Here is a 129,061-nt window from a genome sequence, read left to right on the forward strand (position 1 = left end):
ATGCAGCCTGTGACAGGAGGACTCAGTCCAGTCTTAATGCAGCCTGTGACAGTTAGTCCAGTCTTAATGCAGCCTGTGACAGGAGGACTCAGTCCAGTCTTAATGCAGCCTGTGACAGTAGGACTCAGTCCAGTCTTAATGCAGCCTGTGACAGGAGGACTCAGTCCAGTCTTAATGCAGCCTGTGACAGGAGGACTCAGTCCAGTCTTAATGCAGCCTGTGACAGTAGGACTCAGTCCAGTCTTAATGCAGCCTGTGACAGGAGGACCTTAATGCAGCCTGTGACAGGAGGACCCAGTCCAGTCTTAATGAATGCAGCCTGTGACAGGAGGACCCAGTCCAGTCTTAATGAATGCAGCCTGTGACAGGAGGACTCAGTCCAGTCTTAATGAATGCAGCCTGTGACAGGAGGACCCAGTCCAGTCTTAATGAATGCAGCCTGTGACAGGAGGACCCAGTCCAGTCTTAATGAATGCAGCCTGTGACAGGAGGACCCAGTCCAGTCTTAATGCAGCCTGTGACAGGAGGACTCAGTCCAGTCTTAATGCAGCCTGTGACAGGAGGACCCAGTCCAGTCTTAATGTAGCCTGTGACAGGAGGACTCAGTCCAGTCTTAATGCAGCCTGTGACAGGAGGACTCAGTCCAGTCTTAATGCAGCCTGTGACAGGAGGACCCAGTCCAGGCTTAATGTAGCCTGTGACAGGAGGACTCAGTCCAGTCTTAATGCAGCCTGTGACAGGAGGACTCAGTCCAGTCTTAATGCAGCCTGTGACAGGAGGACTCAGTCCAGTCTTAATGCAGCCTGTGACAGGAGGACCCAGTCCAGTCTTAATGCAGCCTGTGACAGGAGGACTCAGTCCAGTCTTAATGCAGCCTGTGACAGTAGGACTCAGTCCAGTCTTAATGCAGCCTGTGACAGGAGGACTCAGTCCAGTCTTAATGCAGCCTGTGACAGGAGGACTCAGTCCAGTCTTAATGCAGCCTGTGACAGGAGGACTCAGTCCAGTCTTAATGCAGCCTGTGACAGGAGGACCCAGTCCAGTCTTAATGCAGCCTGTGACAGGAGGACCCAGTCCAGTCTTAATGAATGCAGCCTGTGACAGGAGGACCCAGTCCAGTCTTAATGAATGCAGCCTGTGACAGGAGGACTCAGTCCAGTCTTAATGAATGCAGCCTGTGACAGGAGGACCCAGTCCAGTCTTAATGAATGCAGCCTGTGACAGGAGGACCCAGTCCAGTCTTAATGAATGCAGCCTGTGACAGGAGGACCCAGTCCAGTCTTAATGCAGCCTGTGACAGGAGGACTCAGTCCAGTCTTAATGCAGCCTGTGACAGGAGGACCCAGTCCAGTCTTAATGTAGCCTGTGACAGGAGGACTCAGTCCAGTCTTAATGCAGCCTGTGACAGGAGGACTCAGTCCAGTCTTAATGCAGCCTGTGACAGGAGGACTCAGTCCAGTCTTAATGCAGCCTGTGACAGGAGGACCCAGTCCAGTCTTAATGCAGCCTGTGACAGGAGGACTCAGTCCAGTCTTAATGCAGCCTGTGACAGTAGGACCCAGTCCAGTCTTAATGCAGCCTGTGACAGTAGGACTCAGTCCAGTCTTAATGCAGCCTGTGACAGGAGGACTCAGTCCAGTCTTAATGCAGCCTGTGACAGGAGGACTCAGTCCAGTCTTAATGCAGCCTGTGACAGTAGGACTCAGTCCAGTCTTAATGCAGCCTGTGACAGGAGGACCCAGTCCAGTCTTAATGCAGCCTGTGACAGGAGGACCCAGTCCAGTCTTAATGCAGCCTGTGACAGGAGGACCCAGTCCAGTCTTAATGAATGCAGCCTGTGACAGGAGGACTCAGTCCAGTCTTAATGCAGCCTGTGACAGGAGGACCCAGTCCAGTCTTAATGAATGCAGCCTGTGACAGGAGGACCCAGTCCAGTCTTAATGAATGCAGCCTGTGACAGGAGGACCCAGTCCAGTCTTAATGCAGCCTGTGACAGGAGGACTCAGTCCAGTCTTAATGCAGCCTGTGACAGGGACCCAGTCCAGTCTTAATGCAGCCTGTGACAGTCCAGTCCAGTCTTAATGCAGCCTGTGACAGGAGGACCCAGTCCAGTCTTAATGCAGCCTGTGACAGGAGGACCCAGTCCAGTCTTAATGCAGCCTGTGACAGGAGGACCCAGTCCAGTCTTAATGCAGCCTGTGACAGGAGGACTCAGTCCAGTCTTAATGCAGCCTGTGACAGGAGGACCCAGTCCAGTCTTAATGAATGCAGCCTGTGACAGGAGGACCCAGTCCAGTCTTAATGCAGCCTGTGACAGGAGGACTCAGTCCAGTCTTAATGCAGCCTGTGACAGGAGGACTCAGTCCAGTCTTAATGCAGCCTGTGACAGGAGGACTCAGTCCAGTCTTAATGCAGCCTGTGACAGTAGGACTCAGTCCAGTCTTAATGCAGCCTGTGACAGGAGGACTCAGTCCAGTCTTAATGCAGCCTGTGACAGGAGGACTCAGTCCAGTCTTAATGCAGCCTGTGACAGTCCAGTCTTTAATGCAGCCTGTGACAGGAGGACCCAGTCCAGTCTTAATGCAGCCTGTGACAGGAGGACCCAGTCCAGTCTTAATGACAGCCTGTGACAGGAGGACCCAGTCCAGTCTTAATGCAGCCTGTGACAGGAGGACCCAGTCCAGTCTTAATGCAGCCTGTGACAGGAGGACCCAGTCCAGTCTTAATGCAGCCTGTGACAGGAGGACCCAGTCCAGTCTTAATGCAGCCTGTGACAGGGACTCAGTCCAGTCTTAATGAATGCAGCCTGTGACAGGAGGACCCAGTCCAGTCTTAATGCAGCCTGTGACAGGAGGACTCAGTCCAGTCTTAATGCAGCCTGTGACAGTCTTAGGACTCAGTCCAGTCTTAATGCAGCCTGTGACAGGAGGACTCAGTCCAGTCTTAATGCAGCCTGTGACAGGAGGACTCAGTCCAGTCTTAATGCAGCCTGTGACAGGAGGACTCAGTCCAGTCTTAATGCAGCCTGTGACAGGAGGACTCAGTCCAGTCTTAATGCAGCCTGTGACAGGAGGACTCAGTCCAGTCTTAATGCAGCCTGTGACAGGAGGACCCAGTCCAGTCTTAATGCAGCCTGTGACAGGAGGACCCAGTCCAGTCTTAATGAATGCAGCCTGTGACAGGAGGACCCAGTCCAGTCTTAATGAATGCAGCCTGTGACAGGAGGACTCAGTCCAGTCTTAATGAATGCAGCCTGTGACAGGAGGACCCAGTCCAGTCTTAATGAATGCAGCCTGTGACAGGAGGACCCAGTCCAGTCTTAATGAATGCAGCCTGTGACAGGAGGACCCAGTCCAGTCTTAATGCAGCCTGTGACAGGAGGACTCAGTCCAGTCTTAATGCAGCCTGTGACAGGAGGACCCAGTCCAGTCTTAATGTAGCCTGTGACAGGAGGACTCAGTCCAGTCTTAATGCAGCCTGTGACAGGAGGACTCAGTCCAGTCTTAATGCAGCCTGTGACAGGAGGACCCAGTCCAGTCTTAATGCAGCCTGTGACAGGAGGACCCAGTCCAGTCTTAATGCAGCCTGTGACAGGAGGACCAGTCCAGTCTTAATGCAGCCTGTGACAGGAGGACTCAGTCCAGTCTTAATGCAGCCTGTGACAGGAGGACCCAGTCCAGTCTTAATGCAGCCTGTGACAGGAGGACTCCAGTCTTAATGCAGCCTGTGACAGTAGGACTCAGTCCAGTCTTAATGCAGCCTGTGACAGGAGGACTCAGTCCAGTCTTAATGCAGCCTGTGACAGGAGGACTCAGTCCAGTCTTAATGCAGCCTGTGACAGTAGGACTCAGTCAGTCTTAATGCAGCCTGTGACAGGAGGACCCAGTCCAGTCTTAATGCAGCCTGTGACAGGAGGACCCAGTCCAGTCTTAATGCAGCCTGTGACAGGAGGACCCAGTCCAGTCTTAATGAATGCAGCCTGTGACAGGAGGACTCAGTCCAGTCTTAATGAATGCAGCCTGTGACAGGAGGACCCAGTCCAGTCTTAATGAATGCAGCCTGTGACAGGAGGACCCAGTCCAGTCTTAATGAATGCAGCCATTGACAGGAGGACCCAGTCCAGTCTTAATGCAGCCTGTGACAGGAGGACTCAGTCCAGTCTTAATGCAGCCTGTGACAGGAGGACCCAGTCCAGTCTTAATGTAGCCTGTGACAGGAGGACTCAGTCCAGTCTTAATGCAGCCTGTGACAGGAGGACTCAGTCCAGTCTTAATGCAGCCTGTGACAGGAGGACTCAGTCCAGTCTTAATGCAGCCTGTGACAGGAGGACCCAGTCCAGTCTTAATGCAGCCTGTGACAGGAGGACTCCAGTCTTAATGCAGCCTGTGACAGTAGGACCCAGTCCAGTCTTAATGCAGCCTGTGACAGTAGGACTCAGTCCAGTCTTAATGCAGCCTGTGACAGGAGGACTCAGTCCAGTCTTAATGCAGCCTGTGACAGGAGGACTCAGTCCAGTCTTAATGCAGCCTGTGACAGTGGACAGTCCAGTCTTAATGCAGCCTGTGACAGGAGGACCAGTCCAGTCTTAATGCAGCCTGTGACAGGAGGACCCAGTCCAGTCTTAATGAATGCAGCCTGTGACAGGAGGACCCAGTCCAGTCTTAATGAATGCAGCCTGTGACAGGAGGACTCAGTCCAGTCTTAATGCAGCCTGTGACAGGAGGACCCAGTCCAGTCTTAATGAATGCAGCCTGTGACAGGAGGACCCAGTCCAGTCTTAATGAATGCAGCCTGTGACAGGAGGACCCAGTCCAGTCTTAATGCAGCCTGTGACAGGAGGACTCAGTCCAGTCTTAATGCAGTCTGTGACAGGAGGACCCAGTCCAGTCTTAATGCAGCCTGTGACAGGAGGACCCAGTCCAGTCTTAATGCAGCCTGTGACAGGAGGACCCAGTCCAGTCTTAATGCAGCCTGTGACAGGAGGACCCAGTCCAGTCTTAATGCAGCCTGTGACAGGAGGACCCAGTCCAGTCTTAATGCAGCCTGTGACAGGAGGACTCAGTCCAGTCTTAATGCAGGACAGTAGGACTCAGTCCAGTCTTAATGAATGCAGCCTGTGACAGGAGGACCCAGTCCAGTCTTAATGCAGCCTGTGACAGGAGGACTCAGTCAGTCTTAATGCAGCCTGTGACAGGAGGACTCAGTCCAGTCTTAATGCAGCCTGTGACAGGAGGACTCAGTCCAGTCTTAATGCAGCCTGTGACAGGAGGACTCAGTCCAGTCTTAATGCAGCCTGTGACAGGAGGACTCAGTCCAGTCTTAATGCAGCCTGTGACAGGAGGACTCAGTCCAGTCTTAATGCAGCCTGTGACAGTAGGACTCAGTCCAGTCTTAATGCAGCCTGTGACAGGAGGACCCAGTCCAGTCTTAATGCAGCCTGTGACAGGAGGACCCAGTCCAGTCTTAATGAATGCAGCCTGTGACAGGAGGACCCAGTCCAGTCTTAATGAATGCAGCCTGTGACAGGAGGACTCAGTCCAGTCTTAATGAATGCAGCCTGTGACAGGAGGACCCAGTCCAGTCTTAATGAATGCAGCCTGTGACAGGAGGACCCAGTCCAGTCTTAATGAATGCAGCCTGTGACAGGAGGACCCAGTCCAGTCTTAATGCAGCCTGTGACAGGAGGACTGTCCAGTCTTAATGCAGCCTGTGAGGAGGACCTGTCCAGTCTTAGGAGCCTGTGACAGGAGGACTCAGTCCAGTCTTAATGCAGCCTGTGACAGGAGGACCCAGTCCAGGCTTAATGTAGCCTGTGACAGGAGGACTCAGTCCAGTCTTAATGCAGCCTGTGACAGGAGGACTCAGTCCAGTCTTAATGCAGCCTGTGACAGGAGGACTCAGTCCAGTCTTAATGCAGCCTGTGACAGGAGGACCCAGTCCAGTCTTAATGCAGCCTGTGACAGGAGGACTCAGTCCAGTCTTAATGCAGCCTGTGACAGGAGGACCCAGTCCAGTCTTAATGAATGCAGCCTGTGACAGGAGGACCCAGTCCAGTCTTAATGCAGCCTGTGACAGGAGGACTCAGTCCAGTCTTAATGCAGCCTGTGACAGGAGGACCCAGTCCAGTCTTAATGTGACAGGAGGACTCAGCCAGTCTTAATGCAGCCTGTGACAGGAGGACTCAGTCCAGTCTTAATGCAGCCTGTGACAGGAGGACCCAGTCCAGTCTTAATGCAGCCTGTGACAGGAGGACCCAGTCCAGTCTTAATGCAGCCTGTGACAGGAGGACTCAGTCCAGTCTTAATGCAGCCTGTGAGGAGGACCCAGTCCAGTCTTAATGCAGCCTGTGACAGGAGGACCCAGTCCAGTCTTAATGTAGCCTGTGACAGGAGGACTCAGTCCAGTCTTAATGCAGCCTGTGACAGGAGGACTCAGTCCAGTCTTAATGCAGCCTGTGACAGGAGGACCCAGTCCAGTCTTAATGCAGCCTGTGACAGGAGGACTCAGTCCAGTCTTAATGCAGCCTGTGACAGGAGGACTCAGTCCAGTCTTAATGCAGCCTGTGACAGGAGGACTCAGTCCAGTCTTAATGCAGCCTGTGACAGGAGGACTCAGTCCAGTCTTAATGCAGCCTGTGACAGGAGGACTCAGTCCAGTCTTAATGCAGCCTGTGACAGGAGGACCCAGTCCAGTCTTAATGCAGCCTGTGACAGGAGGACCCAGTCCAGTCTTAATGCAGCCTGTGACAGGAGGACCCAGTCCAGTCTTAATGCAGCCTGTGACAGGAGGACTCAGTCCAGTCTTAATGCAGCCTGTGACAGGAGGACTCAGTCCAGTCTTAATGCAGCCTGTGACAGGAGGACCCAGTCCAGTCTTAATGCAGCCTGTGACAGGAGGACCCAGTCCAGTCTTAATGCAGCCTGTGACAGGAGGACCCAGTCCAGTCTTAATGCAGCCTGTGACAGGAGGACCCAGTCCAGTCTTAATGCAGCCTGTGACAGGAGGACCCAGTCCAGTCTTAATGCAGCCTGTGACAGGAGGACCCAGTCCAGTCTTAATGCAGCCTGTGACAGGAGGACCCAGTCCAGTCTTAATGAATGCAGCCTGTGACAGGAGGACTCAGTCCAGTCTTAATGAATGCAGCCTGTGACAGGAGGACCCAGTCCAGTCTTAATGAATGCAGCCTGTGACAGGAGGACCCAGTCCAGTCTTAATGAATGCAGCCTGTGACAGGAGGACCCAGTCCAGTCTTAATGCAGCCTGTGACAGGAGGACTCAGTCCAGTCTTAATGCAGCCTGTGACAGGAGGACCCAGTCCAGTCTTAATGTAGCCTGTGACAGGAGGACTCAGTCCAGTCTTAATGCAGCCTGTGACAGGAGGACTCAGTCCAGTCTTAATGCAGCCTGTGACAGGAGGACTCAGTCCAGTCTTAATGCAGCCTGTGACAGGAGGACCCAGTCCAGTCTTAATGCAGCCTGTGACAGGAGGACTCAGTCCAGTCTTAATGCAGCCTGTGACAGTAGGACCCAGTCCAGTCTTAATGCAGCCTGTGACAGTAGGACTCAGTCCAGTCTTAATGCAGCCTGTGACAGGAGGACTCAGTCCAGTCTTAATGCAGCCTGTGACAGGAGGACTCAGTCCAGTCTTAATGCAGCCTGTGACAGTAGGACTCAGTCCAGTCTTAATGCAGCCTGTGACAGGAGGACCCAGTCCAGTCTTAATGCAGCCTGTGACAGGAGGACCCAGTCCAGTCTTAATGAATGCAGCCTGTGACAGGAGGACCCAGTCCAGTCTTAATGAATGCAGCCTGTGACAGGAGGACTCAGTCCAGTCTTAATGCAGCCTGTGACAGGAGGACCCAGTCCAGTCTTAATGAATGCAGCCTGTGACAGGAGGACCCAGTCCAGTCTTAATGAATGCAGCCTGTGACAGGAGGACCCAGTCCAGTCTTAATGCAGCCTGTGACAGGAGGACTCAGTCCAGTCTTAATGCAGCCTGTGACAGTAGGACCCAGTCCAGTCTTAATGCAGCCTGTGACAGGAGGACCCAGTCCAGTCTTAATGCAGCCTGTGACAGGAGGACCCAGTCCAGTCTTAATGCAGCCTGTGACAGGAGGACCCAGTCCAGTCTTAATGCAGCCTGTGACAGGAGGACCCAGTCCAGTCTTAATGCAGCCTGTGACAGGAGGACTCAGTCCAGTCTTAATGCAGTCTGTGACAGTAGGACTCAGTCCAGTCTTAATGAATGCAGCCTGTGACAGGAGGACCCAGTCCAGTCTTAATGCAGCCTGTGACAGGAGGACTCAGTCCAGTCTTAATGCAGCCTGTGACAGTAGGACTCAGTCCAGTCTTAATGCAGCCTGTGACAGGAGGACTCAGTCCAGTCTTAATGTAGCCTGTGACAGTAGGACTCAGTCCAGTCTTAATGCAGCCTGTGACAGGAGGACTCAGTCCAGTCTTAATGCAGCCTGTGACAGGAGGACTCAGTCCAGTCTTAATGCAGCCTGTGACAGTAGGACTCAGTCCAGTCTTAATGCAGCCTGTGACAGGAGGACCCAGTCCAGTCTTAATGCAGCCTGTGACAGGAGGACCCAGTCCAGTCTTAATGAATGCAGCCTGTGACAGGAGGACCCAGTCCAGTCTTAATGAATGCAGCCTGTGACAGGAGGACTCAGTCCAGTCTTAATGAATGCAGCCTGTGACAGGAGGACCCAGTCCAGTCTTAATGAATGCAGCCTGTGACAGGAGGACCCAGTCCAGTCTTAATGAATGCAGCCTGTGACAGGAGGACCCAGTCCAGTCTTAATGCAGCCTGTGACAGGAGGACTCAGTCCAGTCTTAATGCAGCCTGTGACAGGAGGACCCAGTCCAGTCTTAATGCAGCCTGTGACAGGAGGACTCAGTCCAGTCTTAATGCAGCCTGTGACAGGAGGACTCAGTCCAGTCTTAATGCAGCCTGTGACAGGAGGACCCAGTCCAGTCTTAATGAGCCTGTGACAGGAGGACTCAGTCCAGTCTTAATGCAGCCTGTGACAGGAGGACTCAGTCCAGTCTTAATGCAGCCTGTGACAGGAGGACTCAGTCCAGTCTTAATGCAGCCTGTGACAGGAGGACCCAGTCCAGTCTTAATGCAGCCTGTGACAGGAGGACTCAGTCCAGTCTTAATGCAGCCTGTGACAGGAGGACTCAGTCCAGTCTTAATGCAGCCTGTGACAGGAGGACCCAGTCCAGTCTTAATGAATGCAGCCTGTGACAGGAGGACCCAGGTCTTACAGCCTGTGACAGGAGGACAGTCCAGTCTTAATGCAGCCTGTGACAGGAGGACTCAGTCCAGTCTTAATGCAGCCTGTGACAGGAGGACCCAGTCCAGTCTTAATGCAGCCTGTGACAGGAGGACTCAGTCCAGTCTTAATGCAGCCTGTGACAGGAGGACTCAGTCCAGTCTTAATGCAGCCTGTGACAGGAGGACTCAGTCCAGTCTTAATGCAGCCTGTGACAGGAGGACCCAGTCCAGTCTTAATGCAGCCTGTGACAGCCTGTGACAGGAGGACCCAGTCCAGTCTTAATGCAGCCTGTGACAGGAGGACTCAGTCAGTCTTAATGCAGCCTGTGACAGGAGGACCCAGTCCAGTCTTAATGCAGCCTGTGACAGGAGGACAGTCCAGTCTTAATGCAGCCTGTGACAGGAGGACCCAGTCCAGTCTTAATGCAGCCTGTGACAGGAGGACTCAGTCCAGTCTTAATGCAGCCTGTGACAGGAGGACTCAGTCCAGTCTTAATGCAGCCTGTGACCTGCAGCCTGTGACAGGAGGACTCAGTCCAGTCTTAATGCAGCCTGTGACAGGAGGACTCAGTCAGTCAGCCTGTGACAGGAGGACCCAGTCCAGTCTTAATGCAGCCTGTGACAGGGAGGACCCAGGAGGACCCAGTCCAGTCTTAATGCAGCCTGTGACAGGAGGACCCAGTCCAGTCTTAATGCAGCCTGTGACAGGAGGACCCAGTCCAGTCTTAATGCAGCCTGTGACAGGAGGACTCAGTCCAGTCTTAATGCAGCCTGTGACAGGAGGACTCAGTCCAGTCTTAATGCAGCCTGTGACAGGAGGACTAGTCCAGTCTTAATGCAGCCTGTGACAGGAGGACTCAGTCCAGTCTTAATGCAGCCTGTGACAGGAGGACCCAGTCCAGTCTTAATGCAGCCTGTGACAGGAGGACCCAGTCCAGTCTTAATGAATGCAGCCTGTGAGGAGGACAGGTCTTAATGAATGCAGCCTGTGACAGGAGGACTCAGTCAGTCTTAATGAATGCAGCCTGTGACAGGAGGACCCAGTCCAGTCTTAATGAATGCAGCCTGTGACAGGAGGACCCAGTCCAGTCTTAATGAATGCAGCCTGTGACAGGAGGACCCAGTCCAGTCTTAATGCAGCCTGTGACAGGAGGACTCAGTCCAGTCTTAATGCAGCCTGTGACAGGAGGACCCAGTCCAGTCTTAATGCAGCCTGTGACAGGAGGACTCAGTCCAGTCTTAATGCAGCCTGTGACAGGAGGACTCAGTCCAGTCTTAATGCAGCCTGTGACAGGAGGACTCAGTCCAGTCTTAATGCAGCCTGTGACAGGAGGACCCAGTCCAGTCTTAATGCAGCCTGTGACAGGAGGACTCAGTCCAGTCTTAATGCAGCCTGTGACAGTAGGACCCAGTCCAGTCTTAATGCAGCCTGTGACAGGAGGACTCAGTCCAGTCTTAATGCAGCCTGTGACAGGAGGACTCAGTCCAGTCTTAATGCAGCCTGTGACAGGAGGACTCAGTCCAGTCTTAATGCAGCCTGTGACAGTAGGACTCAGTCCAGTCTTAATGCAGCCTGTGACAGGAGGACCCAGTCCAGTCTTAATGCAGCCTGTGACAGGAGGACCCAGTCCAGTCTTAATGAATGCAGCCTGTGACAGGAGGACCCAGTCCAGTCTTAATGAATGCAGCCTGTGACAGGAGGACTCAGTCCAGTCTTAATGCAGCCTGTGACAGGAGGACCCAGTCCAGTCTTAATGAATGCAGCCTGTGACAGGAGGACCCAGTCCAGTCTTAATGAATGCAGCCTGTGACAGGAGGACCCAGTCCAGTCTTAATGCAGCCTGTGACAGGAGGACTCAGTCCAGTCTTAATGCAGCCTGTGACAGGAGGACCCAGTCCAGTCTTAATGCGCCTGTGACAGTAGGACTCAGTCCAGTCTTAATGCAGCCTGTGACAGGAGGACCCAGTCCAGTCTTAATGCAGCCTGTGACAGGAGGACCCAGTCCAGTCTTAATGAATGCAGCCTGTGACAGGAGGACCCAGTCCAGTCTTAATGAATGCAGCCTGTGACAGGAGGACTCAGTCCAGTCTTAATGAATGCAGCCTGTGACAGGAGGACCCAGTCCAGTCTTAATGAATGCAGCCTGTGACAGGAGGACCCAGTCCAGTCTTAATGAATGCAGCCTGTGACAGGAGGACCCAGTCCAGTCTTAATGCAGCCTGTGACAGGAGGACTCAGTCAGTCTTAATGCAGCCTGTGACAGGAGGACCCAGTCCAGTCTTAATGCAGCCTGTGACAGGAGGACTCAGTCCAGTCTTAATGCAGCCTGTGACAGGAGGACTCAGTCCAGTCTTAATGCAGCCTGTGACAGGAGGACTCAGTCCAGTCTTAATGCAGCCTGTGACAGGAGGACCCAGTCCAGTCTTAATGCAGCCTGTGACAGGAGGACTCAGTCCAGTCTTAATGCAGCCTGTGACAGGAGGACCCAGTCCAGTCTTAATGCAGCCTGTGACAGGAGGACCCAGTCCAGTCTTAATGAATGCAGCCTGTGACAGGAGGACCCAGTCCAGTCTTAATGAATGCAGCCTGTGACAGGAGGACTCAGTCCAGTCTTAATGAATGCAGCCTGTGACAGGAGGACCCAGTCCAGTCTTAATGAATGCAGCCTGTGACAGGAGGACCCAGTCCAGTCTTAATGAATGCAGCCTGTGACAGGAGGACCCAGTCCAGTCTTAATGCAGCCTGTGACAGGAGGACTCAGTCCAGTCTTAATGCAGCCTGTGACAGGAGGACCCAGTCCAGTCTTAATGTAGCCTGTGACAGGAGGACTCAGTCCAGTCTTAATGCAGCCTGTGACAGGAGGACTCAGTCCAGTCTTAATGCAGCCTGTGACAGGAGGACTCAGTCCAGTCTTAATGCAGCCTGTGACAGGAGGACCCAGTCCAGTCTTAATGCAGCCTGTGACAGGAGGACTCAGTCAGTCTTAATGCAGCCTGTGACAGTAGGACCCAGTCCAGTCTTAATGCAGCCTGTGACAGTAGGACTCAGTCCAGTCTTAATGCAGCCTGTGACAGGAGGACTGCAGCCTGTGACAGGAGGACTCAGTCCAGTCTTAATGCAGCCTGTGACAGGAGGACTCAGTCCAGTCTTAATGCAGCCTGTGACAGGAGGACCCAGTCCAGTCTTAATGCAGCCTGTGACAGGAGGACCCAGTCCAGTCTTAATGAATGCAGCCTGTGACAGGAGGACCCAGTCCAGTCTTAATGAATGCAGCCTGTGACAGGAGGACTCAGTCCAGTCTTAATGCAGCCTGTGACAGGAGGACCCAGTCCAGTCTTAATGAATGCAGCCTGTGACAGGAGGACCCAGTCCAGTCTTAATGAATGCAGCCTGTGACAGGAGGACCCAGTCCAGTCTTAATGCAGCCTGTGACAGGAGGACTCAGTCCAGTCTTAATGCAGCCTGTGACAGGAGGACCCAGTCCAGTCTTAATGCAGCCTGTGACAGTAGGACCCAGTCCAGTCTTAATGCAGCCTGTGACAGGAGGACCCAGTCCAGTCTTAATGCAGCCTGTGACAGGAGGACCCAGTCCAGTCTTAATGCAGCCTGTGACAGGAGGACCCAGTCCAGTCTTAATGCAGCCTGTGACAGTAGGACTCAGTCCAGTCTTAATGCAGCCTGTGACAGGAGGACTCAGTCCAGTCTTAATGAATGCAGCCTGTGACAGGAGGACCCAGTCCAGTCTTAATGCAGCCTGTGACAGGAGGACTCCAGTCCAGTCTTAATGCAGCCTGTGACAGGAGGACTCAGTCCAGTCTTAATGCAGCCTGTGACAGGAGGACTCAGTCCAGTCTTAATGCAGCCTGTGACAGGAGGACTCAGTCCAGTCTTAATGCAGCCTGTGACAGGAGGACTCAGTCCAGTCTTAATGCAGCCTGTGACAGGAGGACTCAGTCCAGTCTTAATGCAGCCTGTGACAGGAGGACTCAGTCCAGTCTTAATGCAGCCTGTGACAGGAGGACTCAGTCCAGTCTTAATGCAGCCTGTGACAGGAGGACTCAGTCCAGTCTTAATGTCTTAATGCAGCCTGTGACAGGAGGACCCAGTCCAGTCTTAATGAATGCAGCCTGTGACAGGAGGACCCAGTCCAGTCTTAATGAATGCAGCCTGTGACAGGAGGACCCAGTCCAGTCTTAATGAATGCAGCCTGTGACAGGAGGACCCAGTCCAGTCTTAATGAATGCAGCCTGTGACAGGAGGACCCAGTCCAGTCTTAATGCAGCCTGTGACAGGAGGACTCAGTCCAGTCTTAATGCAGCCTGTGACAGGAGGACCCAGTCCAGTCTTAATGCAGCCTGTGACAGGAGGACTCAGTCCAGTCTTAATGCAGCCTGTGACAGGAGGACTCAGTCCAGTCTTAATGCAGCCTGTGACAGGAGGACTCAGTCCAGTCTTAATGCAGCCTGTGACAGGAGGACCCAGTCCAGTCTTAATGCAGCCTGTGACAGGAGGACTCAGTCCAGTCTTAATGCAGCCTGTGACAGGAGGACCCAGTCCAGTCTTAATGCAGCCTGTGACAGTAGGACTCAGTCCAGTCTTAATGCAGCCTGTGACAGGAGGACTCAGTCCAGTCTTAATGCAGCCTGTGACAGGAGGACTCAGTCCAGTCTTAATGCAGCCTGTGACAGGAGGACTCAGTCCAGTCTTAATGCAGCCTGTGACAGGAGGACCCAGTCCAGTCTTAATGCAGCCTGTGACAGGAGGACCCAGTCCAGTCTTAATGAATGCAGCCTGTGACAGGAGGACCCAGTCCAGTCTTAATGAATGCAGCCTGTGACAGGAGGACTCAGTCCAGTCTTAATGCAGCCTGTGACAGGAGGACCCAGTCCAGTCTTAATGAATGCAGCCTGTGACAGGAGGACCCAGTCCAGTCTTAATGAATGCAGCCTGTGACAGGAGGACCCAGTCCAGTCTTAATGCAGCCTGTGACAGGAGGACTCAGTCCAGTCTTAATGCAGCCTGTGACAGGAGGACCCAGTCCAGTCTTAATGCAGCCTGTGACAGTAGGACTCAGTCCAGTCTTAATGCAGCCTGTGACAGGAGGACCCAGTCCAGTCTTAATGCAGCCTGTGACAGGAGGACCCAGTCCAGTCTTAATGAATGCAGCCTGTGACAGGAGGACCCAGTCCAGTCTTAATGAATGCAGCCTGTGACAGGAGGACTCAGTCCAGTCTTAATGAATGCAGCCTGTGACAGGAGGACCCAGTCCAGTCTTAATGAATGCAGCCTGTGACAGGAGGACCCAGTCCAGTCTTAATGAATGCAGCCTGTGACAGGAGGACCCAGTCCAGTCTTAATGCAGCCTGTGACAGGAGGACTCAGTCCAGTCTTAATGCAGCCTGTGACAGGAGGACCCAGTCCAGTCTTAATGTCCTGTGACAGGAGGACTCAGTCCAGTCTTAATGCAGCCTGTGACAGGAGGACTCAGTCCAGTCTTAATGCAGCCTGTGACAGGAGGACTCAGTCCAGTCTTAATGCAGCCTGTGACAGGAGGACCCAGTCCAGTCTTAATGCAGCCTGTGACAGGAGGACTCAGTCCAGTCTTAATGCAGCCTGTGACAGGAGGACTCAGTCCAGTCTTAATGCAGCCTGTGACAGGAGGACTCAGTCCAGTCTTAATGCAGCCTGTGACAGGAGGACTCAGTCCAGTCTTAATGCAGCCTGTGACAGGAGGACAGGTCTTAATGCAGCCTGTGAGGAGGACCCAGTCCAGTCTTAATGCAGCCTGTGACAGGAGGACCCAGTCCAGTCTTAATGAATGCAGCCTGTGACAGGAGGACCCAGTCCAGTCTGTAATGAATGCAGCCTGTGACAGGAGGACTCAGTCCAGTCTTAATGAATGCAGCCTGTGACAGGAGGACCCAGTCCAGTCTTAATGAATGCAGCCTGTGACAGGAGGACCCAGTCCAGTCTTAATGAATGCAGCCTGTGACAGGAGGACCCAGTCCAGTCTTAATGCAGCCTGTGACAGGAGGACTCAGTCCAGTCTTAATGCAGCCTGTGACAGGAGGACCCAGTCCAGTCTTAATGCAGCCTGTGACAGGAGGACTCAGTCCAGTCTTAATGCAGCCTGTGACAGGAGGACTCAGTCCAGTCTTAATGCAGCCTGTGACAGGAGGACTCCAGTCCAGTCTTAATGCAGCCTGTGACAGGAGGACTCAGTCCAGTCTTAATGCAGCCTGTGACAGGAGGACTCAGTCCAGTCTTAATGCAGCCTGTGACAGGAGGACTCAGTCCAGTCTTAATGCAGCCTGTGACAGTAGGACTCAGTCCAGTCTTAATGCAGCCTGTGACAGGAGGACCCAGTCCAGTCTTAATGCAGCCTGTGACAGGAGGACCCAGTCCAGTCTTAATGAATGCAGCCTGTGACAGGAGGACCCAGTCCAGTCTTAATGAATGCAGCCTGTGACAGGAGGACTCAGTCCAGTCTTAATGCAGCCTGTGACAGGAGGACCCAGTCCAGTCTTAATGAATGCAGCCTGTGACAGGAGGACCCAGTCCAGTCTTAATGAATGCAGCCTGTGACAGGAGGACCCAGTCCAGTCTTAATGCAGCCTGTGACAGGAGGACTCAGTCCAGTCTTAATGCAGCCTGTGACAGTAGGACCCAGTCCAGTCTTAATGCAGCCTGTGACAGTAGGACCCAGTCCAGTCTTAATGCAGCCTGTGACAGGAGGACCCAGTCCAGTCTTAATGCAGCCTGTGACAGGGACCCAGTCCAGTCTTAATGCAGCCTGTGACAGGAGGACCCAGTCCAGTCTTAATGCAGCCTGTGACAGGAGGACTCAGTCCAGTCTTAATGCAGTCTGTGACAGTAGGACTCAGTCCAGTCTTAATGAATGCAGCCTGTGACAGGAGGACCCAGTCCAGTCTTAATGCAGCCTGTGACAGGAGGACTCAGTCCAGTCTTAATGCAGCCTGTGACAGGAGGACTCAGTCCAGTCTTAATGCAGCCTGTGACAGGAGGACTCAGTCCAGTCTTAATGCAGCCTGTGACAGCCTGTGAGGACTCAGTCCAGTCTTAATGCAGCCTGTGACAGGAGGACTCAGTCCAGTCTTAATGCAGCCTGTGACAGGAGGACTCAGTCCAGTCTTAATGCAGCCTGTGACAGGAGGACTCAGTCCAGTCTTAATGCAGCCTGTGACAGGAGGACTCAGTCCAGTCTTAATGCAGCCTGTGACAGGAGGACCCAGTCCAGTCTTAATGCAGCCTGTGACAGGAGGACCCAGTCCAGTCTTAATGAATGCAGCCTGTGACAGGAGGACCCAGTCCAGTCTTAATGAATGCAGCCTGTGACAGGAGGACCCAGTCCAGTCTTAATGAATGCAGCCTGTGACAGGAGGACCCAGTCCAGTCTTAATGAATGCAGCCTGTGACAGGAGGACCCAGTCCAGTCTTAATGACCTGTGACAGGAGGACTCAGTCCAGTCTTAATGCAGCCTGTGACAGGAGGACCCAGTCCAGTCTTAATGTAGCCTGTGACAGGAGGACTCAGTCCAGTCTTAATGCAGCCTGTGACAGGAGGACTCAGTCCAGTCTTAATGCAGCCTGTGACAGGAGGACCAGTCCAGTCTTAATGAGCCTGTGACAGGAGGACCCAGTCCAGTCTTAATGCAGCCTGTGACAGGAGGACTCAGTCCAGTCTTAATGCAGCCTGTGACAGGAGGACCCAGTCCAGTCTTAATGCAGCCTGTGACAGTAGGACTAGTCCAGTCTTAATGCAGCCTGTGACAGGAGGACTCAGTCCAGTCTTAATGCAGCCTGTGACAGCAGCCTGTGACAGGAGGACTCAGTCCAGTCTTAATGCAGCCTGTGACAGGAGGACTCAGTCCAGTCTTAATGCAGCCTGTGACAGGAGGACCCAGTCCAGTCTTAATGCAGCCTGTGACAGGAGGACCCAGTCCAGTCTTAATGAATGCAGCCTGTGACAGGAGGACCCAGTCCAGTCTTAATGAATGCAGCCTGTGACAGGAGGACTCAGTCCAGTCTTAATGCAGCCTGTGACAGGAGGACCCAGTCCAGTCTTAATGAATGCAGCCTGTGACAGGAGGACCCAGTCCAGTCTTAATGAATGCAGCCTGTGACAGGAGGACCCAGTCCAGTCTTAATGCAGCCTGTGACAGGAGGACTCAGTCCAGTCTTAATGCAGCCTGTGACAGGAGGACCCAGTCCAGTCTTAATGCAGCCTGTGACAGTAGGACTCAGTCCAGTCTTAATGCAGCCTGTGACAGGAGGACCCAGTCCAGTCTTAATGCAGCCTGTGACAGGAGGACCCAGTCCAGTCTTAATGAATGCAGCCTGTGACAGGAGGACCCAGTCCAGTCTTAATGAATGCAGCCTGTGACAGGAGGACTCAGTCCAGTCTTAATGAATGCAGCCTGTGACAGGAGGACCCAGTCCAGTCTTAATGAATGCAGCCTGTGACAGGAGGACCCAGTCCAGTCTTAATGAATGCAGCCTGTGACAGGAGGACCCAGTCCAGTCTTAATGCAGCCTGTGACAGGAGGACTCAGTCCAGTCTTAATGCAGCCTGTGACAGGAGGACCAGTCCAGTCTTAATGCAGCCTGTGACAGGAGGACTCAGTCCAGTCTTAATGCAGCCTGTGACAGGAGGACCTCCAGTCTTAATGCAGCCTGTGACAGGAGGACTCAGTCCAGTCTTAATGCAGCCTGTGACAGGAGGACCCAGTCCAGTCTTAATGCAGCCTGTGACAGGAGGACTCAGTCCAGTCTTAATGCAGCCTGTGACAGTAGGACTCAGTCAGTCTTAATGCAGCCTGTGACAGGAGGACTCAGTCCAGTCTTAATGCAGCCTGTGACAGGAGGACTCAGTCCAGTCTTAATGCAGCCTGTGACAGGAGGACTCAGTCCAGTCTTAATGCAGCCTGTGACAGGAGGACCCAGTCCAGTCTTAATGCAGCCTGTGACAGGAGGACCCAGTCCAGTCTTAATGAATGCAGCCTGTGACAGGAGGACCCAGTCCAGTCTTAATGAATGCAGCCTGTGACAGGAGGACTCAGTCCAGTCTTAATGAATGCAGCCTGTGACAGGAGGACCCAGTCCAGTCTTAATGAATGCAGCCTGTGACAGGAGGACCCAGTCCAGTCTTAATGAATGCAGCCTGTGACAGGAGGACCCAGTCCAGTCTTAATGCAGCCTGTGACAGGAGGACTCAGTCCAGTCTTAATGCAGCCTGTGACAGGAGGACCCAGTCCAGTCTTAATGCAGCCTGTGACAGGAGGACTCAGTCCAGTCTTAATGCAGCCTGTGACAGGAGGACTCAGTCCAGTCTTAATGCAGCCTGTGACAGGAGGACCCAGTCCAGTCTTAATGCAGCCTGTGACAGGAGGACCCAGTCCAGTCTTAATGCAGCCTGTGACAGGAGGACTCCAGTCCAGTCTTAATGCAGCCTGTGACAGGAGGACTCAGTCCAGTCTTAATGCAGCCTGTGACAGGAGGACCCAGTCCAGTCTTAATGCAGCCTGTGACAGGAGGACTCAGTCCAGTCTTAATGCAGCCTGTGACAGGAGGACCCAGTCCAGTCTTAATGCAGCCTGTGACAGGAGGACCCAGTCCAGTCTTAATGAATGCAGCCTGTGACAGGAGGACCCAGTCCAGTCTTAATGAATGCAGCCTGTGACAGGAGGACTCAGTCCAGTCTTAATGAATGCAGCCTGTGACAGGAGGACCCAGTCCAGTCTTAATGAATGCAGCCTGTGACAGGAGGACCCAGTCCAGTCTTAATGAATGCAGCCTGTGACAGGAGGACCCAGTCCAGTCTTAATGCAGCCTGTGACAGGAGGACTGAGTCTTAATGCAGCCTGTGACAGGAGGACCCAGTCCAGTCTTAATGCAGCCTGTGACAGGAGGACTCAGTCCAGTCTTAATGCAGCCTGTGACAGGAGGACTCAGTCCAGTCTTAATGCAGCCTGTGACAGGAGGACTCAGTCCAGTCTTAATGCAGCCTGTGACAGGAGGACCCAGTCCAGTCTTAATGCAGCCTGTGACAGGAGGACTCAGTCCAGTCTTAATGCAGCCTGTGACAGGAGGACCCAGTCCAGTCTTAATGCAGCCTGTGACAGGAGGACCCAGTCCAGTCTTAATGAATGCAGCCTGTGACAGGAGGACCCAGTCCAGTCTTAATGAATGCAGCCTGTGACAGGAGGACTCAGTCCAGTCTTAATGAATGCAGCCTGTGACAGGAGGACCCAGTCCAGTCTTAATGAATGCAGCCTGTGACAGGAGGACCCAGTCCAGTCTTAATGAATGCAGCCTGTGACAGGAGGACCCAGTCCAGTCTTAATGCAGCCTGTGACAGGAGGACTCAGTCCAGTCTTAATGCAGCCTGTGACAGGAGGACCCAGTCCAGTCTTAATGCAGCCTGTGACAGGAGGACTCAGTCCAGTCTTAATGCAGCCTGTGACAGGAGGACTCAGTCCAGTCTTAATGCAGCCTGTGACAGGAGGACCCAGTCCAGTCTTAATGCAGCCTGTGACAGGAGGACTCAGTCCAGTCTTAATGCAGCCTGTGACAGGGACCCAGTCCAGTCTTAATGCAGCCTGTGACAGTAGGACTCAGTCCAGTCTTAATGCAGCCTGTGACAGGAGGACTCAGTCCAGTCTTAATGCAGCCTGTGACAGGAGGACTCAGTCCAGTCTTAATGCAGCCTGTGACAGGAGGACTCAGTCCAGTCTTAATGCAGCCTGTGACAGGAGGACCCAGTCCAGTCTTAATGCAGCCTGTGACAGGAGGACCCAGTCCAGTCTTAATGAATGCAGCCTGTGACAGGAGGACCCAGTCCAGTCTTAATGAATGCAGCCTGTGACAGGAGGACTCAGTCCAGTCTTAATGCAGCCTGTGACAGGAGGACCCAGTCAGTCTTAATGAATGCAGCCTGTGACAGGAGGACCCAGTCCAGTCTTAATGAATGCAGCCTGTGACAGGAGGACCCAGTCCAGTCTTAATGCAGCCTGTGACAGGAGGACTCAGTCCAGTCTTAATGCAGCCTGTGACAGGAGGACCCAGTCCAGTCTTAATGCAGCCTGTGACAGGAGGACCCAGTCCAGTCTTAATGCAGCCTGTGACAGGAGGACTCAGTCCAGTCTTAATGCAGCCTGTGACAGGAGGACTCAGTCAGTCTTAATGCAGCCTGTGACAGGAGGACTCAGTCCAGTCTTAATGCAGCCTGTGACAGGAGGACTCAGTCCAGTCTTAATGCAGCCTGTGACAGGAGGACCCAGTCCAGTCTTAATGCAGCCTGTGACAGGAGGACCCAGTCCAGTCTTAATGAATGCAGCCTGTGACAGGAGGACCCAGTCCAGTCTTAATGCAGCCTGTGACAGGAGGACTCAGTCCAGTCTTAATGCAGCCTGTGACAGGAGGACTCAGTCCAGTCTTAATGCAGCCTGTGACAGGAGGACTCAGTCCAGTCTTAATGCAGCCTAATGCAGCCTGTGACAGGAGGACCCAGTCCAGTCTTAATGCAGCCTGTGACAGGAGGACCCAGTCCAGTCTTAATGCAGCCTGTGACAGGAGGACCCAGTCCAGTCTTAATGAATGCAGCCTGTGACAGGAGGACTCAGTCCAGTCTTAATGAATGCAGCCTGTGACAGGAGGACCCAGTCCAGTCTTAATGAATGCAGCCTGTGACAGGAGGACCCAGTCCAGTCTTAATGAATGCAGCCTGTGACAGGAGGACCCAGTCCAGTCTTAATGCAGCCTGTGACTGTGACAGGAGGACTCAGTCCAGTCTTAATGCAGCCTGTGACAGGAGGACCCAGTCCAGTCTTAATGCAGCCTGTGACAGGAGGACTCAGTCCAGTCTTAATGCAGCCTGTGACAGGAGGACTCAGTCCAGTCTTAATGCAGCCTGTGACAGGAGGACCCAGTCCAGTCTTAATGCAGCCTGTGACAGGAGGACCCAGTCCAGTCTTAATGCAGCAGCCTGTGACAGGAGGACCCAGTCCAGTCTTAATGCAGCCTGTGACAGGAGGACTCAGTCCAGTCTTAATGCAGCCTGTGACAGGAGGACCCAGTCCAGTCTTAATGCAGCCTGTGACAGGAGGACCCAGTCCAGTCTTAATGCAGCCTGTGACAGGAGGACCCAGTCCAGTCTTAATGCAGCCTGTGACAGGAGGACTCAGTCCAGTCTTAATGCAGCCTGTGACAGGAGGACTCCCAGTCTTAATGCAGCCTGTGACAGGAGGACCCAGTCCAGTCTTAATGCAGCCTGTGACAGGAGGACCCAGTCCAGTCTTAATGCAGCCTGTGACAGGAGGACCCAGTCCAGTCTTAATGAATGCAGCCTGTGACAGGAGGACCCAGTCCAGTCTTAATGAATGCAGCCTGTGACAGGAGGACCCAGTCCAGTCTTAATGAATGCAGCCTGTGACAGGAGGACTCAGTCCAGTCTTAATGAATGCAGCCTGTGACAGGAGGACCCAGTCCAGTCTTAATGCAGCCTGTGACAGGAGGACCCAGTCCAGTCTTAATGCAGCCTGTGACAGGAGGACTCAGTCCAGTCTTAATGCAGCCTGTGACAGGAGGACCCAGTCCAGTCTTAATGCAGCCTGTGACAGGAGGACCAGTCCAGTCTTAATGCAGCCTGTGACAGGAGGACTCAGTCCAGTCTTAATGCAGCCTGTGACAGGAGGACTCAGTCCAGTCTTAATGCAGCCTGTGACAGGAGGACCCAGTCCAGTCTTAATGCAGCCTGTGACAGGAGGACTCAGTCCAGTCTTAATGCAGCCTGTGACAGGAGGACTCAGTCCAGTCTTAATGCAGCCTGTGACAGGAGGACCCAGTCCAGTCTTAATGAATGCAGCCTGTGACAGGAGGACCCAGTCCAGTCTTAATGAATGCAGCCTGTGACAGGAGGACTCAGTCCAGTCTTAATGAATGAGCCTGTGACAGGAGGACCCAGTCCAGTCTTAATGAATGCAGCCTGTGACAGGAGGACCCAGTCCAGTCTTAATGAATGCAGCCTGTGACAGGAGGACCCAGTCCAGTCTTAATGCAGCCTGTGACAGGAGGACTCAGTCCAGTCTTAATGCAGCCTGTGACAGGAGGACCCAGTCCAGTCTTAATGCAGCCTGTGACAGGAGGACTCAGTCCAGTCTTAATGCAGCCTGTGACAGGAGGACTCAGTCCAGTCTTAATGCAGCCTGTGACAGGAGGACCCAGTCCAGTCTTAATGCAGCCTGTGACAGGAGGACTCAGTCCAGTCTTAATGCAGCCTGTGACAGGAGGACCCAGTCCAGTCTTAATGCAGCCTGTGACAGGAGGACTCAGTCCAGTCTTAATGCAGCCTGTGACAGGAGGACTCAGTCCAGTCTTAATGCAGCCTGTGACAGGAGGACTCAGTCCAGTCTTAATGCAGCCTGTGACAGTAGGACTCAGTCCAGTCTTAATGCAGCCTGTGACAGGAGGACCCAGTCCAGTCTTAATGCAGCCTGTGACAGGAGGACCCAGTCCAGTCTTAATGAATGCAGCCTGTGACAGGAGGACCCAGTCCAGTCTTAATGAATGCAGCCTGTGACAGGAGGACTCAGTCCAGTCTTAATGCAGCCTGTGACAGGAGGACCCAGTCCAGTCTTAATGAATGCAGCCTGTGACAGGAGGACCCAGTCCAGTCTTAATGAATGCAGCCTGTGACAGGAGGACCCAGTCCAGTCTTAATGCAGCCTGTGACAGGAGGACTCAGTCCAGTCTTAATGCAGCCTGTGACAGTAGGACCCAGTCCAGTCTTAATGCAGCCTGTGACAGGAGGACCCAGTCCAGTCTTAATGCAGCCTGTGACAGGAGGACCCAGTCCAGTCTTAATGCAGCCTGTGACAGTAGGACAGTCTCTTAATGCAGCCTGTGACAGGAGGACCCAGTCCAGTCTTAATGCAGCCTGTGACAGGAGGACTCAGTCCAGTCTTAATGCAGTCTGTGACAGTAGGACTCAGTCCAGTCTTAATGAATGCAGCCTGTGACAGGAGGACCCAGTCCAGTCTTAATGCAGCCTGTGACAGGAGGACCCAGTCCAGTCTTAATGCAGCCTGTGACAGGAGGACCCAGTCCAGTCTTAATGAATGCAGCCTGTGACAGGAGGACCCAGTCCAGTCTTAATGCAGCCTGTGACAGGAGGACTCAGTCCAGTCTTAATGCAGCCTGTGACAGGAGGACCCAGTCCAGTCTTAATGCAGCCTGTGACAGTAGGACTCAGTCCAGTCTTAATGCAGCCTGTGACAGGAGGACAGGAGGACCAGTCCAGTCTTAATGCAGCCTGTGACAGACAGTCCAGGAGCCTGTGACAGGAGGACTCAGTCCAGTCTTAATGCAGCCTGTGACAGGAGGACCCAGTCCAGTCTTAATGCAGCCTGTGACAGTAGGACTCAGTCCTTAGCAGCCTGTGACAGGAGGACTCAGCCAGTCTTAATGCAGCCTGTGACAGGAGGACTCAGTCCAGTCTTAATGCAGCCTGTGACAGGAGGACCAGTCCAGTCTTAATGCAGCCTGTGACAGGAGGACCCAGTCCAGTCTTAATGAATGCAGCCTGTGACAGGAGGACCCAGTCCAGTCTTAATGAAGCCTGTGACAGGAGGACTCCAGTCCAGTCTTAATGCAGCCTGTGACAGGAGGACCCAGTCCAGTCTTAATGAATGCAGCCTGTGACAGGAGGACCCAGTCCAGTCTTAATGAATGCAGCCTGTGACAGGAGGACTCAGTCCAGTCTTAATGCAGCCTGTGACAGGAGGACCCAGTCCAGTCTTAATGCAGCCTGTGACAGGAGGACTCAGTCCAGTCTTAATGCAGCCTGTGACAGGAGGACCCAGTCCAGTCTTAATGCAGCCTGTGACAGGAGGACCCAGTCCAGTCTTAATGAATGCAGCCTGTGACAGGAGGACCCAGTCCAGTCTTAATGAATGCAGCCTGTGACAGGAGGACTCAGTCCAGTCTTAATGAATGCAGCCTGTGACAGGAGGACCCAGTCCAGTCTTAATGAATGCAGCCTGTGACAGGAGGACCCAGTCCAGTCTTAATGCAGCCTGTGACAGGAGGACCCAGTCCAGTCTTAATGCAGCCTGTGACAGGAGGACTCAGTCCAGTCTTAATGCAGCCTGTGACAGGAGGACCCAGTCCAGTCTTAATGCAGCCTGTGACAGGAGGACTCAGTCCAGTCTTAATGCAGCCTGTGACAGGAGGACTCAGTCCAGTCTTAATGCAGCCTGTGACAGGAGGACTCAGTCCAGTCTTAATGCAGCCTGTGACAGGAGGACCCAGTCCAGTCTTAATGCAGCCTGTGACAGGAGGACCCAGTCCAGTCTTAATGCAGCCTGTGACAGGAGGACTCAGTCCAGTCTTAATGCAGCCTGTGACAGGAGGACTCAGTCCAGTCTTAATGCAGCCTGTGACAGGAGGACTCAGTCCAGTCTTAATGCAGCCTGTGACAGGAGGACCCAGTCCAGTCTTAATGCAGCCTGTGACAGGAGGACCCAGTCCAGTCTTAATGAATGCAGCCTGTGACAGGAGGACCCAGTCCAGTCTTAATGAATGCAGCCTGTGACAGGAGGACTCAGTCCAGTCTTAATGAATGCAGCCTGTGACAGGAGGACCCAGTCCAGTCTTAATGAATGCAGCCTGTGACAGGAGGACCCAGTCCAGTCTTAATGAATGCAGCCTGTGACAGGAGGACCCAGTCCAGTCTTAATGCAGCCTGTGACAGGAGGACTCAGTCCAGTCTTAATGCAGCCTGTGACAGGAGGACCCAGTCCAGTCTTAATGCAGCCTGTGACAGGAGGACTCAGTCCAGTCTTAATGCAGCCTGTGACAGGAGGACTGTGAGTCTTAATGCAGCCTGTGACAGGAGGACTCAGTCCAGTCTTAATGCAGCCTGTGACAGGAGGACCCAGTCCAGTCTTAATGCAGCCTGTGACAGGAGGACTCAGTCCAGTCTTAATGCAGCCTGTGACAGGAGGACTCAGTCCAGTCTTAATGCAGCCTGTGACAGGAGGACTCAGTCCAGTCTTAATGCAGCCTGTGACAGGAGGACTCAGTCCAGTCTTAATGCAGCCTGTGACAGGAGGACTCAGTCCAGTCTTAATGCAGCCTGTGACAGGAGGACCCAGTCCAGTCTTAATGCAGCCTGTGACAGGAGGACCCAGTCCAGTCTTAATGCAGCCTGTGACAGGAGGACCCAGTCCAGTCTTAATGAATGCAGCCTGTGACAGGAGGACTCAGTCCAGTCTTAATGAATGCAGCCTGTGACAGGAGGACCCAGTCCAGTCTTAATGAATGCAGCCTGTGACAGGAGGACCCAGTCCAGTCTTAATGAATGCAGCCTGTGACAGGAGGACCCAGTCCAGTCTTAATGCAGCCTGTGACAGGAGGACTCAGTCCAGTCTTAATGCAGCCTGTGACAGGAGGACCCAGTCCAGTCTTAATGCAGCCTGTGACAGGAGGACTCAGTCCAGTCTTAATGCAGCCTGTGACAGGAGGACTCAGTCCAGTCTTAATGCAGCCTGTGACAGGAGGACCCAGTCCAGTCTTAATGAATGCAGCCTGTGACAGGAGGACCCAGTCCAGTCTTAATGAATGCAGCCTGTGACAGGAGGACCCAGTCCAGTCTTAATGCAGCCTGTGACAGGAGGACTCAGTCCAGTCTTAATGCAGCCTGTGACAGGAGGACCCAGTCCAGTCTTAATGCAGCCTGTGACAGTAGGACTCAGTCCAGTCTTAATGCAGCCTGTGACAGGAGGACCCAGTCCAGTCTTAATGCAGCCTGTGACAGGAGGACCCAGTCCAGTCTTAATGAAGCCTGTGACAGGAGGACCCAGTCCAGTCTTAATGAATGCAGCCTGTGACAGGAGGACTCAGTCCAGTCTTAATGAATGCAGCCTGTGACAGGAGGACCCAGTCCAGTCTTAATGAATGCAGCCTGTGACAGGAGGACCCAGTCCAGTCTTAATGAATGCAGCCTGTGACAGGAGGACCCAGTCCAGTCTTAATGCAGCCTGTGACAGGAGGACTCAGTCCAGTCTTAATGCAGCCTGTGACAGGAGGACCCAGTCCAGTCTTAATGTAGCCTGTGACAGGAGGACTCAGTCCAGTCTTAATGCAGCCTGTGACAGGAGGACTCAGTCCAGTCTTAATGCAGCCTGTGACAGGAGGACTCAGTCCAGTCTTAATGCAGCCTGTGACAGGAGGACCCAGTCCAGTCTTAATGCAGCCTGTGACAGGAGGACTCAGTCCAGTCTTAATGCAGCCTGTGACAGGAGGACCCAGTCCAGTCTTAATGCAGCCTGTGACAGGAGGACCCAGTCCAGTCTTAATGAATGCAGCCTGTGACAGGAGGACCCAGTCCAGTCTTAATGAATGCAGCCTGTGACAGGAGGACTCAGTCCAGTCTTAATGAATGCAGCCTGTGACAGGAGGACCCAGTCCAGTCTTAATGAATGCAGCCTGTGACAGGAGGACCCAGTCCAGTCTTAATGAATGCAGCCTGTGACAGGAGGACCCAGTCCAGTCTTAATGCAGCCTGTGACAGGAGGACTCAGTCCAGTCTTAATGCAGCCTGTGACAGGAGGACCCAGTCCAGTCTTAATGTAGCCTGTGACAGGAGGACTCAGTCCAGTCTTAATGCAGCCTGTGACAGGAGGACTCAGTCCAGTCTTAATGCAGCCTGTGACAGGAGGACTCAGTCCAGTCTTAATGCAGCCTGTGACAGGAGGACCCAGTCCAGTCTTAATGCAGCCTGTGACAGGAGGACTCAGTCCAGTCTTAATGCAGCCTGTGACAGTAGGACCCAGTCCAGTCTTAATGCAGCCTGTGACAGTAGGACTCAGTCCAGTCTTAATGCAGCCTGTGACAGGAGGACTCAGTCCAGTCTTAATGCAGCCTGTGACAGGAGGACTCAGTCCAGTCTTAATGCAGCCTGTGACAGTAGGACTCAGTCCAGTCTTAATGCAGCCTGTGACAGGAGGACCCAGTCCAGTCTTAATGCAGCCTGTGACAGGAGGACCCAGTCCAGTCTTAATGAATGCAGCCTGTGACAGGAGGACCCAGTCCAGTCTTAATGAATGCAGCCTGTGACAGGAGGACTCAGTCCAGTCTTAATGCAGCCTGTGACAGGAGGACCCAGTCCAGTCTTAATGAATGCAGCCTGTGACAGGAGGACCCAGTCCAGTCTTAATGAATGCAGCCTGTGACAGGAGGACCCAGTCCAGTCTTAATGCAGCCTGTGACAGGAGGACTCAGTCCAGTCTTAATGCAGCCTGTGACAGTAGGACCCAGTCCAGTCTTAATGCAGCCTGTGACAGTAGGACCCAGTCCAGTCTTAATGCAGCCTGTGACAGGAGGACCCAGTCCAGTCTTAATGCAGCCTGTGACAGGAGGACCCAGTCCAGTCTTAATGCAGCCTGTGACAGGAGGACCCAGTCCAGTCTTAATGCAGCCTGTGACAGGAGGACTCAGTCCAGTCTTAATGCAGCCTGTGACAGGAGGACCCAGTCCAGTCTTAATGAATGCAGCCTGTGACAGGAGGACCCAGTCCAGTCTTAATGCAGCCTGTGACAGGAGGACTCAGTCCAGTCTTAATGCAGCCTGTGACAGTAGGACTCAGTCCAGTCTTAATGCAGCCTGTGACAGGAGGACTCAGTCCAGTCTTAATGTAGCCTGTGACAGTAGGACTCAGTCCAGTCTTAATGCAGCCTGTGACAGGAGGACTCAGTCCAGTCTTAATGCAGCCTGTGACAGGAGGACTCAGTCCAGTCTTAATGCAGCCTGTGACAGTAGGACTCAGTCCAGTCTTAATGCAGCCTGTGACAGGAGGACCCAGTCCAGTCTTAATGCAGCCTGTGACAGGAGGACCCAGTCCAGTCTTAATGCAGCCTGTGACAGGAGGACCCAGTCCAGTCTTAATGAATGCAGCCTGTGACAGGAGGACTCAGTCCAGTCTTAATGAATGCAGCCTGTGACAGGAGGACCCAGTCCAGTCTTAATGAATGCAGCCTGTGACAGGAGGACCCAGTCCAGTCTTAATGAATGCAGCCTGTGACAGGAGGACCCAGTCCAGTCTTAATGCAGCCTGTGACAGGAGGACTCAGTCCAGTCTTAATGCAGCCTGTGACAGGAGGACCCAGTCCAGTCTTAATGTAGCCTGTGACAGGAGGACTCAGTCCAGTCTTAATGCAGCCTGTGACAGGAGGACTCAGTCCAGTCTTAATGCAGCCTGTGACAGGAGGACTCAGTCCAGTCTTAATGCAGCCTGTGACAGGAGGACCCAGTCCAGTCTTAATGCAGCCTGTGACAGGAGGACTCAGTCCAGTCTTAATGCAGCCTGTGACAGTAGGACCCAGTCCAGTCTTAATGCAGCCTGTGACAGTAGGACTCAGTCCAGTCTTAATGCAGCCTGTGACAGGAGGACTCAGTCCAGTCTTAATGCAGCCTGTGACAGGAGGACTGTCCAGTCTTAGCAGCCTGTGACAGTAGGACTCAGTCCAGTCTTAATGCAGCCTGTGACAGGAGGACCCAGTCCAGTCTTAATGCAGCCTGTGACAGGAGGACCCAGTCCAGTCTTAATGAATGCAGCCTGTGACAGAGGACCCAGTCCAGTCTTAATGAATGCAGCCTGTGACAGGAGGACTCAGTCCAGTCTTAATGCAGCCTGTGACAGGAGGACCCAGTCCAGTCTTAATGAATGCAGCCTGTGACAGGAGGACCCAGTCCAGTCTTAATGAATGCAGCCTGTGACAGGAGGACCCAGTCCAGTCTTAATGCAGCCTGACAGGAGGACTCAGTCCAGTCTTAATGCAGCCTGTGACAGGAGGACCCAGTCCAGTCTTAATGCAGCCTGTGACAGGAGGACAGCCAGTCTTAATGCAGCCTGACAGGAGGACCCAGTCCAGTCTTAATGCAGCCTGTGACAGGAGGACCCAGTCCAGTCTTAATGCAGCCTGTGACAGGAGGACCCAGTCCAGTCGTAATGAATGCAGCCTGTGACAGGAGGACTCAGTCCAGTCTTAATGCAGCCTGTGACAGGAGGACCCAGTCCAGTCTTAATGAATGCAGCCTGTGACAGGAGGACCCAGTCCAGTCTTAATGAATGCAGCCTGTGACAGGAGGACCCAGTCCAGTCTTAGCAGCCTGTGACAGGAGGACTCAGTCCAGTCTTAATGCAATGCAGCCTGTGACAGGAGGACTCAGTCCAGTCCAGTCCAGTCTTAATGCAGCCTGTGACAGGAGGACCCAGTCCAGTCTTAATGCAGCCTGTGACAGGAGGACCCAGTCCAGTCTTAATGCAGCCTGTGACAGGAGGACTCAGTCCAGTCTTAATGCAGCCTGTGACAGGAGGACCCAGTCCAGTCTTAATGCAGCCTGTGACAGGAGGACTCAGTCCAGTCTTAATGCAGCCTGTGACAGGAGGACTCAGTCCAGTCTTAATGCAGCCTGTGACAGGAGGACTCAGTCCAGTCTTAATGCAGCCTGTGACAGGAGGACCCAGTCCAGTCTTAATGCAGCCTGTGACAGGAGGACTCAGTCCAGTCTTAATGCAGCCTGTGACAGTGGACCCAGTCCAGTCTTAATGCAGCCTGTGACAGGGACTCAGTCCAGTCTTAATGCAGCCTGTGACAGGAGGACTCAGTCCAGTCTTAATGCAGCCTGTGACAGGAGGACTCAGTCCAGTCTTAATGCAGCCTGTGACAGGAGGACTCAGTCCAGTCTTAATGCAGCCTGTGACAGGAGGACCCAGTCCAGTCTTAATGCAGCCTGTGACAGGAGGACCCAGTCCAGTCTTAATGAATGCAGCCTGTGACAGGAGGACCCAGTCCAGTCTTAATGAATGCAGCCTGTGACAGGAGGACTCAGTCCAGTCTTAATGCAGCCTGTGACAGGAGGACCCAGTCCAGTCTTAATGAATGCAGCCTGTGACAGGAGGACCCAGTCCAGTCTTAATGAATGCAGCCTGTGACAGGAGGACCCAGTCCAGTCTTAATGCAGCCTGTGACAGGAGGACTCAGTCCAGTCTTAATGCAGCCTGTGACAGGAGGACCCAGTCCAGTCTTAATGCAGCCTGTGACAGGAGGACCCAGTCCAGTCTTAATGCAGCCTGTGACAGGAGGACCCAGTCCAGTCTTAATGCAGCCTGTGACAGCCTGTCTTAATGAGCCTGTGAGGAGGACCCAGTCCAGTCTTAATGCAGCCTGTGACAGGAGGACAGAGGACAGGAGGACAGTCCAGTCTTAATGAATGCAGCCTGTGACAGGAGGACCCAGTCCAGTCTTAATGCAGCCTGTGACAGGAGGACTCAGTCCAGTCTTAATGCAGCCTGTGACAGGGAGGACTTAATGCAGCCTGTGAGTCCAGTCTTAATGCAGCCTGTGACAGGAGGACTCAGTCCAGTCTTAAGTCTTAATGCAGCCTGTGACAGGAGGACCCAGTCCAGTCTTAATGCAGCCTGTGACAGGAGGACCCAGTCCAGTCTTAATGAATGCAGCCTGTGACAGGCAGCTTAATGAATGCAGCCTGTGACAGGAGGACCCAGTCCAGTCTTAATGAATGCAGCCTGTGACAGGAGGACCCAGTCCAGTCTTAATGAATGCAGCCTGTGACAGGAGGACCCAGTCCAGTCTTAATGAATGCAGCCTGTGACAGGAGGACCCAGTCCAGTCTTAATGCAGCCTGTGACAGGAGGACCCAGTCCAGTCTTAATGCAGCCTGTGACAGGAGGACCCAGTCCAGTCTTAATGCAGCCTGTGACAGGAGGACCCAGTCCAGTCTTAATGCAGCCTGTGACAGGAGGACTCAGTCCAGTCTTAATGCAGCCTGTGACAGGAGGACCTTAATGCAGCCTGTGACAGGAGGACCCAGTCCAGTCTTAATGCAGCCTGTGACAGGAGGACTTCCAGTCCAGTCTTAATGCAGCCTGTGACAGGAGGACCCAGTCCAGTCTTAATGCAGCCTGTGACAGGAGGACCCAGTCCAGTCTTAATGCAGCCTGTGACAGGAGGACTGTCAGTCTTAATGCAGCCTGTGACAGGAGGACCCAGTCCAGTCTTAATGCAGCCTGTGACAGGAGGAGGTCTTACAGCCTGTGACAGGAGGACTCCAGTCTTAATGCAGCCTGTGACAGGAGGACCCAGTCCAGTCTTAATGCAGCCTGTGACAGGAGGACCCCAGTCTTAATGCAGCCTGTGACAGGAGGACTCAGTCCAGTCTTAATGCAGCCTGTGACAGGAGGACCCAGTCCAGTCTTAATGAATGCAGCCTGTGACAGGAGGACCCAGTCCAGTCTTAATGAATGCAGCCTGTGACAGGAGGACCCAGTCCAGTCTTAATGCAGCCTGTGACAGGAGGACTCAGTCCAGTCTTAATGCAGCCTGTGACAGGAGGACCCAGTCCAGTCTTAATGCAGCCTGTGACAGGAGGACCCAGTCCAGTCTTAATGCAGCCTGTGACAGGAGGACTCAGTCCAGTCTTAATGCAGCCTGTGACAGGAGGACTCAGTCCAGTCTTAATGCAGCCTGTGACAGGAGGACCAGTCCAGTCTTAATGCAGCCTGTGACAGGAGGACCTCCAGTCTTAATGCAGCCTGGACAGGAGGACTCAGTCCAGTCTTAATGCAGCCTGTGACAGGAGGACCCAGTCCAGTCTTAATGCAGCCTGTGACAGGAGGACTCAGTCCAGTCTTAATGCAGCCTGTGACAGGAGGACTCAGTCCAGTCTTAATGCAGCCTGTGACAGGAGGACTCAGTCCAGTCTTAATGCAGCCTGTGACAGGGGACTCAGTCCAGTCTTAATGCAGCCTGTGACAGGAGGACCCAGTCCAGTCTTAATGCAGCCTGTGACAGGAGGACCCAGTCCAGTCTTAATGAATGCAGCCTGTGACAGGAGGACCCAGTCCAGTCTTAATGAATGCAGCCTGTGACAGGAGGACTCAGTCCAGTCTTAATGCAGCCTGTGACAGGAGGACCCAGTCCAGTCTTAATGAATGCAGCCTGTGACAGGAGGACCCAGTCCAGTCTTAATGAATGCAGCCTGTGACAGGAGGACCCAGTCCAGTCTTAATGCAGCCTGTGACAGGAGGACTCAGTCCAGTCTTAATGCAGCCTGTGACAGGAGGAGGACCCAGTCCAGTCTTAATGCAGCCTGTGACAGGAGGACCCAGTCCAGTCTTAATGCAGCCTGTGACAGGAGGACCCAGTCCAGTCTTAATGCAGCCTGTGACAGTAGGACCCAGTCCAGTCTTAATGCAGCCTGTGACAGGAGGACCCAGTCCAGTCTTAATGCAGCCTGTGACAGGAGGACTCAGTCCAGTCTTAATGCAGTCAGTAGGACTCAGTCCAGTCTTAATGAATGCAGCCTGTGACAGGAGGACCCAGTCCAGTCTTAATGCAGCCTGTGACAGGAGGACTCAGTCCAGTCTTAATGCAGCCTGTGACAGGAGGACTCAGTCCAGTCTTAATGCAGCCTGTGACAGGAGGACTCAGTCCAGTCTTAATGCAGCCTGTGACAGTCTCAGTCCAGTCTTAATGCAGCCTGTGACAGGAGGACTCAGTCCAGTCTTAATGCAGCCTGTGACAGGAGGACTCAGTCCAGTCTTAATGCAGCCTGTGACAGGAGGACTCAGTCCAGTCTTAATGCAGCCTGTGACAGGAGGACCCAGTCCAGTCTTAATGCAGCCTGTGACAGGAGGACCCAGTCCAGTCTTAATGAATGCAGCCTGTGACAGGAGGACCCAGTCCAGTCTTAATGAATGCAGCCTGTGACAGGAGGACTCAGTCCAGTCTTAATGAATGCAGCCTGTGACAGGAGGACCCAGTCCAGTCTTAATGAATGCAGCCTGTGACAGGAGGACCCAGTCCAGTCTTAATGAATGCAGCCTGTGACAGGAGGACCCAGTCCAGTCTTAATGCAGCCTGTGACAGGAGGACTCAGTCCAGTCTTAATGCAGCCTGTGACAGGAGGACCCAGTCCAGTCTTAATGCAGCCTGTGACAGGAGGACTCAGTCCAGTCTTAATGCAGCCTGTGACAGGAGGACTCAGTCCAGTCTTAATGCAGCCTGTGACAGGAGGACCCAGTCCAGTCTTAATGCAGCCTGTGACAGGAGGACTCAGTCCAGTCTTAATGCAGCCTGTGACAGGAGGACTCAGTCCAGTCTTAATGCAGCCTGTGACAGGAGGACTCAGTCCAGTCTTAATGCAGCCTGTGACAGGAGGACCCAGTCCAGTCTTAATGCAGCCTGTGACAGTAGGACCCAGTCCAGTCTTAATGCAGCCTGTGACAGGAGGACTGCAGCCTGTGACAGGAGGACCCAGTCCAGTCTTAATGCAGCCTGTGACAGGAGGACTCAGTCCAGTCTTAATGAAGCCTGTGACAGGAGGACTGTCCAGTCTTAATGCAGCCTGTGACAGGAGGACTCAGTCCAGTCTTAATGAATGCAGCCTGTGACAGGAGGACCCAGTCCAGTCTTAATGCAGCCTGTGACAGGAGGACCCAGTCAGTCTTAATGCAGCCTGTGACAGGAGGACTCAGTCCAGTCTTAATGCAGCCTGTGACAGGAGGACCCAGTCCAGTCTTAATGCAGCCTGTGACAGGAGGACCCAGTCCAGTCTTAATGAATGCAGCCTGTGACAGGAGGACCCAGTCCAGTCTTAATGCAGCCTGTGACAGGAGGACCCAGTCCAGTCTTAATGCAGCCTGTGACAGGAGGACCCAGTCCAGTCTTAATGATGCAGCCTGTGACAGGAGGACCCAGTCCAGTCTTAATGCAGCCTGTGACAGGAGGACTCAGTCCAGTCTTAATGCAGCCTGTGACAGGAGGACCCAGTCCAGTCTTAATGCAGCCTGTGACAGGAGGACCCAGTCCAGTCTTAATGCAGCCTGTGACAGGAGGACTCCAGTCCAGTCTTAAGGAGGACTGTCCAGTCTTAATGCAGCCTGTGACAGGACTCAGTCCAGTCTTAATGCAGCCTGTGACAGGAGGACTCCAGTCCAGTCTTAATGCAGCCTGTGACAGGAGGACTCAGTCCAGTCTTAATGCAGCCTGTGACAGAATGCAGCCTGTGACAGGAGGACCCAGTCCAGTCTTAATGCAGCCTGTGACAGGAGGACCCAGTCCAGTCTTAATGCAGCCTGTGACAGGAGGACCCAGTCCAGTCTTAATGAATGCAGCCTGTGACAGGAGGACCCAGTCCAGTCTTAATGCAGCCTGTGACAGGAGGACCCAGTCCAGTCTTAATGAATGCAGCCTGTGACAGGAGGACCCAGTCCAGTCTTAATGAATGCAGCCTGTGACAGGAGGACTCAGTCCAGTCTTAATGCAGCCTGTGACAGGAGGACTCAGTCCAGTCTTAATGCAGCCTGCAGGAGGACCAGTCCAGTCTTAATGCAGCCTGTGACAGGAGGACCCAGTCCAGTCTTAATGCAGCCTGTGACAGGAGGACTCAGTCCAGTCTTAATGCAGCCTGTGACAGGAGGACTCAGTCCAGTCTTAATGCAGCCTGTGACAGGAGGACTCAGTCCAGTCTTAATGCAGCCTGTGACAGGAGGACTCAGTCCAGTCTTAATGCAGCCTGTGACAGGAGGACTCAGTCCAGTCTTAATGCAGCCTGTGACAGGAGGACTCAGTCCAGTCTTAATGCAGCCTGTGACAGGAGGACCCAGTCCAGTCTTAATGCAGCCTGCAGCCTGTGACAGGAGGACCCAGTCCAGTCTTAATGAATGCAGCCTGTGACAGGAGGACTCAGTCCAGTCTTAATGCAGCCTGTGACAGGAGGACCCAGTCCAGTCTTAATGAATGCAGCCTGTGACAGGAGGACCCAGTCCAGTCTTAATGCAGCCTGTGACAGGAGGACCTCCAGTCTTAATGACACAGGAGGACCCAGTCCAGTCTTAATGAGCCTGTGACAGGAGGACTCAGTCCAGTCAGCCTGTGACAGGAGGACCCAGTCCAGTCTTAATGCAGCCTGTGACAGGAGGACCAGTCCAGTCTTAATGCAGCCTGTGACAGGAGGACCCAGTCCAGTCTTAATGAATGCAGCCTGTGACAGGAGGACCCAGTCCAGTCTTAATGAATGCAGCCTGTGACAGGAGGACCCAGTCCAGTCTTAATGAATGCAGCCTGTGACAGGAGGACCCAGTCCAGTCTTAATGAATGCAGCCTGTGACAGGAGGACCCAGTCCAGTCTTAATGAATGCAGCCTGTGACAGGAGGACCCAGTCCAGTCTTAATGCAGCCTGTGACAGGAGGACTCAGTCCAGTCTTAATGCAGCCTGTGACAGGAGGACCCAGTCCAGTCTTAATGCAGCCTGTGACAGGAGGACCCAGTCCAGTCTTAATGCAGCCTGTGACAGGAGGACTCAGTCCAGTCTTAATGCAGCCTGTGACAGGAGGACTCAGTCCAGTCTTAATGCAGCCTGTGACAGGAGGACCCAGTCCAGTCTTAATGCAGCCTGTGACAGGAGGACTCAGTCCAGTCTTAATGCAGCCTGTGACAGGAGGACAGCCAGTCCAGTCTTAATGCAGCCTGTGACAGGAGGACAGTCCAGTCTTAATGCAGCCTGACAGTAGGACTCAGTCCAGTCTTAATGCAGCCTGTGACAGGAGGACCCAGTCCAGTCTTAATGCAGCCTGTGACAGGAGGACCCAGTCCAGTCTTAATGAATGCAGCCTGTGACAGGAGGACCCAGTCCAGTCTTAATGAATGCAGCCTGTGACAGGAGGACTCAGTCCAGTCTTAATGAATGCAGCCTGTGACAGGAGGACCCAGTCCAGTCTTAATGAATGCAGCCTGTGACAGGAGGACCCAGTCCAGTCTTAATGAATGCAGCCTGTGACAGGAGGACCCAGTCCAGTCTTAATGCAGCCTGTGACAGGAGGACTCAGTCCAGTCTTAATGCAGCCTGTGACAGGAGGACCCAGTCCAGTCTTAATGAATGCAGCCTGTGACAGGAGGACTCAGTCCAGTCTTAATGCAGCCTGTGACAGGAGGACTCAGTCCAGTCTTAATGCAGCCTGTGACAGGAGGACTCAGTCCAGTCTTAATGCAGCCTGTGACAGGAGGACCCAGTCCAGTCTTAATGCAGCCTGTGACAGGAGGACTCAGTCCAGTCTTAATGCAGCCTGTGACAGTAGGACCCAGTCCAGTCTTAATGCAGCCTGTGACAGTAGGACTCAGTCCAGTCTTAATGCAGCCTGTGACAGGAGGACTCAGTCCAGTCTTAATGCAGCCTGTGACAGGAGGACTCAGTCCAGTCTTAATGCAGCCTGTGACAGTAGGACTCAGTCCAGTCTTAATGCAGCCTGTGACAGGAGGACCCAGTCCAGTCTTAATGCAGCCTGTGACAGGAGGACCCAGTCCAGTCTTAATGAATGCAGCCTGTGACAGGAGGACCCAGTCCAGTCTTAATGAATGCAGCCTGTGACAGGAGGACCAGTCCAGTCTTAATGCAGCCTGTGACAGGAGGACCCAGTCCAGTCTTAATGAATGCAGCCTGTGACAGGAGGACCCAGTCCAGTCTTAATGAATGCAGCCTGTGACAGGAGGACCCAGTCCAGTCTTAATGCAGCCTGTGACAGGAGGACTGCAGTCTTAATGCCCTGTGACAGGAGGACCCAGTCCAGTCTTAATGCAGCCTGTGACAGTAGGACCCAGTCCAGTCTTAATGCAGCCTGTGACAGGAGGACCCAGTCCAGTCTTAATGCAGCCTGTGACAGGAGGACCCAGTCCAGTCTTAATGCAGCCTGTGACAGGAGGACCCAGTCCAGTCTTAATGCAGCCTGTGACAGGAGGACTCAGTCCAGTCTTAATGCAGCCTGTGACAGGAGGACTCAGTCCAGTCTTAATGCAGCCTGTGACAGGAGGACCCAGTCCAGTCTTAATGCAGCCTGTGACAGGAGGACTCAGTCCAGTCTTAATGCAGCCTGTGACAGGAGGACTCAGTCCAGTCTTAATGCAGCCTGTGACAGGAGGACTCAGGAGCCTGTGACAGTAGGACTCAGTCCAGTCTTAATGCAGCCTGTGACAGGAGGACTCAGTCCAGTCTTAATGCAGCCTGTGACAGGAGGACAGTCCAGTCTTAATGCAGCCTGTGACAGTCCAGTCCAGTCTTAATGCAGCCTGTGACAGGAGGACCCAGTCCAGTCTTAATGCAGCCTGTGACAGGAGGACCCAGTCCAGTCTTAATGAATGCAGCCTGTGACAGGAGGACCCAGTCCAGTCTTAATGAATGCAGCCTGTGACAGGAGGACTCAGTCCAGTCTTAATGAATGCAGCCTGTGACAGGAGGACCCAGTCCAGTCTTAATGAATGCAGCCTGTGACAGGAGGACCCAGTCCAGTCTTAATGAATGCAGCCTGTGACAGGAGGACCCAGTCCAGTCTTAATGCAGCCTGTGACAGGAGGACTCAGTCCAGTCTTAATGCAGCCTGTGACAGGAGGACCCAGTCCAGTCTTAATGCAGCCTGTGACAGGAGGACTCAGTCCAGTCTTAATGCAGCCTGTGACAGGAGGACTCAGTCCAGTCTTAATGCAGCCTGTGACAGGAGGACCCAGTCCAGTCTTAATGCAGCCTGTGACAGGAGGACTCAGTCCAGTCTTAATGCAGCCTGTGACAGGAGGACTCAGTCCAGTCTTAATGCAGCCTGTGACAGGAGGACTCAGTCCAGTCTTAATGCAGCCTGTGACAGGAGGACCCAGTCCAGTCTTAATGCAGCCTGTGACAGGAGGACCAGTCCAGTCTTAATGCAGCCTCTTCTTAATGAATGCAGCCTGTGACAGGAGGACAGTCCAGTCTTAATGCAGCCTGTGACAGGAGGACTCAGTCCAGTCTTAATGCAGCCTGTGACAGGAGGACTCAGTCCAGTCTTAATGCAGCCTGTGACAGGAGGACTCAGTCCAGTCTTAATGCAGCCTGTGACAGGAGGACCCAGTCCAGTCTTAATGCAGCCTGTGACAGGAGGACTCAGTCCAGTCTTACAGGAGGACTCAGTCCAGTCTTAATGCAGCCTGTGACAGGAGGACTCAGTCCAGTCTTAATGCAGCCTGTGACAGGAGGACCCAGTCCAGTCTTAATGCAGCCTGTGACAGGAGGACCCAGTCCAGTCTTAATGCAGCCTGTGACAGGAGGACTCAGTCCAGTCTTAATGCAGCCTGTGACAGGAGGACCCAGTCCAGTCTTAATGCAGCCTGTGACAGGAGGACCCAGCAGCCTGACAGGAGGACCCAGTCCAGTCTTAATGAATGCAGCCTGTGACAGGAGGACCCAGTCCAGTCTTAATGAATGCAGCCTGTGACAGGAGGACCCAGTCCAGTCTTAATGAATGACCTGTGACAGGAGGACCCAGTCCAGTCTTAATGCAGCCTGTGACAGGAGGACTCAGTCCAGTCTTAATGCAGCCTGTGACAGGAGGACCCAGTCCAGTCTTAATGCAGCCTGTGACAGGAGGACCCAGTCCAGTCTTAATGCAGCCTGTGACAGGAGGACTCAGCAGTCTTAATGCAGCCTGTGACAGGAGGACTCAGTCCAGTCTTAATGCAGCCTGTGACAGGAGGACTCAGTCCAGTCTTAATGCAGCCTGTGACAGGAGGACCCAGTCCAGTCTTAATGCAGCCTGTGACAGGAGGACTCAGTCCAGTCTTAATGCAGCCTGTGACAGGAGGACCAGTCCAGTCTTAATGCAGCCTGTGACAGGAGGACTCAGTCCAGTCTTAATGCAGTCTTAATGCAGCCTGTGACAGGAGGACTCAGTCCAGTCTTAATGCAGCCTGTGACAGTAGGACTCAGTCCAGTCTTAATGCAGCCTGTGACAGGAGGACCCAGTCCAGTCTTAATGCAGCCTGTGACAGGAGGACCCAGTCCAGTCTTAATGCAGCCTGTGACAGGAGGACCCAGTCCAGTCTTAATGAATGCAGCCTGTGACAGGAGGACTCAGTCCAGTCTTAATGCAGCCTGTGACAGGAGGACCCAGTCCAGTCTTAATGAATGCAGCCTGTGACAGGAGGACCCAGTCCAGTCTTAATGAATGCAGCCTGTGACAGGAGGACCCAGTCCAGTCTTAATGCAGCCTGTGACAGGAGGACTCAGTCCAGTCTTAATGCAGCCTGTGACAGGAGGACCCAGTCCAGTCTTAATGCAGCCTGTGACAGGAGGACCCAGTCCAGTCTTAATGCAGCCTGTGACAGGAGGACCCAGTCCAGTCTTAATGCAGCCTGTGACAGGGACCCAGTCCAGTCTTAATGCAGCCTGTGACAGGAGGACAGTCCAGTCTTAATGCAGCCTGTGACAGGAGGACTCAGTCCAGTCTTAATGCAGTCTGTGACAGTAGGACTCAGTCCAGTCTTAATGAATGCAGCCTGTGACAGGAGGACCCAGTCCAGTCTTAATGCAGCCTGTGACAGGAGGACTCAGTCCAGTCTTAATGCAGCCTGTGACAGTAGGACTCAGTCCAGTCTTAATGCAGCCTGTGACAGGAGGACTCAGTCCAGTCTTAATGTAGCCTGTGACAGTCCAGTCTCTTAATGCAGCCTGTGACAGGAGGACTCAGTCCAGTCTTAATGCAGCCTGTGACAGGAGGACTCAGTCCAGTCTTAATGCAGCCTGTGACAGTAGGACTCAGTCCAGGACCTGTGACAGTCCAGTCTTAATGCAGCCTGTGACAGGAGGACCCAGTCCAGTCTTAATGAATGCCTGTGACAGGAGGACCCAGTCCAGTCTTAATGAATGCAGCCTGTGACAGGAGGACCCAGTCCAGTCTTAATGCAGCCTGTGACAGGAGGACCCAGTCCAGTCTTAATGAATGCAGCCTGTGACAGGAGGACCCAGTCCAGTCTTAATGAATGCAGCCTGTGACAGGAGGACCCAGTCCAGTCTTAATGCAGCCTGTGACAGGAGGACTCCCAGTCCAGTCTTACAGCCTGTGACAGGAGGACCCAGTCCAGTCTTAATGCAGCCTGTGACAGGAGGACTCAGTCCAGTCTTAATGCAGCCTGTGACAGGAGGACTCAGTCCAGTCTTAATGCAGCCTGTGACAGGAGGACCCAGTCCAGTCTTAATGCAGCCTGTGACAGGAGGACTCAGTCCAGTCTTAATGCAGCCTGTGACAGGAGGACTCAGTCCAGTCTTAATGCAACAGGAGGACTGTCCAGTCTTAATGCAGCCTGTGACAGGAGGACCCAGTCCAGTCTTAATGCAGCCTGTGACAGGAGCCTGACAGGAGGACCCAGTCCAGTCTTAATGCAGCCTGTGACAGGAGGACCCAGTCCAGTCTTAATGCAGCCTGTGACAGGAGGACCCAGTCCAGTCTTAATGCAGCCTGTGACAGGAGGACCCAGTCCAGTCTTAATGCAGCCTGCAGCCTGTGACAGGAGGACCCAGTCCAGTCTTAATGCAGCCTGTGACAGGAGGACCCAGTCCAGTCTTAATGAATGCAGCCTGTGACAGGAGGACCCAGTCCAGTCTTAATGAATGCAGCCTGTGACAGGAGGACCCAGTCCAGTCTTAATGCAGCCTGTGACAGGAGGACTGTCCAGTCTTAATGCAGCCTGTGACAGGAGGACCCAGTCCAGTCTTAATGCAGCCTGTGACAGGAGGACTCAGTCCAGTCTTAATGCAGCCTGTGACAGGAGGACTCAGCAGTCTTAATGCAGCCTGTGACAGGAGGACCCAGTCCAGTCTTAATGCAGCCTGTGACAGGAGGACTCAGTCCAGTCTTAATGCAGCCTGTGACAGGAGGACTCAGTCCAGTCTTAATGCAGCCTGTGACAGGAGGACTCAGTCCAGTCTTAATGCAGCCTGTGACAGGAGGACTCAGTCCAGTCTTAATGCAGCCTGTGACAGGAGGACCCAGTCCAGTCTTAATGCAGCCTGTGACAGGAGGACTCAGTCCAGTCTTAATGCAGCCTGTGACAGGAGGACCCAGTCCAGTCTTAATGCAGCCTGTGACAGGAGGACTCAGTCCAGTCTTAATGCAGCCTGTGACAGGAGGACAGTCCAGTCTTAATGCAGCCTGACAGGAGGACCCAGTCCAGTCTTAATGCAGCCTGTGACAGGAGGACCCAGTCCAGTCTTAATGCAGCCTGTGACAGGAGGACCCAGTCCAGTCTTAATGCAGCCTGTGACAGGAGGACTCAGTCCAGTCTTAATGAATGCAGCCTGTGACAGGAGGACCCAGTCCAGTCTTAATGCAGCCTGTGACAGGAGGACCCAGTCCAGTCTTAATGCAGCCTGTGACAGGAGGACCCAGTCCAGTCTTAATGCAGCCTGTGACAGGAGGACTCAGTCCAGTCTTAATGCAGCCTGTGACAGGAGGACCCAGTCCAGTCTTAATGAATGCAGCCTGTGACAGGAGGACCCAGTCCAGTCTTAATGCAGCCTGTGACAGGAGGACCCAGTCCAGTCTTAATGCAGCCTGTGACAGGAGGACTCAGTCCAGTCTTAATGCAGCCTGTGACAGGAGGACCCAGTCCAATGTCCTGTGACAGGAGGACTGTCCAGTCTTAATGCAGCCTGTGACAGGAGGACTCAGTCCAGTCTTAATGCAGCCTGTGACAGGAGGACTCAGTCCAGTCTTAATGCAGCCTGTGACAGGAGGACCCAGTCCAGTCTTAATGCAGCCTGTGACAGGAGGACTCAGTCCAGTCTTAATGCAGCCTGTGACAGGAGGACCCAGTCCAGTCTTAATGCAGCCTGTGACAGGAGGACCCAGTCCAGTCTTAATGCAGCCTGTGACAGGAGGACCCAGTCCAGTCTTAATGCAGCCTGTGACAGGAGGACTCAGTCCAGTCTTAATGCAGCCTGTGACAGGAGGACCCAGTCCAGTCTTAATGCAGCCTGTGACAGGAGGACCCAGTCCAGTCTTAATGCAGCCTGTGACAGGAGGACCCAGTCCAGTCTTAATGCAGCCTGTGACAGGAGGACCCAGTCCAGTCGTAATGAATGCAGCCTGTGACAGTAGGACTCAGTCCAGTCTTAATGCAGCCTGTGACAGGAGGACCCAGTCCAGTCTTAATGCAGCCTGTGACAGGAGGACCCAGTCCAGTCTTAATGCAGCCTGTGACAGGAGGACCCAGTGTCTTAATGCAGCCTGTGACAGGAGGACTCAGTCCAGTCTTAATGCAGCCTGTGACAGGAGGACCCAGTCCAGTCTTAATGCAGCCTGTGACAGGAGGACCCAGTCCAGTCTTAATGCAGCCTGTGACAGGAGGACCCAGTCCAGTCTTAATGCAGCCTGTGACAGGAGGACTCAGTCCAGTCTTAATGCAGCCTGTGACAGGAGGACCCAGTCCAGTCTTAATGACAGGAGGACTCAGTCCAGTCTTAATGCAGCCTGTGACAGGAGGACCCAGTCCAGTCTAATGCAGCCTGTGACAGGAGGACCCAGTCCAGTCTTAATGCAGCCTGTGACAGGAGGACTCAGTCCAGTCTTAATGCAGCCTGTGACAGGAGGACCCAGTCCAGTCTTAATGCAGCCTGTGACAGGAGGACTCAGTCCAGTCTTAATGCAGCCTGTGACAGGAGGACTCAGTCCAGTCTTAATGCAGCCTGTGACAGGAGGACTCAGTCCAGTCTTAATGCAGCCTGTGACAGGAGGACTCAGTCCAGTCTTAATGCAGCCTGTGACAGGAGGACTCAGTCTAGTCTTAATGCAGCCTGTGACAGGAGGACTCAGTCCAGTCTTAATGCAGCCTGTGACAGGAGGACCCAGTCCAGTCTTAATGAATGCAGCCTGTGACAGGAGGACCCAGTCCAGTCTTAATGAATGCAGCCTGTGACAGGAGGACTCAGTCCAGTCTTAATGCAGCCTGTGACAGGAGGACCCAGTCCAGTCTTAATGAATGCAGCCTGTGACAGTAAGACTCAGTCCAGTCTTAATGCAGCCTGTGACAGGAGGACCCAATCCAGTCTTAATGCAGCCTGTGACAGGAGGACTCAGTCCAGTCTTAATGCAGCCTGTGACAGGAGGACCCAGTCCAGTCTTAATGCAGCCTGTGACAGGAGGACTCAGTCCAGTCTTAATGCAGCCTGTGACAGGAGGACTCAGTCCAGTCTTAATGCAGCCTGTGACAGGAGGACTCAGTCCAGTCTTAATGCAGCCTGTGACAGGAGGACCCAGTCCAGTCTTAATGCAGCCTGTGACAGTAGGACTCAGTCCAGTCTTAATGCAGCCTGTGACAGGAGGACCCAGTCCAGTCTTAATGCAGCCTGTGACAGGAGGACCCAGTCCAGTCTTAATGCAGCCTGTGACAGGAGGACTCAGTCCAGTCTTAATGCAGCCTGTGACAGGAGGACCCAGTCCAGTCTTAATGCAGTATAAAGTTACTATTTGTCTATCAGAGGGAGAGGGAGTAGAGTACAGGAGGTTGGTGGCACCTTAATCAGGGAGGACGGGCTCGTGGTAATGGCTAGAGTAGAATGATTGGAATGGTATTAAATACATCATTATTATGAGCCGTCCTCTCCTCGGCAGCCTCCACTGAAGTAGAGCACCATACTCACAGAGAAAAAGAGAGAGAGAGCGAGAGAGAAAGATAGGAGTGAGAGAAAGAGACAGAGAGATAGACCGAGAATGAGAGAGATGGATAGAGAAAGAAACAGAGAGAGACCCCTGTGTCCATGCAGAGAAAGAAGGTACTCCATATGATAACATTTCAGGGATCTGTCCAGGAGGGTCATGTGATCTGTATTGACCATGTGAGGAAGCTGCAGATACACGCAACTCTTCATCATCTGAGGTTTAAAACCCTCCACTCCTGACAGTGTTCTCAGGGTCTAGACCTCTTTATGACAGAGCTCATACACATGCACACACAGAAGAACGCAGGCACAAACACACACACACACACACACACACGCACATGCACACACACACACACGCACAGACACAGACACACATACAAACAGACACACACATACTGCAGCTCAAAGCAGACTTCTGTGAGGAGATTAACCTGCAACATTCATTAATCACTAGATCTACTCTTCTCTGACAGCTCAGTACAGAACAGACAGACAGACAGACAGACGCACAGGCAGGCAGGCTGGCTGGCAGGAAGACAGACAGGCAGTCGTACAGACAGGCAGGCAGGCAGGCAGTCGGACGGACAGGCAGGTAGGCTGGAAGACAGGCAGGCAGTCGGATGGACAGGCAGGTAGGCTGGAAGACAGCTCACCTACTAGACAGATGTCTATACCAGGTAGAGGAGAGGAGGGAGGAGAGGAGGGAGGAGGGGAGGAGCACATGAGAGGAGAGGAGGGAAATAGGTAGGAGAGGGGATAGGAGAGAAGGGATGAGAGGAGAGGAGAGGAGAGAGTAGGGGAGAAGATGAGGATATCCCTCCATCTGGTCAGTGACCTGGGAGTTACAATCAGGCTGTAACACCTCATCTGGTTTGACTTCCAACGGGAAAAGAGGAAGACTAAAACCTGAATGAAAAACTCAACTCAGACTGTTCTGTTCCCCTGCCCTTCCCATGTCAGACAAATGTGACAGTACAGGGGAGCTGATGTTGGGATGTTGTATTGGGATGTTCTCAGATGCCAGGAAGCTCAAAATTCACTTTGAAATTGGATGTCTGTCCATGACCCGGCTTGGGTTTTGCTAGAGGTCGTTGTGGACGGGAATGGTGGATGGGCATAAACGGCAAGCTCCGGCTCCGAAGGTCCATGTTCTATCCCAGTGTTAGACTTAACCATTTGTAATGAACACCTGAGCTTAACCGTGGAGATGTTTTTGTTTAAACCATATCCCAAACCTTAACCTTTAACTTAACCATTTGTAATGAACACCTGAACTTAACAGTGGAGTTGTTTTTGTTAAAACCATATCCCAAACCTTAACCTTTAACTTAACCATTTGGGAATGAATGAAGGAGCTGCAGCAGGTGGAACAATCCAGGGTGTCAAAAACACCTCAACATTTGAAGTTTGGAGCAACTGCAAAATTTGACATTTGGAGAAAGGTGGATAAACGTCAGAATCTGAAGTCAAATTGGTCAAACCATGAGATCTTGTTGGCCTTGGCAGCATGGTGGCTGATGATGTTTTTACTGTTACGGTATCTTAGAACACTCCAGAGTCCAAACTTCCACAGAACCCAAAGTGATGTGAAGAGAATTGCTGTATATCATCAAGAGATCTGGGGATAAAAACAGAGTTAGACTCTGAGAGAAGATGTAGGGAGGGAAACCTATGCCCCAGCCCCAGTCATATACCTCTCCCCAGCCATATACCCCTCCCCAGCCATATATCCCTCCCCAGCCATATACCCCTCCCCAGTCATATGCCCCTCCCCAGCCATATACCCCTCCCGAACCATATACCCCTCCCCAGACATATACCCCTCCCCAACCATATACCCCTCCCCAGTCATATACCCCTCCCCAGTCATATACCCCTCCCCAGCCATATACCTCTCCCCAACCATATACCCCTCCCCAGCCATATACCCAGCCCCGGCCAATTGGAGGAAGGGTAGCTGAACCCTGCACTCTGGGCTGACCGGTTCAGGGTCTAGGTGTCTGGTCTGGTGGTCCAGGGGGCTGGGGTTTAGTCTGGGTGTCTGGTCTGGTGGTCCAGGGGGCTGGGGTTTAGTCTGGGTGTCTGGTATGGTGGTCCAGGGGGCTGGGGTTTAGTCTGGGTGTCTGGTCTGGTGGTCCAGGGGGCTGGGGTTTAGTCTGGGTGTCTGGTCTGGTGGTCCAGGGGGCTGGGGTTTAGTCTGGGTGTTTGGTCTGGTGGTCCAGGGGACTGGGGTTTAGTCTGGGTGTCTGGTCTGGTGGTCCAGGGGGCTGGGGTTTAGTCTGGGTGTCTGGTCTGGTGGTCCAGGGGCTGGGGTTTAGTCTGGGTGTCTGGTCTGGTGGTCCAGGGGCTGGGGTTTAGTCTGGGTGTCTGGTCTGGTGGTCCAGGGGGCTGGGGTTTAGTCTGGGTGTCTGGTCTGGTGGTCCAGCGGGCTGGGGTTTAGTCTGGGTGTCTGGTCTGGTGGTCCAGGGGGCTGGGGTTTAGTCTGGGTGTCTGGTCTGGTGGTCCAGGGGGCTGGGGTTTAGTCTGGGTGTCTGGTCTGGTGGTCCAGGGGGCTGTGGTTTAGTCTGGGTGTCTGGCCTGGTGGTCCAGGGGCTGGGGTTTAGTATGGGTGTCTGGTCTGGTGGTCCAGGGGCTGGGGTTTAGTCTGGGTGTCTGGTCTGGTGGTCCAGGGGCTGGGGTTTAGTCTGGGTGTCTGGTCTGGTGGTCCAGGGGCTGGGGTTTAGTCTGGGTGTCTGGTCTGGTGGTCCAGGGGCTGGGGTTTAGTCTGGGTGTCTGGTCTGATGGTCCAGGGGCTGGGGTTTAGTCTGGGTGTCTGGTCTGGTGGTCCAGGGGCTGGGGTTTAGTCTGGGTGTCTGGTCTGGTGGTCCAGGGGCTGGGGTTTAGTCTGGGTGTTTGGTCTGGTGGTCCAGGGGACTGGGGTTTAGTCTGGGTGTCTGGTCTGGTGGTCCAGGGGCTGGGGTTTAGTCTGGGTGTCTGGTCTGGTGGTCCAGGGGCTGGGGTTTAGTCTGGGTGTCTGGTCTGGTGGTCCAGGGGCTGGGGTTTAGTCTGGGTGTCTGGTCTGGTGGTCCAGGGGCTGGGGTTTAGTCTGGGTGTCTGGGTGTCTGGTCTGGTGGTCCAGGGGCTGGGGTTTAGTCTGGGTGTCTGGTCTGGTGGTCCAGGGGCTGGGGTTTAGTCTGGGTGTCTGGTCTGGTGGTCCAGGGGCTGTGGTTTAGTCTGGGTGTCTGGCCTGGTGGTCCAGGGGCTGGGGTTTAGTCTGGGTGTCTGGTCTGGTGGTCCAGGGGCTGGGGTTTAGTCTGGGTGTCTGGTCTGGTGGTCCAGGGGCTGGGGTTTAGTCTGGGTGTCTGGTCTGGTGGTCCAGGGGCTGGGGTTTAGTCTGGGTGTCTGGTCTGGTGGTCCAGGGGGTTGGGGTTTAGTCTGGGTGTCTTGTCTGGTGGTCCAGGGGGCTGGGTTTTAGTCTGGGTGTCTGGTCTGGTGGTCCAGGGGGTTGGGGTATAGTCTGGGTGTCTGGTCTGGTGGTAAAGGGGGCTGGGGTTTAGTCTGGGTGTCTGGTCTGGTGGTCCAGGGGGCTGGGGTTTAGTCTGGGTGTCTGGTCTGGTGGTCCAGCGGGCTGGGGTTTAGTCTGGGTGTCTGGTCTGGTGGTCCAGGGGGCTGGGGTTTAGTCTGGGTGTCTGGTCTGGTGGTCCAGGGGGCTGGGGTTTAGTCTGGTGTCTGGGTCAGGGTGATAGAAGCATCAGACTATGGCGTGGTATAGAAGTGGATGGCCTCTGGCCCCAAACACACTCTACCTGACCAACACACACCCCTTTACACTACAAACACACTCCACCTGACCAACACACACCCCTTTACACTACAAACACACTCCACCTGACCAACACACACCCCTTTACACTACAAACACACTCCACCTGACCAACACACACCCCTTTACTCTACAAACACACTCCACCTGACCAACACACACCCCGTTATGCTACAAACACACTCCACCTGACCAACACACACCCCTTTACACTACAAACACATTCCACCTGACCAACACACACCCCGTTATGCTACAAACACACTCCACCTGACCAACACACACCCCTTTATACTACAAACACACTCCACCTGACCAACACACACCCCTTTACTCTACAAACACACTCCACCTGACCAACACACACCCCTTTACACTACAAACACACTCTACCTGACCAACGCACACCCCTTTACACTACAAACACACTCCACCTGACCAACACACACCCCGTTATGCTACAAACACACTCCACCTGACCAACACACACCCCTTTACACTACAAACACACTCCACCTGACCAACACACACCCCTTTACACTACAAACACACTCCACCTGACCAACACACACCCCTTTACTCTACAAACACACTCCACCTGACCAACACACACCCCTTTACACTACAAACACACTCCACCTGACCAACACACACCCCTTTATACCTCAAACACACTCCACCTGACCAACACACACCCCTTTATACTACAAACACACTCTACCTGACCAACACACACCCCTTTACACTACAAACACACTCTACCTGACCAACACACACCCCGTTACACTACAAACACACTCCACCTGACCAACACACACCCCTTTACACTACAAACACACTCTACCTGACCAACACACACCCCTTTACACTACAAACACACTCCACCTGACCAACACACACCCCTTTACACTACAAACACACACCTGACCAACACACACCCCTTTACACTACAAACACACTCCACCTGACCAACACACACCCCTTTATACTACAAACACACTCCACCTGACCAACACACACCCCTTTATACTACAAACACACTCCACCTGACCAACACACACCCCTTATACTACAAACACACTCCACCTGACCAACACACACCCCTTTACACTACAAACACACTCTACCTGACCAACACACACCCCTTTACACTACAAACACACTCCACCTGACCAACACACACCCCTTTATACTACAAACACACTCCACCTGACCAACACACACCCCTTTATACTACAAACACACTCCACCTGACCAACACACACCCCTTTACACTACAAACACACTCCACCTGACCAACACACACCCCTTTACACTACAAACACACTCCACCTGACCAACACACACCCCTTTACACTACAAACACACTCCACCTGACCAACACACACCCCTTTACACTACAAACACACTTTACCTGACCAACACACACCCCTTTACACTACAAACACACTCTACCTGACCAACACACACCCCTTTACACTACACAAACACACTCCACCTGACCAACACACACCCCTTTACACTACAAACACACTCCACCTGACCAACACACACCCCTTTATACTACAAACACACTCCACCTGACCAACACACACCCTGTTATGCTACAAACACACTCCACCTGACCAACACACACCCCTTTACACTACAAACACACTCCACCTGACCAACACACACCCCTTTACACTACAAACACACTCCACCTGACCAACACACACCCCTTTACACTACAAACACACTCCACCTGACCAACACACACCCCTTTATACTACAAACACACTCCACCTGACCAACACACACCCCTTTACACTACAAACACACTCCACCTGACCAACACGCACCCCTTTACACTACAAACACACTCCACCTGACCAACACACACCCCTTTATACTACAAACACACTCCACCTGATCAACACACACCCCTTTATACTACAAACACACTCTACCTGACCAACACACACCCCTTTACACTACAAACACACTCCACCTGATCAACACACACCCCTTTATACTACAAACACACTCTACCTGACCAACACACACCCCTTTATACTACAAACACACTCTACCTGACCAACACACACCCCTTTATACTACAAACACACTCTACCTGACCAACACACACCCCGTTACACTACAAACACACTCCACGTGACCAACACACACCCCTTTATACTACAAACACACTCCACCTGACCAACACACACCCCTTTACACTACAAACACACTCCACCTGACCAACACACACCCCTTTACACTACAAACACACTCTACCTGACCAACACACACCCATTTACACTACAAACACACTCCACCTGACCAACACACACCCCTTTATGCTACAAACACACTCCACCTGACCAACACACACCCCTTTACAAACACACTCCACAAACACACTCCACCTGACCAACACACACCCCTTTACACTACAAACACACTCTACCTGACCAACACACACCCCTTTACACTACAAACACACTCTACAAACACACTCCACCTGACCAACACACACCCCTTTACACTACAAACACACTCCACCTGACCAACACACACCCCTTTATACCTCAAACACACCCCTTTATACCTGACCAACACACACCCCCCTTTATACTACAAACACACTCCACCTGACCAACACACACCCCTTTACACTACAAACACACTCCACCTGACCAACACACACCCCTTTACACTACAAACACACTCCACCTGACCAACACACACCCCTTTACACTACAAACACACTCCACCTGACCAACACACACCCCTTTACACTACAAACACACTCCACCTGACCAACACACACCCCTTTACACTACAAACACACTCCACCTGACCAACACACACCCCTTTACACTACAAACACACTCCACCTGACCAACACACACCCCTTTACACTACAAACACACTCCACCTGACCAACACACACCCCTTTACACTACAAACACACTCCACCTGACCAACACACACCCCTTTATACTACAAACACACTCCACCTGACCAACACACACCCCTTTACACTACAAACACACTCCACCTGACCAACACACACCCCTTTATACTACAAACACACTCCACCTGACCAACACACACCCCTTTACACTCAAACACACTGACCAACACACACCCCTTTACACTACAAACACACTCCACCTGACCAACACACACCCCTTTACACTACAAACACACTCCACCTGACCAACACACACCCCTTTATACTACAAACACACTCCACCTGACCAACACACACCCCTTTATACTACAAACACACTCCACCTGACCAACACACACCCCTTTACACTACAAACACACTCCACCTGACCAACACACACCCCTTTACACTACAAACACACTCCACCTGACCAACACACACCCCTTTACACTACAAACACACTCCACCTGACACACACACCCCTTTACACTACAAACACACTCCACCTGACCAACACACACCCCTTTACACTACAAACACACTCCACCTGACCAACACACACCCCTTTACACTACAAACACACTCCACCTGACCAACACACACCCCTTTACACTACAAACACACTCCACCTGACCAACACACACCCCTTTACACTACAAACACACTCCACCTGACCAACACACACCCCTTTACACTACAAACACACTCCACCTGACCAACACACACCCCTTTATACTACAAACACACTCTACCTGACCAACACACACCCCTTTATACTACAAACACACTCCACCTGACCAACACACACCCCTTTATACTACAAACACACTCTACCTGACCAACACACACCCCTACAAACACACCAAAACACACTCCACCTGACCAACACACACCCCTTTACACTACAAACACACTCCACCTGACCAACAACACCCCTTTACACTACAAACACACTCCACCTGACCAACACACACCCCCTTTACACTACAAACACACTCTACCTGACCAACACACACCCATTTACACTACAAACACACTCCACCTGACCAACACACACCCCGTTATGCTACAAACACACTCCACCTGACCAACACACACCCCTTTACACTACAAACACACTCCACCTGACCAACACACACCCCTTTACACTACAAACACACTCTACCTGACCAACACACACCCCTTTACACTACAAACACACTCCACCTGACCAACACACACCCCTTTACACTAAAACACACTCCACCTGACCAACACACACCCCTTTATACCTCAAACACACTCCACCTGACCAACACACACCCCTTTATACTACAAACACACTCTACCTGACCAACACACACCCCTTTACACTACAAACACACTCCACCTGACCAACACACACCCCGTTACACTACAAACACACTCCACCTGACCAACACACACCCCTTTACACTACAAACACACTCCACCTGACCAACACACACCCCTTTACACTACAAACACACTCTACCTGACCAACACACACCCCTTTACAACCTGACACACACCCCTCACACCTGACCAACACACACCCCTTTACACTACAAACACACTCCACCTGACCAACACACACCCCTTTACACTACAAACACACTCCACCTGACCAACACACACCCCTACAAACACACTCCACCTGACCAACACAACCCCTTTATACTACAAACACCTGACCAACACACACCCCTTTACACTACAAACACACTCCACCTGACCAACACACACCCCTTTACACTACAAACACACTCCACCTGACCAACACACACCCCTTTACACTACAAACACACTCCACCTGACCAACACACACCCCTTTACACTACAAACACACTCCACCTGACCAACACACACCCCTTTATACTACAAACACACTCCACCTGACCAACACACACCCCTTTATACTACAAACACACTCCACCTGACCAACACACACCCCTTACACTACAAACACACTCCACCTGACCAACACACACCCCTTTACTACAAACACACTCCACCTGACCAACACACACCCCTTACTACAAACACACTCCACCTGACCAACACACACCCCTTTAAACACTACAAACACACCCACCTGACCAACACACACCCCTTTACACTACAAACACACTCCACCTGACCAATACACACCCCTTTACACTACAAACACACTCCACCTGACCAACACACACCCCTTTATACTACAAACACACTCCACCTGACCAACACACACCCCTTTATACTACAAACACACTCCACCTGACCAACACACACCCCTTTATACTACAAACACACTCCACCTGACCAACACACACCCCTTTACACTACAAACACACTCCACCTGACCAACACACACCCCTTTACACTACAAACACACTCCACCTGACCAACACACACCCCTTACCAGACACATACCACAGCCAGCTCGCGTGCGATGTGGAGAGGGTGTGTGTGGACTTGGCAGCAGTGTGTTTTCTGCTCTCCAAGCCGGGTTTGAAGTGCAATAACATCACTGCCGAACACAAATTGCTGTATAAAAGTAAGACACGCTTCTACCTTGTAAAAAAACACAGCAACAAAAAAACAAAATGTCTAGTCACGCATCTTGGGCAGGTTAGGGAGGGAACATAGCTCTGATGACCCTGGGGTTCTGGCATGGAGAAGAGAGGGGGAGAGAGAAAGATAGGGAGGGAGAGGGCACGAGGTAGGGAGAGTGTGTGTGTGTTTGTGCATCTGTGCGTCTGTGTGTGTGTGTGTGTGTGTGTGTGTGTGTGTGTGTGTGTGTGTGTGTGTGTGTGTGTGTGTGTGTGTGTGTGTGTGTGTGTGTGTGCTCTCCTTCTCTCTTCTCCATGCCAGAACCCCAGGGTCATCAGAGCTGTGTTCCCTCCCTAACCTGCCCAAGATGCGTGACTAGACATTCTGTTTTCTTGTTGCTGTGTGTGTGCGTGTGTGTAAGAGAGTTAGGGCCCCTTCTGTGAGCTCTTTCCTAGATAAACACATTTAGAGATAAGTATAAAATCAGACTGCATGCTGGGTAGAGGACATAGGGCCATGGTGGTTGCCATGGTTGCCAGCTGCCCTGTTGGAGACACATTAAAGGGGCTGCTAATGTTTAAGGAACTGTCAGAAACAAGATTACATTTACTGGATCAGCATTATTAACTGCAGCCTGAAGCAGTTTTTGACAACCCCAAATGAAACAGCAGATAAACCCTGTTGTTTACATTAGAGGTTGGGGAATAATATCCATGTTTTAAAGTTATTACATGAATCACCAGAGAGAGAGAGAGGTGAGAGGAGAGGTTTATAATAACACACAAATATACACAGGCAGCGTATACACAGGCAGCGTGCACACACACTCACACAATCAACTCATACATGCGCGCACACACACACACTCACAATCAACTCATACATGCGCGCACACACACACACTCACAATCAACTCATACATGCGCGCACACACACACACTCACAATCAACTCATACATGCGCGCACACACACACACTCACAAACAAACTCATACATGCGCGCACACACACACACTCACAATCAACTCATACATGCGCGCACACACACACACACACCAAATTGATGGTGGTTATTTAATCTCTCCATTGGCAGGTATTGGGGATGGAGGAAGAGAAGCTTGAAGCACGTATCCATAGAGACTGTCAATTAATCATTATTGGTTGATGTTACCCAGTAGGTTGATGTTAGCAGGTTGGTGAAATGGTCCTATTCATCACAGACAGACAATGTGAGTCAGTGTGATAATGAGAAGTCTGGCTGAGTTGACTCACAGGCCCAGAGAGAGAGAGACCAGAGCTGGGCTGATCACTGATCACAGACCCAGAGAAAGAGAGAACAGAGCTGGGCTGATCACTGATCACAGGCCCAGAGAGAGAGACCAGAGATGGGCTGATCACTGATCACAGGCCCAGAGAGAGAGACCAGAGATGGGCTGATTACTGATCACAGGCCCAGAGAGAGAGACCAGAGCTGGGCTGATTACTGATCACAGACCCAGAGAGAGAGGCCAGAGCTGGTCTGATCACTGATCACAGACCCAGAGAAAGAGAGACGAGAGCTGGGCTGACCACTGGCCCAGAGAGAGAGACCAGAGCTGGGCTGATTACTGATCACAGGCCCAGAGAGAGAGACCAGAGCTGGGCTGATTACTGATCACAGTCCCAGAGAGAGAGGCCAGAGCTGGTCTGATCACTGATCACAGGCCCAGAGAGAGAGACCAGAGCTGGGCTGATCACTGATCACAGGCCCAGAGAGAGAGACCAGAGCTGGGCTGATCACTGATCACAGACCCAGAGAAAGAGAGAACAGAGCTGGGCTGATCACTGATCACAGGCCCAGAGAGAGAGACCAGAGATGGGCTGATCACTGATCACAGGACCAGAGAGAGAGACCAGAGCTGGGCTGATTACTGATCACAGACCCAGAGAGAGAGAGAGAGACCAGAGCTGGGCTGATCACTGATCACAGGCCCAGAGAGAGAGACCAGAGATGGGCTGATTACTGATCACAGGCCCAGAGAGAGAGACCAGAGCTGGGCTGATTACTGATCACAGACCCAGAGAGAGAGGCCAGAGCTGGTCTGATCACTGATCACAGACCCAGAGAAAGAGAGACCAGAGCTGGGCTGACCACTGGCCCAGAGAGAGAGACCAGAGCTGGGCTGATTACTGATCACAGGCCCAGAGAGAGAGACCAGAGCTGGGCTGATTACTGATCACAGACCCAGAGAGAGAGGCCAGAGCTGGTCTGATCACTGATCACAGGCCCAGAGAGAGAGACCAGAGCTGGGCTGATCACTGATTACAGGCCAAGAGAAAGAGACCAGAGCTGGCCTGATTACCGATCACAGTCCAAGAGAGAGAGAGACCAGAGCTGGGCTGATCACTGATCACAGGCCAAGAGAGAGAGAGACCAGAGCTGGGCTGACCACTGGCCCAGAGAGAGAGACCAGAGCTGGGCTGATTACTGATCACAGGCCCAGAGAGAGAGACCAGAGCTGGGCTGATTACTGATCACAGACCCAGAGAGAGATGCCAGAGCTGGTCTGATCACTGATCACAGGCCCAGAGAGAGAGACCAGAGCTGGGCTGATCACTGATTACAGGCCAAGAGAAAGAGACCAGAGCTGGCCTGATTACCGATCACAGTCCAAGAGAGAGAGAGACCAGAGCTGGGCTGATCACTGATCACAGGCCAAGAGAGAGAGAGACCAGAGCTGGGCTGATTACTGATCACAGACCCAGAGAGAGAGACCAGAGCTGGTCTGATCACTGATCACAGGCCCAGAGAGAGAGACCAGAGCTGGGCTGATCACTGATCACAGGCCCAGAGAAAGAGACCAGAGCTGGGCTGATTACCGATCACAGTCCAAGAGAGAAAGAGACCAGAGCTGGGCTGATCACTGATCACAGGCCAAGAGAGATAGAGACCAGAGCTGGGCTGATTACTGATCACAGACCCAGAGAGAGAGACCAGAGCTGGGCTGATCATTGATCACAGACCCAGAGAGAGAGACCAGAGCTGGGCTGATTACTGATCACAGGCCAAGAGAGAGAGACCAGAGCTGGTCTGATTACTGATCACAGACCCAGAGAGAGAAACCAGAGCTGGTCTGATTACTGATCACAGGCCCAGAGAGAGAGAGAGAGACCAGAGCTGGTCTGATCACTGATCACAGGCCCAGAGAGAGAGAGACCAGAGCTGGTCTGATTACTGATCACAGGCCAGGAGAGAGAGACCAGAGCTGGGCTGATCACAGGCCACGAGAGAGAGACCAGAGCTGGTCTGATCACTGATCACAGGCCCAGAGAGAGAGACCAGAGCTGGTCTGATCACTGATCACAGGCCAGGAGAGAGAGACCAGAGCTGGGCTGATCACAGGCCACGAGAGAGAGACCAGAGCTGGTCTGATCACTGATCACAGGCCCAGAGAGAGAGACCAGAGGCAGTATTTATGTTACATGTATTTAAAATGCATATTTAAATGACTTTTGAGTATTTTGTAATCTGTATTTCACTGGCCTGAACTATAGTCCAGTGTATTTTGTAATCTGTATTTCACTGGCCTGAACTATAGTCCAGTGTATTTTGTAATCTGTATTTCACTGGCCTGAACTATAGTCCAGTGTATTTTGTAATCTGTATTTCACTGGCCTGAACTATAGTCCAGTGTATTTTGTAATCTGTATTTCACTGGCCTGAACTATAGTCCAGTGTATTTTGTAATCTGTATTTCACTGGCCTGAACTATAGTCCAGTGTATTTTGTAATCTGTATTTCACTGGCCTGAACTATAGTCCAGTGTATTTTGTAATCTGTATTTCACTGGCCTGAACTATAGTCCAGTGTATTTTGTAATCTGTATTTCACTGGCCTGAACTATAGTCCAGTGTATTTTGTAACAAGATACTTTAGATAGCTGTATTATGTATTTTCAAAATACAAAATACTTTTCAACAGTCCTGATAGAAAATTATGGACTATTTCTTCTAAAATAAGGTGAAATTGAAAAGGCGCTTGGTTCACACATGTATTTGTTCCATTTCTAACTGCACAGGACATCTGACTGAAATAGTCTGTCTATTATGTATTTTATGTATTTTGAAAATAAATATCTTTATAAAAATGTATTGTTGACAACAGTATTTGGCATGTTATTTTCATACATTCTTTAGGGTATTTTATTACAAGATACATGTTGCTGTATCTTTGTCCATCTGAAGGGGTGTGGCTTATTAGAATAATAATATCCATGCTTTGCAAGTGGTCATTTTTACATTTGCATTTTGGTCATTTAGCATCCAGAGCGACATACAGTCAGTGCATTCAACTAAAGTAGATAAACAACCACATATCAGAGTCATAGCAAGTAAAATGTTTTTTGTTGTTACCATTACTAAGAATGTTGTTGAGGTTATTGTTGTATTTTGTTTTGATACATTAGTCTTTAGGGTATTTTGTCATTTTTGCCCATCTCTGCACACACACACACTGGATATTGTGGAGGAGCCCTGTTTCCCAGTAACAGCATGCTGACACATCCCGCCCTGCTCTCCTTTCTCTGGTGCTGGATCCATCAGATGATATTATAAATATTATGCTCCAACTGGTCCAGAATAATGGGATAAACCAACTAAAGCTCTTCTGTCTTCCACAATGCGGTTATGACACGTCTCAGGCCTCTTTCTTAAATTAGAAATCAGTCTTCTCAGAAAAGGAATCTCTTTAGTAATAAAATATGTTAGTGAGTCTGGTGTAAAACAAGCTCCCTAGTGAGGGAGAGAGAGATTACAGACAGGACACATGCTGTTAGTGGCAGCCAACACAGTGTGTGTGTGTGTGTGTGTGTGTGTGTGTGTGTGTGTGTGTGTGTGTGTGTGCGTCATAGAGTGGCAGCCAACACTGTTTTAAAATGGTCATGAAATATTTTTAAACCTGATCCACAGGGTTGATTCCACTCTATTCAGAAACGGCCTCCCAGAGTTATCACGCAATGTTAGTAAAAAACACTCCAATAGATCCACATTCATAGTTCATACCTCAGTGAGTCCCTCACTGCTGAGAACAAACCAACTCTGCCAAGGGTGTTTTTTTCTCTGAGTACCCCAGAGACTGGCCTGTTGAAATCCCTTTAAACAAATGATTTGACCCTATCAAAATGCTGAAAACCTCTTGTCATGGTTCAGACCCATTTCTCAGTGTGGGATTGCAACTGGGCCAATCAAATCAAATCAAATGTATCAAACCAAATGTATTTATATAGCCCTTCGTACATCAGCTGATATCTCAAAGTGCTGTACAGAAACCCAGCCTAAAACCCCAAACAGCAAGCAATGCAGGTGTAGAAGCACGGTGGCTAGGAAAAACTCCCTAGAAAGGCCAAAACCTAGGAAGAAATCTAGAGAGGAACCAGGCTATGAGGGGTGGCCAGTCCTCTTCTGGCTGTGCCGGGTGGAGATTATAACAGAACATGGCCAAGATGTTCAAATGTTCATAAATGACCAGCATGGTCAAATAATAATAATCACAGTAGTTGTCGAGGGTGCAGCAAGTCAGCACCTCAGGAGTAAATGTCAGTTGGCTTTTCATAGCCGATCATTAAGAGTATCTCTACCACTCCTGCTGTCTCTAGAGAGTTGAAAACAGCAGGTCTGGGACAGGTAGCACGTCCGGTGAACAGGTCAGGATTCCATAGCCGCAGGCAGAACAGTTGAAACTGGAGCAGCAGCACGGCCAGGTGGACTGGGGACAGCAAGGAGTCATCATGCCAGGTAGTCCTGAGGCATGGTCCTAGGGCTCAGGTCCTCCGAGAGAGAGAAAGAAAGAGAGAAAGAGAGAATTAGAGAGAGCATACTTAAATTCACACAGGACACCGGATAAGACAGGAGAAGTACACCAGATATAACAAACTGAACCTAGTCCCCCAACACACAAACTACTGCAGCATAAATACTGGAGGCTGAGAGAGGAGGGGTCAGGAGACACTGTGGCCCCATCCGATGATACCCCCGGACAGGGCCAAACAGGAAGGATATAACCCCACACCACTAGAGGGATATCTTCAACCAACCAACTTACCATCCTGAGACAAGGCCGAGTATAGCCCACAAAGATCTCCGCCACGGCACAATCCAAGGGGGGCGCCAACCCAGACATGAAGATCACATCAGTGACTCAACCCACTCAAGTGACGCACCCCTCCTAGGGACGGCATGAAAGAGCACCAGTAAGCCAGTGACTCAGCCCCTGTCAATGTGTGTGTATGTACAGTACCAGTCAAAAGTTTGGACACATCTACTCATTCAAGGGTTTTTCTTTATTTTTACTATTTTCTACATTGTAGAATAATAGTGAAGACATCAAAACTATGAAATAACACATATGGAATCATGTAGTAACCAAAAAAGTGTCAAAATATATTTGAGATTTGAGATTCTTCAAAGTAGCCACCCTTTTGGCATTCTCTCAACCAGCTTCATGAGGAATGCTTTTCCGTTCACCTACTCCGCGTCTCACAAAGACACGGCGGTTGGAACCAAAAATCGCACATTTGTGTGTATGTATATGACTCCCCCTCCACACACACACACACACACACTATCATCTCTGCACTCTTCAGTTTTACAATAGGGACGAGTCCCTGATATATCTGGTAGACTTTTTAAATATTTTATTTCACCTTTATTTAACCAGGTAGTCCAGTACAAGTTCTCATTAACAACTGCGACCTGGCCAAGATAAAGCAAAGTAGTGTGACACAAACAACAACACAGAGTTACACATGGAATAAACAAATGTACAGTCAATAACACAATAGGAAAAAATCTATATACAGTGTGTGTAAATGAGGTAAGATTAGGGAGGTAAGGCAGGGGTAAGACTTCATAAATACATGGTCCTCATGCTTGTCCTTTTGATTTGTGATGTAAGTTTTTTATGGCTATTTCTAGGATGATAAGGTAAGATAGTTATCAGTGAGTCAAATTGAATTAATTGAAAAGACTAGAAATGTTACAGATCTATACTGTGATGTGACAGCGACAGCTTCCGGTAGAAAAGCGAACTACAATACCAGAAAGAACAATGCAGTACTATGCTGAAACCGGCGTAGTGTTTGGTGGCGCTGTAGAGCTGCGATGTGTTTGTTGTCTCCGAAGACCCGTCAAGATGTCTGACATGGAAGATGATTTCATGTGCGACGATGAAGAAGATTATGATCTGGTAAGCGTAAGTTTACATAATACGTTTCTATTTCCTTGTTTATTGATGTTTAATCAGAGCTGCTTCCTTAGCTAGTATATTTTCATTAGCTAGGTCGGAGCAGGGGAGTTAGCTAGTTAGGTAGCTAAACTACCTAGATAGATAGCTAGTTCAGCTAACGTTAGCATAAAGGCGAGGATAGCTTGCAGAGTTGCTGCTAGTGCTAGCTAAGCTCGGCTGCTTGGCATGGGGGAAACTGAGTTTGCTATAGTATACTGAGTTAGCTATACTAGTCAATTTATTATAGCATGTTATGTTACCATAGCTAGCCACAAACATACAACCGTTTAGCTAGCTAGGTGTAGATAACTACCCTGTGGCCGCGCATGCGCCGCTGCTGGTTAGAGAAAACAGCTAGCTACTTAGACTCATTAGTAAACAACTATGGCAAGCCGTTATCCCAATCATAACATCTCTGTCACGTTATCAATTTTTGCTGTGTTAACTCATAGCCAGCTAACTTATGTCCTGAGTTTATGTCTCAACCCAGGAATATTCCGAGGACAGTAACTCAGAGCCAAATGTCGACTTGGAAAACCAGTACTACAATTCCAAAGCACTGAAGGAGGATGACCCCAAAGCAGCTCTCAACAGCTTTCAGAAGGTGGGTACTGGCTACTCACTCGCTCCACTCACTCACAGATTGATGAGTGTACGATGGTAATGTATACTCTCTATTGGCAGGTATTGGAGCTGGAGGGAGAGAAGGGAGAATGGGGGTTCAAAGCCCTAAAACAGATGATCAAAATCAACTTCAAGCTAGTAAGAAATGAAATGCTCTGTGGTGTTGTCTCAAAATGTCTACTCTCCGTCTCTGAGTCAGTATGATTAGTGCTTGTGAGTTTTCTTTATGACATACTGTCATTCCCACTGCAACTTCAATGCCCTGTCTCCTGTCGAACTGTGTGTGTCCTGCAGACCAACTTCCCAGAGATGATGTCTCGGTACAAGCAGCTGTTGACGTACATCAGGAGCGCTGTGACCAGAAACTACTCAGAGAAGTCCATCAACTCCATCCTAGACTACATCTCCACCTCCAAACAGGTATAGACGCAATACCTGGAACTAGAACAAAGGGTTTTTGGCCTCAAAGCTCAGATCTTTATTTTGGCTCAAATCTCAAGTTTTGTGAACTGTTTGTTATTCCATTAAAAAAAAAAAAACTTTTTATCAATATCAATTTCTTACAACTTTTGTCTTATATGGCCAATAAAGTTACTGACTCTGGGTGAGTCCTATTGGTATGAATGAAGTGGTGGCAGTGGTTCCATGTTCTAGATGACTGAGGTGTTAATGTAGGCTGAGGTTCATGTTCTACACGACTGAGGTGTTAATGTAGGTTGAGGTTCATGTTCTGGATGACAGGTGTTAATGTAGGCTGAGGTTCATGTTCTACACGACTGAGGTGTTAATGTAGGCTGAGGTTCATATTCTACATGACTGAGGTGTTAATGTAGGCTGAGGTTCATGTTCTAGATGACTGAGGTGTTAATGTAGGCTGAGGTTCATGTTCTAGATGACTGAGGTGTTAATGTAGGCTGAGGTTCATGTTCTACATGACAGGTGTTAATGTAGGCTGAGGTTCATGTTCTGGATGACAGGTGTTAATGTAGGCTGAGGTTCATGTTCTACATGACTGAGGTGTTAATGTAGGCTGAGGTTCATGTTCTACATGACTGAGGTGTTAATGTAGGCTGAGGTTCATGTTCTAGATGACTGAGGTGTTAATGTAGGCTGAGGTTCATGTTCTAGATGACTGAGGTGTTAATGTAGGCTGAGGTTCATGTTCTGGATGACAGGTGTTAATGTAGGCTGAGGTTCATGTTCTACATGACTGAGGTGTTAATGTAGGCTGAGGTTCATGTTCTACATGACAGGTGTTAATGTAGGCTGAGGTTCATGTTCTGGATGACTGAGGTGTTAACCTCTTACCTCTACCTGGGACGCTTGCGTCCCAACTAGAGCTCTGGAAATGCAAATGCGCTACGCTAAATGCTAATAGTATTAGTTAAAACTCAAAAGTTCATTAAAATACACATGCAGGGTATCAAATTAAAGCTACACTCGTTGTGAATCCAGGCAACAAGTCAGATTTTTAAAATGCTTTTCGGCGACAGCATGAGAAGCTATTATCTGATAGCATGCACCAATACACTACAACAGAAAAGCACAGCAGGGGACGTAAACAAAATAATTAGCATTTCGGCGTTACACAAACCGCACAATAAAATAGAAAACAGTCATTACCTTTCACCATCTTCTTTGTTGGCACTCCTAGATGTCCCATAAACACTATTGGGTCTTTATTTCGATTAAATCGGGCCATATAAAGCCAAGATATCGTTATATGTAGACTGTGTGATAAATGAAAAAAACAGCGATTTCACAACGTAACGTCATTTTTTAAAATTCAAAAAGTAGACGATAAACTTTCACAAAACACTTCGAAATACGTTTGTAATGCTACTTTAGGTATTAGTAAACGTTAATAAGCGATAAAAATCATCCGTAGGCGATGTACATATCATTAGCTGTCGTCTTGGAAAAAATTTCAGGAGAGAGCTCTTCCGGAATGATCTGGGCGGAGACCGGAGGTACGTCGTGCCCCTCTTTCGGTTCAACCAAGAATCAAAGAGGATTAAATTCACAAGATACTCGACTGCATGGGGATGCTGTGGGAGTTGAATGCTCGGTCTTATCTAATTCGGCTCACTGTTAACAATTTGCTGGAAGTGGCGCAATGATATTTATTTCCATTTTCTGTGATCAGGTTTTCCTGCGCTTTCCGATGTAACGCACGTTATGTAATAGCCACAGTCGTGATTTAACCAGTTTTAAAAACGTCCGAGGGTTTCCTATACACACATTCTAACCATATGAACGTACTATATTCCTGGCATGAGTAGCAGGGCGCTGAAATGTTGCGCGATTTTTAACAAAATGTTCAAAAAAGTAGAGGGTAGGAGCAACTAGTTAATGTAGGCTGAGGTTCATGTTCTAGATGACTGAGGTGTTAATGTAGGCTGAGGTTCATGTTCTAGATGACTGAGGTGTTAATGTAGGCTGAGGTTCATGTTCTAGATGACTGAGGTGTTAATGTAGGCTGAGGTTCATGTTCTACATGACTGAGGTGTTAATGTAGGCTGAGGTTCATGTTCTACATGGCTGAGGTGTTAATGTAGGCTGAGGTTCATGTTCTAGATGACTGAGGTGTTAATGTAGGCTGAGGTTCATGTTTGGGTGACTGAGGTGTTAATGTAGGCTGAGGTTCATGTTCTACATGACTGAGGTGTTAATGTAGGCTGAGGTTCATGTTCTACATGGCTGAGGTGTTAATGTAGGCTGAGGTTCATGTTCTAGATGACTGAGGTGTTAATGTAGGCTGAGGTTCATGTTTGGGTGACTGAGGTGTTAATGTAGGCTGAGGTTCATGTTCTACATGACTGAGGTGTTAATGTAGGCTGAGGTTCATGTTCTAGATGACTGAGGTGTTAATGTAGGCTGAGGTTCGTGTTCTGGATGACAGGTGTTAATGTAGGCTGAGGTTCATGTTCTACATGACAGGTGTTAATGTAGGCTGAGGTTCATGTTCTGGATGACTGAGGTGTTAATGTAGGCTGAGGTTCATGTTCTACACGACTGAGGTGTTAATGTAGGCTGAGGTTCATGTTCTACATGACTGAGGTGTTAATGTAGGCTGAGGTTCATGTTCTACATGACTGAGGTGTTAATGTAGGCTGAGGTTCATGTTCTACATGACTGAGGTGTTAATGTAGGCTGAGGTTCATGTTCTAGATGACTGAGGTGTTAATGTAGGCTGAGGTTCATGTTCTGGATGACTGAGGTGTTAATGTAGGCTGAGGTTCATGTTCTACATGACTGAGGTGTTAATGTAGGCTGAGGTTCATGTTCTAGATGACTGAGGTGTTAATGTAGGCTGAGGTTCGTGTTCTGGATGACAGGTGTTAATGTAGGCTGAGGTTCATGTTCTACATGACAGGTGTTAATGTAGGCTGAGGTTCATGTTCTGGATGACTGAGGTGTTAATGTAGGCTGAGGTTCATGTTCTAGATGACTGAGGTGTTAATGTAGGCTGAGGTTCATGTTCTAGATGACTGAGGTGTTAATGTAGGCTGAGGTTCATGTTCTAGATGACTGAGGTGTTAATGTAGGCTGAGGTTCATGTTCTACATGACTGAGGTGTTAATGTAGGCTGAGGTTCATGTTCTAGATGACTGAGGTGTTAATGTAGGCTGAGGTTCATGTTCTAGATGACTGAGGTGTTAATGTAGGCTGAGGTTCATGTTCTAGATGACTGAGGTGTTAATGTAGGCTGAGGTTCATGTTCTAGATGACTGAGGTGTTAATGTAGGCTGAGGTTCATGTTCCAGGTGACTGAGGTGTTAATGTAGGCTGAGGTTCATGTTCTAGATGACTGAGGTGTTAATGTGGGCTGTGGTTCATGTTCTACATGACTGAGGTGTTAATGTAGGCTGAGGTTCATGTTCTACATGACTGAGGTGTTAATGTAGGCTGAGGTTCATGTTCTAGATGACTGAGGTGTTAATGTAGGCTGAGGTTCATGTTCTGGATGACAGGTGTTAATGTAGGCTGAGGTTCATGTTCTACATGACTGAGGTGTTAATGTAGGCTGAGGTTCATGTTCTACATGACAGGTGTTAATGTAGGCTGAGGTTCATGTTCTACACGACTGAGGTGTTAATGTAGGCTGAGGTTCATGTTCTACATGACTGAGGTGTTAATGTAGGCTGAGGTTCATGTTCTGGATGACTGAGGTGTTAATGTAGGCTGAGGTTCATGTTCTACATGACAGGTGTTAATGTAGGCTGAGGTTCATGTTCTGGATGACTGAGGTGTTAATGTAGGCTGAGGTTCATGTTCTACACGACTGAGGTGTTAATGTAGGCTGAGGTTCATGTTCTACATGACTGAGGTGTTAATGTAGCTACATGACTGAGGTGTTAATGTAGGCTGAGGTTCATGTTCTACATGACTGAGGTGTTAATGTAGGCTGAGGTTCATGTTCTAGATGACTGAGGTGTTAATGTAGGCTGAGGTTCATGTTCTGGATGACAGGTGTTAATGTAGGCTGAGGTTCATGTTCTACATGACTGAGGTGTTAATGTAGGCTGAGGTTCATGTTCTGGATGACTGAGGTGTTAATGTAGGCTGAGGTTCATGTTCTAGATGACTGAGGTGTTAATGTAGGCTGAGGTTCATGTTCTACATGACTGAGGTGTTAATGTAGGCTGAGGTTCATGTTCTACATGACTGAGGTGTTAATGTAGGCTGAGGTTCATGTTCTAGATGACTGAGGTGTTAATGTAGGCTGAGGTTCATGTTCTAGATGACTGAGGTGTTAATGTAGGCTGAGGTTCATGTTCTGGATGACAGGTGTTAATGTAGGCTGAGGTTCATGTTCTACAAGACTGAGGTGTTAATGTAGGCTGAGGTTCATGTTCTACATGACTGAGGTGTTAATGTAGGCTGAGGTTCATGTTCTACATGACAGGTGTTAATGTAGGCTGAGGTTCATGTTCTGGATGACTGAGGTGTTAATGTAGACGGAGGTTCATGTTCTAGATGACTGAGGTGTTAATGTAGGCTGAGGTTCATGTTCTAGATGACTGAGGTGTTAATGTAGGCTGAGGTTCATGTTCTACATGACTGAGGTGTTAATGTAGGCTGAGGTTCATGTTCTACATGACTGAGGTGTTAATGTAGGCTGAGGTTCATGTTCTACACGACTGAGGTGTTAATGTAGGCTGAGGTTCATGTTCTACATGACTGAGGTGTTAATGTAGGCTGAGGTTCATGTTCTGGATGACTGAGGTGTTAATGTAGGCTGAGGTTCATGTTCTGGATGACTGAGGTGTTAATGTAGGCTGAGGTTCATGTTCTACATGACTGAGGTGTTAATGTAGGCTGAGGTTCATGTTCTAGATGACTGAGGTGTTAATGTAGGCTGAGGTTCATGTTCTACATGACTGAGGTGTTAATGTAGGCTGAGGTTCATGTTCTAGATGACTGAGGTGTTAATGTAGGCTGAGGTTCATGTTCCAGGTGACTGAGGTGTTAATGTAGGCTGAGGTTCTTGTTCTACATGACTGAGGTGTTAATGTGGGCTGTGGTTCATGTTCTACATGACTGAGGTGTTAATGTAGGCTGAGGTTCATGTTCTACATGACTGAGGTGTTAATGTAGGCTGAGGTTCATGTTCTACATGACTGAGGTGTTAATGTGGGCTGAGGTTCATGTTCTAGATGACTGAGGTGTTAATGTAGGCTGAGGTTCATGTTCTACATGACAGGTGTTAATGTAGGCTGAGGTTCATGTTCTACACGACTGAGGTGTTAATGTAGGCTGAGGTTCATGTTCTACATGACTGAGGTGTTAATGTAGGCTGAGGTTCATGTTCTGGATGACAGGTGTTAATGTAGGCTGAGGTTCATGTTCTACATGACAGGTGTTAATGTAGGCTGAGGTTCATGTTCTAGATGACTGAGGTGTTAATGTAGGCTGAGGTTCATGTTCTACATGACTGAGGTGTTAATGTAGGCTGAGGTTCATGTTCTACATGACAGGTGTTAATGTAGGCTGAGGTTCATGTTCTACACGACTGAGGTGTTAATGTAGGCTGAGGTTCATGTTCTACATGACTGAGGTGTTAATGTAGGCTGAGGTTCATGTTCTGGATGACAGGTGTTAATGTAGGCTGAGGTTCATGTTCTACATGACAGGTGTTAATGTAGGCTGAGGTTCATGTTCTGGATGACTGAGGTGTTAATGTAGGCTGAGGTTCATGTTCTACACGACTGAGGTGTTAATGTAGGCTGAGGTTCATGTTCTACATGACTGAGGTGTTAATGTAGCTACACGACTGAGGTGTTAATGTAGGCTGAGGTTCATGTTCTAGATGACTGAGGTGTTAATGTAGGCTGAGGTTCATGTTCTGGATGACTGAGGTGTTAATGTAGGCTGAGGTTCATGTTCTAGATGACTGAGGTGTTAATGTAGGCTGAGGTTCATGTTCTAGATGACTGAGGTGTTAATGTAGGCTGAGGTTCATGTTCTAGATGACTGAGGTGTTAATGTGGGCTGAGGTTCATGTTCTACATGACTGAGGTGTTAATGTAGGCTGAGGTTCATGTTCTACATGACTGAGGTGTTAATGTAGGCTGAGGTTCATGTTCTACATGACTGAGGTGTTAATGTAGGCTGAGGTTCATGTTCCAGGTGACTGAGGTGTTAATGTAGGCTGAGGTGTTAATGTGGGCTGAGGTTCATGTTCTAGATGACTGAGGTGTTAATGTAGGCTGAGGTTCATGTTCTACATGACAGGTGTTAATGTGGGCTGAGGTTCATGTTCTACATGACTGAGGTGTTAATGTAGGCTGAGGTTCATGTTCTAGATGACTGAGGTGTTAATGTAGGCTGAGGTTCATGTTCTACATGACTGAGGTGTTAATGTAGGCTGAGGTTCATGTTCTACATGACTGAGGTGTTAATGTAGGCTGAGGTTCATGTTCTACATGACTGAGGTGTTAATGTAGGCTGAGGTTCATGTTCTGGATGACAGGTGTTAATGTAGGCTGAGGTTCATGTTCTACATGACTGAGGTGTTAATGTAGGCTGAGGTTCATGTTCCAGGTGACTGAGGTGTTAATGTAGGCTGAGGTTCATGTTCTACATGACTGAGGTGTTAATGTGGGCTGAGGTTCATGTTCTGGATGACAGGTGTTAATGTAGGCTGAGGTTCATGTTCTGGATGACAGGTGTTAATGTAGGCTGAGGTTCATGTTCTACATGACTGAGGTGTTAATGTAGGCTGAGGTTCATGTTCCAGGTGACTGAGGTGTTAATGTGGGCTGAGGTTCATGTTCTACATGACTGAGGTGTTAATGTGGGCTGTGGTTGGTTGTTTTATGTGTCACAGATGGACCTGCTGCAGGAGTTTTATGAAACGACGCTGGACGCTCTGAAGGATGCCAAGAACGACAGACTCTGGTTCAAAACTAACACAAAGGTAGGGTGTGTCAAAATAATATCAGCTTTTTCCTAGTGTGCACTCAGTCACTACTTCCCACAAAAATCAAAAAGCAGTGGATTGGTGGTAGCAGGGACTAGTAATTTCCTCTCAAATCAATAAAGTGAAGTGAACAAGTGAGAATTGGGACATATGCATGTAGTACATAATGTTTCTGTTTATTTCTATGAGTAGGACAATATCTGATCTGGCAGTTTGTCAGGCCTCTGTGTTTGGGAGTTTCTACCTCTGCAATGCCCTAGACTGGCAGCGAGATCTGTTTGTGTTCAATTGTTTGCCAAACATCACCCTAACATCCTTATTTAGTGATAGTTATAGCACAAACATAGACGTTGTTGTTGTCTCTCAGCCTGTTTTAACTGTCGTCCTCTTGTTGTCTCTCAGCCTGTTTTAACTGTCATCCTCTGGTTGTCTCTCAGCCTGTTTTAACTGTCATCCTCTGGTTGTCTCTCAGCCTGTTTTAACTGTCATCCTCTGGTTGTCTCTCAGCCTGTTTTAACTGTCATCCTCTGGTTGTCTCTCAGCCTGTTTTAACTGTCATCCTCGTGTTGTCTCTCAGCCTGTTTTAACTGTCATCCTCTGGTTGTCTCTCAGCCTGTTTTAACTGTCATCCTCTGGTTGTCTCTCAGCCTGTTTTAACTGTTGTCCTCATGTTGTCTCTCAGCCTGTTTTAACTGTTGTCCTCGTGTTGTCTCTCAGTCTGTTTTAACTGTCATCCTCTGGTTGTCTCTCAGCCTGTTTTAACTGTTGTCCTCGTGTTGTCTCTCAGCCTGTTTTAACTGTTGTCCTCGTGTTGTCTCTCAGCCTGTTTTAACTGTCATCCTCTGGTTGTCTCTCAGCCTGTTTTAACTGTTGTCCTCATGTTGTCTCTCAGCCTGTTTTAACTGTTGTCCTCGTGTTGTCTCTCAGCCTGTTTTAACTGTCATCCTCTGGTTGTCTCTCAGCCTGTTTTAACTGTTGTCCTCGTGTTGTCTCTCAGCCTGTTTTAACTGTCATCCTCTGGTTGTCTCTCAGCCTGTTTTAACTGTCATCCTCTGGTTGTCTCTCAGCCTGTTTTAACTGTTGTCCTCATGTTGTCTCTCAGCCTGTTTTAACTGTTGTCCTCGTGTTGTCTCTCAGCCTGTTTTAACTGTTGTCCTCGTGTTGTCTCTCAGCCTGTTTTAACTGTCGTCCTCTGGTTGTCTCTCAGCCTGTTTTAACTGTCATCCTCTGGTTGTCTCTCAGCCTGTTTTAACTGTTGTCCTCGTGTTGTCTCTCAGCCTGTTTTAACTGTTGTCCTCATGTTGTCTCTCAGCCTGTTTTAACTGTTGTCCTCGTGTTGTCTCTCAGCCTGTTTTAACTGTTGTCCTCGTGTTGTCTCTCAGCCTGTTTTAACTGTCGTCCTCTGGTTGTCTCTCAGCCTGTTTTAACTAAAGTCCTCTGGTTGTCTCTCAGCTGGGCAAGCTGTACCTGGAGAGGGAGGAATTTGGGAAGTTACAGAAGATCCTCAGACAGCTGCACCAGTCCTGTCAGGTACAGTAAGACAGGTGGTAGTCTGAGACAACGCTTAGTCTGATGGGGTTTACACAGCCATCTGAGTAGCTAAGTTCCCAATATGGCTGCTAGCAGTATTTTTGTTGTTGTATACTGGTATGATCTGTTATGTTGTATATCTATGTGCACTGGAGACAGATGATGTTGCAGATATATGGTCTGTTTTGTGTATATCTGATCTATTATGTGGTATATCTGTATCTATGTGCACTGCAGCAGACAATGTTGAAGATCTGTGGTCTGTTATGTGCATATCTGATCTGTTAAGTTCTATATCTATGTGCAGTGCAGACAAAGGATATTGGGGATCTATGGTCTTTTATGTGTGTGTGATCTGTAATGGTGTATATCTATGTCTCTCTCTAGACAGATGACGGGGAGGACGACCTAAAGAAAGGCACCCAGCTCCTGGAGATCTATGCTCTGGAGATCCAGATGTACACAGCCCAGAAGAACAACAAGAAGCTGAAGGCCCTGTATGAACAGTCCCTGCACATCAAGTCTGCTATCCCTCACCCACTCATTATGGGAGTCATCAGGGGTGTGTTACCACCGTAGACAGATGAAACCCTGAAGGCAGCATAGCTGTCAACATTATTATATTTGACATGTATTGCATTGGAGCCACACACACACAGCGGTTTACATTGAATAAATACATTGACCGTAGAAAAATAATCCCCTTTAGAATAGTAATTCTATGGTTACTTCTTGTAAACTGACGTGTAGGGAAACTCGGGGAGGTTTGCCACTATCGTGGATAGAACCCATAATATTGTATAAGAAGGTAAAAGAATGTGTGTGTCAGTCACTGCGTGTGTTTATGTGATGTACTAACAGGCCTGTTCCTGTTTTGTCCCCTTCCCCAGAGTGTGGGGGTAAGATGCACCTGAGAGAGGGGGAGTTTGAGAAGGCCCACACAGACTTCTTTGAGGCGTTTAAGAACTACGATGAGTCAGGCAGCCCCAGGAGAACCACCTGTCTGAAGTACCTGGTGCTGGCCAACATGCTCATGAAGTCTGGAATCAACCCTTTCGACTCACAGGAGGTACAACACTCATTCAATTCAGTTTAGTTAAGTCCAGTTAATTTAAATGTTATTTATCCCCTTAGAGCAATTACTAACATTATCATTATGGAACAATACACGTGGTGGATGCATCCCGTACCTTTATATTGTTGGAGGCAACATTGCATTAATCAAATTCAAATCACCTGCAGCAAACACTGCTTGATAAAGTGTTGTATTACAGTGGCTGTTCTTATTGTGTTTTTCTGTGACAGGCCAAACCCTATAAAAACGACCCAGAGATCTTGGCCATGACAAATCTAGTAAGGTAAGAACACGTGTGTGCTTCTAGTCATCCATGGCGGTGTTGCTGATATTTTAGGGTAGAAAGCCAAGGCATCAGTTAAACAATAACGTCACTATGTACAACCTATTTCCACTTATTTGTGCTGAGTTGTCAGTCGACCCAAACTGTTATTGTTTTACATCACATATAAGTGGTTGATGGAGGTGCAACATAGTGAAGATACCCTTTAACCACGGGTTCAGCTGTGGCGTCTCTTCAACCTAATGTATGATCAGTCTGGGATCCACGAAACAGAGGGTCTGCTCTGTGATTTTGATGCAATTGCAGAAGGAAATGGAACCGCTCCTAGGCTGTGGCTCTGACACCTCTCTCTCAAAATGTAAAACAAGGCTGTGGCCTCCGTGAACTCATGTTTGTTTCCCAGACGATGACTGGTTGACAGGTGTAGTTGGGGAGGGGTTTCTGGTATGTCTGCTCTGAACAGTGTGAGAAGCATGAATGCCCTACCGTTCACGGCCTCCACATTCGTTAACACAGAGGATGCTGGATTGAATGGCATCGACCATAAAAAGCCCATTTGAAAGCCATTTGCTCTTTAGCTCTGGTCTCCTCCCTTAACACCATGGGACCACGCAGCCGTCATACCGCTCAGGAAGGAGACGCCTTTTGTCTCCTAGAGATGAACGTACTTTGGTGCGAAAAGTATAAATCAATCCCAGAACAACAGCAAAGGACCTTGTGAAGATGCTGGAGGGAACAGGTACAAAAGTATCTGTATCCACAGTAAAACGAGTCCTATATCGACATAACCTGAAAGGCCGCTCAGCAAGGAAGAAGCCACTGCTCCAAAACCGCCATAAAAAAGCCAGACAACGGTTTGCAACTGCACATGGGGACAAAGATCATACTTTTTGGAGAAATGTCCTCTAGTCTGATGAAACAAAAATATAACTGTTTGGCCATAATGACCATCACTATGTTTGGAGGAAAAAGGAGGAGGCTTGCAAGGCGAAGAACACCATCCCAACCGTGAAGCACAGGGGTGGCAGCATCATGTTGTTGGGGTGCTTTGCTGCAGGTGGGACTGGTGCACTTCACAAAATAGATGGCATTATGAGGAAGGACAATTGTGTGGATATATTGAAGCAACAGCTTGAGATATCAGTCAAGAAGTTAAAGCTTGGTCACAAATGGGTCTTCCAAATGGACAATGACCCCAAGCATACTTCTAAAGTTCTGGCAAAATGGCTTATAAGGACAACAAAGTTAAGGTATTGGAGTGGCCATCACAAAGCCCTGACCTCAATCCCATTGAAGATTTGTGGACAGAACTGAAAAAGCGTTTGTGAGCAAGGATGCCTACAAACGTGACTCAGTTACACCAGTTCTGTCAGGAGGAATGGGCCAAAATTCACCCAACTTATTGTTGGAAGCTTGTGGAAGGCTACCCAAAACGTTTGACCTTAGTTAAACAATTTAAAGGCAATGCTACCAAATACTAATTGAGTGTATGTAAACTTCTGACCCACTGGAAATGTGATGAAATAAATAAAAGCTGAAATAAATCATTATCTCTACTATTATTCTGACATTTCACATTCTTAAAATAAAGTGGTGATCCTAACTGACCTAAAACAGGTAATTATTGCTAGGATTAAATGTCAGGAATTGTGAAAGTAAGAATAAATGTATTTGGCTAAGGTGTATGTAAACTTCTGACTTGAACTGTCTGTCATTATTTTATGGATTGTAATGTCATTATTCTAACCCAGTGACTGTTCTACTGTTGTGTGTCTACTCTCAGCTCCTATCAGAATAATGACATCACAGAGTTTGAGAAGATACTGAAGACCAACCATAGTAGTATCATGGATGACCCCTTCATCAGAGAACACATAGAGGGTGAGTGGTGTTTGTGTGCCTGTGTGTATATGTGTGGGCTTTCTCACATTTGTTGATGAACGAGACATGGAAGTATTGCATTGAAGACGAGGTTTCAACAAACTTGAGACAAACTGTACCAGTATCTGCATATTGAGATGATGTGCCCTGGTGGACGGGGTGAGCGTGCCCTGCTGGACGGGGTGAGCGTGCCCTGCTGGACGGGGTGAGCGTGCCCTGGTGGACGGGGTGAGCGTGCCCTGCTGGACGGGGTGAGCGTGCCCTGCTGGACGGGGTGAGCGTGCCCTGGTGGACGGGGTGAGGTGGACGTGCGTGCCTGGTGGACGGGGTGAGCGTGCCCTGGTGGACGGGGTGAGCGTGCCCTGGTGGACGGGGTGAGCGTGCCCTGGTGGACGGGGTGAGCCTGGTGGACGGGGTGGCGTGCCCTGGTGGACGGGGTGAGCGTGCCCTGGTGGACGGGGTGAGCGTGCCCTGGTGGACGGGGTGAGCGTGCCCTGGTGGACGGGGTGAGCGTGCCCTGGTGGACGGGGTGAGCGTGCCCTGGTGGACGGGGTGAGCGTGCCCTGGTGGACGGGGTGAGCGTGCCCTGCTGGACGGGGTGAGCGTGCCCTGCTGGACGGGGTGAGCGTGCCCTGCTGGACGGGGTGAGCGTGCCCTGGTGGACGGGGTGAGCGTGCCCTGGTGGACGGGGTGAGCGTGCCCTGGTGGACGGGGTGAGCGTGCCCTGGTGGACGGGGTGAGCGTGCCCTGGTGGACGGGGTGAGCGTGCCCTGGTGGACGGGGTGAGCGTGCCCTGGTGGACGGGTGAGCGTGCCCTGCTGGACGGGGTGAGCGTGCCCTGGTGGACGACGGGGTGAGCGTGCCCTGGTGGACGGGGTGAGCGTGCCCTGGTGGACGGGGTGAGCGTGCCCTGGTGGACGGGGTGAGCGTGCCCTGGTGGACGGGGTGAGCGTGCCCTGGTGGACGGGGTGAGCGTGCCCTGGTGGACGGGGTGAGCGTGCCCTGGTGGACGGGGTGTGCGTGCCCTGGTGGACGGGGTGTGGACTGAAGAGACTCTGATCAGTGCTGTTTTGTCTTATTTTCCAGAGCTGCTGCGGAACATCAGGACCCAGGTCCTTATCGCGCTCATCAAGCCTTACACTAGAATACACATCCCATTCATCTCTAAGGTAAGTCTGAGGACAGCACTGGCATCTGGACTAACTAGCCTGGTCCCAGATCTGTTTGTGTGCTTTTTAGCCAATTCCTATGGTCATTGGCATGATGATTTTTACAATAAGAGTTGGTAGGACAGCACGAACAGATCTGAGACCAGGCTAGAGTTAATCATTGACTTCACTGTGTGTATTGATAATGTATCTGATAATGAACTTTGCTGAGTAGATAATGTATTTATTAGGTCACTGATGTTGCTGTTTGGATTGATCAAAGTGTAACGCCCTGTGTTCTGTCTCCTCTGTCTCAGGAGCTGAACATAGATGTTTGTGACGTGGAGAGTTTGTTGGTGCAGTGCATATTGGACAAGTAAGTTTGTCCTAGACATGCATCTGATCTGTGGCCCAAACTACCATTTAGGAGTGTAGAATCCACTGTTAGGAAAAGTTTTTTGCATCAAACAGACATTCACACCATGGAAGACTTGTATGTTTTCTCTAGACTCTTCCGTATTTCTATGAGAGGCTGAATACCTCTTATATACTACACCGAGTGCTCTTCCATTGACAGACTGACCAGGTGAAAGCTATGACCCCTTATTTCACTTGTTAAATCCACTTCAGTCAGTGTAGATGAAGGGGAGGAGACGGGTTAAAGAAGGATTTTAAAGCCTTGAGACATGGATCGCTGATGGGTTTCCTGTGTGTATCAGGATGGTCCACCACCCAAAGGACATCCAGCCTACTTGACACAACTGTGGGAAGGAAACATTGGATTCAACATGGGCCAGCATCCCCTTTCGACACCTTGTAGAGTCCAGTCCCTGATGAATTGAGGCTGTTCTGAGGGCCAAAGGGCGAAGGGTGCAACTCTATATTAGGAAGGTGTTCCTAATGTTTTGTGTGCTCCTGGGCTTACCCCATTTAGTCGATTGTTTGGTCAATAGGCTGTTGGTCGACCAAGAGTTGTTTTCAGTCGAGCAGTGGCAAATATATTCTAAAAAATAATGGCACACGAGACACCTGTCTGATTCACTCCTGTCTGAGTGGACTAATCCATTGCAGGCCGTGGGATGGCACACGAGACACCTGTCTGATTCACTCCTGTCTGAGTGGACTAATCCATTGCAGGCCGCGGGATGGTACACCAGTATCACCAGCAGTACATTTAACATAAATGGCCAACATTTCTTATCTACATTGTTTGGTTACTGTCATTTATTTTAATGCGTTCACAATATTATTATTCCAGTCTTACCGTTGTCATTGTAGGAGTGGACACATTGTTAGCCGAGTGTGTGCCAATTTGGGGATCGGATAGTATTTCTGATTGTCTTAACTCCCCATCACTGTGGAGCTTCTCAAATAAATGTTTTCTTTGCCTTCAACAGCAAGTAAACAAAGTATGTTTTACATCCATTGAGAATGAAAATAGTTCCTCAACGTAGCCTATTTAAAAAATATTTCCAGCTCTTTCGATAACCACTCGGCATGAAAGAGGGAAAAATGTAATACCCTGATCGGGTGGAAACGTCATAAAGGCCCACCTGATTACTTCTTATGTGATTTATAGGATATTTATTTTTATCAGGATTTTTTGTACCTGCGGGCTGCAGTGTTTTCATTTGTTGGCATTATGTAGGCTATTTTTACCTATTGGCAATAGAAGTTACTTTTTTCATTAGGTAGAATTCTTATTGACCACATGACATTGATTTTGAGATATGAAGATTTTATTATAAATTAAATGAAACTGTTTTACAAAAATGTGTATATGAAAATCGATCAGTAGAAATGGTACAATAACTTGCCAATCCAAATAGAAAAGGGTGATGACCGTTGGTGTAGCCTATTACAGGCTACTTCAGGAGCCTAACGGCAGAAGCTGCAGAGGCCAGCAGCAGCGGGAAGAGGAGGGTCTGGTTGGGAACAGGTTTTTGTCTTTCTGGTTAGGCTATATTGATCTCTGGCTCCCTCTTTGGTAATTTGTGTCTTTATTTTTAATTGCAGTGCTTAAAGCATCAGACATGCTCAGTAGTCAACATATAGTTGATTTTATTCAAACAATAGGGTGTGTCTATATATGTAAAAAATAAACATACACAAACTATTTTTTGTTGTTGGGACAGCCCTAATATACTCAGTGTATAGTGTACCTGGCTGACAGAGGCATCACAAGACGAAGCAAAGCATGTTTCTTGTGCATGTGTGTTAAGACATGTTTCGTGTACGGGGATCATTTGAATTTCTCAGTTCCTCATAGTTTCCACCCTGCACCTTGAGGAATGCAGGAGGCCAGCATGAGTCTCTGTCTCTCTCTCTGTCTCTGTCTCCCCCTGTCTCTGTGGTGCTATTCTTCCCTGTTTAATTTATTGCAGATCTGTAATTTATTACTGGTTTCATTATTTAGTTTAGAAGTAGTGTACTTGCACACATTCAGTAACTTGCAGGCTACTTCCGGGTTGGAGCGAGCGGTCGCATCTGCACTCGGTCCGCAGGTAGTATTACATTTCATTACATTTCATTATAGTACAACGGTTTGATTTGTCTAATCTTAGCAATTTCGTCTTAGCTAGCTACATAGCCGTCTTTGTATCATAGATAATTGCGTAATTATCGTATTTCGTCGTCCTAACGCAGTCTACACTGCCCTGCAGCTAGCCAGCTAGCTAACGTCCACCGTTAGCTAGTCCACCGTCTACCGATTAGCAGCACAACTATTACACTCAACTGAACGACTTGATTAGTGTAGTGTTAGCTAGCTACATAGTTGTCTTTGCTGTCTTCGTATCCAAGATAATTGTGTAGTTTAGAGTGTGTAGTTTTATGTCGTCCTTAACATAGGAGACTCTGCTAGCTAGCCAACAGCTAGCCAACGTCTACCGAACAGAACTTCTGCACTCAACAATCCGGTCGCATTTCGCTTCGCTCCACAGGTAGTATCACATTTTTCATTTCATTTCATTACAGTACAACGGCTTGATTTGTTTGATCGTAGCTAGCTACATAGCTAGCTACATAGCCGTCTTTGTATCAAAGATAATTGTGTAGTCTAGAGCGATTTCCTAGGTTAGCTAGCCAGCTATTGTCGTTCTTTTAACGCAACGTAACGTAATCAACACTGCTAGCTAGCCCCGAATAGCAGCACAGTAGAAACTATTACACTCAACGGAACGACTTGATTAGTGTAGTGTCAACAACGCAGCCAATGCCAGCTAGCCTACATAGTCAACAACGCAGCCTCTGCCAGCTAGCCTACTTCAGCAGTACTGTATCATTTTAATCATTTTAGTCAATAAGATTCTTGCTACGTAAGCTTAACTTCCTGAACACTCGAGACGTGTAGTCCACTTGTCATTCCAATCTCCTTTGCATTAGCGTAGCCTCTTGTGTAGCCTGTCAACTATGTGTCTGTCTATCCCTGTTCTCTCCTCTCTGCACAGACCATACAAACGCTCCACACCGCGTGGCCACCCTAATCTGGTGGTCCCAGCGCGCACGACCCACGTGGAGTTCCAGGTCTCCGGTAGCCTCTGGAACTGCCGATCTGCGGCCAACAAGGCAGAGTTCATCTCAGCCTATGTCTCCCTCCAGTCCCTCGACTTCTTGGCACTGACGGAAACATGGATCACCACAGACAACACTGCTACTCCTACTGCTCTCTCTTCGCCTGCCCACGTGTTCTCGCACACCCCGAGAGCTTCTGGTCAGCGGGGTGGTGGCACCGGGATCCTCATCTCTCCCAAGTGGTCATTCTCTCTTTCTCCCCTTACCCATCTGTCTATCGCCTCCTTTGAATTCCATGCTGTCACAGTTACCAGCCCTTTCAAGCTTAACATCCTTATCATTTATCGCCCTCCAGGTTCCCTCGGAGAGTTCATCAATGAGCTTGATGCCTTGATAAGCTCCTTTCCTGAGGACGGCTCACCTCTCACAGTTCTGGGCGACTTTAACCTCCCCACGCCTACCTTTGACTCATTCCTCTCTGCCTCCTTCTTTCCACTCCTCTCCTCTTTTGACCTCACCCTCTCACCTTCCCCCTACTCACAAGGCAGGAAATACGCCGACCTCATCTTTACTAGATGCTGTTCTTCCACTAACCTCGTTGCAACTCCCCTCCAAGTCTCCGACCACTACCTTGTATCCTTTTCCCTCTCGCTCTCATCCAACACTTCCCACACTGCCCCTACTGGATGGTATCGCGCCGTCCCAACCTTCGCTCTCTCTCCCCCGCTACTCTCTCCTCTTCCATCCTATCATCTCTTCCCTCTGCTCAAACCTTCTCCAACCTATCTCCTGATTCTGCCTCCTCAACCCTCCTCTCCTCCCTTTCTGCATCCTTTGACTCTCTATGTCCCCTATCCTCCAGGCCGGCTCGGTCCTCCCCTCCCGCTCCGTGGCTCGACGACTCATTGCGAGCTCACAGAACAGGGCTCCGGGCAGCCGAGCGGAAATGGAGGAAAACTCGCCTCCTGCGGACCTGACATCTTTTCACTCCCTCCTCTCTACATTTTCCTATTCTCTCTCTGCTGCTAAAGCCACTTTCTACCACTCTAAATTCCAAGCATCTGCCTCTAACCCTAGGAAGCTCTTTGCAACCTTCTCCTCCCTCCTGAATCCTCCTCCCCCTCCCCCCTCCTCCCTCTCTGCAGATGACTTCGTCAACCATTTTGAAAAGAAGGTCGACGACATCCGATCCTCGTTTGCTAAGTCAAACGACACCGCTGGTTCTGCTCACACTGCCCTACCCTGTGCTCTGACCTCTTTCTCCCTCTCTCTCCAGATGAAATCTCGCGTCTTGTGACGGCCGGCCGCCCAACAACCTGCCCGCTTGACCCTATCCCCTCCTCTCTTCTCCAGACCATTTCCGGAGACCTTCTCCCTTACCTCACCTCGCTCATCAACTCATCCCTGACCGCTGGCTACGTCCCCTCCGTCTTCAAGAGAGCGAGAGTTGCACCCCTTCTGAAAAAACCTACACTCGATCCCTCCGATGTCAACAACTACAGACCAGTATCCCTTCTTTCTTTTCTCTCCAAAACTCTTGAACGTGCCGTCCTTGGCCAGCTCTCCGCTATCTCTCTCAGAATGACCTTCTTGATCCAAATCAGTCAGGTTTCAAGACTAGTCATTCAACTGAGACTGCTCTTCTCTGTATCACGGAGGCGCTCCGCACTGCTAAAGCTAACTCTCTCTCCTCTGCTCTCATCCTTCTAGACCTATCGGCTGCCTTCGATACTGTGAACCATCAGATCCTCCTCTCCACCCTCTCCGAGTTGGGCATCTCCGGCGCGGCCCACGCTTGGATTGCGTCCCTACCTGACAGGTCGCTCCTACCAGGTGGCGTGGCGAGAATCCGTCTCCACACCACGTGCTCTCACCACTGGTGTCCCCCAGGGCTCTGTTCTAGGCCCTCTCCTATTCTCGCTATACACCAAGTCACTTGGCTCTGTCATAACCTCACATGGTCTCTCCTATCATTGCTATGCAGACGACACACAATTAATCTTCTCCTTTCCCCCTTCTGATGACCAGGTGGCGAATCGCATCTCTGCATGTCTGGCAGACATATCCGTGTGGATGACGGATCACCACCTCAAGCTGAACCTCGGCAAGACGGAGCTGCTCTTCCTCCCGGGAAGGACTGCCCGTTCCATGATCTCGCCATCACGGTTGACAACTCCATTGTGTCCTCCTCCCAGAGCGCTAAGAACCTTGGCGTGATCCTGGACAACACCCTGTCGTTCTCAACTAACATCAAGGCGGTGGCCCGTTCCTGTAGGTTCATGCTCTACAACATCCGCAGAGTACGACCCTGCCTCACACAGGAAGCGGCGCAGGTCCTAATCCAGGCACTTGTCATCTCCCGTCTGGATTACTGCAACTCGCTGTTGGCTGGGCTCCCTGCCTGTGCCATTAAACCCCTACAACTCATCCAGAACGCCGCAGCCCGTCTGGTGTTCAACCTTCCCAAGTTCTCTCACGTCACCCCGCTCCTCCGCTCCCTCCACTGGCTTCCAGTTGAAGTCGCATCCGCTACAAGACCATGGTGCTTGCCTACGGAGCTGTGAGGGGAACGGCACCTCAGTACCTCCAGGCTCTGATCAGGCCCTACACCCAAACAAGGGCACTGCGTTCATCCACCTCTGGCCTGCTCGCCTCCCTACCACTGAGGAAGTACAGTTCCCGCTCAGCCCAGTCAAAACTGTTCGCTGCTCTGGCCCCCCAATGGTGGAACAAACTCCCTCACGACGCCAGGACAGCGGAGTCAATCACCACCTTCCGGAGACACCTGAAACCCCACCTCTTTAAGGAATACCTAGGATAGGATAAAGTAATCCCTCTCACCCCCCCTCCCCCTTAAAAGATTTAGATGCACTACTGTTCCACTGGATGTCATAAGGTGAATGCACCAATTTGTAAGTCGCTCTGGATAAGAGCGTCTGCTAAATGACTTAAATGTAAATGTAAATGTACATAAAGTAAACTGATGAAAGATACCTGTAAACTGTTGATTGCTCCCGCAGTTTTATTGTGCAACGTTTTGACCCAAAGGTCCTTGTCAGCCGGATGAAGATCTATTGATCAAAACGTTGGGCAAATAAAACTTTGGGAGAAATCAACAGTTTGCGGGTATCTTATCTAGCATGTCTTTATTATTTCCCATGCTACTGTAGCAGACTGCTGTGCATTGTTTACTACCCTCAGCCTGATCAGATCTCCAGCCAGTCAACTGGAACAGATTGACATTTGACACTGCATTCCCAACGTTGTCACGGAGCTCAACAGAATATGTACTGTATGTAGTGAAATGTGGAGGTGGTGGAATGTGTTCATCAGACAGCTTAGTGTAGATGTGATAATTGGTTGAGAGAGAGTACACACATCAGTGGTTCAGGTGCTTGACAGAAACCAAACGGTGAAAGAAGTTCAACAATGACTCCAACTAATGCTATCCACAGTGATTTGTGTCATTTGGACCATAATCAAATGCAAATATTGATGTTGTTGATCCCATTTTTATATAAAAATGCATTGTTTTATACAATATTGTTTACCATATTTGATCCATTTCTAAATGTTTTCCTGACCAAGATGGAAAGAATGTTTAGTCATGTTGCTAGGATGCCAATGTCCATTCTTGTGTTGTATTTATTGAACCATTGTTCTCTGTTCTCTCTTGTGCTGTGGTTTCCTCCCCGTAGCACCATCCAAGGCCGTATCGACCAGGTCAACCAGCTGTTGGAGCTAGACTACCAGAAGAGAGGAGGGGCGCGCTACACTGCCTTAGACAAATGGACTAAACAACTCAACTCTCTAAACCAAGCCATCGTCAGCAAACTCACATGATTCTGACTGACATGTGACAATGGACAGCACTGAAAGATAGGAAGGAGAATCTCCATCAACTGTTCCAATGTGTCAGAATAGAAACCAGACGATCCAGTGTGGATGGGCTGAGCGGAGAGGAGCTCCACAGCAGCACAGAGATGTTTTGTGATCTGACACTGCGTTTCCTAGAGAAGGAGATATACTGCTTTCTAGAAGACATCAGCGCTCTCTAAGGGACATCTCGGTTTACGTCAAGCCCTTCGTGTTTGTTTTTCACAAGACTTTAGTAGAATGATTTAAGAAATATCACTGTCAACACCTTTTTAAAAGTGCTGTATTTTTTGGGGTGGGCAGTTTGAGTACAATAACACAATGGTTTATTAGTGCCTGTTGACTGGCAGCTGGTGTTGGGAAACCTTTTTCACAACATGTAGCTGCAGCATTGCATTCACGTTGGCTGTTGTGAATAAAACAAACTAATGTTCTCCAACTGTGTTTACTGTACATGACATTTCAATGTAGGTCTAGATACCGTCTACTTTTTAGCTCTCATGCTAACATTGGTTCCATACTATATTATTTGTAAATATCGGTATTATTTGGTAGTTGCAACAGACTCCTGTTCTTAGTGTTAGTCAATTGTTTGTGTGCAGAAACTTATGAATAGATAGATTCACTCCCATCACTGAAAATGTATCTATGTCATCCATCACATTGCATACAGAACAGTAGCAAAGCAGAAATCTGTTAGAATTATAATCCAAAAGTTGATTCAGTGTTGTAGGCTAGACATACAGTTGAAGTCGGAAGTTTACATACACTTTGGTTGTAGCAATTAAAACTCGTTTTTCAACCACTCCACAAATTTCTTGTTAACAAACTATAGTTTTGGCAAGTCGGTCAGGACATCTACTTTGTGCATGACACAAGTCATTTTTCTAACAATTGTTTACAGACTAATTATTTCAATTATAATTCACTGTATCACAATTCCAGTGGGTCGGAAGCTTACATACACTAAGTTGACTGTGCCTTTAAACAGCTTGGAGAATTCCAGAAAATGATCATCATTTGAGGTGTACCTGTGGATGTATTTCAAGGCCTGCCTTCAAACTCAGTGCCTCGCCTCTTTGCTTGACATCATGGGTAAATCAAAAGAAATCTGCCAAGACCTCAGAAAAATAATTGTTGACCTCTGCAAGTCTGGTTCATCCTTGGGAGAATTTTCCAAACGCCTGAAAGTACCACGTTCATCTGTACAAACAATAGTATGCAAGTATAAACACCATGGGCCCACGCAGCTGTTATACCGCTCAGGAAGAAGAGATGAACGTACTTTGGTGCGAAACGTGCAAATCAATCTCAGAACAACAGCAAAGGACCTTGTGAAGATGCTGGAGGAAACGGGTCAAAAGTATCTATATCCACAGTAAAACAAGTCCTATATCGACATAACCTGAAAGGCCGCTCAGCAAGGAAGAAGCCACTACTCCAAAACCGTCATATAAAAGCCAGACTACGGTTTGCAATTGCACACGGGGACAAAGATCAAACTTTTTGGAGAAATGTCCTCTGGTCTGATGAAACAAAAATAGAACTGTTTGGCCATAATGACCATCACTATGTTTGGAGGAAAAAGGAGGAGGCTTGCAAGCTGAAGAACACCATCCCAACCGTGAAGCACGGGGGTGGCAGCATCATGTTGTGGGGTGCTTTGCTGCAGGAGGGACTGGTACACTTCACAAAATAGATGGCATTATGAGGGAGGAAAATTATGGGGATAAATTGAAGAAACATATCAAGACATCAGTCAGGAAGTTAAAGCTTGGTCGCAAATGGGTCTTCCAAATGGACAATGACCCCAAGCATACTTCGAAAGTTGTGCCAAAATGGCTTGAGGACAACAAAGTCAAGGTATTGGAGTGGCCATCACAAAGCCCTGACCTCAATCCCATTGAAGATTTGTGGGCAGAACTGAAAAAGTGTGTATGAGCAAGGAGGCTTACAAACCTGACTCAGTTACACCAGCTCTGTCAGGAGGATTGGGCAAAAATTCACCCCACTTATTGTGGGAAGCTTGTGGAAGGCTACCCAAAACGTTTGACCCAAGTTAAACAATTTAAAGGCAATGCTACCAAATACTAATTGAGTGTATGTAAACTTCTGACCCACTGGGAATGTGATGAAAGAAATAAAAGCTGAAATAAATCATTCTCTCTACTATTATTCTGACATTTCACATTCTTAAAATAAAGTGGCAATCCTAACTGACCTAAAACAGGTAATTTTACTAGGATTAAATGTCAGGAATTGTGAAAAACTGAGTTTAAATGTATTTGGCTAAGGTGTGTGTAAACTTCCGACTGCAGCTGCTTTACGCAACAAAAAAAGATATACTTTTTGCACAGTAGGCCTATTTATCCTGGTCCTTCAAATCTTATCAGTGACAGACGCCGAAGGCAAAGACGAACATTGTGTGAGACTGTGGGCTCTCCGTCCCAGATGACCATCCCCTCTGCCATTCCATTCCTACGTTGACACATTCAGAGCTAGCCGAGCTAGCTAGGCAGCAACAGTTCAACTAGGCAGAGGTAAAACAGGGTGTGTTTCACACAAATGGCTCAACATTTACAATGAAGAAAATTAAATCTATATCTTGACGACCACTGCGTGCTCAATGACGGTCTCCCGCGGTCGCAGCGATTGACATGGACTCTTGTGATAAGGTAAAGACGGATTTTCTCTGCGAAGTAATGACGGAACCGATTATGTCTGGTAACGGCACAACTAGCTTTAGTTAGCTAATGGGAATATGAAGGTAGCTAGCTAGGCCCAAAACGTATCTGCAGGTAACAATGTCCCTTTAATGTTTTAGAAGTGTCCGTGAGTTTATCCGATGTTTGATTATTGTCAATGATTTGTCATCTAACTAGATCACTACGCGTACTAGGCATGTGTGTAAGTAGACAAGTGAACTAGCTAACTGGCTAACTAGCCAGTTAGCTAAGCAGCTTTTATACGCTTGTCATTTTGGATGGCCAATATCTCATCTGTTCTCCAAGATATGCTGATCTATGTACTAGATATGTTTTAATTGAGGCTAACTATATTGAGAATCAAACTAAACTAGTTACAGTACCTATACTGTCACAATGTGTTGACATTAATGACAGTTCATGTCAACATATCGGTTGACATGAACTGACATAGCTATCTGGTGAACTTTGATGTTTGACACACCGTTAAATAACTAGCTAGATAGTTATTATAATACGGACCAGGGTTAGTTAACTAGCTAGGTAGTGACCAGTTACCAGAACTTCCAGTCTGCAGTGAGTGTGTGGTAGATTGTTGACAACTAACTAGCCAGCTGATTCGCTCTGGAGGAATGTCGGGTTCTTTTGCATTTGAATCGCATTCCATTGAATGACTCCTGCTGCGCATAGAGTAACTTAACTATGATGCAAGTTAGCTACTCTATTATGTGGTCTGACTTACTGTAAGTGCCCATTTAAAATGTCATTTTTCACGAGGCTTAATTCCATGACGGTATATGGCACCATAGTTTAGGCCACAGAAGGCTGCCATCTAGTATACTGCAGGGTATTGTTTTCAGCTGGCTATTTCTTGAACTGAGTTGTTGGTTAAGGGCTTGACAGTAAGCATTTCACAGTAAGGTCGACACCTGTTGTAATCTGCGCGTGTGACAAATAAAATGTGATTTGATTTGGATGAAGTCCTCCTGTGTCACCATCAGATGCCACATAGGCTGAGTTGTGGTCCACAGTGATGTGATGATGGTGCATGGGAGATTCAAGGACCCAAGATGGTTTCATGCTTGTGACTTTAATATATTTTTCAAAATGTAGTGTACATGCACACACTCAAGCTCGCTCATCCACCCACTGCTCTATTGCTCCCTCTCTTGCCCCCTCCCATTCAAGAACAGTGAAAGAACAATACAACTTCTCTCTTTCCAGCTGAGAATGTTAGAAGACAATGAATCGGAGACAAAAGCTTGAATGGACAAAGGGTTTGATGGTTGATGGCCCAGTAGTCCCACCCAGTTTTGCCAGGCCAGTGCTGCCCTGGCTTTTTCACCACACATCTGGAGCTGAGCTCCACTTATAGGAGCAATTAGGGTTAAGTGCCTTACTCTAGGGCACATCTACAGATTTTTCACCTAGTTGGCTCGGGATTCGAACCAGCGAACTTTCAGGGTGACTGGCCTTACCCTCTAACCGCTAGGCTACCTGCTAATGCATTTTCCATAATCGCTGCTATTCTCTCTCTTCCTCGCTCTAACACGCATACACACACACACGCCAACCTGCAGCCTTTTCCACAATCGCTGCTATTCTCACTCACATCCCAGGCGCTAATCAATCAATCACATACAACTCCGTCTGAACAAACAACCTACACCTTCACACCAGCGGAATGGAGAATGGCACCCAGAGTTAAAGAACCCAGACCTGGACACAGCCAGGGACTTCCTGTCTGAGTCTCCCCCAGCCAGGGCATACATGTTTGGAGTCTCTTTTCCCTGCTGGACTAGGGCTGGAGTCCTATAGCAACTGACTCTGTTGTAGCTAGTTGTGTAATTGGCTTATCCTGGTTGGGCCACCATCCTCACTCCTCAACTGATCCTCTCAGGCCTAATCCTGTAACTGTCTCCCCTGTCACCTATAGCCAGGCCTACCTCCTGTAACGTCACCTATAGCCAGGCCTACCTCCTGTAACGTCACCTATAGCCAGGCCTACCTCCTGTAACGTCACCTATAGCTAGCCAGGCCTACCTCCTGTAACGTCACCTATAGCTAGCCAGGCCTACCTCCTGTAACGTCACCTATAGCTAGCCAGGCCTACCTCCTGTAACGTCACCTATAGCTAGCCAGGCCTACCTCCTGTAACGTCACCTATAGCTAGCCAGGCCTACCTCCTGTAACGTCACCTATAGCTAGCCAGGCCTACCTCCTGTAACGTCACCTATAGCTAGCCAGGCCTACCTCCTGTAACGTCACCTATAGCTAGCCAGGCCTACTTCCTGTAACGTCACCTATAGCTAGCCAGGCCTACTTCCTGTAACGTCACCTATAGCTAGCCAGGCCTACTTCCTGTAACGTCACCTATAGCTAGCCAGGCCTACTTCCTGTAACGTCACCTATAGCTAGCCAGGCCTACTTCCTGTAACGTCACCTATAGCTAGCCAGGCCTACTTCCTGTAACGTCACCTATAGCTAGCCAGGCCTACTTCCTGTAACGTCCCTCATACAAAGTAGCCAACCCCGTCACCCCGCCCCACTTCCTGTAACGTCCCTCATACAAAGTAGCCAACCCCGTCACCCCGCCCCTCACCTAAAGTTTCAATTTACCAACCTCTCCTCTATCAGCATCCTTGTCATCTAAAGTAACACAACCAACCCCTCTGTTTTGTGTAACTAACGTAATTATCTTAAGTAACCAACTCTCTTTAGAGTAGTCCTAACCATCAAACCTCATATGGAAACAAAGCATGGTTCATTTAAAATGTCATATTTTTCACTAGGCTTAATTCCATGACAGTATATGGCACCATAGTTTAGGCCACAGAAGGCTGCCATCTAGTATACTGAAGGGTATTGTTTTCAGCTGGCTACGTCACCCCTAGCGCTCTGTGTTGACCAGTCAGGACCCCTGGATCTATCAGATGTCAGCCCACACTGCCCACGGACAGTACAGTAGCACTGGGAAACAATGGCGGTGTGTGTGGTGTGTGTTCACTGCTGTACTGATGCTGGATTCATACATTCCGACCCTGGCTGGGAGAATGGAGTGTCTTTGTGTCGTGAACTCGTGTCAACTCTCCCTCTTCCTTTCCTCCTCTCAGAATGAAAGGGGGGGATGAGGTTGATCTATCCTCTGACCGCAGCTGCCCGCCCCAGTGATAGGTCTGGACTCCATCTCAAATGGCACCCTATTGAGCTCTGGTCAAAAGTAGTGCACTATGAAAGGAATAGGGTGCCATTTGGGACTCAAGCAGCAAGTCCCGATGTGTCAGCTGGGCAGGAAGGCCTGTGATTCAGTCAACATGATGTCAATGGTCAGTTTTGATAAGAGGTGAACCTAGATAAACAGTCCAATGGTCATGACTTAGTAGTCAGACCCAGTTCAGTGTTTCCATATCAGTGTTTAAAGTCCCCTGAAGCAGCATTCATCAGGACTACAAACATGAATTCAATTGACAGCAAAATGTGATTTGGTCGGCGCAACAGAGCAGGGTGGGGGGAAGAGGAGAGGGAATAGGGGTGAGGGGTTGTAGAGATGGTCTGTGTTTCTTCAGTTTCACCCAGAACCCACCCAGGCCCACCCATCCAGACAGACAAGTAAAAGCTCATTGAGAGTGCTTTGACTACATTCCTTTAAGACACTGAGCTGTTGACCTGTTGTATATATTTCCCAGCTTTGACCCAGGCTGTCACCCTGTTGCTGTCCCATCTAGTGGCCTACAGTATCTTTCCACTCTTCCAATCCACTGATGATCCCAATACTAGAGCAGTAGGCTGCATCTCATCTGACCTATCCAAACCCTGGAGGACATTGTTTCAAACAATGGAGAATTGTCATCCTTTGTATTTTATTTTCAGAGAGGTAGGCTTCTGTTGATTTGACATGGTACTGTGGTTTGTGATGTGTCGGGTAGCTGTACAGGTATGTTTGACACATACTTTGTGACACACATTTTATGATGGATATTTTATGACTAGAGGTCGACCGATGAATCGGAATGGCCGATTTAATTAGGGCCGATTTCAAGTTTTCATAACAATCGGAAATCTTTTTGGGCGCCGATTTAATTTTTAATTTTTTTACACCTTTATTTAATCTTTATTTAACTTGGCAAGTCAGTTAAGAACACATTCTTATTTTCAATGACGGCCTAGAAACGGTGGGTTAACTGCCTCGTTCAGGGGCAGAACGACAGATTTTCACCGTGTCAGCTCGGGAGATCCAATCTTGCAACCTTACAGTTAACTAATCCAACGCAATAACGACCTGCCTCTCTCTCGTTGCACTCCACAAGGAGACTGCCTGTTACGCAAATGCAGTAAGTAAGCCAAGGTAAGTTGCGGTGGTAGGCAGAAGCAGGCACGTAAACATTCATTCAGACAGCACTCTCGTGCGTTTTGCCAGCAGCTCTTCATTGTGCGTCAAGCATTGCTCTGTTTATGACTTCAAACCAAGCATTGCGCTGTTTATGACTTCAAGCCTATCAACTCCCGAGATGAGGCTGGTGTAACCGAAGTGAAATGGCTGGCTAGTTAGCGCGTGCTAATAACGTTTCAAACTTCACTCGCTCTGAGCCTTGGGGTGGTTGTTTCCCTTGCTCTGCATGGGTAACGCTGCTTTGATGTGGTGGCTGTTGTCGTTGTGTTGCTGGTTCGAGCCCAGGGAGGAGCGAGGAGAGGGACGGAAGCTATACTGTTACACTGGCAATACTAATGTGAATATAAGAACATCCAATAGTCTACGGTTAATTAAATACAAATGGTATAGAGGGAAATAGTCCTATAATTCCTAGAATAACTACAACCTAAAACTTCTTACCTGGGAATATTGAAGACTCATGTTAAAAGGAACCACCAGTTTTCATATGTTCTCATGTTCTGAACAAGGAACTGAAACATTAGCTTTCTTACATAGCGCTTATTGCACTTTTACTTTCTTCTCCAACACTTTGTTTTTGCATTATTTAAACCAAATTGAACATGTTTCATTATTTACTTGAGGCTAAATTGATTTTATTGATGTATTATATTAAGTTATATTATATTATTATATATTATATTATTATATATATTATATATTATATTAAGTTATATTATTATATTAAGTTAAGTTAAAATAAGTGTTCATTCAGTATTGTTGTAATTGTCATTATTACAAATACATTTAAAAAATAAAATCGTCCGATTAATCGGTATCAGATTTTTTGGTCCTCCAATAATCATTATTGGCGTTGAAAAATCATAATCGGTCGACCTCTATTTATGACCTGTATTATTTTGACATTTCATCACAGCCTTCCTCCCCTCCACACCCACGCACACCACACACATACATACCACACCCACGCACACCACACACGCACACCACACACACACACATACATATCACACACACACACATACATACCACACACACGCACACCACACACACACACACACATACATACCACACACACGCACACCACACACACACACATACATACCACACACACGCACACCACACACACACACACACACATACCACACACACGCACACCACACACACACACATACATACCACACACACGCACACCACACACACATACCACGCACACGCACACCACACACACACACACACACACACACACACACATACATACCACACACACGCGCACACCACACACACACACATACATACCACACACGCGCACACCACACACACACATACATACCACGCACACCACACACACACACACACATACATACCACGCACACCACACACACACACACACATACATACCACGCACACCACACACACACACACACACATACATACCACGCACACCACACACACACACACACACATACATACCACGCACACCACACACACACACATACATACCACGCACACCACACACACACACACACACATACATACCACGCACACCACACACACACACACACATACATACCACGCACACCACACACACACACACATACATACCACGCACACCACACACATACATACCACGCACACCACACACATACATACCACGCACACCACACACATACATACCACGCACACCACACACACACACACATACATACCACGCACACCACACACACACACACATACATACCACGCACACCACACACACACACACACACATACATACCCGCACACCACACACACACACACATACATACCACGCACACCACACACACACACACACATACATACCACGCACACCACACACACACACACATACATACCACGCACACCACACACACACACACACATACATACCACGCACACCACACACACATACATACCCACGCACACCACGCACACACACACATACATACCACGCACACCACGCACACACACACATACATACCACGCACACACACACACACACATACATACCACGCACACCACACACATACATACCACGCACACCACACACACACACACATACATACCACGCACACCACACACACACACACATACATACCACGCACACCACACACACACACACACACATACATACCACGCACACCACACACACACACACACACATACATACCACGCACACCACACACACACACACACATACATACCACGCACACCACACACACACACACACATACATACCACGCACACCACACACACACACACACATACATACCACGCACACACACACATACATACCACGCACACCACGCACACACACACATACATACCACGCACACCACGCACACACACACATACATACCACGCACACACACACATACATACCACGCACACCACGCACACACACACATACATACCACGCACACCACGCACACACACACATACATACCACGCACACCACGCACACACACACATACATACCACGCACACCACGCACACACACACATACATACCACGCACACCACGCACACACACACATACATACCACGCACACCACGCACACACACACATACATACCACGCACACCACACACACACACGCACACCACAAACCACCACCTCTGTACCTGTGGCATGATGGCAGTAGAGGTAGGCCCACAGAATGAAATAGAACAATTGAATTAAAGGATCTTTATGGGTAGGCTGTGTCCTAGTTGACGTTTCATTTAGAGACCTTATGTAACACATAGTTGGCTACTAGTGTAATCTCTCTGGGAAGAATGAGCAGCTAAATATAGCTGGCCCATAAAGTCCTCCTGAAGATGCTGGGTGACTGAGTCATTACCACCCCGGCTCTGCTGGTTGCTCTCTGGTGGCTCTGAGGTGAAGTTTCCCCTAGGTACAGATCTAGGATCAGCTTCTCCTCCCCCAATCCTAACCTAAACCAATAGTGGGGGAAATGCAAAACTAACTCAAGATCAGCATCTAAGGGGCACCTTCAGGGCCAGACTTGGACCAGGCAGGGCCATAGGAAAGGAATGTCTCAGGACAGAATGCTGATGGTAGGAGTGCTACCTAGTGTTTAATGTTAGTGGTAGCTGGTAGGGAGAGGGGCTCTTTGGATGAAAGGGGCAAAAAATGTTTACCAATGAAGCATACCAGTTCCAAGGCACTCCCTAAAAATGCTGTATTGTGTTGGCATAACTTAATAGGAAGGGTTAGGCTGAAAGCACAGGTATTGGACTGTGTGTTCTAAGGCCCTCAGTCAGTCATGTTCTCTGAGTACAAGGAAACAGTCCTCTGCTCTCCACACCACTCTGATCTGATCAGTGTCAGACCAACCAGGAAGTGTTTCTATTGCACCAGGTTACATGTTGCTGTGTCTGTCTGCTACACTCACACGTCCCCTGATCACACTGCTCTAAGGTCAACACTTTGTTATGCTTTCATCGTCTGTGACCGACCTGGCACCCTATTCCCTATATAAGTAAGTAGCCTTGTCCACATTAAAACAGCCCATAGCGCAGGAGCCTATCGCCTGCTTCGTTAGGCAGCTTGATGTACTGTAGGTAGCCAGGTAGCCTAGTGGTTAGAGTGGCTAACCAGCAGGTAGCCTAGTGGCTTTCGGTTACTAGTTCGGCCAGTAACCGAAAGGTTGCTAGATCGAATCCCCGAACTGACAAGGTAAAAATCTGTCGTTCTGCTTCTGAACAAGGCAGTTCATCTACTGTTCCTAGGCCGTCATTGTAAATAAGAACCAATTCCTAACTGTATTGCCTTCTTAAACAAAGGTTAAATTAAAAAAATACCCCTGGGCAGGATGCTATTCTATGTTCCCTGGTCAAAGTAGTTCACTATTGTAATAAGGTGTATTTTCAGAGACAGCCATTGACTCCAACTCTCCATTCTCAGATCCAGTGAAAAGTTGTTTCTCTTGTTGCCAGTTGATTCATTTGTCGTGAAGGAACCAGTTCTGTTTTGGCTGTGTCGTGGAGATGTTGCCAGATGAAGTCATGAGTTATGTTAATAATTAGTCTAGCCTTGGCACCCTATTCTATTCTCGCTGGGTGAAGCAGCGAGCTGCTCCTTAGGTAACATACCTACTCAGACTTTGTGGTCCAGTCATATAGCTTAGGGCCGTCGGCCTCTTAGTCAGATATCAATGTTTACTACTGACTGACAGCCTACTCTCCAGTCCTGTGTGATTGATCTAAGACCTAAATGTCTATGGATTGTTGATGGATCGTTGATGTCACCCCTTGGGTTACTAAAATAACTAAGTTCCAGGAAGACTTCACACAGTGAGTGTGCTGTCAGTACCAGCTGATCTTGGGGCGGCAGGTAGCCTAGCGGTTAGAGCGTTTGACTAGTAACCGAAAGGTTGCAAGTTTGAATCCCCGAGCTGACAAGGTACAAATCTGTTGTTCTGCCCCTGAACAGGCAGTTAAGCCACTGTTCCTAGGCCGTCATTGAAAATAAGAATTTGTTCTTAACTGACTTGCCTAGTTAAATAAAAGTAAAATCAAAAAATAAAAGTCCTTATGTCGATTTATCCCTGATTGACCCACATTCACTGAGTCCTGAACATAACCTAATACGGGTTCACTTTAACTGCTCTTATTTTGGCACAAAAGTGAGAGGTCTATCACTCCTGAGTCTGTCTGGTGCGTTGCGAGGTGATCCTGTCCAGTCAGGTCCTCTCCTGTCAGGTCCTGTCCTCTCCTGTCCTGTCCTCTCCTCTCCTGTCAGGTCCTCTCCTCTCCTGTCCTCTCCTCTCCTGTCAGGTCCTCTCCTGTCCTCTCCTCTCCTGTCAGGTCCTCTCCTGTCCTCTCCTCTCCTGTCAGGTCCTCTCCGGTCCTGTCCTCTCCTCTCCTGTCCTCTCCTCTCCTGTCAGGTCCTCTCCTGTCCTCTCCTCTCCTGTCAGGTCCTCTCCTGTCCTCTCCTCTCCTGTCAGGTCCTCTCCTGTCAGGTCCTCTCCTGTCAGGACCTCTCCTGTCCTCTCCTCTCCTGTCCTCTCCTCTCCTGTCCTCTCCTGTCAGGTCCTCTCCTGTCCTCTCCTGTCAGGTCCTCTCCTGTCCTCTCCTCTCCTGTCAGGTCCTCTCCTGTCCTCTCCTCTCCTGTCAGGTCCTGTCCTCTCCTCTCCTGTCAGGTCCTCTCCTGTCCTCTCCTCTCCTGTCAGGTCCTCTCCTGTCCTCTCCTGTCAGGACCTCTCCTGTCCTCTCCTCTCCTGTCAGGACCTCTCCTGTCCTCTCCTGTCAGGACCTCTCCTGTCCTCTCCTCTCCTGTCAGGTCCTCTCCTCTCCTGTCCGGTCCTCTCCTGTCCTCTCCTCTCCTGTCAGGTCCTCTCCTGTCCTCTCCTGTCCTCTCCTCTCCTGTCAGGTCCTCTCCTGTCCTCTCCTCTCCTGTCAGGTCCTCTCCTGTCCTCTCCTCTCCGGTCCTCTCCTCCTGTCCTCTCCTCTCCTGTCAGGTCCTCTCCTGTCCTCTCCTGTCAGGTCCTCTCCTGTCCTCTCCTCTCCTGTCCTCTCCTCTCCTTTCCTCTCCAGTCAGGTCCTCTCCTGTCCTCTCCTGTCCTCTCCTCTCCTGTCAGGTCCTGTCCTCTCCTGTCAGGTCCTGTTCTGTCCTCTCCTGTCAGGTCCTGTTCTGTCCTCTCCTGTCAGGTCCTCTCCTCTCCAGTCAGGTCCTGTCTGTGACGTCCGTGTCTGACTGACTCTGTCTCTCCTTGCAGGATGTGAAACTGTCAGCCGAAGTGGAGCCGTTTATCCCACAAAAGAAAGGTCTGGAAGGAGCGCTGGTCACCATGAGCTTGTCTGGAGGAGGAGAAGGAGGAGGAGGGGGGGTAGAGCCCACCCCAATCCCCAGCTACCTCATCACCTGCTACCCTTTTGTCCAGGAGAACCAACCCAACAGGTAGACACATCACCCTACATCTTATAGTCCCTAGATCATGCAGCCTACACCCTACACACTAAGGGCAGGTTTCCTGGACACAGATTAAGCCTAGTCCTGGATTAAAAACCATATTCAATGGGGAATTTCTGAGCACATGTCTTTTCATTCAAAACTAGGCTTAATCTGTGTCCGGTAATTTGACCCTAAGAGTCTGAGGTGCGACTGTCACTGATACAATCTGTATTAGAACTACCCTGCCTCTGTACCTGAGCCGCTGACAGTTAGCCTAGCATTAGCTCGGAAATAATCTCTATGGAGTCCAGGAATATTCCTGTTTCTGACCCTCCTCCAGGAATGTGCCTGTGCCCATGTCAGTGGGGAAACTGATGGGGTCTTCCTTCTGATTCACCTCAGGAAACCCCCATATACCGTGTGAGTGTTACACACAGCTAGGCTGTGAATGATCAGTTACCACCCAGGGATGTGATCAGGGCAGAAAAATATTCCAGGCACTCTGATTTTTTAATAAAAACACACCAAAAACAGATGACCATGCTTTGTAACGTTTCTAAAAACAAGAAATGTGATATTACTCTTTCATTTTTTTTGTGACTGGATTTTTTAAAACCAAAATATCATAGACAAATTGTTGAGTTGGCCCTTTAAGGGCGGGAGGTTACCTTGGTGCGATTTGGGATCTGACTCTTTGCTATCAGTTGAAGCAACAGACTCAAACTAATGTTGAAAAACTACTGAACTTGTGAGCAAAACAATGTAAATAGCCAAGGAACACGAAGACAAAGTCTCACTTTGTAGACGTTTGTGGAAAGTAGACCAACGTTTATGCCTGTGCACAGTGCCTCCAAAAAGGAATCTATCAGCATTTCACTCAGTGAGCTCAGCTGTGCCAGATGGGACATATAGTTGAAGTCAGAAGTTTACACACACCTTAGCCAACTCAGTTTTTCACAATTCCTGACATTTAATCATAATAAAAAATTCCCTGTCTTAGGTCAGTTAGGATCACCACCTTGTTTTAAGAATGTGAAATGTCAGAATAATAGTAGAGAGAATGATTTCCGCTTTTATTTATTTCATCACATTCCCAGTGGGTCAGAAGTTTACATACAGTCAATTAGTATTTGGTAGCATTGCCTTTAAATTGTTTAACTAAGGTCAAATGTTTCAGGTAGCCTTCCACAATAAGTTGGGTGAATTTTGGCCCATTCCTCCTGACAGCGCTGGTGTAACTGAGTCAGGTTTGTAGGCCTCCTTGCTCATACAGTCTTTTTCAGTTCTGCCCACACATTTTCTTCGGGATTGAGGTCAGGGCTTTGTGATGGCCACTCCAATACCTTGACTTTGTCCTGAAGCCATTTTACCACACTTTGGAAGTATGCTTGGGGTCATTGTCCATTTGGAAGACTCATTTGTGACCAAGCTTTAACTTCCTGACTGATGTCTTGAGATGTTGCTTCAATATATCCACATAATTTTTCTCCCTCATGATGCCATCTATTTTGTGAAGTGCACCAGTCCCTCCTGCAGCAAACCACCCTGACAACATGATGCTGCCATCCCCGTGCTTCACTGTTGGGATGGTGTTCTTCGCCTTGCAAGCATCCTCCTTTTTCCTCCAAACATAGTGATGGTCATTATGGCCAAACAGTTCTATTTTTGTTTCATCAGACCAGAGGACATTTCTCCAAAAAGTACGATCTTTGTCCCCATGTGCAGTTGCCTACCGTAGTCTGGCTTTTATATGGCGGTTTTGGATTAGATGAACCAGACTTGTGGAGGTCTACACTTTCTTTTCTGACGTCTTGGCTGATTTCTTTTGATTTTCCCATGATGTCAAGCAAAGAGGACCTGAGTTTGAAGGTAGATCTTGAAATACATCCACAGGTACACCTCCAATTGACTAAAATTATGTCAATTAGCCTATCAGAAGCTTCGAAAGCCATGACATTTTCTGGAATTCTCCAAGCTGTTTAAAGGCACAGTCAACATAGTGTATGTAAACTTCTGACCCACTGGAATTGTGATACAGTGAATTATAAGTGAAATAATCTGTCTAAACAATTGTTAGAAAGATTACTTGTGTCATGCACAAAGTAGATGTCCTGACCGACTTGCCAAAACTATAGTTTGTTAACAAGACATTTGTGGAGTGGTTGAAAAAGGAGTTTTAATGACTCCAACCTAAGTGTATGGAAACTTCAGACTTCAACTGTAGGTTTGATATTTCTTTGTGGAATTAGCAGCTTTGAAACAAAATACTTTAAATACTTTAAAAACAGATACTGCAACATTTTCTGAACACTAACTCACATGTGCTCATACTTGACTTTGGACTTTTTATTCAGGAATGTAATGCTCCCCCTGTAGAGTCCTGCACATTGACCACCCGCCAATGGGGTTGGTGAAATATACATTTTACCCGCAGGTGTCGGGTGTTAACTTTATGCCCTGGATGTGATTGAGGGCTGTCGACCTGTGTGTTTCTCTTTGTCGGGTGTTAATTTTATGCCCTGGATGTGATTGAGAGCTGTAGACCTGTGTGTGTGTCCTGTGTGTTTCTCTTTGTCGGGTGTTAATTTTATGCCCTGGATGTGATTGAGAGTTGTAGACCTGTGTGTGTGTCCTGTGCGTTTCTCTTTGTCGGGTGTTAATTTTATGCCCTGGATGTGATTGAGAGCTGTCGACCTGTGTGTGTGTCCTGTGCGTTTCTCTTTGTCAGGGGTGATCTGCCTCATGCTGCACGTTCGTTTCCTTCCTGTCTGTTTTGAATAGCAGGAAGTGGTCTCAAGACCACCGGCTGTGAAAATGTCAGCTGGATCCTTGTCAGCCACACACACACACACACACACACACACACACACACACACACACACAGTCAGCTCTACACTGATATCAGCAGTGTAACAAGCTTTGTCTTAGTTTGACACAGTTTTCTCTGGCTTCCTACGGGTATATTAGTCCTAATATGTTGTATATTCATACAATCATCACTACACCAGTCATTTGTTCTCTCCCTCCCCTCTACAGACAACAGCACCCCATGTATAGCGGAGGAGGGGACCTGCGCTGGCAGCAGCCCAACCCCAGCCCAGGTGGTCCGTACCTAGCTTACCCCATCCTGTCCTCCCCCCAGCCTCCAGTCTCCAATGACTACACCTACTACCAGATCATGCCTGCACCCTGCCCCCCCATGATGGGCTTTTACCAGGTAGGTAGCTGAAATGTTGGGGGGTTAGAGGCAGACCAGTAGTCAGAAGGTTGCTAGTTCAAATCCTGGGCGAGGAGATAGAACAGGGAAGTGAATTAGCAACCCGGAGGGCTGCTGGTGTCAGATCTCAGGTACTATTCACCTTCAATGTGCCCTTTCGCTTGGTAGGTAGTGGAGTGTGTTGTTTTTGGGAGAAGAGGTTTACAAGACTAGTAGCCTGAAGAAATGGTTAGGAGAACAGAAGAAGTGGAGGATAAATGTTCATTGTCACAGGTACTATTCATTGCCAATGTGCCCTTTAGCATGGTAGGTAGTGGAGTATGTGTGAATGTTTGTCACAGATGAAAAATACAGTTGTTCTGTTCCTCTACCAGCCCTTCCCAGGAACGTACGCCGGGCCCCTGCAGCCTGGCGTGGTAAACCCTATATCAGCTGACGTCAGCGAGAGACCGGCCCCTCTCGGACAGGCATTTGGGCTAGCTAATCAGAGAGGTGGGAGGGGCATGGTCAGACCTGCCGTTCTACCCAAGGTAAGAGGTTAGAGGTCAAACATGTTATTCTGCTGGTCTACCCTAATGCAAGGTGCTCAGGTCCATACTTCATTTTTACATTACTGATCAATTAATACCATCAATGAATTCATTAATTAATACCATTAATTGGGTCGTATAACATCAATATACAAAATAATGTTTAATGTTATTATAGTCTATGTTCTATCAGCAGCAGCAGGTGGGGTTGTGTCAGTCCCTGAGGGCCAGAAGGCCCCCCATGAGGACTGTAGCTGTCCAGAAGGAGGTGTGTTCCTCGGGGCCAGATGGACAGACCAAGACAGTCCTACTCGTGGACGCTGCCCAACAGACTGGTACGTTTATAACCAGTTACATACTAGTACCAATACTAGTACATTGTAGTACTAGTTGAGCCCAGGGTTTGACTCAGGTTTGCATTGCCAAACCCCTGTATACTGGTCTAAAGTATGTCCACAGATGAATGACAGGCCTAACTCTTCTCTAACCTCTGTACAGGGTTGTGTACTGACTGTATGTGCCTGACTGTGGTCTAAGCCTTCATTACAGTATAAAGGCTTTACATAATGAAACTACACAGTCAACCACAGAGCATCTAGATCCTACTGAGCTGAGAGAACAGGTTTACAATGATGACGCTTCATCATACTGAGACACTATGGCTACGTTTACACAGTCAACCACAGAGCATCTAGATCCTACTGAGCTGAGAGAACAGGTTTACAATGATGACGCTTCATCATACTGAGACACTATGGCTACGTTTACACAGGCAGCCCAGTCTATTTATTTTCTTGACCTAATTGGTCTTTTGACCAATCAGATCAGCTCTGAAAAAGATCTGATGTGAAAAGATCTGTGATTTGTCAAAAGACAAATTAGTGGAAAAAACATCACAACTGGGTTGCCTGTGTAAACGGAGCCTATGACACCCATCCTGCTGGGAAGACAGTAGGAATGTAGAGTTTCAGGTTGGAGAGGTCTACTCTGCACGTGTGCAGTACGTGTTGTCCTCTGTGATACCTCTGACTGGGGGAATAATGCTACTTTTTATTTTTTTTAACCTTTATTTAACCAGGATGGGCTCATTGAGATTAAAATCTATTTTTCAAGAGCGCCCTGGCCAAGATAGGCAGCACCGAGTCATTACAAAAAAATTACAGATAGACAACATGAAAAACTACAAGTAATCTAGTAAAAACCATTGAATTCACAAGAGTATAAAACAGCAAATTAAAAACATTGACAGGTCAGTGAATCAGCCTCAAAATCCTTCATCAGTGATTTAAAAACACCAATCGGGACAAGTTCTTCCAGTTTAAAAGTATTTTGTAAGGTGTTCCAAGACGATGGCACAGAGTACGTAAAAGCCCTTTTACCAAATTCAGTTGGGACATTTGGAACAGTTAGCAGGATAAAGACCAGCGAACGAAGAGAGTACCCACCACATTTCTGAACAATAAAAATGCACAAATAAAAAGGTAGTAAACCCAAAATGGCTTTGTAAATAAAAGTATACCAGTGACGGAGCCTACGAGTGACTAGAGAAGGCCAGCCAACCCTGGTATACAAAGTGCAGTGGTGCGGAAGGGTTTTAAAATAAATCACAAAGTGCCATGGTAAAGGGTGTCAATTGATCTCAAACACTGAGTGGAAGCATTCATATATAAAATATCCCTATAGTCTAGTAAAGGCATAAATGTAGCTGACACTAGCCTCCTTCTGGCTTCAAAAGAAAAACAGGCCTTATTCCTAAAATAAATCCCAATTTTTAAGTTGTTGAATATGCAATTTAAAAGAGAGGCCGTCATCAATTAAAATTCCAAGATATTTATATGAGGTTGCAACCTCAATCTCCTTGCCCTGACAGGTAGTAATAGGTTAAAGGTTCAGAGGTCTATTTCTTGCATTAGAAAACGCCATTAGTTTAGTTTTGTCAGTATTGAGGATAAGCTTCAATTGACACAAGGTATGTTGAACAGTATAAAAAGCAGTTTGCATGTTCTGGAAAGCTTTTGTAAGAGACGAGGCACAACAGCAAATAACAGTATCATCAGCATAAAAATTAGGTTGTGCATTTTGGACATTTTTGTCTAAATCATTTATATAAATAGTGAACAAGAGAGGACCAAGTACAGAGCCTTGGGGCACACCATTCAAGACAGACAATTTAACAGACATAAGCCCATCAAATTGAGTGCACTGAGTTCTATCAGACAGATAGTTAGCAAACCATGCAACTGCATGCTCTGAAAGACCTCCACTCGACAATCTCTGCCTTAGTATAGCATGATCAACTGTATCAAAAGCCTTAGAGGGATCAATAAAAAGTGAGACACAGTGCTGTTTTTTGTCAATGGCTTCAATGATATCATTTAAAACCTTAATGGCTGCTGTAATTGTGCTATGCTTCTTCCTGAAGCCCGATTGGTACATTGATAAAATAGAGTTAGTTTTTATTGACTATTTTAGCTGTTCACTTACAAGGGTTTCAAGTATTTTCACCAGGGGTGACAGCTTTGAGATTGGCCTATAATTATTTAAGAGTTGGATCTCCCCCTTTTAAAAGTGGTAGGACAAATGCTACCCAATGTGACTAAGAGTTAGATCCATAATGAGATGGACATCACATTGGTTGTTAACCAGTAAAGGTGCAATAAGCATCTAAATGCTACTTCTCTGCTTGCCACTGCTTCTGCCTGCTCTTTGGGGTCAAGGCCTGGTTACTGTAGAGCTCTTTGGGGTCAAGGCCTGTTTACTGTAGAGCACTTTGGGGTCAAGGCCTGTTTACTGTAGAGCACTTTGGGGTCAAGGCCTGGTTACTGTAGAGCACTTTGGGGTCAAGGCCTGGTTACTGTAGAGCACTTTGGGGTCAAGGCCTGGTTACTGTAGAGCACTTTGGGGTCAAGGCCTGGTTACTGTAGAGCACTTTGGGGTCAAGGCCTGGTTACTGTAGAGCACTTTGGGGTCAAGGCCTGGTTACTGTAGAGCACTTTGGGGTCAAGGCCTGGTTACTGTAGGGCACTTTGGGGTCAAGGCCTGGTTACTGTAGAGCACTTTGGGACAACCGCTTTAATAAATACATTTGGGGCTGGTTTCCTGGACCAAGATTATGTCTGGTCCTGGACTAAAAATATATCTCCATTTAAATATCTCTTTAGTCCAAGGACTAGGCTTAATGTATTGATAGATTGATCTGTGATATCTGTCTGCCTGTAGACTTCCCAGGGGACAATGCGTGTGGTCGTGGTGCATCGGAACGGGAGCGGGCCAGCCCCCTGCTGTGGAAGAACCTTCCCCGGCGAAGGCGGGCCTCGCACCCTGCCGAGAGCTCCAGCGAGGCGGACATCGACAGCGACAGCGGATACTGCAGCCCCAAACACAACCAGCAGGCCCCGGGGGTTACGCAACACAATGCCCACGCTGCTATAGCTCCTACGGTAGGCCCCCCTTTAACCTTAACCACTCTCCACAGCTCCTACGATGGTAGGCCCTATCCCTTACCCTAACTCTATAGTACTGTAGCCTCAAACACAAGGTAACCCTGACCCCAGACCTAGCTATAACCTAACCTTCACGTGCATGACTGAAGTGAAATATCTGACATGCTTCTTCCCTCTCTGTCTCTCTCTCTCTCTGTCTCTCTCTGTCTGTGTCTCTCTGTGTCTCTCTGTGTCTCTCTGTCTCTCTCTGTCTCTCGTCTGTCTGTCTCTGTCTCTCTCTGTCTCTCTGTCTCTCTCTGTCTGTCTCTCTGTCTCTGTCTCTCTCTGTCTGTCTCTCTGTCTCTCTTTGTCTCTGTCTCTCTCTCTCTCTGTCTCTGTCTACAGGGAGTGGATGCAGGTGTAATGACAGGTAGGCTTTGTTTTTATGATTCATCATTTGATTTCTGATAAGAGAGATGATTACCTTGCCTTTCCCCTTGGCTGTGTCCTGTATTACCTTTGTCTCTCTCTCTCTCTGTGTGTGTAGCGGTAAGCTGGGTGAACGTAGCGTCTCAGGCCTCTCAGAGGCCGTGGTCAGACAACAGGACCACCCAGTTCCAACGGACAGGGAAGACCCCTGATCAGAGGAACTACTCGCAGGTACAATGGGCCTCACCTGAGGTAATCTTGACCTCACCTGGGCAACTGTAATTTTAAATCTCTGACTGACCCTCTCACCCCCAATGTCTCCCCCCCCAGCAGGACTTCCATGCAGGGTACTCAGGGGGGCGTGTCTGTTCTAACCCCACCCCCGCAGACAGTAACGGTGGTCTGCAGCAGAGACGGCTCCAGCCCGGACTGGGCCCTGGGATGGTGCTTGCTCCTGAGCCACTCTACTTTGAGGTGGGAGAAATCTACATGAAATTCTGTATTTGACAATATGCATTTCATATGCATTTGGAATCAAATCCTTACTTGAGATACAGGATTTAAATGACAGTTGTATCTCCATTAATAAGAGATTTCAGTTCTTCATGTATCTGTTTGTTTCCATCTTGGTCAGTGTGTATTAGGAGTTAGTGAGGCTCTAGATGTAGAGAAGGTATTGTGAAGGAGGTATTGTGTGAACTAGTCCTCAGTCAGTGTGTATTAGGAGTTAGTGAGGCTGTAGATGTAGAGAAGGTATTGTGAAGGAGGTATTGTGTGAACTAGTCCTCAGTCAGTGTGTATTAGGAGTTAGTGAGGCTCTAGATGTAGAGAAGGTATTGTGAAGGAGGTATTGTGTGAACTAGTCCTCAGTCAGTGTGTATTAGGAGTTAGTGAGGCTGTAGATGTAGAGAAGGTATTGTGAAGGAGGTATTGTGTGAACTAGTCCTCAGTCAGTGTGTATTAGGAGTTAGTGAGGCTCTAGATGTAGAGAAGGTATTGTGAAGGAGGTATTGTGTGAACTAGTCCTCAGTCAGTGTGTATTAGGAGTTAGTGAGGCTCTAGATGTAGAGAAGGTATTGTGAAGGAGGTATTGTGTGAACTAGTCTTGAGTCAGTGTTTAATGGTATGTTAGAGATGTACAAGTTAGGTGTTTGGTCAATTCTAAAGTCTGTTTCAGGATGAGGATGAGTTTCCAGAGCTGGTCTCAGGAGGGGCACAGAGGAACATCAAACCAGACCCTAACCCTTCCCAGAACCAACACCAGACCAAACTAACCAAGAACCTGGTGAGAGACCGGCTAATCCTCCCTCCCTCCCTCCCTCCCTTGAGAATTTCACTTGTTTTTGGGGGGGGTTTGTACCAAAGTTAGTAAAGGTTGACCACAAAACAATCTATCCTGTAGTAAACCCCCCTCCTCTCTCCAGCTGGATAACCTTCCAGAGAACTCTCCCATCAACATCGTCCAGACCCCCATCCCCATCACCACCTCCGTCCCCAAGAGGGCCAAGAGTCAGAGGAAGAAGGCCCTGGCCGCTGCCCTGGCTACAGCGCAGGAGTACTCTGAGATCAGCATGGAGCAGAGGAAACTACAGGTACCAGCATGCACTCTGTTAGCTTTCTAGGAAACTGCCGGTACCAACATACAATATCTTAGCTAGCTAGGAAACTACAGATACCAGCATGCACTGTCAGCTAGACATAGCGCAGGACTATAATGGAAAAACGGTTGCTAGTTGTATTGTACTACTATGAGTGTGCTGAGCCAGTGTTGCTGTTCTCTGTAGGAGGCACTGACCAAAGCAGCAGGGAAGAAGAGTAAGACTCCAGTCCAGTTGGACCTGGGAGACATGCTGGCTGCTCTGGAGAAACAGCAGCAGGCCATGAAGGCTAGACAAATAACCAATACTAAACCACTGTCCTTCACAGGTACACACACACACACCGCACCCCGCACACACACCGCACCCACGCACACTCCACCCCGCACACACACCGCACACACACACCGCACCCCGCACACGCACCGCACCACACACCCACAAACCGCACCACACCCACACACCGCACCCACACACGCACCGCACCACATCCCCCCACACACACCGCACCCACACACACACACCCCCACACACCACACACACACCGCACCGCACACACACACCACACCGCACACACTGCACCCCACACACACCGCACCGCACACACACACAGCGTACACACCACACCGCGCCCACACACACCGCACCCACACACACACACACACTGCACCCCACACACACCGCACCGCACACACACACAGCGCACACACCACACCGCGCCCACACACACACACACTGCACCCCACACACACACCACACTGCACACACACACACAGCGCACACACCGCACACATACACTGCACCGTCACTCACCCTTTCTCTCGCTCTCTCTCTCTCTCTTTCTGACTGCCCTCTCTCTCTCTCTCTCTCTCTCTTTCTGACTGCCCTCTCTCTCTCTCTCTCTCTCTCTTTCTCTGACTGCTCTCTCTGACTGCCCTCTCTCTCTCTCTCTCTCTCACTCTCTCTGACTGCCCTCTCTCTCTCTCTCTGACTGCCCTCTCTCTCACTCTCTCTGACTGCCCTCTCTCTCACTCTCTCTGACTGCCCTCTCTCTCACTCTCTCTGACTGCCCTCTCTCTCACTCTCTCTGACTGCCCTCTCTCTCACTCTCTCTGACTGCCCTCTCTCTCACTCTCTCTGACTGCCCTCTCTCTCACTCTCTCTGACTGCCCTCTCTCTCTCTCTGACTGACTGCCCTCTCTCTCTCTCTCTGACTGCCCTCTCTCTCTCTCTGACTGCCCTCTCTCTCTCTCTCTCTGACTGCCCTCTCTCTCTCTCTCTCTCTGACTGCTCTCTCTCTCTCTCTCTCTCTCTCTGACTGCCCTCTCTCTCTCTCTCTCTCTCTGACTGCCCTCTCTCTCTCTCTCTCTCTCTGACTGCCCTCTCTCTCTCTCTCTCTCTGACTGCCCTCTCTCTCTCTCTCTCTCTGACTGCCCTCTCTCTCTCTCTCTCTGACTGCCCTCTCTCTCTCTCTCTCTCTGACTGCCCTCTCTCTCTCTCTCTCTCTCTGACTGCCCTCTCTCTCTCTCTCTCTCTCTCTGACTGCCCTCTCTCTCTCTCTCTGACTGCCCTCTCTCTCTCTCTCTCTGACTGCCCTCTCTCTCTCTCTCTCTCTCTCTGCCTCTCTCTCTCTCTCTCTCTCTCTGACTGCCCTCTCTCTCTCTCTCTCTCTCTGACTGCCCTCTCTCTCTCTCTCTCTCTGACTGCCCTCTCTCTCTCTCTCTCTCTGACTGCCCTCTCTCTCTCTCTCTGACTGCCCTCTCTCTCTCTCTCTGACTGCCCTCTCTCTCTCTCTCTCTCTCTCTCTCTCTCTCTGACTGCCCTCTCTCTCTCTCTGACTGCCCTCTCTCTCTCTGACTGCCCTGACTCCCTCTCTCTCTCTGACTGCCCTCTCTCTCTGACTGCCCTCTCTCTCTGACTGCCCTCTCTCTCTGACTGCCCTCTCTCTCTGACTGCCCTCTCTCTCTCTCTCTCTCTGACTGCCCTCTCTCTCTCTCTCTCTCTCTCTCTCTCTCTCTCTCTCTCTCTCTCTCTCTCTCTCTCTCTCTCTGACTGCCCTCTCTCTCTCTCTCTCTGACTGCCCTCTCTCTCTCTCTCTGACTGCCCTCTCTCTCTCACTCTCTCTGACTGCCCTCTCTCTCTGACTGCCCTCTCTCTCTGACTCTCTCTGACTGCCCTCTCTCTCTCTCTCACTCTGACTCTCTCTGACTGCCCTCTCTCTCTCTCTCTCTCTCTCTCTCTCTCTCTCTCTCACACACTCTCACTCTCTCTCTCTCTCTCTCTCTCTCTCTCTGACTGCCCTCTCTCTCCAGTGGGTACAGCAGCCCCGTTCCATGGTTCAGGGCCAGGTGCCGGGTCGGGAGCAGGGTCAGGTATAGTATCAATGTTGAAGGCCCAGCAGGCCCACTCTGCCCCCCTCAACATGCTGGACTCCAGCGCTCCACGCCTGAAGAGAGGGAAGGAGAGAGAGATCCCTAAAGTCAAACGACCTACCGCCCTGAAGAAGGTGAGAGGATAGATCTCAATGTGTGTCTGAGGGGGAAGGGGTGTGTTGATCTAACCCAGTCTCTGTTCTCTCTGTGTAGATCATTCTGAAGGAGTGTGAGGGGGAAGGGGTGTGTTGGTCTAACCCAGTCTCTGTTCTCTCTGTGTAGATCATTCTGAAGGAGTGTGAGGGGGAAGGGGTGTGTTGGTCTAACCCAGTCTCTGTTCTCTCTGTGTAGATCATTCTGAAGGAGCGTGAGGGGGAAGGGGGGTGTTGATCTAACCCAGTCTCTGTTCTCTCTGTGTAGATCATTCTGAAGGAGTGTGAGGGGGAAGGGGTGTGTTGGTCTAACCCAGTCTCTGTTCTCTCTGTGTAGATCATTCTGAAGGGGTGTGTTGATCTAACCCAGTCTCTGTTCTCTCTGTGTAGATCATTCTGAAGGAGTGTGAGGGGGAAGGGGTGTGTTGGTCTAACCCAGTCTCTGTTCTCTCTGTGTAGATAATTCTGAAGGAGCGTGAGGGGGAAGGGGTGTGTTGATCTAACCCAGTCTCTGTTCTCTCTGTGTAGATCATTCTGAAGGAGCGTGAGGGGGAAGGGGTGTGTTGGTCTAACCCAGTCTCTGTTCTCTCTGTGTAGATCATTCTGAAGGAGCGTGAGGGGGCAGGGGGGTGTTGATCTAACCCAGTCTCTGTTCTCTCTGTGTAGATCATTCTGAAGGAGTGTGAGGGGGAAGGGGTGTGTTGGTCTAACCCAGTCTCTGTTCTCTCTGTGTAGATCATTCTGAAGGGGTGTGTTGATCTAACCCAGTCTCTGTTCTCTCTGTGTAGATCATTCTGAAGGAGTGTGAGGGGGAAGGGGTGTGTTGGTCTAACCCAGTCTCTGTTCTCTCTGTGTAGATAATTCTGAAGGAGCGTGAGGGGGAAGGGGTGTGTTGATCTAACCCAGTCTCTGTTCTCTCTGTGTAGATCATTCTGAAGGAGCGTGAGGGGGAAGGGGTGTGTTGGTCTAACCCAGTCTCTGTTCTCTCTGTGTAGATCATTCTGAAGGAGTGTGAGGGGGAAGGGGTGTGTTGATCTAACCCAGTCTCTGTTCTCTCTGTGTAGATCATTCTGAAGGAGCGTGAGGGGGAAGGGGTGTGTTGATCTAACCCAGTCTCTGTTCTCTCTGTGTAGATCATTCTGAAGGAGCGTGAGGGGGAAGGGGTGTGTTGGTCTAACCCAGTCTCTGTTCTCTCTGTGTAGATCATTCTGAAGGAGGGGGCAGGGATGTGTTGGTCTAACCCAGTCTCTGTTCTCTCTGTGTAGATCATTCTGAAGGAGGGGGCAGGGATGTGTTGGTCTAACCCAGTCTCTGTTCTCTCTGTGTAGATCATTCTGAAGGAGGGGGAAGGGGTGTGTTGATCTAACCCAGTCTCTGTTCTCTCTGTGTAGATAATTCTGAAGGAGCGTGAGGGGGAAGGGGTGTGTTGATCTAACCCAGTCTCTGTTCTCTCTGTGTAGATCATTCTGAAGGAGCGTGAGGGGGAAGGGGTGTGTTGGTCTAACCCAGTCTCTGTTCTCTCTGTGTAGATCATTCTGAAGGAGCGTGAGGGGGCAGGGGGTGTTGATCTAACCCAGTCTCTGTTCTCTCTGTGTAGATCATTCTGAAGGAGTGTGAGGGGAAGGGGTGTGTTGGTCTAACCCAGTCTCTGTTCTCTCTGTGTAGATCATTCTGAAGGGGGGGCAGGGATGTGTTGATCTAACCCAGTCTCTGTTCTCTCTGTGTAGATCATTCTGAAGGAGTGTGAGGGGGAAGGGGTGTGTTGGTCTAACCCAGTCTCTGTTCTCTCTGTGTAGATAATTCTGAAGGAGCGTGAGGGGAAGGGGTGTGTTGATCTAACCCAGTCTCTGTTCTCTCTGTGTAGATCATTCTGAAGGAGCGTGAGGGGGAAGGGGTGTGTTGGTCTAACCCAGTCTCTGTTCTCTCTGTGTAGATCATTCTGAAGGAGTGTGAGGGGAAGGGGTGTGTTGATCTAACCCAGTCTCTGTTCTCTCTGTGTAGATCATTCTGAAGGAGCGTGAGGGGAAGGGGTGTGTTGATCTAACCCAGTCTCTGTTCTCTCTGTAGATCATTCTGAAGGAGCGTGAGGGGGAAGGGGTGTGTTGGTCTAACCCAGTCTCTGTTCTCTCTGTGTAGATCATTCTGAAGGAGGGGGCAGGGATGTGTTGGTCTAACCCAGTCTCTGTTCTCTCTGTGTAGATCATTCTGAAGGAGGGGGCAGGGATGTGTTGGTCTAACCCAGTCTCTGTTCTCTCTGTGTAGATCATTCTGAAGGAGGGGGAAGGGGTGTGTTGATCTAACCCAGTCTCTGTTCTCTCTGTGTAGATCATTCTGAAGGAGCGTGAGGGGGAAGGGGTGTGTTGATCTAACCCAGTCTCTGTTCTCTCTGTGTAGATCATTCTGAAGGAGCGTGAGGGGGAAGGGGTGTGTTGGTCTAACCCAGTCTCTGTTCTCTCTGTGTAGATCATTCTGAAGGAGCGTGAGGGGGAAGGGGTGTGTTGATCTAACCCAGTCTCTGTTCTCTCTGTGTAGATCATTCTGAAGGAGCGTGAGGGGGAAGGGGTGTGTTGGTCTAACCCAGTCTCTGTTCTCTCTGTGTAGATCATTCTGAAGGAGGGGGCAGGGATGTGTTGGTCTAACCCAGTCTCTGTTCTCTCTGTGTAGATCATTCTGAAGGAGGGGGAAGGGGTGTGTTGATCTAACCCAGTCTCTGTTCTCTCTGTGTAGATCATTCTGAAGGAGTGTGAGGGGGAAGGGGTGTGTTGATCTAACCCAGTCTCTGTTCTCTCTGTGTAGATCATTCTGAAGGAGCGTGAGGGGAAGAGGGGGAAGGGGGGTGTGGATCAGATTGCTGCCAGCCAGGAAGAACAGGGAGAAGAGGAGCTACACTTCACTGACGACCTCACACGGGAACCTGCCTCTCAGGAGGGTAGGTACAGGGTCAGGGGTAAGAGAGAGGAGGAGCTACACTTCACTGATGACCTCACACGGGAACCTGCCTCTCAGGAGGGTAGGTACAGGGTCAGGGGTAAGAGAGAGGAGGAGCTACACTTCACTGATGACCTCACACGGGACCTTGGCAGAGTTTGCTCATTTTAGATCATTCCCTTGGTCTTAAAGTGAATTCTTGCAAACCTAATGGTCCTACTGCTCTGTGGTGTGACGTGGTGTTGTCTAATATACTGTGATATTCTGCTCCGTCTGTTTTCTGTAGAGAACGGTCTGAGCGTGCCCAGTGATGACGCGTCCCTGTCCCCGGCCAGTCAGAACTCTCCGTACAGCATCACGCCTGTTTCCCAGGGTTCCCCTGGCTCCTCTGGCATCGGCAGCCCCATGGCCTCTAACGCCATTACCAAGATACACAGCCGCCGCTTCAGAGAGTGAGTCTCACTCACTCACTCACTCACACAGAGAGAAATTGCTTGGTACTGACAATCTTAGTGGTTCAAATGTCACAAACTCATTTGGTGGGTTTGCAACACAGAAGCATTTAGTAACATAAATATCTATCCGCCCAAAGGGTGTTTAGAGCAGGGCTATACATTTAGGACTTGTACGTACACACAGACAGGCACTGCTTTGTTTCTTAATGTCTTGGGTTGTAGGCCCTTTGTCTCAGCCCTTAAGCACTGTGTCAGACATCCTACGACCTCTCTATGCCTCTCCTCCCTTCCTCAGACCATATCATATCTACACCAGTGTTTGCCTCCTCCAGTCCCCCCAACAGCACACGTTGTTGTAGCCCCGGACAAACTCACCTGATTCAACTCATTGAGGGGATGATGATTAGTTGAATCAGGTGTTTGTCTGGAGCCACAACAAAACTGTGCTGTTGGACTGGAGTTGGAAACTTATTGAACTACACAATGGTGTGTGTGTGTTTTATAATATTGGTCGATATATGCATGTGAGTGTTTTCTAATATTGTTGTGTGTGTGTGTTAACCTGATTGTGTGTGTTCCTCTTAGGGTTGGGCCGATATATGATTAAATCTAATATTGTGATGTGTGTGTGTGTGTGTTCCTCTTAGGGTTGGGCCGATTATATGATTAAATCTAATATTGTGATGTGTGTGTGTGTTCCTCTTAGGGTTGGGCCGATATATGATTAAATCTAATATTGTGGTGTGTGTGTGTGTGTGTGTGTGTGTGTGTGTGTGTGTGTGTGTGTGTGTGTGTGTTCCTCTGATGTGCAAGACTGTACTCTAATTGAAATGTACAAATCAAAACAGTGCATTTTTAATTCTAAATTAATGAACTAAGCCTCGTTTTTTTTGCTATACTATGATTATTTAATGATAATGTGACTAATATCGTAAATAAGATTCATAAAAATTGCACAGTCTGGAATGATGGAGTCATTAACGGTGCAAAACGATTATATCGGATATCGCAATATTTGGAGTAGCATATCGTTGAAGAGGCCTCCCCCAAGTGTTACCTAACCCTAGTCCCTCTCTCTCTGTCTCCAAGTGTTACCTAACCCTAGTCCCTCTCTCTATCACTGTCTCCAAGTGTTACCTAACCCTAGTCCCTCTCTCTATCACTGTCTCCAAGTGTTACCTAACCCTAGTCCCTCTCTCTATCACTGTCTCCAAGTGTTACCTAACCCTAGTCCCTCTCTCTATCACTGTCTCCAAGTGTTACCTAACCCTAGTCCCTCTCTATCACTGTCTCCAAGTGTTACCTAACCCTAGTCCCTCTCTCTATCACTGTCTCCAAGTGTTACCTAACCCTAGTCCCTCTCTCTATCACTGTCTCCAAGTGTTACCTAACCCTAGTCCCTCTCTCTCTCACTGTCTCCAAGTGTTACCTAGCCCTAGTCCCTCTCTCTCACTGTCTCCAAGTGTTACCTAACCCTAGTCCCTCTCTCTATCACTGTCTCCAAGTGTTACCTATCCCTAGTCTCTCTCTCACTGTCTCCAAGTGTTACCTAACCCTAGTTCCTCTCTCTCTCACTGTCTCCTAGTGTTACCTAACCCTAGTCCCTCTCTCTATCACTGTCTCCAAGTGTTACCTAACCCTAGTCCCTCTCTCTCACTGTCTCTAAGTGTTACCTAACCCTAGTTCCTCTCTCTCTCACTGTCTCCTAGTGTTACCTAACCCTAGTCCCTCTCTCTCTGTGTCTCCAAGTGTTACCTAACCCTAGTCCCTCTCTCTCACTGTCTCCAAGTGTTACCTATCCCTAGTCCCTCTCTCTCTCACTGTCTCCAAGTGTTACCTAACCCTAGTCCCTCTCTCTATCACTGTCTCCAAGTGTTACCTATCCCTAGTCCCTCTCTCTCTCACTGTCTCCAAGTGTTACCTAACCCTAGTCCCTCTCTCTCTCACTGTCTCCAAGTGTTACCTAACCCTAGTCCCTCTCTCTCACTGTCTCCAAGTGTTACCTAACCCTAGTCCCTCTCTCTCTCACTGTCTCCAAGTGTTACCTAACCCTAGTCCCTCTCTCTATCACTGTCTCCAAGTGTTACCTATCCCTAGTCCCTCTCTCTCTCACTGTCTCCAAGTGTTACCTAACCCTAGTCCCTCTCTCTCACTGTCTCCAAGTGTTACCTAACCCTAGTTCCTCTTTCTCTCACTGTCTCCTAGTGTTACCTAACCCTAGTCCCTCTCTCTCACTGTCTCCAAGTGTTACCTAACCCTAGTCCCTCTCTCTCTCACTGTCTCCAAGTGTTACCTAACCCTAGTCCCTCTCTCTCTCACTGTCTCCAAGTGTTACCTAACCCTAGTTCCTCTCTCTCTCACTGTCTCCAAGTGTTACCTAACCCTAGTCCCTCTCTCTCACTGTCTCCAAGTGTTACCTATCCCCTAGTCCCTCTCTCTCTCACTGTCTCCAAGTGTTACCTAACCCTAGTCCCTCTCTCTCACTGTCTCCAAGTGTTACCTATCCCTAGTCCCTCTCTCTCTCACTGTCTCCAAGTGTTACCTAACCCTAGTCTCTCTCTCTATCACTGTCTCCAAGTGTTACCTAACCCTAGTCCCTCTCTCTCTCACTGTCTCCAAGTGTTACCTATCCCTAGTCCCTCTCTCTCTCACTGTCTCCAAGTGTTACCTAACCCTAGTCTCTCTCTCTCTCACTGTCTCCAAGTGTTACCTAACCCTAGTCCCTCTCTCTCACTGTCTCCAAGTGTTACCTAACCCTAGTCCCTCTCTCTCACTGTCTCCATGTGTTACCTATCCCTAGTCCCTCTCTCTCTCACTGTCTCCAAGTGTTACCTAACCCTAGTCCCTCTCTCTCTCACTGTCTCCAAGTGTTACCTAACCCTAGTCTCTCTCTCTATCACTGTCTCCAAGTGTTACCTAACCCTAGTCCCTCTCTCTCTGTCTCCAAGTGTTACCTAACCCTAGTCCCTCTCTCACTGTCTCCAAGTGTTACCTAACCCTAGTCCCTCTCTCACTGTCTCCAAGTGTTACCTAACCCTAGTCCCTCTATCACTGTCTCCAAGTGTTACCTAACCCTAGTCCCTCTCTCTATCACTGTCACCAAGTGTTACCTAACCCTAGTCCCTCTCTCTCTCACTGTCTCCAAGTGTTACCTAACCCTAGTCCCTCTCGATCACTGTCTCCAAGTAATGTACCTGGTGTTGAATAAGGAGATGGTTAGCAGATGTTAATGCAAGTCTAGAGAAATGCTTGTGCTTCTAGTTCCGACAGTGCAGTGATATCTAACAATTCCACAACGACTACCTAAGACACATATCTAAGTAAAGGAATGGAATAAGAATATATACATGTAAATATTTGGATGAGGGATGACCGAGCGGCATAGGCAAGATGCTGTAGATGGTTTAAAATACAGTATATAAACTCAGCAAATAAACGTCCTCTCACTGTCAACTGCGTTTATTTTCAGCAAACTTAGCATGTGTAAATATTTGTATGAACATAACAAGATTCAACAACTGAGACATAAACTGAACAAGTTCCACAGACATGTGACTAACAGAAATGGAATAATGTTTCCCTAACAAAGGGGGGGTGGTCGAAATCAAAAGTAACAGTCAGTATCTGGTGTGGCCACCAGCTGCATCTCCTCCTCATGGACTGCACCAGATTTGCCTGTTCTTCCTGTGAGATGTTACTCCACTCTTCAACCAAGGCACCTGTAAGTTCCCAGACATTTCTGGGGGGGAATGGCCCTAGCCCTCACCCTCCGATCCAACAGGTCCCAGACTTGCTCAATGGGATTGAGATCCGGGCTCTTCGCTGGCCATGGCAGAACACTGACATTCCTGTCTAGGCGACGTTGTTGCAGGTGATGTCTGGTGAGGACCTGCCTTACAACAGACCTACAAGCCCTCAGCCCAGCCTCTCTCAGCCTATTGCGGACAGTCTGAGCACTGATGGAGGGATTGTGGGTTCCTGGTGTAACTCGGGCAGTTGTTGTTGCCATCCTGTACCTGTCCCGCAGGTGTGATGTTCGGATAAACCGATCCTGTGCAGTTGTTGTTACACGTGGTCTGCCACTGCGAGGATGATCAGCTGTCGGTCCTGTCTCCCTCTAGCACTGTCTTAGGTGTCTCACAGTATGGATATTGCCATTTATTGCCCTGGCCACATCTGCAGTCCTCATGCCTCCTTGCAGCATGCCTAAGGCACTTAGATGAGCACGGACCCTGGGCATCTTTCTTTTGTTGTTTTTCAGAGTCAGTAGAAAGGCCTCTTTAGTGTCCTAAGTTTTCATAACTGTGACCTTAATTGCCTACTGTCTGTAAGCTGTTAGTGTCTTAACGACCGTTCCACAGCTCCATGTTCATTAATTGGGGCGGCAGGGTAGCCTAGTGGTTAGAGCGTTGGACTAGTAACCGAAAGGTCGTTCTGCCCCTGAACAGGCAGTTAACCCACTGTTCCTAGGCCGTCATTGAAAATAAGAATTTGTTCTTAACTGACATGCCTAGTAAAATAAAGGTAAAATAAAAAAATTGTTTATGGTTCAATGAACAAGCATGGGAAACAGTGTTTAAACCCTTTATAATGAAGATCTGTGACGTTATTTGGATTTTTACAAATTATCTTTGAAAGACAGGGTCCTGAGGGTCCTTTGCTGAGTTTACATATGAGATGAGTATGTAAGATATGTAAACATTATTAAAGGGACTAGTGATCCATTTATTAAAGTGGCCAATGATTTCAAGTCTGTATGTGGGCAGCAGCCTCTCTGTGTTAGTGACGGCTGTTTAACAGTCTGGTGTATGTTTTAATATTAGTGTCTCTCTGTCTCCAGGTGTTGAATAAGGAGATGGATGAATGTGTTTTATCCTGTGTGTGTGTTTATAATATTAGTTTGTGTTTCTCTCTGTCTCCAGGTACTGTAACCAGGTGTTGAATAAAGAGATAGATGAGAGTGTGACGATGCTGCTGCAGGAACTGGTCCGGTTCCAGGAGAGGGTTTATCAGAAGGACCCCAGCAAAGCCAAGACCAAACGCAGACTGGTCATGGGCCTTAGAGAGGTCACCAAACACATGAAGCTCCACAAGATCAAGTGTGTCCTCATCTCACCCAACTGTGAGAAGATCCAGGCCAAAGGTCAGGGGTCATTCTTGTCATTAATCCTGGTTTATGTTTTTTGAAAAGCAGTGAACCACGGAGTGTACTACTCAACCAGGTCCAATAAGAACACAGGGTTTTGTTTTTGCGGTTGCTAAGCGTTTAGCTAGTGTGCCTATCTGAACATCACCCTGATCTTGGGGTGTGGGGTTCCAAATGCGTGCTAAGTTGATGAATATTTCAAATATTCATCCCCAATCGCCACTTTTGTGTCCACCAGAGAGCGGCAGCATATTGATATGCTCAGCACAGGCTGCATCAAATCTTCTACATAACTAGTGACTGTGTGTTGTCTATTGCAGGGCGCCTAGATGAGGCTAAAACATGATAGACAGCCATGCCCAGGGAGCAGGACTGTTTATAGTGGTAGTTCTACAGTAGTAGTGACTGTTATTTTATGTCCCAGGGGGTCTAGATGAGGCTCTGTACAACGTCATAGCCATGGCCAGAGAACAGGAGATCCCGTTTGTGTTTGCTCTGGGTAGGAAGGCTCTGGGACGCTGTGTCAACAAACTGGTGCCTGTCAGTGTGGTGGGCGTCTTCAACTTCTCTGGAGCAGAGGTAAGACGTTGAACACAGCCTGTCTGCGTGTTTATAACTCCTGTTAATACTGTAACAAAAAGCAAATGGAAGTGTGTAAAGTCCTGATGTCTTTCTCTCTCCCCTCCTCTCCCCGTCCGCCACCCCTCCCTCTCCTCCTCTAGGGTCTGTTTAACCGTTTAGTGTCTTTGACGGAGGATGCTCGTAAGTCCTACAAGGACATGGTGTCAGCGCTGGAGCAGGAGCAGGCTGAGGAGGCGCTGAAGAACGTCAAGAAGGTCACCCACCACATGGGCCACTCCAGGAACCCCTCCGCTGCCTCCGCCATCTCCTTCTGCTCTGTCATCTCTGAACCCATCTCTGAGGTCAACGAGAAGGAGTATGGTAAGAGATGACCCTGGTCCCGACCTTTAACCCTGACTCTGAACCCATCTGAGGTCAACGAGAAGGAGTACGGTAAGAGATGACCCTGGTCCCGACCTTTAACCCTGACTCTGAACCCATCTCAGAGGTCAACGAGAAGGAGTACGGTAAGAGATGACCCCGACCTTTAACCCTGACTCTGACCCATCTCTGAGGTCAACGAGAAGGAGTACGGTAAGAGATGACCCCGACCTTTAACCCTGACTCTGACCCATCTCTGAGGTCAACGAGAAGGAGTACGGTAAGAGATGACCCTGGTCCCGACCTTTAACCCTGACTCTGAACCCATCTGAGGTCAACGAGAAGGAGTACGGTAAGAGATGACCCCGACCTTTAACCCTGACTCTGACCCATCTCTGAGGTCAACGAGAAGGAGTACGGTAAGAGATGACCCTGGTCCCGACCTTTAACCCTGACTCTGAACCCATCTGAGGTCAACGAGAAGGAGTACGGTAAGAGATGACCCTGGTCCCGACCTTTAACCCTGACTCTGAACCCATCTGAGGTCAACGAGAAGGAGTACGGTAAGAGATGACCCCGATCTTTAACCCTGACTCTGACCCATCTCTGAGATCAAAGAGGTCTCTTTCTTTACATGTGAATATAATCTGAAATGTCTCTCCTCAGAGACCAACTGGAGGAGTATGGTGGAATCGTCAGATGGGCTGGAGCCTGTGGAGGCTAAACCCAGCCATCCTGCTACTTCCTCTGGGTTGCAGAGAGACAACCAGCCCCCCTCCACCACCACCAATCGTAGCCCTTACTCCACTACTCTCCAGCTCAGAGCAGCCGTCCCTGCTCCAGGCTCAGGCCCGGGGGAGAGAGAGGAGGGCCGGGCAGACGACCGGTTGGAGCTGGCCTCCCAGCAGAGCACGGAGACAGGCAGTTTGGATGGGAGCTGCAGGGACCTCCTCAACTCCTCCATCACCTCCACCACCTCCACCCTGGTCCCCGGTATGCTGGAGGAGGCAGAGGAAGAGGAGGAGGAGGAGGAAGAGTACACACCAGAGCCCATCTCTGTGGAGGTGCCTGCGGTCATCAGCCGTATTGAGTCCTGGGTGTCTAAGACGCTGGAGAACCTTCAGCTGGGGAAGAGCCAGGACAGCACAGAGGAAGAGGAGGAGGAAGAGGAGGAGGAGGGAGTGCAGAGTGAGGAGGAAGAGGAGTTGGATTCTGCTGATGTCACAGAGACTGGGCTGGAGAAGACGGAGAAGATTGAGGCCAATAATATCACTGGCTGATTAGACCTCATTCATCCCTCTTTCTCTTTTTTGTTTCTCGCTCCATCTGTGTACACTCTGTCGCTCCATCTGTGTACACTCTGTCGCTCCATCTGTGTACACTCTGTCGCTCCATCTGTGTACACTCCATCACTTGTCTTCCTCACCCCCCCTTCATACCTGTTCCCCTAACCTGCACTCTTTCTCACAGTTGAACCAGCAACTCTCCTCTTCTCTCTGTCTGTAACTTTGGACTTCAGACATTATCTCAGGAATCAGACCATACACACACACGCACACACACACAGGCAGTCCACACACACACACACAGGCAGTCCACACACACACACACAGGCAGTCACACACACAGACCAACCTGCAAACTACAGACAAGTATCTCTCCTGGTCTCTCTGATGGATAGACTCCTCTGTTCCTCTCATCCTCCTCTCACTGATGTGGACCTTGAACAACTGCCTCAGCTAAACTGGTCTGGTCGGTCTGGCATCGACTGGTCTGGTCTGACATGGAATGGGCTTGACTGGTCTGGTCTGGCTAAGGGAAGCCCTGGTTCCCTTCCCACCACTCCAGGTTTCCCCAGGATAGGAGAAGGTTGTGAGGAGAGGCTTCCCCTCTGTCTGTATGACGCAGAGTCCTCCAGATGATAGACCTGTCAGTGAGACTGCTGACTACAGACTAACTAGAAGGGAACTCTCCCTCTGTCTGTATGACACAGAGCCCTCCAGATGATAGACCTGAGACTGCTGACTACAGACTAACTAGAAGAGAACTCTCCCTCTGTCTGTATGACACAGAGCCCTCCAGATGATAGACCTGAGACTGCTGACTACAGACTAACTAGAAGGGAACTCTCCCTCTGTCTGTATGACACAGAGCCCTCCAGATGATAGACCTGAGACTGCTGACTACAGACTAACTAGAAGAGAACTCTCCCTCTGTCTGTATGACACAGAGCCCTCCAGATGATAGACCTGAGACTGCTGACTACAGACTAACTAGAAGAGAACTCTCCCTCTGTCTGTATGACACAGAGCCCTCCAGATGATAGACCTGAGACTGCTGACTACAGACTAACTAGAAGAGAACTCTCCCTCTGTCTGTATGACACAGAGCCCTCCAGATGATAGACCTGAGACTGCTGACTACAGACTAACTAGAAGAGAACTCTCCCTCTGTCTGTATGACACAGAGCCCTCCAGATGATAGACCTGAGACTGCTGACTACAGACTAACTAGAAGACTCCCTCTGTCTGTATGACACAGAGCCCTCCAGATGATAGACCTGAGACTGCTGACTACAGACTAACTAGAAGGGAACTCTCCCTCTGTCTGTATGACACAGAGCCCTCCAGATGATAGACCTGAGACTGCTGACTACAGACTAACTAGGGAACTCTCTGTCTGCTGAGTACTACAGACTAACTAGAAGGGAACTCTCCCTCTGTCTGTATGACACAGAGCCCTCCAGATGATAGACCTGAGACTGCTGACTACAGACTAACTAGAAGGGAACTCTCCCTCTGTCTGTATGACACAGAGCCCTCCAGATGATAGACCTGAGACTGCTGACTACAGACTAACTAGAAGAGAACTCTCCCTCTGTCTGTATGACACAGAGCCCTCCAGATGATAGACCTGAGACTGCTGACTACAGACTAACTAGAAGAGAACTCTCCCTCTGTCTGTATGACACAGAGCCCTCCAGATGATAGACCTGAGACTGCTGACTACAGACTAACTAGAAGAGAACTCTCCCTCTGTCTGTATGACACAGAGCCCTCCAGATGATAGACCTGAGACTGCTGACTACAGACTAACTAGAAGGGAACTCTCCCTCTGTCTGTATGACACAGAGCCCTCCAGATGATAGACCTGTCAGTGAGACTGCTGACTACAGACTAACTAGAAGAGAACTCTCCCTCTGTCTGTATGACACAGAGCCCTCCAGATGATAGACCTGAGACTGCTGACTACAGACTAACTAGAAGAGAACTCTCCCTCTGTCTGTATGACACAGAGCCCTCCAGATGATAGACCTGAGACTGCTGACTACAGACTAACTAGAAGGGAACTCTCCTCTGTCATCCCTGGGTTATTCATAGTGGAGGTCTGGTGGTCCAGTCCAAGCAGAAGGTTGCTGAGCCCCTGCAGGGCTGAGAGTTTACAGATGGAAGTGTGTGTGTCTCTGTCCCATCATCAAGACTTATGTTACATTGTTGTCATCCTTCCCATGTTTCTCTGTCTCCCAAAACCAATCTAAAACCTTGTTAGGATTACAAAATTCCCTGCTTTTCCAGGAATCCCGGTTGGAAGGTTCACAGAATCTGTTGGGAATAAGCAGAAAATACGTAATCCTCCAACCTTGGAATTTCGGGAAAGTTGCTGTAATTTGCAAACCTACAGGATGTGTTTCTGACATTGTTAACCATCACAGTAATCATGTATTATCTTTAGTGGGTGGGGTTTTAAAGGGGCATATCACCGCTTTTTAACCTCATAGTCATTATCTCCAGGACCAAACCAATGTCTACTAATGTGAAAATGGCGTGTTAAAAATAATGGTGTGTCCCTTGAAAACATGAATGATATGACATGTCACATGACATATACTAACAGTAACTGAAGCCAGAACAAATGTCTGATGTACATAACCTGTATAGCTGTTTCTGAGACTCTTTAACATGTAATATTGATGATAATATTGACAAGTGTTCATCTGTTTGGGGTTGTTTTCTGAGTGGATTGTTTGTTGTTGCTAACTGACTTCTGTGTTTTACTATAGCCTCTGGTTTCATTTGGTTTAGGTCCCAGTCCATTGACCGGTGGTAGTGTGGGTGTGTTTTGTTGGGGTGGGTAGGTAAATGTACTGTAACTAGCTATTATCAGAGACTATTTGGGTTTGAAGCTGACAGGTAGTCCAACTTGACCCAGGACATGCGACTCACTGGTAACAGAGGGGTCAAAGGGAAGAGCCACCACAGGAGCCTCTGAATATTCATGAAGTAATTATCCACCTCACCAGTTATAACCATGTAAATAAAATGTGAACAATTAAAATGTTTGAACTACAGTGTATTAAACACCCCAATCACCTTTTTCTTAAAGCCATTTGATATAAAAAATGTGAATAAGTTGATAATGTAATTTGATGGGAAATGATAGAAATCAAGTCATGTATTATTAGATGGAGGAGGATGCCATGTATAGGAGTGGCATGCTGGGTCATATGCAATATGAAAGAAGGAGGGATGAGAGGGAGTTGTGTAATAAATAGACACAGTCAGGAGTTGGGTCAAAATATGTTCAATTCAGGAAGTGAATTGAAATTCAACTGACAAAAAATGTAATTGAGAAAAAAAACTTATGTCATTTGAAAACGGACCATGTTTTCTATGAGGATTTTCTGAATGAGTTGAATTGAGCCCCTCCCTGATACAGGTGATAACGACGGTGTGTCTAGTACTAAAATGTATGCTGGCTGTGTGCAGGTTTCTCAGTAACTAACTCTCATCAGTGTGTTTTGGAGCCATGACAACCAGTGTGTCCTTTGCACTATGTAAATACCATAATACTTGTAACAACCACCTGGTAACTAATGTCAAAACAAAATGGTTGAATGAAGTAGCTTTTATTTTCTCAGTGTGTCCCTGGTCTTTCTATGTCTCTCTTACTGACTGTACAGCAACAGCAACATGTAGAGGCTTTTCTCATAACATTACTGTTCTCTTCTCCATCTGGACTGATTAATAATGTCATTAAAATGTTCTTTAAGTAAACTACATACACTCCTGTCTTTTATATTGTCTTGTTTATTTGTTGCATGTAAATCTCCTATATGTTTGATAGGGGTCTTTGTGTAACTAGGACTATTAGCCTAAAGCACGTGTCAAACTCCAGTCCTCGAGGGTCGGGTGTCTGAGGAATTTTGCACCTCCCTTGTACTGATTGATCAATTAAGGTAATTAATTGATTAGTTAGGAACTCCCCTCAGCTGGTTGTCTAGGTCCTAATTGATTAGTTAGGAACTCCCCTCAGCTGGTTGTCTAGGTCTTAATTGGACAAATGAAAGGAAATGACAAACCAGCAGACACATGTCTCTTCAGGAATTTAGTTTGACACCCTAAACTTTGGTTGATTGCTAATCCAATATGGCCGCCTGAATCCTGCTTACTTACTGCATTGGCACGGATAGAGCAATGAGACCGATATATCACTGGCTGTATAAATGTGAGGCATCCTGTTGGTGTTTCCACTCACTACAAAACATAATGAGAGGAAGCCCACTGGTGGGCAGTGGGAGAAGATGGAACGAGATGGATTTTGTCAGACATTCTGTACATTTTCTCATGGATGAAACCTTTGATCTCTACAGTTTTCTGTTTCCAAAACTTGAATCTGTTATGAGTGGACTAAGTTTTGTAGACTTTACCCTTTGCAACATATTTTAGGATTGCGCTGTTTAGAAGGAGTGCAAAGGTGAATTTAGTTATTGCACATGCACACTTCACAGAGTAGGCGTTCCCTAACAGAAATATGCAGATGTATACTAAAACACAACAGGATATCACTAGCGCATGCTTCTTCTGCCCGCTATGACTCATTTGTTCCCATTGGAAATGACAAGCTGTGGTCTATCTTGTTTAGTTATACAAATCTTTGGCATTGGTGATACATTGGGTTGTTATTTGTGAACCCAACTAAGCTCAGTAAGTCAGAGAAAACATGTAGGCCTAGAGGATAAAACTTGAATCCAAACATGTAAATCCAATAACAACATGTACATATATAAAACCAATAACAACACGTACATATATAAAACCAATAACAACATATATAAAACCAATAACAACATATATAAAACCAATAACAACATATATAAAACCAATAACAACACGTACATATATAAAACCAATAACAACATATATAAAACCAATAACAACATGCCCATATATAAAACCAATAACAACATGTACATATATAAAACCAATAACAACACGTACATATATAAAACCAATAATAATAAAACCAATAACAACATATATATAAAACCAATAACAACATATATAAAACCAATAACAACATATATAAAACCAATAACAACATGTACATATATAAAACCAATAACAACATATATAAAACCAATAACAACATGTACATATATAAAACCAATAACAACATGTACATATATAAAACCAATAACAACATGTACATATATAAAACCAATAACAACATGCCCATATATAAAACCAATAACAACATGTACATATATAAAACCAATATATAAAAACCAATAACAACATGTACATATATAAAACCAATAACAACATGTACATATATAAAACCAATAACAACATGTACATATATAAAACCAATAACAACATATATAAAACCAATAACAACATGTACATATATAAAACCAATAACAACACGTACATATATAAAACCAATAACAACATGTACATATATAAAACCAATAACAACATATATAAAACCAATAACAACATATATAAAACCAATAACAACATGTACATATATAAAACCAATAACAACATATATAAAACCAATAACAACATGTACATATATAAAACCAATAACAACACGTACATATATAAAACCAATAACAACATGTATAACAACATGTACATATATAAAACCAATAACAACATGTACATATATAAAACCAATAACAACATGTATATAAAAAACCAATAACAACATGTATATATAAAACCAATAACAACATGTACATATATAAAACCAATAACATGTACATATATAAAACCAATAACAACATGTACATATATAAAACCAATAACAACATATATAAAACCAATAACAACATATATATAAAAACCAATAACAACACAACATACATAAAAACCAATAACAACATATATAAAACCAATAACAACACGTACATATATAAAACCAATAACAACATATATAAAACCAATAACAACACGTACATATATAAAACCAATAACAACATGTACATATATAAAACCAATAACAACATGTACATATATAAAACCAATAACAACATGTACATATATAAAACCAATAACAACATGTCCATATATAAAACCAAAACCACGTACATATATAAAACATACATATATAAAACCAATAACAACATGTACATATATAAAACCAATAACAACATGTACATATATAAAACCAATAACAACATGTACATATATAAAACCAATAACAACATGTACCAATAACAACATGTACATATATAAAACCAATAACAACATATATAAAACCAATAACAACATGTACATATATAAAACCAATAACAACATGTACATATATAAAACCAATAACAACATGTCCATATATAAAACCAATAACAACATGTACATATATAAAACCAATAACAACATGTACATATATAAAACCAATAACAACATGTACATATATAAAACCAATAACAACATGTCCATATATAAAACCAATAACAACATGTACATATATAAAACCAATAACAACACGTACATATATAAAACCAATAACAACATGTACATATATAAAACCAATAACAACACGTACATATATAAAACCAATAACAACATGTACACATATAAAACCAATAACAACACGTACATATATAAAACCAATAACAACATGTACATATATAAAACCAATAACAACATGTACATATATAAAACATTGTAATATGTTACAATAAAGGTCAAAGTAAAACAAACTAATTCATGAATATATAAATATATGAACTATAGTATCTTATTTGTTGTGTTGTGTCAAGCAGGAGAGAGTGGAGTCTCCTGCTCCCAGCTGTCCACCTATGAAGAGTGACAAGTCAATGTAGCGACCCGATACCAACATCCAGCCTCCTGACCCAAGGTGAGAGGGATGATAGAAGCTTGGTCAGACTGCAACAAGCTGAAGTAATGTTGCAAGCCAGGCTCCTGAGACCCAGCCCATATATGTTAGTCAGCTGAGCAAGTAGGCATTAGCTTAAATTTAGCAGACGCTCTTACCCAGAGCAATTTACAGGAGCAATTAGGGTTAAGTGCCTTGCCCAAGGGCACATCGACAGATTTTTCAAGTTTCAGTTGCTGGCCCACCACTCTCAAACTTCAGGTCTCAAGCAAGGTTGCTTATCATGTTACAATGCCATCGTTCCGTTATTTCCATTGCACCAGGCAAGCTCAATCAGGCACATCTAGCTAAAGTACGGCCATTGTTGTCTTAAGCAAAGCATGGAACCTATAAACTACAAGGGTAATGCTCTGTTGTGCTGCTCCCAGCTAGTTGATTGACTAGTGTGTCAGGGGGCGGGGTACTGAGACAGTAAAATACTAACTTCTACAATACATTTAAAAAACATGTATTCAAGGGAATTTGAAAACAACAATACTTATGAATAATAGTTAGCGAAGAAGTTGTGAAGCTTGTTATGAATGATATTGCAGCATAATGATGTTATGACTGGTCTCCTAAAGGTGGTATAAACACCATTCAAGTAGTGTTAGCTACTTATTGTTTGTTGTATTTTAGACCAATCAGACAATATTCTGGTCAGTGTGTGTTACTCTACAGTTAGTCATTTTAATGAACAGCCCTGTGTGTGTATGGTCAGTGTGTCTGCCACAAAGTGATCTGACACTGATCTGACAATCAAGTCTACTCTCGAGGATGGATACTGGACTGTGTGTGTATGGTCAGTGTGTCTGCCACAAAGTGATCTGCCACTGATCTGACAATCAAGTCTACTCTCGAGGATGGATACTGGACTGTGTGTGTATGGTCAGTGTGTCTGCCACAAAGTGATCTGCCACTGATCTGACAATCAAGTCTACTCTCGAGGATGGATACTGGACTGTGTGTGTATGGTCAGTGTGTCTGCCACAAAGTGATCTGACACTGATCTGACAATCAAGTCTACTCTTGAGGATGGATACTGGACTGTGTGTGTATGGTCAGTGTGTCTGCCACAAAGTGATCTGACACTGATCTGACAATCAAGTCTACTCTTGAGGATGGATACTGGACTGTGTGTGTATGGTCAGTGTGTCTGCCACAAAGTGATCTGACACTGATCTGACAATCAAGTCTACTCTTGAGGATGGATACTGGACTGTGTGTGTATGGTCAGTGTGTCTGCCACAAAGTGATCTGACACTGATCTGACAATCAAGTCTACTCTTGAGGATGGATACTGGACTGTGTGTGTATGGTCAGTGTGTCTGCCACAAAGTGATCTGACACTGATCTGACAATCAAGTTTACTCTTGAGGATGGATACTGGACTGTGTGCCTGACGGGCACAAGGCTCTCTCTGTCCCCTTAGTATATATGCAGTCTATATCAGGAACAGTGGCTCTTGTATATTAATCAGTGTTGACCGTTGAACCCATCTATAGGTCAGTATGGAAAAGAACAGGAGGTACAGGAGGGACTTCTGTTGTTTAGTGTTTCCTGAGGAAGTTCAGTGTGTTTTGTTCTGGTGTTGTTGATGTGATTCTATTATCACACACCAGTGCTGTACCTCCCTCTAGTGGCTGGTGTCTGCACCACATCTGTCTGCAAATCCTGTTTGATCAACATGTGTGAATAGAAACGCTCCATAGATCATGATGTGTTGAAGGCTCTGTGTCTGCTTTATAAGGCTCTGTGTCTGCTTCATAAGGCTCTGTGTCTGCTTCATAAGGCTCTGTGTCTGCTTTATAAGGCTCTGTGTCTGCTTCATAAGGCTGTGTGTCTGCTTCATAAGGCTCTGTGTCTGCTTCATAAGGCTCTGTGTCTGCTTCATAAGGCTCTGTGTCTGCTTCATAAGGCTCTGTGTCTGCTTCATAAGGCTCTGTGTCTGCTTCATAAGGCTCTGTGTCTGCTTTATAAGGCTCTGTGTCTGCTTTATAAGGCTCTGTGTCTGCTTCACAAGGCTCTGTGTCTGCTTCATAAGGCTCTGTGTCTGCTTCATAAGGCTCTGTGTCTGCTTTATAAGGCTCTGTGTCTGCTTTATAAGGCTCTGTGTCTGCTTCATAAGGCTCTGTGTCTGCTTCATAAGGCTCTGTGTCTGCTTCATAAGGCTCTGTGTCTGCTTCATAAGGCTCTGTGTCTGCTTCATAAGGCTCTGTGTCTGCTTCATAAGGCTCTGTGTCTGCTTCATAAGGCTCTGTGTCTGCTTTATAAGGCTCTGTGTCTGCTTCATAAGGCTCTGTGTCTGCTTCATAAGGCTCTGTGTCTGCTTCATAAGGCTCTGTGTCTGCTTCATAAGGCTCTGTGTCTGCTTCATAAGGCTCTGTGTCTGCTTCATAAGGTTCTGGGATGCAGGTTGAAGTCTTCTCTTTAGGATATTCAGAGAACATCGATATGTCATATAGACTATGTATGACTGACCCAGATATGTTGTCTACCATGTCATGTCTCTGTGTAAACATTATATTGTGAGGAGAGCTTTACTCACCAAGTATAACATTTTAATGACGATGACATGGTAGAGATGTTATTTTGTCTCAGTAAAAACTCATCCTCACCATCTAGTTGGTGCTTTGATTTATTTTAGGAATTTAAACAACAATTGGCAATAAAGCAACAACAGCTGGTTTTCTGTGTTTCATACATGCAGTGAAATGTTTTATGGAATAGTAAAGATGATGGATGATCTAACTGTGTGTGTGTGTGTGTGTGTGTGTGTGTGTGTGTGTGTGTGTGTGTGTGTGTGTGTGTGTGTGTGTGTGTGTGTGTGTGTGTGTGTGTGTGTGTGTGTGTGTGTGTGTGTGTGTGTGTGTGTGTGTCTGAGTGTGTGTGCATTGAGAGGGTGATGCCAGTGGGGTCGAAGTCTGTTGTTGACTGGTTGGTGTTCTGTTCTGGTTCTGGTTCTCTTCTGGGGGCTTGGAGGTCTGGAGGGTCCCAAACATTAATCAGCGAGAGCAGAATGGGGTCATGGAACGACAGAGCAAGGAAAAAGATAATCAGGGAGTGTCATGCTGAGGACTTGTAAACATCTCATCTCTCTGATTCAGATATGAATTGATTCATGAACTGATTGACATATGAACAGATTTTGATATGAACTCACTCTGATATGAACTGATTCATTAACTGATTCTGATTTGAACTGAATCAGGATGAACATTTGGGGTGTTGTCTCTCAGAGACAGAGAGGGGGCAGATGTTTCTGCATTGGCAATAAGTACCAACTGCATGTATTCCGTGCATACCAATAAAGCATCATTGAATTGATTTTTACCAGAAACACATACACGTTGACCAGCTCTGGGGGAATTCCCCAGAAGGAGTGTAATAATGATTCACCACTAGAGCAATCTGTCTTCTTACTAATGAGGAGGAATGTCTGTCCATCTGCCAACTCCAAACACCATGTTACTCATAGACCGGAAAAAGCTGGAAACGACCCCTCCCAGCTATCTGTCGCTAACACTCTGACTCTATCCTTCTCTTCAGACCGAGTTCTCTATCTCTCATACTCTCTCTCTCTCTCTCTCCTTCTCCTTTCCTCCCTCTTTCTCTCTCGCTCCCTCACTCTCTATCCTCCCTCTCTATTCCCTCCCTCCCTCTTTCTGAGTCAGAGACTTCGCCCAACACGACCAAGAACAACAATGACCTAGAGTGGTGATGTCATCCTCTCTGACAGGGTCCTACTGCACGTGTGCCATGTGAGTTAACCTCTGAGGTCACACTCTGACCCTTGATCCCTGATGCCACCCTGAACACGGCTCAACACACACACATACATACACACATGCACATGCTTGCAGGCACACACAGGTACAACTGTTGTGTCCGTATTCTTTTTCATGACAGAGCTCCTGTCTCTATTGGACAGAGGGTGTGGCGTTTAGGGAAGGTGGGAGTTGAGGTGTTTTCACAGTGATCATTTTGGGAGTTCCAGTGAGAAGCCTAATGCCTGCAGGCAGCTGAAAATACACACTACAGATACGTTTTCTGTGTGAGAGAGAGACAGGGAGAGGTGAGAGAGAGACAGAGAGAGAGAGAGAGAGAGAGAGAGATAGCGAGACAGAGAGAGAGAGAGAGAGATACATATTAGATATATATTATTAGAGATACATATTTCCCCCAGATCACACAGATCCACAAAGAATTCGAAAACAAATCCAATTTTGAAAAACTCCCATATCTACTGGGTGAAATTCCACAGTGTGCCATCACAGCAGCAAGATTTGTGACCTGTTGCCACGAGAAAAGGGCAACCAGTGAAGAACAAACACCATTGTAAATACAACCCATATTTATGCTTATTTATTTTATCTTGTGTCCTTTAACTATTTGTACATTGTATATATATATATATATATATATATATATATATATATATATATATATATATATATATATGACATTTGTAATGTCTTTACTGTTTTGAAACTTCTGTATGTGTAATGTTTACTGTTCATTTTTGTTGTTTTTCACCTTATATATTCACTTTGTATGTTGTCTACCTCACTTGCTTTGGCAATGTTAACACATGTTTCCCATGCCAATAAAGCCCTTGAATTGAAATTGAATTGAGAGAGAGAGGGAGAGAGAGAGAGGGAGAGAGAGAGAGAGAGAGAGAGAGAGAGAGAGAGAGAGAGAGAGAGAGAGAGAGAGAGAGAGAGACGGAGTGTACCAGACCTTTTTTAGGGTTCAGTTATCCACTCCACTTTATCTGCTGCAAGGCTTTAGGAACTTCCTGTTAAATGTTTTGGTGTGTGTATATGCGTGCCTGTGTGTGTGAGAGAGATGAGTGGGTGGGAGCTTCCCGAGCCAGATCGAGGGGCAGACAGACAGAGTGGGTGGAAGACAAATATTTCTGGAGGTAAACTTCAAATAACAAAACTATTCTTTCTCCATT

General features: G+C 48.5%; 2 protein-coding genes across 13 annotated transcripts; both read left to right on the forward strand.

Moving 5' to 3' along the window:
- Positions 1–60,189: 60,189 nt before the first annotated feature.
- LOC115120464 (COP9 signalosome complex subunit 2-like) lies at positions 60,190–82,173 on the forward strand. 4 transcript variants are annotated; one of them, XM_065012118.1, is made up of 13 exons: positions 60,190–60,345; positions 60,869–60,982; positions 61,063–61,140; positions 61,297–61,422; positions 68,327–68,425; positions 69,881–69,958; positions 70,346–70,520; positions 70,849–71,027; positions 71,264–71,316; positions 73,100–73,197; positions 74,284–74,366; positions 74,663–74,721; positions 81,557–82,173. In XM_065012118.1, exons 1-13 carry the CDS (start codon positions 60,202–60,204, stop codon positions 81,699–81,701), a joined length of 1,431 nt encoding a protein of 476 aa, XP_064868190.1. In that variant the 5' UTR covers positions 60,190–60,201; the 3' UTR covers positions 81,702–82,173. The 4 variants fall into 4 exon arrangements, with proteins under 4 accessions (XP_064868190.1, XP_064868192.1, XP_064868191.1 ...); XM_065012120.1 differs by having other exon boundaries at positions 68,336–68,425; XM_065012119.1 differs by having other exon boundaries at positions 60,190–60,339.
- A 1,962-nt stretch (positions 82,174–84,135) lies between these two features.
- On the forward strand, positions 84,136–118,599 carry secisbp2l (SECIS binding protein 2-like). 9 transcript variants are annotated; one of them, XM_065012122.1, is made up of 19 exons: positions 84,136–84,409; positions 94,569–94,750; positions 97,781–97,961; positions 98,336–98,491; positions 98,670–98,826; positions 101,711–101,931; positions 102,319–102,343; positions 102,461–102,573; positions 102,673–102,816; positions 103,520–103,627; positions 103,767–103,934; positions 104,127–104,268; positions 106,253–106,446; positions 109,261–109,474; positions 109,679–109,844; positions 114,770–114,990; positions 115,418–115,572; positions 115,716–115,935; positions 116,602–118,599. In XM_065012122.1, the coding sequence occupies exons 1-19, from the start codon at positions 84,392–84,394 to the stop codon at positions 117,213–117,215; spliced, it is 3,399 nt and encodes a 1,132-aa protein (XP_064868194.1). In that variant the 5' UTR covers positions 84,136–84,391; the 3' UTR covers positions 117,216–118,599. The 9 variants fall into 9 exon arrangements, with proteins under 9 accessions (XP_064868194.1, XP_064868198.1, XP_064868195.1 ...); XM_065012126.1 differs by having other exon boundaries at positions 109,261–109,393; XM_065012123.1 differs by having other exon boundaries at positions 102,676–102,816.
- Positions 118,600–129,061: the final 10,462 nt, after the last annotated feature.

This window comes from Oncorhynchus nerka, linkage group LG27, assembly GCF_034236695.1.
Source record: "Oncorhynchus nerka isolate Pitt River linkage group LG27, Oner_Uvic_2.0, whole genome shotgun sequence".
NCBI classification, from domain to species: Eukaryota; Metazoa; Chordata; class Actinopteri; order Salmoniformes; family Salmonidae; genus Oncorhynchus; species Oncorhynchus nerka.

Coding starts and splice junctions, on each gene's coding strand:
- secisbp2l (XM_065012122.1), top strand. Junction 98,492..98,669: donor GACCTGCCGTTCTACCCAAG/GTAAGAGGTTAG, acceptor ATGTTATTATAG/TCTATGTTCTATCAGCAGCA. Junction 102,574..102,672: donor ATCAGAGGAACTACTCGCAG/GTACAATGGGCC, acceptor CTCCCCCCCCAG/CAGGACTTCCATGCAGGGTA.
- LOC115120464 (XM_065012118.1), top strand. CDS start 60,202: ATGCAGTACTATGCTGAAACCGGCGTAGTGTTTGGTGGCGCTGTAGAG. Junction 60,346..60,868: donor AAGATTATGATCTGGTAAGC/GTAAGTTTACAT, acceptor GTCTCAACCCAG/GAATATTCCGAGGACAGTAA. Junction 70,521..70,848: donor CATTATGGGAGTCATCAGGG/GTGTGTTACCAC, acceptor CCCCTTCCCCAG/AGTGTGGGGGTAAGATGCAC.